The sequence below is a fragment of the Rattus rattus genome, chromosome X, assembly GCF_011064425.1.
Source record: "Rattus rattus isolate New Zealand chromosome X, Rrattus_CSIRO_v1, whole genome shotgun sequence".
Lineage (NCBI taxonomy): Eukaryota > Metazoa > Chordata > Mammalia > Rodentia > Muridae > Rattus > Rattus rattus.
In genome coordinates, this window is record NC_046172.1 from 101,291,151 (window position 1) to 101,420,576 (window position 129,426).

At 40.8% G+C, this 129,426-nt stretch overlaps 1 protein-coding gene and 1 non-coding gene across 2 annotated transcripts; one reads left to right on the forward strand and one right to left on the reverse strand.

Moving 5' to 3' along the window:
* Positions 1-12,689: 12,689 nt before the first annotated feature.
* On the reverse strand, positions 12,690-12,815 carry LOC116889531. The gene has a single exon (XR_004386467.1). It is a non-coding gene; the product is annotated as a small nucleolar RNA SNORA40 (small nucleolar RNA).
* A 10,071-nt stretch (positions 12,816-22,886) lies between these two features.
* Positions 22,887-111,123, forward strand: Pls3 (plastin 3). Its single transcript, XM_032890024.1, is given in 19 exon segments — positions 22,887-22,992; positions 71,505-71,585; positions 82,995-83,090; positions 83,093-83,157; positions 92,421-92,550; positions 92,979-93,111; positions 95,167-95,189; positions 95,192-95,247; positions 96,003-96,168; positions 97,179-97,321; positions 98,273-98,299; positions 98,556-98,651; positions 100,223-100,418; positions 101,410-101,488; positions 102,513-102,627; positions 103,134-103,267; positions 105,585-105,708; positions 105,907-106,031; positions 110,628-111,123. Coding segments are annotated over 18 exon segments (1,914 nt in total). The 5' UTR covers positions 22,887-22,992; positions 71,505-71,512; the 3' UTR covers positions 110,761-111,123.
* The last annotated feature ends 18,303 nt before the right edge of the window (positions 111,124-129,426 follow it).

Consider the following 129,426-nt stretch of genomic DNA (forward strand, 5'->3'; position numbering starts at 1 on the left):
TTTTGTTTACTAAAATTAATTTAAAACATGGATCAGATACCGAAACCCAAGCAACAATAAGAGGACAGCTTTCAGAAGCAAACAGGACATGAGTGCCAAGTTCAGGGAACAGGCTCCCCCGTGTATCGCAGGTGTATTCTTTATGGGGAAGTCATGGTCTCCAAGTCTTAGACAAGGTGCCAGCATCTGGATAGAATGTGAAAAGTTGTTACTTACATAATGGAGTCTCACTGACTGATCTGGCAGGGTGCTGAGGTTACAAAGAAAAAGCGAACTTTTTTTTTTTTTCCTCAGAAAAGATCCAGTTGTTAAGCAGGACAGCCCCATAGTCCTTTTCATGGATTGTGTGTTCAGCCTCGGGACTGTAAGTGAAATGATGTGTCTTAAAGATCACGGAGGAAAATGTGCTTGTGTGGAGATTTAAAAATGTTGATTTTTGGTTTGTTGACAGCTAAGCAAACATTTAGTTGCCATGGAGAATCCAACCACTGAGATTACTTTAAGAGTTACTTAGAAATAACTGAAAACAGAAATTACAAATAGGACAATATCATTTAGTATAATTTTTAAGTTGGAAACCCTACTAATAAAAAGTGTGCATATTTTGAATTTATGTAAGACTTTGTGCTTTCTTGAATGTTATAAATTATGTATCAATTTTCTCTTCAAACACAAAACTTGCGTTTCTAATTATGAATAAAATCCTTGAAGGCATTTGGAAAAATTACAGTACTCTGAATAAGTATTCAATGAGCCCAATTTTCGAGATGCTGAGAACTTCCAAATGTACAGAGGATCTCTATACTTGACAAGCATAAGGCTTAGAGCTAAAAGTGGAGGTCAACCGGTAGAGCACTGAGTTCAAAATCCACTACCACATAAAACTGTCTGTGTTAATACACACCTGCAATATTCGTGCCTCCAAAGGCAGCAGCAGAAAGATCAGAAATTCAATGTCACCCTTGGCTACAGAACAAGCATGAAGCCAGCCTCCAAATGGGAAACCCTGCCTCCAAAAATACATTAATATCATATTAAGGAAGGTACTGATTTGTTTCTGAAAAATACTTAGGTAATTCAAAGTGAAAAATGAGGCATGGAAAAAAAACCTTTAGAATTCTAAGTCATTTCTGGTATGCTTTTAACTGTTAATATTACTATTTTAAACATGTGAGCCAAATTTAAAAACAAGAATTCTAGATAACAATTGAGTTATTCTAGATTTACACACCTTAGGAAACTCTAATACATGATCATGTCGCTGGGAGCTAGGAAAGGCTGGACATCCATCCTATTAAGACTTTAAAGAAACCCTGAATACCAGGGATACAGTTCAGGGTGGAGTGGGTGTCTAGAATGCTAGGGGCCCTGTGTCTAGAATGCTAGGGGCCCTGTGACTAGAATACTGTTGCTCCTGTGTTTGTAAATAACAAAGTACTGCCAATCCTCAGCAATACCTTACCTAGCTTCTCTCCTCAAGGATTTTTGAGGTTTATAGTAACCCAGCGTTACTGTCAATTTAACAAGCAGCATGTGCTTCACTCAAGGTTTTAAAAAGAGAGGGGCAGGTGATGTACTTTACTTGGTAAAATGCTTGCCTAGCAAACAAGGCACCTTTGTTGTTCCCCCCGACCCCTGAACCGGCAAAAAATGTAATAGTGTGGTTGAATAGAGTTTGGAGACACCCTGAGATACAACATTGTCTTGTCTCCCAGGCTGCTTGTTTGGTTTAGTTTTGGAAACATTGTGTCCTTGTGTTGCTTGGCTATGCTCCCCTGGACTGGATTAGGATTAAAGGAAAGTGCCACCCATGCCAGACACCTTGCTCAGAATTGACCGAGAGAAAAGGCCTGGCTTCACACTTAACAAACAAGAGAGGGTTTTATGTATTCAAAGATAAGGTGAGCAAGAAAGGAGAAATAAAGTAAGAAAGCGAGTTAAGCCTTCCCATTGTGTGGAACAATTACCCGACTAGCTATCTCTTTACAGACCCTGAATTCCTTTAAACAAAGTGAATAATTTACTCCAGCCTCCTTAGGAAACTCACATAGTCCATTGCAGAATCATTAGTAGAGAGCAGACTCAAAAAATGGTGCTAAAAAGTTCTTTGCATAGTGTGATATATCTGCGGGGAAGCTTCCTCAACCCTAACAAATCATCAACTCTCCCTCTTCCCCCTGAGGGCTTCTTCAGCTTTTCTTGGATCTACCTTGCTTCCACTGATCTTGGGTTAGGTCCTTAAAAGCATACATTTTGCATTTCCTTTGGCAGTTGGTTCGTTTTTTTTTTTCCCCCTTCAACTTGGCAGAAACCAGGGTCGTTGGGAAAGAAGGAGCTTCAGTTGAGAAAGTGCTCCCATCAGATTGGATTGCAGGCAAGTCTGTGAGGACATTTTCTTGATTAATGATTGATGTGGGAAGGCCTAGCCAACTGGGCAGATTGTCCTGAGCGATATAAGAAAGCAGGCTGAGGCAGCCATGGGAACAAGCCAGTAAGCAGCATTCTTTGGTGGTCTGGCCTCAGTTCTTGTCCCCAGGTTCCTGCCTTGAGTTCCCTCTGTGACAGACTGTGATTAGGATGTGTAAGTTGAAATAAATCCTTTCCTTCCCAAGTTGCTTTTGCTCATGGTGTTTTGTTACAATGGAAACTTAACTGGACGTACTTCTCCTGATTTTCTGCCTTTTTGAATTTTATTTTTTTTTATTTAAAGAACACCATACATAGGGGCTGGAGAGATGGCTCAGTGGTTAAGACTGCTCGTCCAGAAGATCCAGTTTCAATTCCGAATATCCATATGGCAGCATACAACCCTCTTTAACTCCAGTTGTAGGGGATCTGGAGCCCTTTTCTGACCTTTGCAGCCACAAGGCATACGCATAGTATATAGACACATGCATGTAGTCTCTTGGAGAGGTCTGACCAACAGCTATCTCAGAGGGAGGTTTTCCATGCATGGCACTGGGGATATTGTAAATAGTGTAGGGCTCCTGAGGTGGAACATTATCATCTCATGTGGCTTAATTCCATTCAATTTAATTTATAGTTATATGTATATATAATTTCTCAGTAGTCTGGAGTAAATATGTATATTTATGTAAGCTTGTAAAATGTTATATTTCACTATGGGCTTTTCCAAACATCTTAATTTTATCTCATTCTTCTTCTTTCTACCCATGATACCTTCCTTCCCTCCTCCCTAAAGTATTCCCTCCCAGTTAGTCTTCTTTTGTCCTTCATACCACCTGTGTGCTACTACCCACCCAAACCCCATGTAGAGCTCTGCCCCCATCCCATGGTCTCTGCTTTCCTAATTATGCGATTCCTTCAGAGGGAGGATCCACAGGTGAGAGAGAACACACAGCATTTGTATGCTTGATCTGTGTTACCGTGGGTTAACTTGCTCAGTACAAAATTTTTCAGTTCCATTCAACTGTAAGTTTCACAAGTTCATTTTTCTGTTTAGCTGAATAGGGTACATGCATGACAATTCCTTAGCCATTCATCAGTTGAAGGACAATCGGCTTGCTTTCATTTCCTGGTTATTGTGAATAGAAACAGCCATAAGTATGCCTAAGCAAGTACATCTGTTGAAAGCTACCGACTTCTTTGGGCATATGCTCAGGAGTGAGTTAGCTAAATCGTGTGACTGGTTTACTTTTAGCTTTTTCAGAGTTGGACAAACTGATTTCCAGAGTGCCTACACCAGTTTACAAATCCATCATCAGTGAATTAGGGTTCAGTATTTTCCAAATATCCAACATTTGTTGGGGATGTTTCCTTGTTCTTTGTCATCATGACTGATGAGATCCCAAAGTACTTTTAATTTGAATTCTCCTAATGACAAAGGATGCTAGATGCTTTTCAAGATATCCCTCAGCAGTTTTTATGTATTCTTTTAAGAACTCTGTTCATATCTTGGCGGTGGAAACACATGCCTCTAAACCTACCACAGAGTTCCAGGACAGCCAGGGATACATAGAGAAACTCTGTCTCAAAAACAAAACAAAATAAAACAAAAACTCTGTTCATATCCATAGCCCTTTTTTCCTTCATCATTCCATATATTTCTTCTTCTCTCTCCTCTCCTCCCAGTCCCTCCCAACCCTTTCCCTCCCACCATTTCCTCTCCTCTGATTCCCTTCAAAAAAGCGATATCCACCAAACATGGTGTCTCATGTTATAGCACTCCCTAACTTTTTTTAATTGGGTCGTTTGGTTTCTTGATTCTTTGGGATAGTTTAAGATTTAATTTTATTATTTTTGATTGTACATAGCCATTATGTTGTCAACAGAGAGTATATGCACTTGAATGCAAGTGCCCTCTGAGGAAAGAGGCCTCTCATGTCCTGAGTCTGGAGTTAAAATTTTTGTGAGTTATCTGATCCAAGTACTGGGACCCACACTTGAGTTCTCCGGAAGAGTGGCCAGTGCTCTCAACTGTTGAGGCATCTTTCCAGCTCTCTCCTTTGCTTTTCAATTCTTTGTATATTCTTCACAGTTGTTTATTGAACATGAAACTACCAAAGTTTTTCGCCCACTCTGTGAGCTTCCTCTTCATTCAGTTGATTGTTTCCTTTGCTGTACAGAAGCTTTTAAGTCTCAGGAGTCCTTGTTTTTCAGCTGTTGCCCTTCGGAACTAAGTGAATGGAGTCCTAGCCAGAAAGTCCTTTCCTACATCTATGTCTTGTCAAGTGTTGCCGAAATGTTCTTAGAGTGACTTCATCCTTTTAAAGCCCAGCTACTTTACTTTTCTTTATTTGATCTGGGAGTCTCTATTTCTGACCCTGTCTCTCTGTGTCTCTCTCCATCCCTGCTGTTTCTCTCTTATTTTTCCTCACTATTTATTCATTTATTTATGTGTGGAAATATTGCATGTGAGGGCATGTATGTACCTGGCGTGCACTATGTCAATATCATAGGGATATAAAATTACCTAGGATATTTAAAAGGTCATCCTCAAAATTCCAGTAAAGAAAGCTATTCCAGAAAGAAATCTATAATGCTCCAATATACCTCATTTTAGAAGAAGAGACATTGATACAGGATCTTAAATTGAAGCCTTAGGAGGCCTTGAATTTAACACAATCCTCCTGTCTCTACCTCCTCAGTACTGGGCTTATGCTGCCACTAGGCAGCAAAATGACATTACTTAAAGTAACTTTCCAAACAGGCGTCATAAGAGCTAAAATATAAAGGAAGTCATTGGATTCCTGCAGTCCTCAGGAGATGGTCGATAATGGTTCTTTCACTGAAACAATATTGTTTCCATCACAAACCGAAACCGATGTTGCAAGAGCCTCTGTATTAAATAAAATGAAAGGAAACGACAGTTTAGGGTACTGCGCTCTAAGATGTTGGTTCTTGGATATATTTAATTTGCTTAAAGCCACTTCTTCGTAATGATTGATGTGATCTGTAATGTAGAATAGGGAAAATTGGACGTTAACATTCTATTTTCTGGAAATTTTACTAAAATTGTGCTTGTCTAAATTCCATCTAGTGGATAGATGAGACTCTACCATTTTGTTTTTGTAACAAGTAACCGATATGACAAAAACTTTTCATTGAAATTCTTACATATCTCACTATTGTATAAAATATGACCTGCAAATTAAAACTCTCCACTTGTTTCTTTCTAGTTTTCATGGTGGCGGTTGTGGTATTGGCTCGCTTTGTAGCCCTTGATAACTTTAAACTCCCAGTGATGCTCCTACCTCAACCCCCAAATTCTAGGAATACAGATATGCGCTGCCATACTTGACTGCTTCTAGTCTTAGTAGTACAGAAGCAAGAGTATCAGTATTCCTGACCAGGTAGAACACAGTTTTACTTTGCTACTTACTAATCGTTTTACTGCTCTGAAACCTGAGAGTTTTATTTGATGAAGAGAAAACTCCAGGAATAGAATGACCACAAAAGAAGTACATGTTATCATGCAGAACTGACAGCAGACTAGCTATGCATGTGGTGTTTTAGCCTGTTTATGTTGCTCTAATAAATCATCTTAGGCAGTGGTTCTCAACCTGTGGGTCACACACCCTTTGGGATCACATATCAAATATCCTGCATATCAGATATTTGCATCGTGATTCATAACAGTAGTAGAATTACAGTTATGAAGTAGCAATGAAAATACTTTTATGTTTGAGGGTCACCACAACATGAAGAACTGTCTGAGAACTACTGTCTTAGGTTAACACCTATGATTTCAGAACAATAGCAATTTGCTGGTCACAGTTCTAGGAAGTAGGACATCTCAGGAAGATGAAGCACCAGAAGACAGACTATACAAGTCATGTGAAGACTAGCCATTATATATGATGTAGGTAAGTGTCCTCATGGCAGAGACAAGACAGTCACCATTCGCAATACCATTCACAGGGGCTTCCTCTTTTTGAACAGATCACCTCCCAAGTACCTGAGTTTTCAATACTATCATCTCGTTAATTAACTTTCAGCACCTGAATGGACAGTGGAGAAGTTACTAATATTCAGATTAGAGCAAGAAGTAAATATGCTTTGCTAAGAACATTACTGCCTATGTGCAAGCTACTTTTCCATGGAAGTAAGAAGATGAGATCATAAGCAGTTTCTTATTCATGCTTTATTTCATAAGATTGGAGTCCACCAATGCTTCCTGTAAAGTCCTCTGGCTGCAATCATGGGCTATGTAGTCAGACACAAGACAGAGTCAAAGCTTCTACACAACCCAGGATTTGTTTCACTATACAAATTGATCTTGAGCAAGAGATACTTAGTCTGTTAGTTCATGTTATTTTGTTGATTTGGAGTGATTTTTTTTTTCTTTGAGATGGGATATCCTTATGCAAGCCTAGTTGGCATGAAACTTCCTATTCAAATCAGGATGACCTTTTATCAATCCCCCAGCCTTTGCCTCCAGAGAGCTTAATGCTTTTTTTTTTGGTCTACTTGTTCTTATTAATTGAAAAATAAATCTTACATTAATTATTTGTTCTTTTTTACCTCTGAAATACCCCATATTTTAATGCAAACACCTTGGTAATTAGCATTTAATGCAGGTGGACGATTGGTACTAACAGTCCATTCAGACCCAAGCATGGAACTGAGAAGAGAGGTGAAATCCTAAGTACTGTTATAATTTGTGCTTTATTTAAGGTACTACACCATTTTGTGGGCTAGAAGTGCTTGGATAGTACAGTGCATGCATGCTACAGCATGAATCTACAGGTCAAAGGAAATTTACAGGAGTCTGTTCTTTCTGCCATTGGAGTTCCACACATCAAAATCATGTCACTAAGCTTGGTATCAAGAGCTTAAAGTCACTAAGCCATCATACAGGCCCTGCCCATTTGTTTCTGAGATAAGATCTCATATAGGCCAGGCTAGCCTCAGAATGTCTATCATTGATGTTACATGCATTTAGTTTGTGTGTGTGTGTGTGTGTGTGTGTGTGTGTGTGTGTGTGTTTGTGTGTGTGTACATACATAGACATGAACACAGAATGGTGGAGGAGACCTTGTAGAAGTCAATTCTCTTTCACTATGTGGGTTTCTAGGATCCAACACTGTTAGTTAAGCTAGGAAAACAATATCTATACGCACTACGCCCTAGAATTTCTATGTAGCCAGGTATGGCATTTGAGTCTCCCCTGCCTCTATGTTCTGGGATGCTAAGTGCCCAGATTATGCATTGACGGTGATCAAAACTAGCATTTTGTTGTGCATGCTAGGCAAGCACTCTATCAACTGAACTATATCCCAAGTCCTATCACTGCACTTTCAGGCAAACATACTATATAGCCTAAGACGGCCCAGAACTCATGATTGTCCTGCCTCAGCTTCTCAAATCCTGTGATGATAGGGGTGCACCACCATGCAGGATAGAAATTTCTGTAAACCCTATTTTTCTCACCTGAGAATAGGAATAATGTTTCTAATAGGGGAAGAATGATTACCATTAAACATTGCAATGTTTACAGAATTGTAGACAGAGCTTGTCATCTAGGCACATAGTAATAATAAATAGTGATGACAGTTGTGATTTGCATTTCCTCTCTGGCAAAATTTTACCAGTACATTTACATTGTTATTTAAAAGGGAAAAAGAAAAGGAAGCAGATGGCCATCTGCCAATTTGGTGTTGAAGATTTTAAATAAAAGCAAAGGTGCTCATTTGGATTTCATTAACTAATTATAGTTTGCTTTGTTGAAGCAGACTCTTACGTAGGCCAGGCTGGCGAAGAACTTGCTATGTAGCTAAGGATGGCTTTCAACTTCTAATAGACCCCTATGTGCCTCTTGAGTGCTGCTGAGATTGCAGCTGTCTCTACTATTCCAGGCTACTTTGTTTTCGTTTGTTTGTTTTGTTTTATTGTTGGCTTGTTTGAAATAGGGGCTCATTAAACAGCCCAAGCTGGCCTGGAAGTCAATATGTAGAAAAGACTGTACTCAGAATCATGGTAAACCTTCTGGTCTGAGACCATAAAGGGTTGACAGTAGAAGCCTGAGCTCTAATTTTAATTTGTTTCCTATCACAATCCGGTTCTTACATAAACACCCCTTAGGAATACTAATTTGTCTGATTGTAATGAAAAATAAAATTGGGAAATTTTTAAGATAGATGAGTCTGAAAAATATTAAGTGGGGTGATCTAGACTCTGAAAGACAAAAGTTACATTTTGTTTCAAAAGCAGATCATACCTCTTAATGAATATATGCAAGCTCATAAATGGGTACGAATGTGACCATATGCTATGAAGGTGGAAAGGGGACCATTGAAGGGGGAGGAGGGGCGTTTAGGAAGGGAAGGAGAGGAATGTGACACATAAAAAAAGAAAGCAGAAAGGAAGGAATGGGGAGGACACAAAGGGAGGAAGGGGAATCAGGGAGATTATGTACAGTGGGAAATAAACTCAAACTTTGTTTCAAAATGGCATCATGAAACCTAATACTTTGTATTCTCGTTTTTCAAAGAACATCTAGGAACATATAATTCTGGAGCCAGGAGCAGTGACTGCAATCCGATACTCAGAAAGCTGAAAAAGGAGTGCCTCTGTACATACAGGCGAGCCTGAGCTATCTAGTCAGCAAGAGATCATCCTGGGCTACACCATGGAGACCATGTCTCTAAATCACAACAGAAAAACAAACGTAAAAAGAAAAGAACTAGAAAAATAAAACAACTCTAATCGGGATATCTCACTAGGTGATAGAAGTCGTCTCTATGCCCAGCCCTTAGTTAAATCTCCAGCATCAAGAAAAGAGCAAGGAATGAAGAGCATTCTATCTGGATGGTCTTAGCTCAGACCATACTGAACTAAGCAGAGTGATAAGGTAGAGTGGCCAACCCTAGAGGTACCGTCATCTGTTACTGCTTATTCTTATCAGAACTTGGACCATGACACAAACGCACGCTTGCCTACTTTAGAAGGATGCTTCTGTGCTACAACAGACTTGAATCCTTAAAACAGAGTTTATATGACCTGTATGCAAGGAATACTCGGAATGTATGGGCTGGGGCATAGCTCAAGGGGAGAACATTTGGCAACCATTCCCCAGAACCTGGAGTAGTCCCTACTACCAGCACCACCATCATCTGGGAACACACACAAAAATTCCATTCCTTTTTAGACAAACATTGACGACTCCTGACATAAATATTTCATAGTCATCTGATCTTATTTCATATGCTATTCTTTCTTGAGGATTCCAACCTGGGTTTGATGGTCCTTTTACTTTCAAGTTATTTTATTGTTTTTTAGTTACGTGTGTGTGTCTTGCCACACACACACACACACACACACACACACACACACACACACACACACACACGATTGTTTCCAGCCTATAGAGACTGACATAGTCCCTGGACTTGGAGATGGAATCACAGGTGATTGTGAATCACCCAGAGTGGGTGCTGAGAATTGAACTCAACTTTTCTACAAGAGCAATGATATGCTCTTAATCACTAAGCCATCTTTCTAGCCCATGTTTATTTTTTATTTTAATTTTATATGGGGGTGCGTGATAGCTCACTCGGTAACATGTTTGGATACAAGCATAAGGACCTGGTTTCAGAGTCCTAACCATTCGCATTGATAAGCTGGTTTCCTCCTCCTCCTCCCTCCTCCCTCCCTCCCTCCTCCCTCCCTCCCTCCCTCCCTCCCTCCCTCCTTCTCAGCTTCCTTTCTGCTTTAATGTCTTATGTGTCACATTCCCCTCTTGCCTCTGCCTAAATGCCAAGCCCCCCCCCACCATCATGGTGGTTAGCAACTACTTACTAAAGGGTCAGCCTTTAGAGCATGCATATGAGTAACGTTATCCAAACTGAACAGATTGAATATATATATTTAGGTATATATGTGGGATGTCAGGAGGCAGAGGCAAGAGGATCTCTGTGAGTTCAAGAGAAGCCTGGTGCACATGGCAAACATCAGTCCAGCAGGGCTACACTGTAAAACCTCTCTCAAACCAACCAACCAACCAACCAATCAAACAAACAAACAAACAAACAAACAAACAAACAAACAGGCATCAATGGAAGGAGAGGCCCTTGATCCTGTCAAGGCTTGATGCCCCAGTGTAGGGGAACGTCAGGGCAAGGAGGTGGGTGGCAAACAAACAAACAAGAAACCTCTAACACACATATACACCACCACCATCACCACCATCACTACCAACAACAACAATTAAAGAAAATGAGGCCATAAATTTGAGAGGAAGGAAGAGGTACAGAAACATGAGAGAGGTTTGAGGAATAAAGTATGTTTAAAATTTGCCTTAATTAGAGTTATGATCATGGCCAAAACATAAATTGGAGATGAAAGGGGTATTTAGCTTAGCCTTCCATATCAGTGTTCGTCATTGAGGGAAGCCGGGGAAGGAACCAGGAGTAGGCTGATGCAGAGGCCACAGAAATGTGCTGTTTACTAACTTGCTTCTCATAGCTTGCTCCTGCATTCTTATAGAACCCAGGACCACCAGCTCAGGGATAGCTCCACCCACAATGGGTGGGGCGCTCATCCATCAATCACTAAGAAAATACCCTACAGGCTTGCCTACAACAAGATCTTATGAAAGCATTTCCTTAAGTGAGATTCCTTCCTCTCAAATGACTTTAGTTTTTATCAAGTAAAGAGCACAATATTATAATCTCAAAATACTAAAAAGTAATTTTTGGATTTTGGTGGTGGCACACATCTTTAAGTCCAGCACTCAGGAGGCAGAGGCAGGCAAATTTCTGAGTTCTAAGCCAGCCTGGTCTATAGAGCAAATTCCAGGAGAACCAGGGATACACAGAGAAACCCTGTCTTGAAAACCTAAAAACAAAAATATGTCCTTTAAAAAATATGTGCACGACAGAGATCTGGGATAAGGGAGGTACCCAAGAATCAATGCGGGTGACCCCAGCTGTGACTCACTACATTGGGCATATGGATCCTGAAGAAGCCACCTGCTATAGTCAGATAGTAACACCAGTGGAGTGATAGAGACACCAAACCACACACAAAACTTTCAATCCAAAATTTATCCTGTCTAAAAGACATGCAGGCACAGGGGGATGGAGCAGAGACTGAGGGAATGACCAACCAATAACTGGCCCAACTGGAGACTCATCCTATGGGCAAGTATGAAGTTTTAACACTATCAATGATACATTGTTATGCCTGCAAACAGGAGCAGGTTGTCCTCTGAGAGGCTCCACCCAGCAGCTGACTCAGACAGACCCAGACAACCACAGCCAAACAGTGGATGAGCTTGGGAACTCTTAGGGAATTACAAGAGGAAGGACTGCAGGGGATAGGAACTCCACAGGAAGACCAACAGAGTCAACTAACCTGAACCCTTGGGGCTCTCAGAGTCTGAACCACCAACCAAAGAGCATACATGGGCTGGACCTAGGGCTCCCCACACATATGTAGCAAATGTGCAGCTTGGTCTTCATGTGGGGCCTGAACTGGAGCAGAGGCTATCCCAAAAGCTGTTGCCTGTTTGGGGGCTATGTCCTTCTATCTGGACTGCCTTGTCTGGCCTCAGTGGGAAAGGAAGTGCCTTGCCTAATATTACACAGATTGGAAATGTCATGGTTGGGAGATAACCAAGGGGGCCTACCCACTGAGAGGAGAAGGGGAAGGGGAGAGGGAAGGATTGTGGGAGGGAGGACTGGGAGGGAGGCAGTGAATGGGATATAAAACAAATAAGTAAAAAATTAAATTTAAAAACAGCTTTCAAGCATTTAAATGAAAAAAAAAATCTGTGCACACTGGCACCTACTGGTAAGCTTGAGAGAGAGAGAGAGAGAGAGAACCCGACTTACTGCTCACTGTCTATCCAGCTAGTCTAAACCCATGAGAGCTCCTATCTATCACGAAAACTAAGATGACAATGACACAGAGGATGAACACTGACCTACACACAGATGCACACCCACACATAAACATGTACTCATGTGTGCACATCCACACATATGTTTTTTTTTACTACTTTGCCGGGCTTAGTTAAAAACATGTGGCAGTTCAAGCACTAACTAGGAGTTATCTAACCATAATACTGCTCAGTGTGTCAAGGGGAGGCTGGGGTAGGTAGACAGCTTTTCCTTCTGCTTGCATCCTTGTACCAAGTTGAAGCCATATCAGTGGTAAACAACCCAGCCAGCACATTCTCGGTGTTGATTTAACCAAGGGCTGTCTCTTTCCTTTTGTTAAAGTATCATATTCCTTTTATATGTATCAAAACTCTTACTGAACAATGGGTTCTGGGTTGCAAAAGAGGATTTATTTTTGCACCTGTCTTTCATTCTTTTGTTCAGCAGTTGGCAAAAGCACACACAAGTGCTACCAAGAGATGCTGCCTGACGCAGGGGGGTTGGGGGGGGGTTCTTATAGAAAGCCTTCTTTGACATTTTCCAAAGACATTTCCTCTCGGGTATTTAGACCAAATATCCAATTAACTTTATAAACACAAGTTATATTTTCAATCCTTGAACTAGTTGTCATGTGGTAATTAAGACTGTTCTAAAAATATCAAAGAAGAAACCTGTCATCTTTTTGCTATCAGAACTCTGCTTCCAGCTTAATTTAAAATAATGTTGTAACATTTATATTAAATCTTACTCTTGGTAAACTGAATTGACTTGTTTTTCTTTCAATAAATGCCAAAGAAGGGATCACACTAATGAAAAAAATAGATTATGTAGCTTCAAAAGCCCTTTTGATTTCTATGAGTTTAGTCTCTTGTGGTCGCAGACCCTCTACTGGCTTTCTGCATCATGGTTTGTAGCTGCATTATGGTTTTCCTTGAGCCTAAGCTGTCTAATGGCTCCCCTCCCCCTTCTTCCCTCCCTGTCTCCCTTTTTCTCTCCCCTTTTACAGGTTTATTGAGATACAATTCATACACCATATAGTTCACTTCTTAATGCTATAATTCAATAAATTTTTAGTCAATTGATAAACATATGCAAACAACATAATCTATTTTAGGATCCTTTTCATTAACTCTAGAAGGAACCCTACCCCCATAAGCTATAATTCCTATTTTCCTCCAAATTTTCTCCTCTTTAGCAATCATTAGTTCCCCCTCCCCCTTTTTGTATATCTCATGTAACAAGAATCATATAATACATAGTCTATGTAACTGGCTTCTTTGTGTTAGCTTAGTGTTGCAAGGTTTTCTATTCATCCAATGTTGGCAATGTCTCTGCTTTTTTTATGGGTCATTTGCATATTTAGTAAATACAGACTCAAATATTGAAACGAGCATTTTTGGAGGAAGAGTAAATTGTGATAGCATTTTTAAATGGTGGTATATTTCTCTCTCTCTCTCTCTCTCTCTCTCACACACACACACACACACACACACACACACACACACACACACATACCCCCTAAAACAAGATAGGAACTCCTAAATTCACCAAAATGTGATCTAACTGTGCTCAAGTGTTAAACAATGAAATATAACTGATGAATGGTGCCTGTTTCTTTAAGAGCCTGCTTAGTGACGTGGACCCTGAAAATCATCGTTATGGGTTTTAAAATGTACTTTACAATTTATTCTGAAGACTATTCACGGTATCTCTAGCAGACCTTTCTTTACTGAAAACCTCAAATATTTGAAAGTAAAGTTCCAATGAAGTTTTCACGATGAATATTTCACCAAAAAAGAATACTTTATAACCTAGATGTTACAAGATGATGAATAAGGACTAACATATTCACCTACCTCAACCTCCTTGCAAGTTACAATCCTGTTCATGCTTATTCTAAAGCCAAAATATTATTATAATCCTAGCACCTAGAAGATTCAACAAGAAGTAACATCTTGAGTTCCAGGATAACCTAGGCTTCAGTGCAAGACTGGATTTCAAAAATCAAACAAACGAGGCCAGTAAGATGCCTCAGCTGCCTAGCCTAATGGTGACCTGAATTCCATGTCTGAAATCATGTTGAGAGGAGGAGAACCAAGTCCTGGAAGTAGTAAACTAAATTCCATAGGTAGTCATTGTGTGTATGAACTAGAACGCACACTTGCTCTCCTGAGTAAACATACAGAAATAATTAATCACACATATTCCTAGTAGATTTTGGATGGGTTGTTTTGTTGACCACAGTGGTGAGTTGATAAAGAGAATGCAATTTTCATTCTGATGCATTTTGGCTGCTTAATGCAACCCGAAATCTGGACAGAGTTAGCAATGCAATAATAATAATAACAACAACCACTATTATTACTATTATTATTATAAAATAAAACCATTCTAAACATAGTGGCATATGTCTTTAATCCCAGCACTCAAGAGGCAAAGACAGGAGGATCTCTTTGAGTTCTAGGCCAGGCAGGGCTACATAGTGAGACCATGGTTTGTTTGTTTTAAAGTTTAAAACCTAAAGAAATAAAGATGAAAGTAAAATGCAGTATGTGACAATTTATTAGATAGACATCATGAGATAATTAGTAAGGCTATATCAAAAGCACCACAAAATTTATCTAAATAAAAGGAAAATATTCTGTAACTTGGTATTAAATGACTGTAAGACAAGAATGTTTTGTTTCTATAGTAAGGATAGCCAATATAGTCCCCACCCAACACTGGAAATCTGTAGAAGTTTCCTGAATTCCAGTGGATGCTAAAGTTCCTTATAGAAAATGCATTTGCACCTAACCTATGTGAATCCAACACTGTTCTTTAAGTCATTGGCACATGACTTAAAATACCTAATACTATGTAAATACCTGGGAAATGGTAGTTGTATTATTTAGAAAACAATATTGACAAAGAAAAAAGTCTCTATGTGGTCAGTAAAAGATAAAATAAAAAAAATTTTTTTTGGCCACAGTTGACTGAATCAGGAGGAGGCCTGCTACCCAGGGTAATTTATCTTTTCAATAGATTAAATAGACCAATCTTTTTACCATTGATGTTATCAGGGGTCCTTTATTTTGGGCAAATCCTTAGCTTTTGTTTTGCAGATAGCGACCTAGGAGCCCTGAAGGAAAGCCCAATCCCCAAAACACAACTCAAAACCCCTTTTGTTTTCTTCATAAGAAGACCTTTTTACTTTTGCTTCTTTTTAGCCTTTAATGCTTTACCCATTTTGCAAACCTCCTTGAGCCTCTCCTCACAAAGGACCCACTCTCTTGGGGGTTTCAACCCTATTATTTTTATGCATTGTTTTTCTGATCCCCACAACATGCCTTTAATATGTTTTTATCTTGAACTGTTTTCTTATTATTTCACTTGTGTTAATCTTGCCATTGGTTTAGTAGTAGATAACTAACTCCTTGTGCTCTGCAAATATTCTTTTCCTATGCTGCTTAGGATAATTTTAGGACAGTACCTAACAGGCACTTTAATAGTAATAGATGGTATTCACGCACTCATTAATTCATTCATCCATTCAGGTAGTTTATGGAGAGGAATGCTTTGCCCAAGCTGGACTCAAACTCTCATCTCTCCTACCTTAGGGCTCAAATAACTGAACTCACAGGTGTGTGTTAACATGCCTAGCAGCAAGTGAATATTTTAACATACAAGGAAAACAAAGGGCACAAGGACATTTGATCTCTTTTCCCTCAATTTATTTACTCACTTTACATCCCAATAGCAGCCCCCCTCCTCTCCTCCCAATCCCACCCTCACATCCCCCTCTCCATTCCCACCTCCTCTTCTCCTCTAAGACGGGAAGACACTCCATGGGTGCCCGACACTTGAAATTTTAAGATACCCAATGATGGACAGTGACTTCCTGTGGAGCTATAGAGTACAGAGCTAATGTTGGTTTACAATGCTCAAATCCTTTCAAATACATTTCGATGACTTTTGCTTCCAGTGGAATTCTGAAACAGCTGTAGATAGGTCTCACTGACTTCTTTTTGACAAAGTCTTTGTGATACAACTGCTCTTCTCAGCGGACATTCGGACTCAGAGTAACCTTTACAGCTAGAAAACTATTTCCTAAGTGCCTATTCAAAAAATTAACATCCATATTCACATATGTGTTTATTTTGAGTTGGAAACATAAAAAACAATCCTCACTAAGCAATGGGAATGCTTATAGAAATTTTTACTCCCTGGTTCAAAAATTTAAAAAAAGAACATCTCAGGGCTACCAAGATTTCCTCCTTGACCAATATTTTAATTACATGAAAAGCAACATGTTAAATAGAAATGTAGAATCAAAGGTCAGTCCAAGGAACAAATTCATCATACACAGAATACAATTATCATGTAAAACATAATTTTAAAAAATAATGAATTCTGGCTTGAAAATAAATTGTGAGGTAGATACAATAAGTTGACAATTAAGGCTGGTACTGGGATTAGGGTTAGAACTGAAAGCCTCAAATTCAATGCCTAGTAAACATGGATCACACACACTCACACACATACTCACAAACAGACATACATACTGACATACATACACATACACACACATACATACACATATACACACATACACACGCGTGAGTCAGGCATACCTGGCTGTTGCCAGGTAACTGTGGGAGTGGAGCTTAGACAGAACGCTAACACATACCAACACACATACATACACATAGTCACACATACACACACTCACACGTGTACACACATACTTACACACACACACACACACATACACACACACCATATAACTTTAAAACCAGTTTGATATTGAGGTGATCAAGATTCTTTTAAGATTTTGTCATATAGTTTGTGGAATCAAATCACATTGTGATAACATATAAAAAGAACAGTACCATTTTCTTATTTTATTTATGAGTTTTAAACTTTTTAATATTTATTAATTTATAGCAGCAACGGGGGGTGGGACATACCTTTAATCTCAGCACTCGGGAGGCATTGGAAAGTGGACTTCTGTGAGTTCAAGGACAGCTAGGTCTATAGAGTGAGTTCCGGGACAGCCAGGACTTTACAGAGAAACCATATCTCACCACCACCACCCTCTGCCTCCCACAATATAAAAAGAAAGAAGATTATTGTGTATGTCATGAGCTCAGTGGTTCGTGCTATAATATGCCCATAGAAGTCAGGGAATATCTCTCCTTCCACCATGTGGGTCTCAGGGAACCAAGTCAGGTTGCCAAACTTGGTAGCAATCACCTTTGCCATGATCTTGGGCCTGATCTTGCCAGACATTTTTTAATTAATTATTCTTTACATTTTATTTTGTTTTGGTTTTTCAAGATATGGTTTCTCTGGGACTAAAGACGATCACCATGACACCTGGCTAATTAATGTATATTTCATAATAAAATAAAATATAGTAATACAAAATAAAAACTAACAAATACATCAGAACAGGACAAAATAAACAAACAGACGAGAACACTGGGAGAGTGTCTGAGAAAAACTTTGACTCCTAACCTGTGGACTGGATTGAAAAAGTTGGGAGAATGGAAATATAAAAGTAGAAAGGTCAAAAGAAAGGTCGACTGGACAGAGTGAACACCTAAAAAGATATTGGATCCTTTTGTGAACTTCAGGGAAGACAGAAGGAAATGCTTTCAAATCTTTGTGATATTGATTTTTTTTTTTTTTTTGGTTCTTTTTTTTTCGGAGCTGGGGACCGAACCCTGGGCCTTGCGCTTCCTAGGCAAGCGCTCTACCACTGAGCTAAATCCCCAAGTGATATTGATTTTAAGTTATTTATCATAACGCTGAGATGGATAGAAAATTGGAATCAGAAGGACAGAGGTAAAAACATTTCGGTTATTGATTCGCAAGGTCCTAAGAGATCTATATGTAGCCGTTCCCTTACTATTGTTTTACAAGAATAGACCCATAAAATACCTATTACTTCAATAAAGATTCGGCAAACTTCTCTGTACCTGAGTACTTTGTAAGGTGCTGTTAGGATGAATTAGAGCCAATAACCTGTCTGTAAGCAGGGGAGGGGACACCAAAGATCATCAGGGCGGGCTGATTTACATAGATAAGAAAACCATCAACTTTAGGTTACCTCTGTGAACCATCCTTCCTGTGTTAAATTTACAGTAAACTGGCATAAAGGAAAGCAGTCTAAATACATCTCCGTGCAGCTCCTTAGATCCAAATGCTGAACTTTGAAAATGACTTTGAAATGAAAGGAAGCTTGGCTATATCTTTGGCTATCTTCACTCTGCCCATTACAAAGGAGTTCTGCGGGGGTTAGACTGTTGGGCTAGTCAAACAGGAATCTCAACTACAATCCAAAAGTGTGCTTCTGGGCGAAAGGCACGCATTATCTCTTGGAAAGTTACTGACATAATGAGGTAGCACGGTTTTAAAGTATGCACTGCTAAGCTGCCATTAAAGGGTGATGTTTGGCTGAGGGTTTTTTTGTTTTTTTTTTTTTTGACCTGAGGAGGAAGGTTGTTTTGGTGCTGGGGATTAAACCCAGTGCACTAGTCCATGTGGGCAAGCATTCTACAACTAAGCCGCACCCCCAGCCCAACTGGCTGAACTTTGAGATCTTTAGTGGTAATGGAAACTATTTATTAGTAGAAATTTTTTTTTTGTTTTGGTCTGGGAAGGTAGCTCACTGCCTGGCAAACATGAGGGGCAGAGGGAGAGAGAGGGAGAGAAAGGGAGGGAGGAGGGGGAGAGAGAGAGAGAGAGAGAGAGAGAGAGAGAGAGAGAGAGAGAGAGAGAGAGAGAGAGAGAGCCAAGCATAGCTCTGAAGATGGCGCATTGGATAAAGCTCTTGCTGGTGGAATCAGCAAATACCTGAAAGTGCTGGTGGCCGCCTATAATCCCAGTACTTGGGACACAGAGGCAGGATCCCTGGGAAAAGCTGCCCAGGGATATTAGAGTATTCTGGTTCGGCCAGAAACCTGCCTCAATAAATAAGGTTAGGGTAATGCAGGAAGACCCCTGAGGTAAATTTTAGGCCTCTATATCCACATGCTTGCAAGTGAACCGAACTACCACAGGTGAATACTCATACTTACACACACACTGCACACATATACTCAGAAGAGGGACACAAGGTGTGTGGCACCATCTCTTTTATTAAATATATAATTATACTTACCTCTTTTTTCCCATTAATTTATTTATTTACACACTTTACATCCTGGTCACGGCCCACTCCTTCCATACACACACCCCTCACATATCCCTCCCCAATCTAGGGTAGTGCCATCTCTTAAAGAATTCTACCTGGGGTGATCCTCTGACCTCCAGACTCAGTGGTGGGCGCGCGCGCGCGCGCGCGCGCACACACACACACACACACACACACACACAAACACACACACATTCGTATGAGTACATACATACACGTTCACACATAGACATACAAAAAATGAACAGGAACAAAATGGTGTTTGTTGTGTGTTGTTTTGTTTTGTTTTGCAGGGTCTCAACTATCCCAGGCAGGCCTTGCTTACTATGTAGCCAAGGATGACCCCCCCAGACCCCTGCCTCTGTCTCCTAAGTGTTGACATTTCCAGCAGAGGCCCAACCCAGGGCTTACAAACACTTTACCAACTATACTGTCTTCGTCTAAGCAAGCTTTTTGTTTGTTTTACATTTTGAGAACGGTTTTTCCCTCTGTAGCCCAAGCCGGCATCTGCCTCCTGAGTGCTGGGATTATAGATAAGTGCAAGCATTCTACAGTGCAGAATTATTACATTCTGCCTTGTTTTTTTTTACATTTAATCAGTCAATTAATTAAACATGTGCTTATGCAGGACTCACAGGGGCTCACAGACACTGAAGTAAAAATCACAGACCCTGTATGGGTCGAAGCTAGTTCCTCTGCAAACATTTTATGGTTGTATAGCTTGGTGTTCTTGTGGGACTCCTAACAGTGGGACGTGGGCTGTCTCTGACTCTTTTGCCTGCTCTCAGGAATCCTTTTCCTCCTACTGGGTTGCCTCATCCAGCCTTGATATGAGGATTTGTGCCTAGTCTGACTGCCTCTTGTTTTGCCATGTTCAGTGGGTATCCCCCAGAGGCCTGCTGGGAGAGGGAAGGGGTGGGGAGGGACTGAGAGGGGTGGAGGGAGGGGAAACTGCACTTGGGATGAGAGAAGAATAAAAGTTCTGTAAAAGGTGTTTCTGTACCTGTAAGTGCAATCCACTCATGAGGTGAGAATATATATTAGAGGACACTTTCCAGACTTGGTCCTCTCTTTCCACCTCATGTTTCTGGAACTGAATACAGACAGTCAGGCCTTGTGATAAATGCCTTTACTTATGGGGCCTTCTTATTGGCCCTCTCTGCCTTATTTTAAATTCTAGAACTAGAAAACCACGGGAAAATGGAATACATGCTACACTTGAAAAACTCACCTGTACTGGAAGACTGTTGTTGCTCCCCTGATAAATTAGAGATTCTACCTTAAAAGGAGGCGGGGACTATTCACTAGGGACTGGCACAGGAAAAGTTGCAGACGTAACCTTCCCTATTTAGTGTGTCCAAAAATTGTGAGTAAAGTGTGCCAGTGACCACACCAAGCCTTTGGGCCAATTACTGAAAACTAGGACTCTCCTTCGGGAGCCTCCTAGAATTGTGCATGGCAATACTCTGCATGCTTTCCCCAGCCGACATCAACATAACAGCGATGTACTGTCTCTGAAAAGCATGAGTGCTTATTCATTTCTTGCTCACCTTTCTGTGCCTTTTGTAAGGTCTCCTAGTTGGCTAATCATTGACTAATATTTAACAAGGCTTTTCCCCAGTGCCAAGTCTTCCCCTGCTGGTCTAGCCTCTAGGCACTTTGCACCCCTCCCATATTTAAGAAGGCCTAGAATTCACTACAAGCCCTATGCTTCTCTATCATTTCAGCAATCCTCCTGCCTCAGCTTCCCTGAATACTGGGGTTACAGATATAAAACTACCATGTCTAGAGCATGTCCAGAGCTCCTCTATGAAAATGTGTAATTATAGGTTTTAGATATATTGTAACAAAACATATATTATTTAAATTAATTCTAACTTTATACTTTTTATAATAAAATCCTTATAAATAGTTCATAGATCATACAACTTTTAGTAGTTAAATATGAATTGCATTTTATTTATGTGTGTGTGTTTTTGTGTGTGGGGGTGTGGGGGGTGTGTGTGTGCTGCCCATATTCTAAGGCACCTGACTAGAAGTCAGAGGACAGCTCTCCCTTTCCACCGCTTGGGTCCAGGGATGGAGTTCGTGTGGGCAGCTGTGGCAAGTGCCTTTTCACACTAAGCTGCTTTGCTGGCCCTTGCATTCAATTTTTAAGCTCCTCTTACTTTGGGATCCTTCTCTGGCATATGTACCATGGAACTCACCTGAACTAACTGTAAATTTTTACCAAACTTCCCAAGCAGACCCTTCCTGGACAACAGCAGCAGCAGCAGCAGCAGCAGCAGCAGCAACAACAACAACAACAACAACAACAACAACAACAACAACAACCTGTTTAGGGCTGGAATGCTGCCAAGCAGGAAGTACTCAGGACTTTTCTACAGTTCTCTTATAAAACAATCTAGTCAGGGTTCAGGGGGACACTTTAACTTTGGCCCTCCAGGCTGATTTTGGAGCTAGGATGAGCCAAAGGATTGAAAAACAGAGACAGAGGGGAACCGTGTGACAGTGGCAAAGGGGCAGAACTGTGGGTATCTAGGAAGGTGAAAGGAAACCTCATGTCCCCAAATTGTCTCAGGGAAAAGGACAGGGAGGAGACCCCAAGCACTAGCGACTGCTCCAGTGCAACCAAGTGATTTCTACCACTTCTTCCTTCTCTCACCCACTTCTTACTCCTCTCCTCCTCTCAAGGACAAAGCTACCAGACAAGTGATTTAAGCCAACAATTCATTTGGCTGGTGCCAGATACACAAGGGCCTTTCCCCGACTCTGATGAAATGGGCGTGTGGGGCGCTAGATCGTTATTCCAGTACTAGATTGTTGAGCGGAGAGAACGCCAATTTGAGGCTAATTTGAGGCTACATAGTGTGATCCTCTCTCAAAACAAACCAAGTAAAAACAAAGGGACAGTAGCTGGGAGGTTCCCCCCTCGGAGTCCTTTGGTGCCAGGTCTGAAGAGATCAAAATGAAGTACTATACCTTCTTAATAAAGAGAAAAACGGCACTGTCACACCCCGCCCCCATACCTGACTTAAATGGGCGACATGCTCCGAAATTCCCAACTTTACAGTCATTTCAGTAATGTTTTTCGAAACATGAATTCTAAGCCAAACACCTTGGACTTACTTCTAAGTTCTTCCACCAGGTAGGGAATGGAAAAACAGGCTCGCAAACACAGAGTTCCAGTCCCCATCCCTCCTCAGTGCCCATCCCTGCCCATGCCCGGTCTCTGGGCTCCCCACCCAGTTGATGTGACAGGCTCCTGGCCCAATCCCCTTCCTGGTTCCCAGGCCGCTGGTGAACACCACCAGAGCCAATGGCTGAGGCCGCAGGGCGGAGGGGGCTGGCAAGAGGGGAGGGAGCGCTGGCTTTAGAAGCACAGCTGCAGAGATTCCTAGGGGCAGAAGTTGTCTGAGAGCTTGGTCGGAAGCAGTAGGGCCAGATCAGCGACTCTGCGACTTTTACGTAAGTGCTTGGCAGCTCCGAGGGCGCGAGGGGAGCCGGTTTCCTGGGCGTGGGTAAGAGTGGGTCCTGGTGAGAGCATCTCCCGGAACCTCAGCAGGAACGCGCCTTATACTAGGGGGCGGGGGTTGGGCAAAGGGGGAGATCGAAGAAAATTTCATCTGGAGTCCGAGGCTCTACTCCCGGATGACCTTCGCCACCGGGATGGGTGGGAGCTCCAAAGGGTTCCCGATTACCACCCTCTGCCATCACTTTTTCTGCTCTTCGTTGTGACTACTCTCTAGTTCCTCCTAACTTGTTGCCCACCACAGGCGGAAGGGCTTAAAAGCCAACCCTTACCCAGATTCCCTAAGGCAGCGACCACCCCTGAAGTGGAAACCCTATGCCTAACTTCCCTCAGCCTTCCTTTTCTGGCTACTGCCTTTCCTCAACCCATCCCTCCCTCCCTCCTTCTCAGCCGCTGGGAAATGCCGGAGCCAGCAGCCTAGGTCATCTCCCGCTAGTTCCCATTTGCCCGCTCTAGGTGACCTGGCTGGTTCCTGAGGACCCCGAGGCTCCCAAAGGGGCGGGACGCGGAGCGGGTGCGGTGGCCCCTAGGAGGAACCTGGCCTCTGCCGCCCACCTTCCGCCCGCTCCCCTCCCCAGCCCTAACACGGAGCTTCGGGACCGCGCTGCGACTCCCTATGAGTAAGCAATTTTGTTTTTTTTTTTTTTTCCTTTCGGTGGCAGAAGCTCTCCAGGCTAGCCCAGAGGTACCTTTCGGTTCTTTCCCCAAGCAGCGCCCTGGCGGTCAGCTTGCGTCCGGATGGCTCTGGTTGTGGAACTCAGAGCTAGGAGCAGGGCGGCAGCACCGCACCGGGACCGCTCTGGGATCCTTGGGAGGCTGAGCAGAGATGGTGGCTCTAGCCCTGTTCCCAGACTCAGCTGCACTTGCCTGTGTTTACTTTTCTCCGCCAGCTTACTTTAGCGACCTAATGAGAGGCCTGGGGACGCCAACTAACCCTGCGGTCGCCAGTCCCAAAGTTGCTGCTGCTCCACTAGGTCAAGTGCTGACGGTCCCGAACCTCCGCCTGGCTTCAGGCCCTTGCTTGCTTTGCTGACAGTTTACATCCTGAAGACTCACTGTTCACTTGAGCTGTATAACTACACCAGAGGTGCAGGTCTAGCTTGGATTTAAACTGGGGCGCCTAGTCACATAGAACCAGACCTGAGGGATGTTTCTTCCGTAGCCCTTCCTCTTAGGGATAATGTAGACAGGGTGAGGGGCTTGGGTGGTTATGGTAGGTGGAAGATGTAGATGAAGTTAAAAAAAAAAACCTACTGAGCAGTCAGCCTTTACCCCATTTCAAAATCAAAAAGGGTTTGGGAGGCTAAAATTGAACCCGGAGATGCAGTTTACTGTGAATTGCAACTTAATGGCGGAGGTCCCACACATGCCAATTGGCATCACGTGTCTTAAGTCTCTGATGCCCCTAGGGTAATGATCACATGACCTCTTTTGACTTTAAAACTGGAATGCAATGGCTGAGGCCCATATTCCCCAAACTACGAAGATAAAAGTGGAGGGGGGGCGGGGGCGATGTGTGTCAGCTTCCACTGAAGGGTTTTCTTGGATTTGCCTGAGGGAGCAGAAAGTGATCTGTTACTGTGGTTTTAAGAAAAAGAAAATGAAGCAGAATATTAAAAAATTAAAAGAGCTGCTTTTGAGACAAAGGCTTCAAATGTACTGAATGTTGTGACATACGTCACTGTTTCCCAGAAATTCCACATTCCTTTGCTAAATTTTAAACATCGTTTTAAAATCATCTTCTAAGAAAGCTAACGTTTAACTCATGTCCTATTTCATCCCTAAATGACTAGTTTTGAAGCAGTATCCCACTGATAGTGTTAAAAAATAGACCATCTCTACCCTTTAATCTGGCCTATACTATCCTCAACTTCGGGCGTCTATTTAAAGGTGGCGAACAATTCCTCGTGTAAAATTAACTCTCAGTTATCTGTTGTTTGGAAATAATTGGCTCCGAAACCACACCCAAACCTACTTGATAAGACATTTCCAAAATTGCTTGGGTTTTGCGCTAAGTAGTGGTTTGATGAGAAAGAAAACTATGAAAGGACTTTCCCATATTCTATCCTACATTGGAATTGCATCTGTGGAAAAAGTGGAGGTTTCACTATTGAGTTTATATATTGTCAAGTAAGAAACAGTGTAGAACAGCCACATGTGCTGGTGGCAAGTGATTGTAGTTGCAGCACTTGGGAGGCTGAGGCAGGGGCATCAGCTGTCTAAAGTCAAGAAGGACTGCATGATAACCTGTGTCAAGCAATCAGTGTATGAGTTAAGGAAACAGAGAAGTAGAAGAAAAGAAAAGGAAAGGGAAACACGTAGAGGAGTCACCAAGGTCAGGAATTTAAAAGTAACACGTACTTGCAAAAACAGGCTCAGTTTACACATATTAGTTCTTAAAATCAAATACTTAAAATCAAGACCCCTCAAAAGGTAAATAAGGGTTAGGGGTCGAAGACCCTTCAGAGATGGTTTACATGATAAAAATACTTCTATCAGTCCTGACTACTTAAGTCCAACCCTCTGGACCTATTGGATAGCAGAGAACTAACTCCTGTAACTTTTAACAGGTCCCTCTAACCTTTACACAGCACTTCTTAGCATACTCTATGTGTGCATATATTCATATCACTCACACACACACACACACACACACACACACACACACACACACACACACACGCGCTGTATTTTTTAAAGTAACTGGGAACGTTTAAATGACTTTTGCTTTGCGTCTTTCTTCCCAGACTTTTTATTTCAGTAAGCTCTGAATACCTTGTGCACTCCATTTTCAGCTGTACGTAGGATTCTGAACCTGAAAAGGACACCTATGTCAAAAGCACACGGTCCTGATGTGCAGGCCAGCCTGTTGCACAGATTATCTAGCAATGGATATAAACTGTACCTGAACTCCTAGAGATGAGCCCCCCTAGTGGAAGTAAGGTGACAATATAATTTTAGAGTGAATTTCTAATAAAGATTTAACTTTAAAAATATAGCCAAAGTGTTTCTACAACTCAGCTCTGGTTACAAGTAGACACTAATAACCATTGTTAATTTCCTAGTTATAAAGATGTTTAGATAGATAGATATAATGATACTAGCTAGGTGAAGATTTAAAAAAAACTATATGATTGTTGTTTTTCTGTCAAGCCGAATTATTTCAGATTAAAAAATGTTTTAAAGCCAGTCATGGTAAATTACATCTCTCATTCTGGCATTTAAGTGGCAGATGCAGAGGAACCAGGGACTCTAGGATATACTCAGCTAGCCTTGCTTCAGTGAGAACCCATCTAAATAAGGCAAGAAGAAAAATGTTTTAAATTGCTTATTTTTTTTAGATATTTAGATATGGTTTTCTTTTTTAATCATTGTTTAATTTTTTTTCATACAGTATAGTTTGATAATATTTCCTCCCGCCCCCAGCCCTCCCAGATGCTGTTCATCTAACTTTTGTTTCCTCTCTTTCCCAAAACAAAGTGAAAATCAAAGAAACAAAAAACAATTCAAACAAAACATCCCAGTGTGAAATCATTTCTAAGAGGTGGAACCCTCCTGAAGAGCAGGGCTGCAGGGGGTATAAGTCATGTCAAAGCAGAATCATGGGTCTGGAAGATGTTCAGTGAGTAAAGGCACTAATCCAAGCCTGAGAGCCTGAATTAGATCCCTGCATCACATAATAGAAGTTGAGACTTTCATATGGGGATGCAAATCCCTTCAGCTACTTCAGTCCTTTAACTCCTCCAAAGGGAACCTCCTCAGTTCAGTGGCTGTTGTGAGCATCTGTCTCTGTATTTGTCATGCTCTGGCAGAGCCTCTCAGGAGACACCTATATCAGGCTCCTGTCAGCATGCACTTCTTGGCATTAGCAATGTTGTCTGGATTTGCAGTCTGTATATGGGTTGGATTCCCCAGGTGGGGCAGTCTCTGGATGGACTTTCCTTCAATCTCTGCTCCATACATTGTCTCCATATTTTCTCCTGTGAGTATTTTTGTTCTCCTAAGAAGGACTGAAGCATCTGCACTTTGGTCAACTTCAAGAAGTTCTTGGGCTTCATGTGGTCTGTGAATTGTTTCTTGGGTATTCCAAGATTTTGGGCTAATAGCCACTGATCAGTGAGTGCATACCATGTGTGTTTTTCTGTGATTGGGTTACCTCACTCAGGATGGTATTTTCTAGTTCATTCCACTTGCCTGTGAATTTCATAAAGTCATTGTTTTTGATAGCTGAGTAGTACACCATTGTGTAAATGTACCACATTTTCTGTATCCATTCCTCTGTTGAAGGGCATCTGGGCTCTTTCCAGCTTCTGGCTATTATAAATAAGGCTGCTATGAACATAGTGGAGCACGTGTCTTTGTTGTATGTTGGAGCATCTTTTGGGTATATGCCCAGGAGAGGTATAGCTGGGCCCTCAGGTAGTACAATGTCCAATTTTCTGAGGAACCTCCAGACTGATTTCCAGAGAGGTTGTACCAGTCTGCAATCCCACCACCAATGGAGGAGTGTTCCTCTTTCTCTACATCCTTGCTAGCATCTGCTGTCACCTGAGTTTTTGATCTTAGCCATTCTGACTGGAGTGAGGTGAAATCTCAGGGTTATTTTGATTTGCATTTCCCTGATGACTAAGAATCTTGAACATTTCTTTAGGTGCTTCTAGGTCATTCGATATTCCTCAGCTGAGAATTCTGTTTAGCTCTGTACTCCATTTTTTCATAGGGTTATTTGATTCTCTGGAGTCTAACTTCTTGAGTTTTTTGTATATATTGGATAGTAGCCCTCTATGGGATGTAGGATTGATAAAGATCTTTTCCCAATCTGTTGGTTGCTGTTTTGTCCTATTGACAGTGTCCTTTGCCTTACAGAAGCTTTACCGAGCTCTCAGGGACTAAACTACCATCCCAAGAGTACACATGGACAGACCCATGGCTCCATCCACATATGTAGCAGAGGTCGGCCTTTTCAGGCATCAATGGGAGGAGAAGCCTCTAGCCCTGGTCAATGCAACAGTATAGGGGAATGTAAGGGCAACCGGTTAGGTGGGGAGGAGTCAGTGGGTAGCTGAGGGAGCACTTTCATAGAAGCAGGGGAGGGGGAAGATTATAATGGGTTTCTGGAGGGAAAACTGGGAGAGGGGATAACATTTAAAATATAAATTAAAAAAATTCAATAAAAGGTAAAAAAGAAGAAGTTGAGACCTGACAGTTATCATTTGACTTCCATACATGACATGGTAAGATGTCCTGCCCACTACACAGAATCATTACTACTTTCTGGTACACAGCACTTCTTGGAATGTCCAGATTCTTAAAACAGCTCTCATTGCTGTCCTGTAATTCAGCGATATTATCTAATTTACCCAGATTTTTATTGAAGTTTGAGTATTATGGATTTTTTTTTTTCTCAGACAGGGTTTCTCTGTGTAAAAAGCCCTTTTGGCCTTAAACTCTATTTGTTGGCTAGGCTGGCCTCAAACTCAAAGAGATCCACCTGCTTCTGTGTCCAGAGTGCTGAGATTAAAGATATTTGCTACCAAGCCCAGCTTGTAACTCTTAGTTCTTAATTTCGACCCATAGACGTAGCTGCTTGGGGTGCAAGCTAAATTATGTTTTACCTCTGTTGTAATTCTTTAAATGACATTGAAGCCTAAAACGTCTAGTCCCTTTGATGAGCTTTAGAGTCTAATTGCTATAAGTTTGTGCCTAGGTTTGTGGCATTTGGAGTAGTATTCGTAGTATTTTCACAGAGGTAAGTCTTTTCTACAAACAGAAAAAGTTTATGCCTGTATTAAGCTTGACCCCTATTATTAGGGCCGAATGTTCCTGTTCAGTATACTATCAGAAACCCAGGGAGCTTTTCCTCCTAGGCAAGTAGTATGACTGCTGCTGGGAAAAGGGGGAGGGGACAGCTTGGTCATGGTGCTTGAACACTCAAGTGATGCTTTTGGACAAGGGAAGAAAGTCCACTTTTAACTCCGTGTTCTGTTTAAGGTGTTGCTCCAACATGGCTTTTCACAATTTTCGATATCATATTCTTAGCAGATATTACAATGGCAGAGATTCGTATGTATATTGAGCCCAGTATGCTCTGGGTGGAAACTAGACAGACGAAGACATTTGTTGTTGTAACTGATTCTAAAAGTAACGGGTATGAAATCAGACTTGAAAATGAACATCTGTCAATATCGGCAGCTTGAATATGTGCTTTTTAGCATTATTTTGTACTTGTTGGTATGATAGGTTTTTTGATGTAAAAAGAGAGCCTAAGATTAGAAGTTGTGTCATATTTCGTATCTGTGTACTTAATCTAGGGAGTGATGTGTCTTATAATGTAAGCTGAATGCGATGGAGGATTCCAAAGCTCTTTGGATGCATTCTTCTGACTGTTTTCAGTTTGGAGTCCTTTGTTTAAAGTTGTGGCAACTGTCTAATGCTTCTGGACAATCCCCATCGCATGTGTGTCTGTGTCTGTATGTACCTTACGGAGATGGACATAAAGTGTCTTCCTCAATGACCTACTTCCTTATTGTTGAAGACAGAAACTCTAAGTGAAACTGGACCTTGTCCATTTGGGTAGACTGACTGGCCAGAGAGCCCTAGGAATCCTCCTGTCTCCACCTCCTCAATGCTGTCTGTCAGGTCAGGCATATGCTACCTCATCTGTCTTTTGTGCATATACGCTGAGAAATCTGAACACAGGCCTTCATGCCTGCATGGCAAGCACCTCACTGTGGAACCATCTCCCCAGAACTTCAATGCCATTCTTTTTTTTTTTTTTTTTTTTTTTTTTTTTTTTTTTTTTTTCGGAGCTGGGGACCGAACCCAGGGCCTTGGCATGCTTCTAGGTGGCGCTCTACCACTGAGCTAAATCCCCAGCCCCCTTCAATGCCATTCTTAAGAGCCAATCTCAAAATACATGGGTCAGTTTATTTTAGTTATAGAGGGGAGGCGGTTTCAAAAGATTCACAGCTAAATTCAGTAGTATTGAACGTCGCCATATTCTTACCACATGAAAGAAAAATGAGAGTCTGGAGTATTCTAAGGATGAAGAAATGTTATTTAAAAGAAAATGCTGAGAGAGAAGAGGGGTGTGGCATCAAGGTTCTGTAATAACAACATATCAGATGTCAGTGCATAGAATAAGTTCTTAGTAGCATGGACTCTTGTCTCAAAAGGAAAACAACAAAATATGGAGAGGCAATTATGTCAGATATAGCCTCAAAGGAACTGCTACTGAGCCAGAATTTCATCTTGAGATACTCACATAAAATTGTTATATTGGTAAATAACATTTAGTCCATATATGTACTAGACACTGAGTATTTTCTCAGTTTTGTAAAGTGGAGTAGCTCAGTGCTTTTAGTTGGCTGGAATTACTTTTTGAATATAGCTGTAATCTGGCTATTCTCACTTAAATTTCTTATTATTTTTTGGTAAATGTGTATGGGTGTTTTGCCTGCATGTATGTCTGTCTATCACTTGTAGTAACTAGTGCCCATGGCAGCCAGAAAATGATATCAAATCCCTGAAATCTGGAGTTAAAGACAGTCACGAGCTGCAGATTGGGTGCTGGGAATCAAACCCAAGTCCTCTCTCTAGAAGCCTCTAGCGCTCTTACCCACTTGAGCCATCCCTCCAGGCCCTGTTCTCATTTAACTTCCTTTTATAGTTGCAGGGCTGGAGAACGGATATCAGAGTCTCCCTCATGCCAGGCAAGCATTCTACTACTGATCAGTACGCCCGGCCCACATGTTACTTTTGATTTTGAGTCAGAGTCTTGCTTATGACACCCAGACTAGCCTTAAACACACTTTGGAGACCATGCCGACCTTTGAACTTGTAATCCTCCTGCCTCAACCTCTCAAGGACCCTAAATTATAGGCTTGCACCCACCAGGCCTGGCTACAGACCGATTTTATACTATGAAAAACTTAAATTTTCAAAAAGCTTAGAAATGTGATTGATGATAAATGTAGTGTCGCTGAGTCTAAACGATATTGGGCGTGGAATCTCTGCTTTCATTTCTCTGCTGTCTGGACGGATTGGCCCTTTTCTGTAAATCACAGTTGTGCTCATGGCTGGAGATTGCTTGATTTTTAAGGCATCTGTTTTTAATCTATGCATTTCACAGGCATGCTAAAAGGATAAGTGAACTATGAACGCTTGGCTCTTCGGCAGACAGGTGCTATATAAATCCAGCATACTGTAGCTGTATTTCATAACTCTGCTAGGCCTTTAACAGGCCTTTTTAGAAGACTGGGTTATAGTTCAATAGCAGTACATTTGTTTTGCTCGCATGAGGCTATGGGTTCAATCCCCAGCATCACACATGTGCGTGCAAACACACACACACACACACACACACACACACACACACACACAGCAAGCACGCACACAAGCACACGCGTCATTCGTGCATGCATACGCACAAGTACAGGCACACATACACTGGCAGTATTATGTTTCTTAATTCAGATGTTATGGAGAATAGTATGTTGATGTCATAATTGATTTTTTTCCTTGTTACTAAATAATACGTTTATTTTTCCTTATTGGTTGTCAATACGAGTCCGTTGTCATCTTCCTTTTTCCTTTTAAATTGGTCATTAGCATACACATATTTAGGTTTCACTATGATATTTTCAAACAGTTTGTTATGGTTTATTTTCATATACCTCCCTTCTCCGCTTCCCCCCTTGTACTTTTCCCCACCCTCCTGCCTGCTTTCAGCACACATGTACCAGATTGCTTCCTCTTCCTCAAAACCTCTTGCCACACTAATGGTCTCATTCCTAGTTTCATAGGTTCCATAGCACAGGCCCACACTTTTGCCTGCTTACATACATATAAACATAATATGTTGGTTGCACACATGAGAGAATGTGATTTTTGTCTGAATCTCAACCACCTCACTTAAAGTAATGCTTTCCAGATCAAGCCATTTTCCTGCAAATTTCATTTTTCTACTTGGCTGAATAAAATTATCCACTGTTTTTGTATTACGTATTTTTTATCCATTCATCTGTTGATGGATATCTATAGGCTGATTCATTTTCCTTGCTGTTATGAATAGAGAGCAGCAATAAAAATAGATATGTAAGTATCTCTGTGGCAGTGTACAGAGTCCTTATGGTATATGCCAGAAATGGTATCTGAGTCATATGGTAGTTCTGACTTAATATTATTTTTATATTTATTTATTCTGTATGCGCATGTGTCATGGTGCACATAGAGATCAGAGAACAACCTGCAGAAGGAGTTCTTCTATCTTGGGGGTCTTAGGAATTGAATTCAGTCATCAGGCTTGAGGGCAAATGCTTTTACCTGCTGAGCCATTTTGCCAGGCCAGTTAAATGACTTCAGAATAACTGAGAATCACGGCTAGTTTGACAAGAGTGGGCGACTTTTACTATAAGAAATCATTTTTAAGTTGTGTCCCCTTATTTCGAACATTGTGCTTTAAAATATTCACTAGGAAAGGCATTTTGCGTAATCCTGTAACTTGTGCATTGACAATAGAAGATTGATTATCTTAAGTTATGATACATACATTGAAAATGAATATATAAACACATTATGATTTTATGTAAACCTAGAAAGTCCTTACATTGTAGAAAATGCAATGGATTCTCAGCCACTGTCTCTGTTTATAGCTGAATGAGTTCATGTTCTGCCAGGGCTACACAGAGAAACCCAGAAAGAAAGAAAGAAAGAAAGAAAGAAAGAAAGAAAGAAAGAAAGAAAGAAAGAAAGAAAGAAAGAAAGAAAGAAAGAAAGAAAGAAAGAAAGGAAGGAAGAAAGAAAGAAAGGAGGAAGGAAGGAAAGAAGAAAGAGAGAGAGAGAGAGAGAGAGAGAGAGAGAGAGAGAAAGAGAAAGAAAAGAAAGAGGGTGTGGGCGAGGCTGAAGAGATGGCTCATCAGTAAAGGAGTGATGCTTGCTGCTCTTACCTAGGACTTACCTTCCCTCCTAGCACCCACATAGGGTGGCTCACAACCACCTGTAATTCCCGATTCCAAGAATACAGCACCTTGTTCTGGTTTTGTGGGCAACTACACTCATAGGCACATGCTCTCACACAAACACACATGCACACCTAATTAAAAGTGTGTGTAGGTAGGGAGGACAACTTGCTGGAATCATGCTCTCCTTCCACTGTGTAGATGTCCCCCAAATTGAACTCAGGTCCTCAGGCTTGGCAGCAAGCATTCTTAACCACTGAGCCATCTCACTAGCCCTTGTTTGTTTTATTTACTGCTATTATGAAAATACTGTTTTCTATTGATTTTTCATTTTGATGATGGATGATTTAAGCAAAGGTTTAGGTTAAAGGGACCTCTTTGCTTAGCTCAGAATCCTGTTTATCATTGAATTCGTCCTTTTATAAGGATTTGCTATCCAACAGTATAAGAAGAACTTCCCTTCAGAGGAAAATTGGAAATGTGGCTAATAATCAGTTACATATGACAAATGAAGCTTAAACCAGGGTGAAAGGTAATGGTCAATGTTAATGCCTGCTTTGTTATATAGGAGAGGAGGCTTCAAGATTTGGGTGGTTTTCACAATAATAGAAATATCAGGGCTGGAGAGATGGCTTAGCTTTTAAGAGCACTGAGTGCTCTTCCAGAGGTCATGAGTTCAATTCCCAGCATCCACATGGTGGCTCACAACCATCTGTAATGGGATCTGATGCCCTCTTCTGGCGTGTCTGAAGGCAGTGCGCTCATATACATAAAATAAATCTTAAAAAGAGAAAAATGAAATATCAATGGTAAGAAATTTACTTTGGAGAAAGATAGCATAAACAAAATAAATTAGTGAAAGGTGAAATGTTGATGAATGCAGAGGGTTACAGGTTAAATCAGCATCTCTCCTTTAAAAAATATTTATTAGTGTGTGTTTGTGATTGTTCGTGAGCAGAGGGTAGAGGAAACCTCTCAGGAGTTGGTTTCCTTCCTTCCACTGTAGATTCCGGGTTCAGGTCATCATGGCTGCCTTAAGCACATAGTTCACAAAGCCTTGGTATGGATCCTAAATCAGGATCATTTCCAACGCGACATACAGCCCTTAGAAACTGATAAAGTTACATTCAACTTACATTTGTTAATTTTTTCCCTCTGGTAGAAGATTTCTAATGTAAAACCCAGCAAATGAAAGGTATTGAAAGATTCGAAAATATTCTAAACAAGCTGAGCATAGTGGCACATGCTTTTAATCCCAGCACTTGGGAGACAGAGGTGGGCAGATCTCTGTGAGTTCAAGGTTAGCCTGGTCTCCATAGTAAGTTCCAGGACAGCCAGGTTTATGGGGAGATACCCTGTCTCACAAAAAAATTAAATAAATAAAACATAACAAAAAGAAAAAACAAAAGCAACCAAATAAAACAGAAAGGTTTTAAGAGATTTGTGGAGCTATGTCTGAACCCTTTTGTTAGTGACTCTAGGGGGTAATCCTTTTCCTGAGTATGTATGTTTCTGGTGATTTGTGTTCGCTGAACAAACTGTCTAGGACTGAGCCACAATTCCCTGCCTTATTTCTTGTCTATTCCCTCACATTGTGAGCGAAGACTTTGCTATGTTACTTGGGCTGGACTGTAAATTTTGATCCTACTGCTTCAGTCTCTGGAGTAGCCAGAATTATAAGCATAAGTTATCAGAAGACTTGGCTAAGTAATTACATTTTACTATTTATCCTACCGTGATTTTAAAATACAACCAACTTAGCAACTTAGTAATAAAGTTTTAAAAGTTCTTTCAATGGGTTACGAGTTCAAAAGTAAAATCAACTCACGCATTTTTTTTTTTTTTTTTTTTTTAAAGTCTAAACTCTTAAGTACTCCAGCTTCTGGTAGCTCTCAGATGAAAAGCAGGCTAAAGGCAAGTGAAGTGAAACCTTCCCAAACTAGAGCTCTGTATAAAGATGAAGGGAGTTTGCTATATCTCATACCTTGAAGTGTATATGTACTGGGGAGGGGGAAGTAGGGTATATTTCAGTTGGTAGAGTGCTTGTCTAGCATACAATAGGTCCAAAGTTTGGTCCCAAGCACAAGGCCCAAGCATAGTGACACAAGCATGTAAATCTCAGTGCTCAGGAGGCCGAATGAGGAGGGCCAGAAGTTCAAGATTAAGTTTGAAGCTAGCCTTCAAACTTCTTCGTAGCGGCCCATCGGCTACTAATGAATAGATAGAAACCTGTGCAAGTGTCCAGTGTAGATGCCTAGAGCCAACAGAGGTCAAAAAAGAGGGCTCTGGTCTCTGGAACTGGAGTTACTGCTAGTTTTAAGCTGCCACACGGATGTTGGGTCATTTGCAAGAGGAGTCAGTGCTGAACCATCTCTCCAGCCTCATCATTTAATACAAGTATTTAGTGAAGACTTATGTACTAGGGATACAAAGAGGATAGTAGATAGCTCCCGCAATTTAGGAGAAGAAAAAGACACAAAACTAATACTGTTTTTTTATGGAATCTAAAGATATTTGTTAGAATTAGTTAATAATTTGTGTGTGTGTGCACGTGCCCAAGTGCACCGGCATGTAACATCAGAAAAACTTGTGAAAACTGGTTCTTGCCTCCACCTTATTGAGACAGCTTCTTGCTACTGCATAGCTTCTGCCAGCCCATCTGGAAGATGCTAACGCAATTCTCCTCTCCACTTCCCATTTCCGTGGAGGAGTGACGGGATTTAGATGCCCACATGAGACTTTTCTTACCTTGGTTCCAGGATTGAATTTGGGTCAATGCTTTCATAGCTCTCATCTCCTCCTCCGCAATATATATATCATGGAGAAAAGAATTTAAATTCCGTCTTTTTTTTAACATAAAATAATTTCTAAATTTAAACTCTGTATGAACAAAGACATTCACTTATATCCCAGTAAAATCAAATCTAAACTAAGAACAAATCACATTTAAACATTGTTATTTCTTTGCAATAATTATTACGTCCTAAAAAAGGAGCCCACTATGAGTTAATTTTACTTAAATAGAACATTGCTCAGCCTATAAATGAGGGTCAGCAGACACCAGTGTCTTGGAATAAAATAGCCCTTTGGCTAGAAAATGGGCCACACCCAATTTTGTTTTTACAAAAATAAAATTCTTTCCAGCTTCACTAAATTGGAGATGCAGTGGACAACGACAGTAGTAGTTGACTTTGCGACTGCGGAAATATCCAAATATCCGAGTGTACAGAAGCCCCTAGAAAAGCTGACTTCCACAAGCGGTACTCAGGCCTTCTGTAGCTCCTCTTCACATAGGTGTTATCGTAGCCGTGTATAAAGTAACTCATAGCTAATGGCTTTCATTTCCTAACTTGTACTTCATGATTTTAACAGGCCTTAAATTGAGTAGGAGAAGCTGGGATTTCAGGTCTGACAGTTGCTCCCTCTGGAAGCGGGGAATCAAAGTAATACGTAATGCATATGGCTTTCTTGAAAGGCAGTGAGTAATTCCTGCCAATTATGAACCACCACAAGCAGGGATTGAACAAATAAACTTGAGGGGAAAATCCCTGTTCTGGTTCCTTCATAGTAGCCTGACACACAGCACTCCCTCTATTTTTTTTTTTTTTTCGGGGCTGGGGACGGAACCCAGGACCCCAGCTTCCTAGGTAAGCTCTACCACTGAGCCAAATCCCCAACCCTTCCCTCTATTTTCACAAGGAATGGTGGGATGGTTTTATATGTTTGACCCAGGGAGTGCCAGTATTAGAAGGTGTGGCCTTGTTAGAGTAAGTGTGTCACTGTGGGTGTGGGCTTTAATATCCTGGTCCTAGCTGCCTGGAAGCCAGTATTTTGCTAGCAGCCTTCAGATGAAGATGTAGAGCTCTCAGCTCCTCCTGCACCATGTCTGCCTGGGTGCTGCCATGTTCCCACCTTGATGATAATGGACTGAACCTCTGAACCTGTAAGCCAGTCCCAATTACATGTTGTCCTTATAAGACTTGCCTTGGTATGCATGGTGTCTCTTCACAGCAGTTAAAACCTAACTAAGACAAATGGGTTTCAGGAACTCTGTCAGGATGCAGAAGCCTCTTATAGAAAATAAGGTGGTCTTTGCATATAGCCTATGCTCATTCTTTATGCTTTTTTATGAGTGGAGGTGAATGCTGGACCAAAAGCCTCTCACATTCTAAACTTATTGAGCTCCACATTCACAGCACTCTCTCACATAGATGATTAAATCATCCCTAGGTTACTCAACACCTCGTAGAATATGGAAGCTTGGCCTGTATTGCTTAGAGAATGGGGACAAGAAAAGATCGATCAAGTCCAATCCAGTCACGGGTCTTTCTGAATGTTTTCCACCTGGTGCTGCTTGAACCCCAGTGGAGCACAGAGATATAGAGGGCCCATTGAGTTGGGGAAAAAGAAATGACCTTGAATTGTCTTGCTGATAATATGATTCATGAAGCTGAGGGCTGTAGATAGCTCAGTAGTCTGTACTGGGCATAAGTAAGGTCTTGTATTTGATCCCCAGCAGAAAGAAAGGGGAGCCAAGGAAGGAGGAAGAAAGGATGGCAGGAAGGAAAGAAGGAAGGAAAGAAAAAATATAAAGGAGGAGTGGAAGACAATCGAATTGAAGAAACCCAAATTAGCAGGCCATTTTTTTTATGACACATGGACTTCATGTGAAGACAATCATATAGTGTTCTTGCTTTCATATACTTTTTAGCTATTTTCTTTACTTACTAAAACTTTCATTAGCATAAGTTCACTGCACAAAATGGAAGAATTCATCATGAAAAGTTCATGCAAATACATAATGTACTTTGACCATATTTGCTCCATTACCCTCTCTTTTCCTCAGCCCCAGCGTTCCCACAGGTTTATTTAGTCTTTCCAAATACTCCTCTGAGATTCACATCCTACATGTGTGGCATATGCAGGTGTTTGCATGTGTAACGATGCTGCATATGAAAGAGAACTCATAATATCTGTCCTTTAAAATGTGGCTTATTTCTTTTAATATGATCCCCAGTTTCATCATTTTTCCTGTAAATGACACAATTTTATTCATCTTTGTGGCTGGAAAAAACATCATCGTGGACATTGTTCACAGAACTAGGGGGGAAAAAAGTCCTAAAATTCATAGGAAAATGCAAGACACCATGTGTTTCCAAAGCAATGCTAAGCAGAAAGAACCCTGCTGGAAGCTATCAAAATTACTTGACCTCAAATTGTACTACAGAGCTGTACTGGCAAAAAAATAACGTGGTCCAGAGAAAAACAGACATGTAGACCAAAGATAGAATGGGGACCTATTAAAGAACACAGACAGCTAGGATCACATAATACTGCGCAGAGGTGATAAAAAGAAAAAGTATACACTAGAAATAAATCCTATTCAACAAATTGTGCTATCAAAACTGGATATCCCTCTACAGAAGAGTAAGATTAGATCCTTTCCCTTAACCAAAAATAAATTCAAATTTAGTTAAAAAGAAAAAAAGAAAGAAACAAAGAAACAAAGAAACAAAGAAAGAAACAAAGAAACAAAGAAAGAAAGAAATGGAAAAAAAACTCTCGTTTTAAAACATGAAACACTGAAATTGCTAGAGGAAAACACTTCAAGATGCCAACATAGACAAAACCTTTTTTCCTGTTCTTTGACTTAGGACTCACGTAGCACAGGCTAGTCTCAAGCTCACTCTAGCTGAGCATAAGGTTGAACTTGTGGTTACATCACCTCTACCTCTTGTGTGCTGCGATTACTGGCTTGCACCCCCACACCGGGTGTAGGCTGTGCTGCCGAATGAAACCGCAGCTTCATACCTACCACGAAAGCATTCTACCAAGTGCAGTGCATTCAGGCTAGTCTCAAAGTCTTCCTGCCTCAGGCTTCTGAGTGCTGGAATTACAGGAATTTTATCACCATACCTGGCTTTGGCTATCTCAGAGGATTGATTACGAGTGAATGTTATGTGCTTTGTTTTGCTCCTTCTTTTGGAGATAAAGTCTCTCACTCTGTAACCACAGGCTGGCCTGGAATTTGCTATACTGCCCTGCCTATCCTCTACTTTACAGTTTACCTGCCTTAGCCTCCTGCATGCTTGAGGGTGTAAGCACGTTCCATCACCTCCAGCTATGAATAGCATCTCCTTTCCTTTTTTAAGATGTATGTATTTACTGGATGAGTGTTTTATCTGCGTGGACATATGTACACCGTGTGTGCCTGGTGCCTATGGAAATTAGAAGGGGGCATCAGATTCCTTGGAACTGGAGTTGCCCAAAGTGGGCGCTGGGAACCAAAACGAAGTCCTCTGCAAGAAAAAAAAAGTGCTCTTAACTTCTGAGCCATCTCTCCATACTCCAGTATGCATGGCATTTTCATGCTAAGAACTGCTGAACTTTAGAATCAACTAGGAAGCTGTGATATGTTACTATTTTCACATTGTAGTAGCTTTAGTGGCAAACTGCATGTATATGTCCATAATAGCTTTTACAAGTATACACTTCAACACATTTTAGTCCATCTCTTATTATGTATAGGTTATAGTCCGTGTTCTTCTTTTTAAGATTTATTTATTTTGTTTTATGCATGTGAGTCCTTTGCTCTCATGTATGTCTGGGTAACATATGCATGCCAGGTCTCCAAAGAGGTCAGAGGAGGCTGTTGGAGCCCCTGGAACCAGAATTAGGTACAGTTGTGAGCTGCATATTAGTGCTGGGAATCAAACCTATGTCCTCTGTAAAAACAAGTGCTCTTAACTGCTAAGCCAATTCTCCATCCGCCTACAGTCCACTTTCATACATTTTTATTAGCTCAGACAGAAATACTGCACTACCTACCCATAATCTTCCCACCCTGCTAACCCTGAGTGACTGCTAACCGACTTTGCATCTCCATAAATTTGCCTCTTCTGGATTTTTATGTGAATTCAACGCTATTACATATGGTCTTTTTATCATCTGACTTCTACTTGACACAGTGCTTTAAAAGGTCACCTACATTCTAGCATCAGCACTTCATCGCTTTTTTTATGCCCTATCAACATTTAGATTACGTAGACCTATCCATCATTCATTCCCTCATTGGTGGTCATTTGAATTGTCTCTACATTATGGCTGTTATAAACGGTGGAACACATCAGTATTAAAAGTTTAACATCAGGCAAGATAATGAGTTAAAGGTGGTACTGATAAGATTGTCTCATTTATTAAGCTGTTAATGAGAATCCTAGCTTGGACTGACTTTGGCTGTTGCTTTCTTGGTGCTACGCACTGGTTTATCTATGAGTTACTCCCAGTACATTTTTCCTTTTCCTTGAGTAATGCAAAGTACATACAAGATTTTAGTTTGGTTTGGGTGGGGTTAGCCCCGGCCTTGAACATTTATCCTCTTGACTCTGCCCCTTAAGTAGTGGGGATTCCAAACCTGTGCTCTCAGTCCTTTAAAACAAGCTGTATTATAGATGTTTAGAATGTTCAGTTAAATATCTGTTCTTATTGTTTAGTTTGGAAGATAGCCCCTAGATGCAGATACGGCTGGCCTCAAACTCAAGGCCTTTCTGTTTCACCTTCCGGGTAACACCAACACACCCAGCCACAAATTTATTTCAGTACATTCTTGACTACCTAAGAGCAAAGATAAGCAATGTTAAGGAATGCAGAAGTAAATAGTAAACAATGGTTATGGTTAACCTAAGCAGTTACTGAATACATTTATTTTTCAACCGTGCTCACATAGAACAAATTTCAAATGCTACAAAGGGCTGTAGTATGTAATAAAAACCTTCTCAACACAACATTTTCAAAAGACATTTGTGCTTTGTGGTTAGGAAGCACAATGGTAAAAGGGCTCTGCGGACATTTTCGGAGTGAATATGAAAACGGGATGTCTATAAGCACTTTCAAGTTAGAATGTCTCAGGGTCACCCACAAAGCGCCAGGTAAAACCAGGTGATAACAAAGTGGGATGGGCCACCCTGAAAACCCAGCACTTTGAAGCTAAAGCGGAGGATTGTGACAAGTTTGAGGACAAAGTGGGAGATTAGGAGGTCCTACCTCAAGAACCCTTAAAGGAATTAAGAAGAGAACTGCTGGTCCCTAAAAAATCCTATTTTGCTCCTGTATTCTGGATTCAACTGTAAGAAAATTTCCTGAGAAGTTTTTAAAAAGAGTCCTTGTGATGAAGATGCTGAAGGCTGCTCACCCTGACAGCTTCTGGCAGGAGCTATGGTGGGGAAAAACACAGTTATCGTTTTTAGGGGCTGGCCATTGGGAGTTTGTCCATGCTTCAGTATGGATGAGCAACACAAATTGGACTTGGTGTATTTTGGGGGTGGGGTGGGTGGGGTGGGGTGGGGCTGGGGAATGGCTCAAGGGTGAAATGATACCTGGGAGGAATGGGGCGTGAGTGTGACTGGGGTGTATTGTATGAAATTCCCAAATACTTACTAAAAATATGTTGGAGAAAAAAATGTCCTGGATCCCAGCTGTTTACTCCTCTAGACACGGAGAACTACGCAGGCCCTTGAGGAAAGGAGGGGTTTCACTGTACAAAGAAGGCTGGAAGTCCGTACCATTTCCTGGAGACCCATTTTGAATCACATATAATTACTTAATTCTTGTAACCCGTCTTTGTTAATTGTCACAGTGTGCCTGCAACACCTAAGATTAATCAAACAATATGCCACCATTTGAGCCCGGAGTCCAGTCCCGGCACTGCTATTATAAGTGAGGCAATGGAGGTCTGACGGTGGTTAGCCTCAGCATACAGTTGTTAAGGTCATTGGTGGAGGAGCCCAGTTTATCATGGGAGATCTGGATTTTAGCAGTAGACCTACTCTATTACTGTTCTCTGTCCATTTCAACACCACATCCATGGTCTACACTGTCTGATAGCCCTGCCTGTTCCATCGGGAGTCAGTTAATACTAACTGCCGTTTTCTATTAGATACTAACAGAATGACGAGTGCTATGCCATGTTTGTAAACTGACGTGGAACCTCATGTGCCTGTATGTTCTATATGCTCCCTAGAATTCCTCCACTTAGCATGAAAGCAACTTGGGTCAGACAATTGATCCATAGTTAATAGAAATGCCTTATTAGATAGACACCAAGCAGGGAACTCTTTTCCTGTGTTCTATTTTTGATTGATAGTTCTCAGTTTGCTAACAAGCACATATTCATAATCCTACATGGTTAATGCATCCCAAAGGCTTGGAAAACTCTAATTCAATATATTGCATGTATATCGTTGGCTTTTTACCATTCATGGTTTCTACTAAATTAGAATTTATTGCCAGGCGGTAGTGGTATATGTATGCCTTTCATTCCAGCACCCAGGAGACAGAAGCAGGAAGATTTCTTGATTTCAGCCTGGACTACAGAGCTAGTTCCAGTGCCGCCAGGGCTACACAGAGAAATCCTGTCACAAAAGAAAATTATTATGCACCTCTTCCTCCGCCCTCTCCCCTCTTTCCTCCTCCTCCCCCTCTCTTCTCCTCCCCCCTCCTCTACCCCGTCCTTTTTTGAGAGAGGCTCTCAGGTATCCTATGCGGCCATGTGTGATCTTGACCTCATGTGTCTATATGTTCTATATGCTGAGATTACAGGCACGGACCAGCATACCCAATGCTTAAGGTATTGAAGATTGAGTCCAAGGCTTCATATAAATACTGGACAAATACTCTACCAACTGAGACAAATTCCCAGACCGTCACTATCGATTCCTGATCATCTGCTTCAGCTTCCCAAGTGCTGGGATTACAGGGCTTTGCCATCACACACAGCCCCCGTGTTACACTTGACCAAGAAGAAGTTTCATTCAACAAATCATTCACTTATTCAAATAATTACTCCATACCTTACATAAGTCAGGTAATATTTTGTCAGTAGGGATCATTGTTGTGAATGAAATTCCAAAGGGCACCACTTTTATGAAACTTAACATACTACTAGAGGTGGCATAGAAGGTAACATTGGTAAAGTATTGCTCTTGTGACAAATAGAAAAATGATTTAAATTTATTTAGATAAACGAATTTTGGCCCATGGTTTCAGTCCAAGGTAAGCTGGCTGCATTGCTCTGGACTTGAGATAGGGCAGAATATCATGGAAGTAGATCCTTGTGAGTGGGTTTGCTCACTACATGACAATCAGGAAGGGGAGAAAGAGACCAGAAATTGTGTAGTACCCTAAAGGACATGTCCCCATTGACCTGCTCCTTCCCAGTAATGCCATGAGATTATTAATTCATCAATGGTTGTATCCAGTGATCAAATCTAGGGCCTTATGCGCCAATCAGTTCTCAGTGATTAGCTGCACTATTGGGAAACAAATCTTCAACAATTGAGCCTTTTGTAGAATGTATTGTGGTTATGGTGTGTGTGCATGCACATGTGTGTGTGCGTGCGTGCATGTGAATAAGCATGTATGTATGGTGTCTTCCTTGGTTTCTTTCACTTGTTTTCTGTTTTAAGACAGAGTCTCTCACTAAACCTGAAGCTCATTGCTTCTCCTGGCTGGCTAGTCCACAAAGCTTAGGAATCGTTCAATTTCCACCCCATCCCCAACAACACTAGAGTTACAAGCTAGTGTAAAGCACCACCATGCCTTTATATGTGTGTTGAGGATCCAAGGTCAGGTTCTCATACTTGAATGACCATCAATTTTGCAACTGTGACAGCTCCCCAGCCTCTTGTGGGACTTTTCATATCCAAACCTAACATGTAGTATGTTAGCTAATTCCCCTATCTTCCTTCAAACCACCCTACTTCTCTCACTTTTATTTTGAAACACTCCCACACTATAACCCAAGCTGAGCTTGCTTGAACTTGTGATCATCCAGCCTCAGCTCTTGGTCAGGCATGGGCTACCAAGCCTGGCTGGGAAGTGTCTTTATTCATTCCGTGTGTTATTCAGTGTACATAACATATTATTATGCTAATGTTTTAAGAAGACTTGGGAATAATATTTAAAATGAGAAGTTTGTTGGATTAATGCATACATTTTATTCATTTATTTATTGTGTTGAAACAGAATCCCTCACTATGTAGCTTTGTCTTGCTTAGAAGTCACTAAATAGACGAAGCTGATCTCAAAGTCATAGAATTCTGCCTGACTCTGCCTTCTGAGTGCTAGGATTAAAGGTATGTACCACCACACCTGGCTTTATTATCTGTTTATTTCTGCTTTTTATTTTTATTTATCACTTTATTTTGAGCTAAATGTAGGCTAACACATAAATGTAAGAAATGGCACAGAGAGATCCAAGGTCGGTTTCTCCTTACCCAGTTTCCTCCAAAGGTAGCCACTTGCTAAAACAGTATATCAATCCCAGGATACTGACATTGATACAATCAAGATGTAGAACATTCCATCACTTCCAGAGTGTCTTTTGTTGTCCATTTCTAACAAGATATACGTCCTTCCTCCCTCTACCTTCATGCCTGAAACCTGGAAATCACCAATATGTCCTGCCATTTCCAGAATTTGTATAATGGGACATCTGGGCTCTCTCTCTCTCTCTCTCTCTCTCTCTCTCTCTCTCTCTCTCTCTCTCTCTCTCTCTCCCTGTATGTGTATCTCTGTAGGCATGTCTCTCTGTGTGGGTGTGGGTCTGTCTGTGTGTCTCAGTGTGTGTCTCTCTACTTCTCTCACTTTTATTTTGAAACACTCCCACACTATAACCCAAGCTGAGCTTGCTTGAACTTGTGATCATCCAGCCTCAGCTCTTGGTCAGGCATGGGCTACCAAGCCTGACTGGGAAGTGTCTTTATTCATTCCGTGTATTATTCTGATGAGTCTTCCAGAATATTGTGCATATCCATTCTTTGTTCCTCTCATTACTAAATTGCAGTCTGTGGTGAGAATGTATGTATCACTGTTTAACAATGGCCCCATTAGAGCACATCTGGACCATTTCCAGCTGTATCTTGCTATTGCTTTAAAAATAAAGTTTCAACATCCCCACACCCTGAGTTTCTGATACATGACTTGCTTTGCACAATCGCCCATGCCTGGAAGTTGCCAGTATTACTTTATTTATTGGAGGGTGGCATGCATATGCTAAAGCACCCAAATGGAGGTCAGATAACAATTTGCAAGACTTGGTTCTCTCCTTGCACCATATGGCTCCAGGGATTTAAACTGACCTCATGATGCTGGGGCTTCAACTTTTGACTCCAAGCATGCTAAGCCTATGCCCTACCACTGAGCTATACTCTCCTCTCATTTCCAGTTTTGTTGTTGTTGTTGTTGCTGCTGCTGCTGCTGCTGCTGCTGCCACAGATAAAGGAGGCACTGTAAACATTTGTGTGCAATCACTTGTCCAAGTGTAAGGTTTATTTTTGGAAAACCATTAGAGTTTGAATATGAAATGCCTTGTGCTGGATCATACGTTGAATACTAGGTGGTTCTACTTGGAAATTTGAAGAGGTAGAGCCCAACTGGAAGACATAGGTCACTGAGGATGTGTTGTTGGGAACTGTATCTTGTGCCCTGTGCTTCTCTGTCTCTACCGTGTGCCATGTGCTCTGCCATACTGTGTTGCTTCACCAGAAGCTAAAAATCAATGGAAACAAGACAATGGACTGGGAACCGGAAATCCCGAACCAAAATAAAACTTTATTCACTTAAGTTGTATATATCAGCTATTTTGTCACTATCTAAAGAGTGCAGGTACTGAGTTGTGTGGAAGTTGCATGTTAGCTTTATAAGGAATTGCCAAAGTACATGGGTAGAGTACTAGACTGTTTTCTACTTTTTAGAAAAGATTTGTTTATCTTATGTATGTGAGTACACTGTAGCTGTCTTCAGACACATCTGGAGAGGGCATCAGATCCCATTACAGATGGTTGTGAGCCACCATGTGGTTGCTGGGATTTGAACTCAGGAGCTTTGGATTAACTTGATGAAAAATTTAATTGAGTATTCAGTCTGATGCTAAATCTTATTTTCTAACCCTATACCTTTTTAAAAGAGATTAAAATGTCATATAGCCCAGGCTATCCTTGAATTCTCTATGTAGCTGAGGATGGTGTGAACGTTTGATCTTCCTGCCTCTACCACTAGAGTGCTGAAATTACAGATGTAGTCTTCTAACTCTGCTCAGTCTGTCAGTACTGCGGACTGACCCCAGGTACTCACTCAGCCACAACAAGCATTCTGCCAGCCGAGCTACATATCAGAAATATCTATTTTTATAGTTAAAAATAATTAAGCCAGGGATGATGGTACATTCCCGTATCCCCAGGAATCAGGCAGGTAGATCTCCGTGAGTTTTAGGTCAGCCCTAGTTCAGAGATGTTTATATACAGAGACTATATCTCAAAATAAATTCAGTTTACCCCTTTAACTAATACACAGAAAGATAAAACTGCATTTTTTTAATGTACCATGTGATTTGACAGATGTATGTGCTATATAAGTGTTGAGATAAAGGTACCTCTCTTTATATTTAATGATCCAGAGTGGGCGGCACAGAACAAAGCCACATGACTCATTTTTCCATCCTGGTTTTAGTCTCAATTGCCTTTTATTTTCATTGAGGAAAACTTATCGGTCGGCCTGTAACATTGGAAGGTGGGATTATGGGGTTAGAGCTCGGGAGCGGAATCAGGCAAGTCACAATTCAAACACACCTGCTCTGAGTACATAGCAGAATTACTGCTCTATACTAAAAGCTGCTTTAACGTACATAGCACATGGATCCTAGGGCTACTTGTCGTAGTGCTGACTCTAGTCACTGGTATCAGTGATGTGTGTAACTGCTTAGGGAATGGCTACAGCTTCAGCGAAACCTGTCCTTAGCAAAAGAAAGTATAATCTGGGAAAGAAAGGGAAGCGTAGCAGTTCACACCTCTAGTGTGGGGAGAGTGGGTGAGACAGGAGGATCACAAGATGAGGCCTGTTTGGGTGTCTATGGAAAGTTCAAGGCTGGCCTGGTTGGCTTCATACTTGAGACTCTGTCTCAAAAAAAAAAAATAATCAAAATAAGAAAACAAAGGAGAAAAAGGATTGCATGTGGTATAGTTCAGTGGTTGAGTACTTGCCTGGTGAGTAACAGCTACAAAACTTGTTTGTCTTTTTAAAGAAGCAATGATATGATATGCATCAAAACAGATATTCAAGTTTCTTTTTTCACATGTACTTGATTTGGTGTGTGTGTGTGTGTGTGTGTGTGTGTGTATGTTTTACTCCAGGGCACATGTTAGTCAAGCACACTTACCACTGAGTACCACTAGCCTTTAATTTTGTCTTCTAAACATTCACCCTGGAAATTCATGAATTCTAAAAACCAGTCAACATAAAATAATCGACCACAGTGGAAGAGCTCCGAAGAGCTTAGCCAGTTTCTGATGTAATGAGCTGGGAGCAGGCAGACGAGGATTAATCCTAAAAATGGAATGTTTAGCAATTGAAGACGATAGGGCCCTTTGACTTGTGGCAAAATTCATTGTAATGAGATGTGTTTAGCCATACAAAGTTAACAAATCACCAAGTGACGTATCGGCCCAGCAAATCTGCCTGATTACAGTCCATCTCTTTAGCAAGCTGAACCAGCCTGTTATTGTCTTGATGAATTCTGCTACATCCTCAAAGATACACAATCCAGCTTCTCAGCAAAAATAAACTAAATAAAATTTCGTCATCTTTTATATGTACATATGAAGGTTAAGAGCACGTATAACCACTTTTAGAGACTGTGGAATTTTTTGGGGGCAATCTTGCAGATAAATCTACATTGTGTTCACAGTTCTGTGTAGAGGCAGATTTAACAATGACCATTATGTGTAGAAAATAGAAACCATTGTTGCTGTGCTAAACTCTCTGGAGATTAAAAAAAAATTGAACGAAGCAAATTAAAACCTTAACGGTAACACATAAAAGAAATCAACCAGTAAAGAGTGATTAGAAACAATATAGTTGAATTAGACGTGGCAAAAGATCGCTGAAGTGTATAGAACGCTGAGAATCACTTACTTATTTAAAAGAATAATTCCAAAACTGCATGCACGCAGCACACACACACACACACACACACACACACACACACACACACACGAAATGTGGGTCTTTCAGCTATTATTTTGGAGAAGGCATGAGAAAAAATATATTCAGAAGAGATAACAATGCAGTCTATGCACTGCCAAATCATAATGACATGGAATTTATTTGGTTTGTGCTTTGACAGTGTGTATATGTTTACAAGAATTACGAGCTAGCATTGAGCTGATACTGTGCAGTTCTTAAAGTGAATGTCGGCAATGTTCTGAATGTTTTATTAGACGATGAAGCCACAAGTTTTCTCTGTGAACTTGTCTCTGCAAGGGTAGCAGAAGACAGACTATATTCCCCATGCAAATATATGTGAAACTTCATGGATGCATTCAACAACCTGAAACCATGGCAACAAGTGGCAATTGACGTCCTAGAAGCTCTGGCTTCATGTTACCACTTCATCTGAATTAGAAGTTTAAAGAGTATTTTATACGCCTTGCTAAAAACTGACAAGCTTAATCTTCGTCCAGGGCATGCAGGCAGGAAATGCTAAAACAGCTCTTTCTTTTGAAGATTTCTTTCATTATTCCCTGTGAGGTCAAAAAAGCAGTTGTGAGTTTGGAAACCCAGAGCAGTGATGTCTTGAGAGCTAAATGAGATTTTTCTTTCTTGTAGGGCGAGTTTGGTTTGTTCAGTCCTCCTTGTGTGCCAGGCACTGTGTTAGATGCCAAAATAGATTACTAAGAGAAGGAGACAAGAAAAATCATTGCCGTTATATTCTTTGATCATGGTTGAGGCTCTAGAACAATTTCCAGTTATTTAATATCATTTCTCAGCTTTTAAAAGCCTCCACCAAAAGAGTCTTGAACTCTTGAATATTTTATCTGACTTGAATAGGGAGAACTGATGATTTGTTTGGAATACATGGCAAGAATCCAAAAGCTCATACCGAAAATAAATATTTTCTTTTTGGTCGTCACTGCTCTGTTTCCTATGCCAGAGTCACACCTGCACTGCTGACTGACCTAGCAATGCTTTAGGCTTAACTTGTGAATTCAGTCTTTATGCGGGGCTTAATTCCAATTCTGTGGGGGAGGGAAAGGACACAGGAGGCTCAATGTAATTTGTAAATTCATTTAGAAATGTGTCTCTGTCATGTGAAGATTTATGGAATCCTCAAACTGGACTGAACAGTCACCACGGAAAATGAATATATCGCGGAGTTATTTTCGCCCGGGTGAGGAGTACAAGGGCTGACTCAAAGAGGATGCCATGACGGTTCCTGTGCTGAAGTTGAATAAGATGACAGGCTGAGCTGGAAAATCCGTGCGCTCATGCCCAAGTTTGCTCACGTCCGGTGTTCATTTCCTTTTATAGAGAAAAATCAAGGAGAGTCAGTCAGTCAGTCTCTGTCTCTGTCTCTGTCTCTGTCTCTGTCTCTGTCTCTGTCTCTCTCTGTCTCCCCCCCCAATACTTTCTCCTGCCATTTTTTTTATTTCTTTACAAAATTCCATTTTAATAATTTGCAATTTGGTTAGCTTAAATTGTGCTTTGTAATAACACGAATAGCACCTTAGCATAGAAGAGGAATGAAACCCATTCTTTGGAATTCAGGGTTAATGAATATGTTTTTTGGTTTGTTTGTTGGGAGACAGACTGGTCTTGAATTCATTGTACAGGCAAAGTAAGATTGAATTTGTACTTCTGACTCTCCTGCCTCCACCTCCAGCATTCTGTTTACTTTTTAGACAGAAACTTGCTATAGTCCAGGCTAGTGTGGAATTCACTATATAGCCATACTGGCCTAACACTTGGACAGTCTTCCTGACTTAGCCTTCTAAATGCTAGGATTACAGACAGATATAAGCTACCCTACCTGGCTCAATACATATGGTTTTCTGATGACAGTGATGATTTTTTAATTAATATGTTTTTAGGTATTATACAAATGTCAGCATTTAAAAGATCGGCTTAACTTGGTAAAATGGTCATTTTTCCAGTCATTAATGCATAATTTAATGAAACCAAGTATTGGCTAAAAGAAAGTTCCACTCAAAATGCAACTGAGACCAAAGGGATTTAATTGAAAAGGTAGTGGCCAACACAATTTTCAACTTGCTTTTTGAAATAATTGTTTTTTTAAATATGCTATACACATTTCCATATGATAGGCTATATTATGCTTTTCTTTTTTTTTTTTTTTTTTTGGTTTTTTTTTTTTTCAGAGTTGGGGACCGAACCCAGGGCCTTGGCGCTTCCTAGGCAAGCGCCTACCACTGAGCTAAATCCCCAACCCCTATATTATGCTTTTCAAGTCTTAACATTTTTCCCAACAGCAATTGTAACGTGATGATTGCATTATTTTAATTCACATATCAGAAAGTTCTTTGTGGATTTCAGGTCCAAAGCCAAAAAGTTGGGGGGAACCATTAAGTTGACTGGAATTTGCTGTTGTTTCCTTCTCTTTTCTATCCCTCACTACTTAACCCCCTTCCTGTTCCTTCAGGTCTCTTCCTCTACTTCTTCTTCCTCCTCTTCCTCCTCCCCCTCTTCTTCCTTCTCCTCCTCCTCCTCCCCCTCTTCCTCCTGGTCTTTCAAGCAAAGTCATGAAGGTTGAAAGAAAGCATGACGTATTTCTGTAGATGTTCTCATTAGCTGTGAAGAGAACACAGATTCAAATCAGACTCTGTTCTACATGGAGCTCAGCTCTTCTAACCACTTTCTGAGAACTTAGTCTTCAAATAGAGAAAAGCCAGAAATGGTGAGCCACACCTGTAATCCCAGGGCTCAGGAGGCTGAAACAGGAGGATCGTGCATTTAAGGCAAACCTCTAAGGCAAGACTGTCCATAACTTAAAATTCACATAAAATCCTGGGTTAGTTTAAAGCACATTATGTTATTATTGAAACAGAGCTGATAAATACCTGACAATATGGAGTCATCCTTGGACTGCTGAGATTAAGGGGGTTTTGGTATATTTTTTTATTTACACTTTAAATGTTATCCCCTTTCCCAGTCCCCTCTCTCCCAGAAACCTGCTGTCCCATCCCCCTTGTCCCTCCTTCTATGAGGGTGCTCCCCCACTCACCCACCCACTCCCTCCCGCCTCCCTGCCCTGGCATTCCCCTACACTGGGGCATCGAACCGTCAAAGGACCAAGGGCCTCTCCTCCCATTGATGCCGGACAAGGTCATCCTCTGCTACATATGCAGCTGAAGCCATGCACCCCTCCCCACCATGTGTACTCTTTGGTTGGTGGTTCAGTCCCTGAGAGCTCTGGGGTGTCTGGTTGGTTGATATTGTTGTTCTTTCTATGAAGTTGCAAACCCCTTCAGCTGCTACTTTAGTCCGTTCTCTAACTCCTCCATTAGGGATCCCATTCTCCGTTCCATTGTTAGCTGCGAGCATCCGCCTCTGTATCTGTCAGGCTCTGGCAGAGCCTCTCAGGAGACATCCATTTCAGGCTCCAGTCAGTGTGCACTTATTGGCATCTGCAATATTTTCTGGGTTTGGTGACTGTAGATGGGCTGGATCCCCAGGTGGGGCAGTCTCTGCATGACCTGAACTTCAGTCTCTGCTCCACACTTTGTCTCTGTATTTGCTCCTGTGAATATTTTTGTTCGCCCTTCTGCATAGGACTGGAGCATCTGCACTTTGGTCATCTGTCTTCTTGAGCCTCTTGTGGTTTGTGAACTGTATCGTGGGTATTCTGAGCTTTGATTAAGAGGTTTGTATACCTTTATTAATTCTTTTTTTTTAACTTTGTCTTTTTTTTTTCTTTTTTTCGGAGCTGGGGACCGAACCCAGGGCCTTGCGCTTGCTAGGCAAGCGCTCTACCACTGAGCTAAATCCCCAACCCCCAGTCTGTGCTCTTAACTGCTGAGTCATCTCTCAAAGCCCATCCTTAGTAATTCCTTGAGAATCATACAGTGTATTATGACCATATTCATCCCTAACTCTACCTTTATCTCCTGCCAGATACAGCCCCACCACTGTACATCCACAACTGTTTGTCTTCTGAAATTAAGATATTGTTCTGTACCATTTTTTTCCTTAAATATGAAAAGACATTCCAGGGACTATAGCTGTAGGTCAGTGTGAAAGCATTTCCCAGCATTCATAAGGTCCTAAGTTCCTCCCAAGTACTGGCCTTACAGGCTTATAGCACCTCGTCTGTGTACCCCTCCCTAATTACCTTCATATTAAAGTTTTTTTCTTTGATCTTCCTGCCCTTTGAATGATGTGGATTGTTCCACCTCCTCCCATTAAATAAATTATAGTATCAATCTAAAATGCAAGGTCGTATTGTTAAGGCATTTGACTTTGGGGGTTTTTCTTGTTGTTTTGTTTTTCTTTTGCTTGCTTACTTTCTTTCTTTCTTTTTTGTTTTTCTTTTTTTGTGGTATTTGTCCCTTCATTTGGATTGGACCTAGAACCTTAGACATGTTAGGCAAGTGGTCTACCACTGGGCTACAACCACAACCATTTTATTTTTAAACACTTTTATTTTTGAAATTAAAGTATAGTTATCATTCCCCACATTCCCTTTACTCACATCAAGCCTTCCAATGTACCTGTCTTACTATCAAATTCATGGCCATTGTTTTTTTCAATTGTCGGTGTTGTTTTGTATATATTTCTTAATATATAAATATACCTGATTGCTCTGGATAATGTTGCTTGTATGTATCTGATTTCAGGGCTGACCACTGGGTATAAGATAACCAATGGGTGCTCTCTTCCCTGAGATAGAACATGCTCCCACTTTCAGAATTCCATAGTTGCATTTTAAAAAGGTTTGTGTGTCAACATAACTAAGTAGGAATCTGAAGGTATCATGCAGTAAACCGGTTTTTATATTAGTTGGGGAAAGGTTTTTTGGGGTTAGGCTAGATAGGAATTGAGCACAGTGGTATAATATGTGCAACCTAATACTTTCAATTTTTAAATATAATTGACCAGGTCACTATTTCCTGTGCACTAGATAGAAAAATGAATTAGATTAAGTAAGCATTGAGCATGAAGAGAGAAAGATATGTAATCATCAGAATGCTTGAAGTCTTTGCATCGTTTATGCCGCCGTCTGTTATATTCTATTGGAGATATGAGTGAAAAGAAAAATTATTTTTCAAATGACTAGTGTTGTAGATGCACCAATCAAATTATCTTCAATAACAACAAAATTTCTTTGTGTGCCTGTGTGTGTATTTTATGTATGTGCACAGGTGAGTGCCCCCAAGAAGGCACTGGATCCTCCAGAGTTAGAATTAGAGCTCTACATGGGTGTTAAGGACCAACGCAGTCCCCAGGAAGAGCAGGAAGTGCTCTTAGTTACTGAACCGTCTCACCAGCCCCCTCAAACACTTTGTTTTGAGACACTATGATATTATCCAAGCTGGCACAACCTTGTGATCCTCATGCCTCATTACCCCTCGATGCCTACATACCTAACTTCATCCTCAGTAACTAGGAATTTAGGCATATGCCACCACATACGAATTGTTTCATCTTTGTCCTTTTGCTTTGGTTTGGTTTTGGTTTGTTAGTTTTTCTTGTGTTTAGACCTGTTGTAACACTGGGCATTGAACTTAAGACCTATTTATATACTAGACATCTTCTCTATTACTAAGAGAGGTGTTTATTATGAGACAGGGTCTTCAATAAGCTACCCAAGCTACCCTTGCACTCAGTCCATATCCTATGTCAGCCTTGAATTTGCCATATTTCTGCCTCAGCCTCCCCCAAGAGCTGATTAGGGACCAGGACCACCATGTTCGCTTTATTTACCTTTTGACATCATCATATCATATGCCGTACAGCTAACCAGATATGGAAGCAATGTAAAGTGTTTACATTCCAAGTTCCAATCCTCTAGTCATGTCTGTAGAAGATAAAGTGCATCACGATATGGAATGACTACTTATTGGGGCATCTTGTGCTTACGAAGTAGGCAGTTACTGTTTGGGATCTCCGGATGCTGAACTTTTTCTCCAAATATGAAAGAACAATTGCAGAACCTTATATAGCTCTGTGTAAATCACTTGTGTGGTGTGCATTTGAGGTGAGAGGGAGGAAAAGCAAAAGTAACCCTGAAAACAGATCCATGTGAATGTTAAAACAACAATTGTCTGTGCAACCGGAAGTTTGCATAGCCGCTGCTGCTGTTTCCAGGATGCTTCCTTGAAATGTTCCAATTTGCTTCAAAAATTACAGTAGCATTGCTACACTACTGTGTATTATATTGGCTCCAGTTTTATATGTTAGACCCCTGTTCATGAATGTTTCATTCACTGTGTGCTTTTTTTTTAAAATAAAAAAGGGTAATGCCTTGTTTCTTGAAAGGAAATTAGATCATTCTATTGAGGTGTGTCATTCAGCAGAGTGGGAGAGGCCTCCAAGGTACCCGTGAGACACGGAAAGAATGGACAGAGCACGGGGTGTGGTGGGGAGTATGATGCTTGAGCGAAAGTTGGAAGAGGTCTTAAAAATATGCTCCAGATTTTGTTTCTAGCTACACATCGCAGTGCTACGTATGTGAAACTCTCCTGTGACGTTAATGGGTGTGCCTCTGATTTTCTTTTTCTTTCCACCCTCAGGGGTGTGTGTGAACCTTATTGTTTTGATTGTAAGATCTAAAGGCAATTTGCACGTGTTTTCCATTGGCTTTGCATTCAACCTGATGTATTGTGACGGGAATATGAAACCCGTTTTCGTTCTGTTGCCTGCTTGCTTAAAAAAAAAAAAAAAAGTAAGGCTCATGATTCACCCTTAGCCACTATCTTCTACTCCCAAGGCAATTTTCATTACCCAGAATAAAAACAGGTTCTAGCCACACAGTCACAGGCATGGGCACATATACAGACACAGCGTCACCGTTTAGCCCATCCTATACCACCCGTTTCAGGTGCTGAGTGAAAAAGAAGTTTACGAAATGAACCATGGATCACAAAATAAAAAAGAAAAACTAAAAATCTTGAGTGTACTATTGATAGTGAAGAAGTTTCGTGTAGAAAACATGTGGTGTTGTAGGGTTTTTGTTTGGATTTTTGTTTTTCTAGTGCTGGAGAATAAAACCGAGGAGCTCTTGAATGCTTGGTATGAAACAAACAGAGCAGTAGCATTTGAGTTTGAAAACATTAAAGAAATATATGCATTTACCTATGACGGAAGAAGTCAGGGATACATTTCGGTTGATTGTTTATTTGGCTAAGACAGGGTTTCACTGTGTAGCTGTCCTGGAACTTGCTATGTAGACTAGGCTGACCTTGATCTCAGCCATCCACTAGCCTCTGCCTCCTGAGTTCTGGGATTAAAGATGTGTGCCACCATCGCCTAGCATCGATCGAGTTTCTAAGTAGCCTGTTAGAAGTATCTGTAAACAGGAAAGAAAAGTGTCTCCTCAAGCTGCACACTGTTTAAAACATCATCCAGTGATGGGGTTGTACATCTGAAAAGAGTGGTTATATAGCACTTGGGACAGACCTATCTAAGGGGCTGAGGCAAAAGGTGTGGCTGTAGTACAGCTCCTGTTGGGAAACTCCAGCACTGCTGTCTCCTTACCTCAGGTGGTTGGTTCTGTTCCAGTATTCATTGACTGCAAAATACAGGATTCATCTGCCTGGTTTCTGCCTTCCAGTTAATACCAGGGGCTTCGCAGGTCCTCCAGAAGTATTATCTATCCTAACAGGCCCGGTGGAGATGGTGCTAGGTTTGCTTTGCAAATGGAGACTTTGAAAAAGTGAAGAAATTCATATACTGAGTCAGCAAATTGAAATGGATTTTTAAAAAATACATCCCCTGACTTCTCCTGGTACTTCCTGTCCATTTTACATTGTGTTGCTTTTGTGGGGGGTATTTCATATGGACTTTGATGATTGCTGTAATGCACTGAAGCATGTCCATTAAGCAATGAAGCGTATTGGTAGGCATGAGGTAGGGAGGAGGACAGAACATTGTCTGCCTCTTAATGAAGACTACCCAGTGGTGGTTCCTCTTCACAAGTGAACGCTCTGTGAGTCACATCTGTGTGCTGAGAACTTAATGGGTTATATAAGACTCAATCGCCTCGTTTTATCTTCTTTATAAAAACCCAGAGTACGCTTTCTCATTTTATTTCCTCATATGGTAGACAGAGGAGATGTTAGTAAGCAGGTGCTATCCGGGAAGGTTACAACACTATCCAGCACTTGCTGAACACCGTACTGGACGCTGACCCTCTCCCACACTTCCACCTTTCCCAGCCTTCTTTCAACCTCTAAAAGATATGTGGAATTCGCTCCATTTTTTTCAGATAGGGATGTAGGCCCCAGAGAGGCTAAGTGATTTGATAAGGGTCACACAGATTTACAGACGGTGACTTCTAAGGCTCCCATACTGCCATTCCATTCCTCCCAGGTTATTAATTTGCACTGAATCTAGAGAAATGTTCTGAGCCTAGCCAGTACAGTTGTGTTTTTTGGTTTGGTTGGTTGGTTTGATTTTTTGTTTGAGGGGTTTTGTTTGTTTGTTTGTGGGTTGGTTTTGTTATGTTTTTTGTTTTTGTTTTGTTTTTGCTTCTTTTTATCTAGCCATTCAGTAATTCAGTTACTAGGGTAGGGAAGAAGGGTATTAATAAGAACATCTGTCCATAACTAATGATTGCCATCATCTACATTTATGGCATATACAAAATCATTTAAAATGTTCTACACTGCATAAGGAAATTAGTTAGTCTAATATGGAGTAGTTCGTATTTTTATTCTTTATACTGCTACGACTACTAATTATTCTTTTGTATAAAATTATTATTATTATTATTATTATTATTATTATTATTATTATTATTATTATTATTATTATTGGTGTTAAGACAGGTTTTCACTCTGTAGCCATGGCTGTCCTGGAACTCTTTCTGTAGACCAAGCTGACCTCGAATTCACAGAGCTCCTCATGCATCTGTAACCCCATTGCTGGGATTAAGGGCATGTGCCATTATGCCCAGTAAGTATTGCATATCATTACGATCATTTGCAGGGTAAGACTTGGAACCGTAGGGCCTTTCGCATACTGGGCCAGCACTGTCTGAGCCCCAGCCCCAGCTTCAGCCCAAAATGCTTATGGTTGTTGTCATCCTGGCTGGGAAAGCCAGGCTGAAGAGATTAAACAACTGGCACAAGAACACATAAACCTATTAAATTGTGGGGCTATGAGGGATGCACCCAGTCTGACTCTGGAGCACTTTCTAAGGTGGCACTCCTTTTTCTGACAGAACAGTCTGGCGTACTGTGCTGCTGTCAGAGGCTGCTCTTCCAACAGAAACCAAAGTGAAATAAGTGTGCTGCTCCAGTTAGAATCTGGAGTATAAATGTTGTATGTGGACTGGAATGAATAATAGAAAACATAAGCGTCCTGGGATAGTTAATTTGCCTCTCCAAGTAATGTACTTGACTGTGGATGAGTGGCTTGGACACTGGGGAGAAGCTGTTCTTTGTGTTCTAAAATAAGCAGGTTACTTGGCTACTGCTCAAACTCTAAATAGGTATATGGGTTGAAGTTATTTGACCTGAAGCAACTTGAAGTTCCCTTGGTTCCCTGTCTGGTTTTTAAAAGTGGAACCAAAACGAAAGCACAAAAGCATCAAGTTTGCTCTCAAGGTTGTGCTTCAGTTGGAATTTATTCCACCTCTGGTAAAGGACTGCAAAGGCAGCCAGGAAGGAGATTCGTAAGTATTGTATCATTTCTTGTCAGGGTGTTCATTTGCTAGCAGGAAGTGTTGTGACTTGTTCTTTAAAGGTGCAATTGTAAGAAGAATGTTGGGTTTCCAGATTTCAAGTTCTGGGCGTGGGAGACAGTCCTCTTAGTACTTCAAGAAAAGAAGCAGGTTCGCTCCGGTCAGAAGGGTAACTATTTTAATATTGTTTTTGTCGGGGCTAACTTTTTAGGTTACTGAATATTTAAGCCAAGCTTCACTGTTTAAAACATGACGTTTTTATTTTCGGTTTAGGTAAACCTTTGTAATCACTTTTAAAATCTTGATTAAGGATAAGTCAGATTTGTTGTAAAACATTTTTGAGAATAAGAATTTAACCTCTACTTTGTTCTATATTCTGCTGTTTTTCTCTTCTTCAATGTTGGGAATGTTCTAGGGGTTTTGTTCTCTTTTTTAAAAAATGTGTTTGAAGTCCAACTTATGTAATCTTAACATGTCACGTTGGATACCTCACAGTAGTCACAGTTTAATTGATAGAAATTGTATCTGTGGCATTTTGAATGGAAGGGAGAAGAGACAGGATTTCAAATGCCTTTGGTTCTTGCTAAAGGATTTTTTTTTTAATTCTGTAACAAAGTTTGTCATGCTAGAACATGTCACAATTAGATGAGGATCTCTGCTCTTACAAAGTGGCCTATGTCAAACAGTTGTCCCAGCATTTCTAGTTCACAATACACATGATTTAGATGGTGTTCCTGTCCCAAAGAAGTGTACATCTTGCCAGCAGGTTTTTCAATCATACACAGCTGAGGAACTTAAAAGTCTTAACTTCCTGAGTTCCTGACAAAAGGAAGCATAGCTAGTTATAGAATGATCTTAAATCCGAGCTAAGTAAGTCTCATCTATGTTGTCTGGAACATTAGGTCTAGTGTTTTCAGTACAGGGAGAATATTTGAATTGGCAAACTATATGATACTGAAGAAGTCACTTTGGTGACAAAGAGATACAGACTATGGGTAGGCAATGTATGCTCTACGAGTTTGGGAAAACAAACAGAAATGAAAGCTTTCAAAAGAGGTAGACCTTATTTCACTCCAAGAAATCAGTGCCCATTAGCTTGGCAAACAAGTTAGGGAACGAAAAGGGTAATACGAGCTAAGTCTTCTGGTAATTTTTTTTAATTTTTGAGATTATAATATAACATCATTCCCCTGTCCCTTTCCTCCATCTTGGTTGAGTCTTTTTTTTTTTTTTTTTGAGTTTGACATATTTAAATCAGTATTATGACTTGCATTAAAAATCTATACAACTTTTGGGCATCAAGCATTTAAAGAATGTCTTCAATGTAAGTTAAGTCAAACATTGCTATTATTGGCAGAGTTAGTGACTTATTTTTAAATAGCTTTTAGATCTTATCTGTGTTTATTAAGAGCCAAGGGGAAGGGAAAGGAAACTTTTACTTAAAATGGAAGTATTTGATGTTCCTTCAGGAAGTGACACAGAGTCGGGCACCCTTTGGGATTTGAGTGACTCATACATACTGGTACTGAAAAAGATCAATTAGAATCTAGCTTATACTATTCTAGAATAGATCGCAAATATTTTCAGAAGATGAATTTGTTTCTAGATATGTAGTAGTGAAATCATGGGATGTCTGGTGTTCGATTGAAAACAATTCCAGTTAGAGAGGTAGGGCAAAGAGGAACAGGAAGGAATGAAGAAACAGTGGAAGTGTCTGTGGGGAAACCAGGAGAAATGGAGTACCTGCTGGTTTTGCAGATGGTGATTGTATATTATTTTCTCACATTTTTATACATTGAAAATGCTAATAGCACAAAACTTGACATATAATTAGCTAATTGTATAACTAGCTATGTCTGTTTGTAAACATCCAGTTTTACCTGGGAACGGCAAGCCTGTCAAAACATGATCCATGCCCATGTCGGATTGTAAAGGCGAAATGTGCTGCATGTGTGCCAAAAGGCAGCAAGGACTGTTTCTACACCTCTTGCTGTTTGACTTTCAGTCACATTCACATCGTAGGCTCAAAGCTCTTGAAGAGTTCTGTGGTATCTTCAAGTGTGAAACCTGAGTAAATAAAAAACATGATCACAGGCTAATTGCATGTAAAGAATGTGACTTTGTTGTGTTCTCAGTTTTTTTCCAAAGTGTTTTGTTAATAATGCTTGCAACTTTATTTATTAATTTATTTATTCATTCATTCATTCATTCATTCATTCATCTGTTGGCACTAAGGACTGTGAGGTCTGAGCCCCTCATATTGTTAATGCTAGAGAAATACTCTGCCACTAACCTGTACTCTGAATCTCCCTACTTTAGCATTGTTTGTTTAGGCTGCATTTGTTTACTTTTTTAGACAGGGTTTCCTTATGTAGCCTATCCTGTCTTCGAACTTTTGTGTAGCCCAGGGACTCACAATCCTCCTGCCTCACACTCCCAAGTTCTGTAATTCTAGGTATCTCCGTGCTCAGCTCACGAATATGCATTTTGCAAACCCACTTGAGATGACTAGATAGACTAACTTCCTGAAAGGTAGGTCTGCTCGCTCCCATCAATGCTTATTCCTTCAGACAATTTTTGGTGTGTACTTGTTGTGAGCCAAGATACAAAATCATGGCATAATCTTCTCTCTTTTTAAGAAGCCAGGAAGAAGTAAGTGTCAGAGACAGAAAAGGCAGAAGGCAGTCGGCACACTGTGGAATTTAGGAAATGTTTACTGACTCACACCTATGATCATGTGTTGCATCTCCTTTAAAGTTAGCCAAACAGAACATTTGAGGTTTGGGCATGGTAGTCTATGTCTGTAATCACAGAATTTGGGAAGCAGGGACAAGAGAATCAGGAGTTTAAGGCCAGCCTAAGGTACATGAATCCTTATTATCTCAAAACAAAAAGAAGCAAATCCACAAAATTTTAGGATGGTATAGTTAGTTGCCAGTATTAAAGAAGTAGAAAGTGGGCAAAAATAGCATAGGTTAAATCGATATACGAGTTTTCAAACAAACAAGTCTCTGCCCCTTTATTCTTCTCAGGAATCTTTAAAGGCTCTGTAGGGATCATGAGACAAGGCATGCAAAGGAAAGCAACATCTTTACATTTCCAAGGAGAGAGGCGTTTAAGTCCCCTTAAAGGTTTTGAATACATCCAAGTTAAAATTAGACTTAAAGGAAGGAAGTTCATAGGACAGAGCAAAGGGTAAAGGAAGCCTTCAGCAACAGCTGTCCAGATGCTGGCCCTTGTTAAGATTTAATTATTTAAAGCTGGAGAGACAGAGATGACTCCATGGTTAAGAGTGCTTGCTGCTCTTCTGAGGACCTTGGTTCAAATGCCAGCAGTCACGTGACTACTCTAACCATCCGAACTGATGTCCACTTTGGCCTCTGTGAGCACACAGACATACATGCATGGTAAAAAAGAAAAACCGCTCAAAATAAAAGGTAAATCATTTTAGAAATATATATTTATTTATAATGTGTGTGTGCATGTTTTGCTTGCTACTTGACGGGTGTGCACCACACATGTAGTGCCCTTGGAAGCCAGAAGAGGATTTCAGATTCCCTGGAACTGGAGTTACAGACATATTTCATCTACCACAGGGTGCTGGGGACTGAGCTGAAATCCTTTACCAAAGCAGCCAGCTTTTTTTTTAAACTGCTGAGTCATATCTCCAGTACCAAGTAATACGACTTTTCAAATTACAAGTACCTTTGAACTCGTTATCTGACTTTTTGTTTAATACGGTCATTCACGTGTCGTTTGGTAATACACCTGATTGAATCTAGTGTCTCGTGAATGCTGGGCAAGCACTCTACCACTGGACTGCATCCCCAGCCTCCTCTTCACGTATAATTTGGAAGCATAATCTGGCTAAGTTGTGCTGATTGCTGTTGAATTTAGAATCCCTTAGCTTCAGCTTGCCCAGTACGTAGGATTATAATGCTGTCCCACCAGGCCAAACCTATGCTACTTAACCAGAGTGAACCAAGAAGTGGAGCTGGAAAGATTCTTCTGTAGTTAAGAGTTCATACCGCCTTGCAGAGACATGAGTTCTATTTCAGCTACCACATTAGGCAGCTCCTACACCTGTAACTCCACCTGCAAGGGGAGCCCATGTCCTCTGCCTTCCATGCGTGTGCATGCACACGAATAGATGAATATTTTCAGAAAGAACGAACCAAGAGTACTTGCTGCACAGATCCAGAGTCTTTCAAGCAGTGGTTTCATTCCCCACGTTGTAATTCTGTACAACCCAAATAACCGATGGAGCTATGCCTAAAGCTCAAATGCTGTTGGTTTTGTGAAGAACATCTAAAGACGTTCTCTGCTTTTGTTTTACAGTGTGTCACCGAAATGTCAAACATAATTCCCAGAAGTTGTAAGCCTGAAAAATAACTGCGCTAAGCCAAGTCTGTTGTATAGTTGAACATTCCTTGCATAGTTTGTTGTTGTTGTTTTTGTTGTTCTTGTTGTTGCTGTTGTTGTTGTTCACATTGAGTATGAAAAAACCTGGATATTTACTATAAAAAACAATTGGCAAGACCAGGTATGGTGGTAAAGACCTTTAATCCCAACATTTAGAAGCTGAGGCAGGTGAATATTTGTGACTTCCAGACCAGCCTGGTCTAGATACTGACATCTTAGCTTATGGTAAAAAAAAAAACAAAAAAAAAACAAAAAAAACAAAGAAGTAATGGGCAAGGGCCATGAAATAGAGAGGTAGCTCAGATGGTAGCATTCTCAGCACCACATAAACCAAGTATCTAGGTACAAATCCCAGCATTCAGGATCTAGAGACAGGTGAGCCAGAGGTTTAAATTTATACTTGATTACATGGTAAAGTCCAAGCCAGCTTGGACTACATGAGACCCTGCCTAAAAACAATAATCAAACATGATTTAAAAAATGCTAAAATGTCAGAATGAAACCTAGTATAAATCAATAGAAAACAAAAGGAAAAAAAAGACCCAGAAGACCAAAACGATCTTTTTGTGTTTATAGGCGTTAAGTGCACAGACGCACTGGGTCATGATTTCAGGACAACTGCTGCTGTCAGTTCTTACTGTCTACCTTCTGGAAGGCAGGGTTACTTCATTGTTTGCCACTAAAGACAGCAGACAAGCTGGCCTCAGAGCTTCTGGGGATTCTTCTATGTCCAGCTTCATGCTGTAGGAACACTGGTATTTTAGACGTATGCTATTGTGCCCAGCTTGACGTAGGTTCTCTTGGCCTTGGGCTTACGCGCAAGCTCTATGCCCATACCCACTGAGCTGGCTTCTCATCCGGAAATATGCAAGTATCACAAATACTGATGTGATATGGTTAGGAATTGTCAAAAAAATTAAAAAAGTCATCATGCCTTTCTGCATTTCAGAACTAGGAGCCTAAAAGAAGTGTGAGTACATTTGTGATTTGACTATTTTCTTTTGACTTTCTTTTTTTAAGATTAATTTATTTTTATTTATATGAGTACACTATAGCTGTCTTCAGACACTCCAGAAGAGTGCATTGGATCCCACTACAGATGGTTTTGAGCCACCATGTGGTTGCTGGGAATTGAACTCAGGACCTCTGGAAGAGCAGTCAGTGCTCTTAACTGCTGAGCCATCTCTCCAGACCTCTTTGACTTGTACAAAGCATTGAATGAAAATGTTAATGTAGGGCCAGACATGGAGGAGTTCTCACCAGGCAGAGCCAGGCAGATCTTTGAGTTCAAGGCCAGCCTGGTCTACAGAGTTAGTTCCAGGACAGCTAGAGTTAAACAGAAAAAAAAAATCTGTCTCAAAAACAAAACGAAACGACAACAGACAAACCAAAAACCAAACAGACAAACAGTCCCCCCCAAAAAAAATATAGAGAGAGAACATAGAAAGAAATGATGTATAGATTCTTAAGCTATTAAAACAACTGCTTTACCAAGATTACACGAAAATTTGCTTCAAGGAGAAAAGTTCTGAAAGAGAAAGAAAATTGACTGTATGATGAGTGTTTGGCTATGTTTACATTAACACAGAGTTCCTGTTAAGCTTTTGGCAGTCTTCAAAATTTGTGCTCAGCTGAGAGAAAGATCAGAAGGCTGGTACAGCACTGGGCATCAGGCTGCTCAAGAAGAAACCTCTCAGTGGGGAGAGGAGGCACCTAGCCTCACCGAGACTTGAAGTGCCAGGATGGGGGAGAGTCTAGGGGCCCCACCTGCTCAGAGAAGAAGGGAGGGGGGATGGGGCTGGGGCTGGATGGGGGCAGGAGCAGGATGTAAAGTGAATAAATAAAACATTAAATTAAGGGGTTGGGGATTTAGCTCAGTGGTAGAACACTTGCCTAGCAAGGGCAAGGCCCTGGGTTCGGTTCCCAGCTCAATGGAAAAAAGAAAAAAGAAAAAAACATTAAATTAAATTAAAAAGAGAGAGACTTCAGTAGAACCTTGAGGTTGACAGTGATGTAGTAGGAAGGGAGGAAAGGGAAAGCAGAAAGAGAGACTGAGAACAGGAGAGTGGAGAGAAGTCTTAATCCAATGTGGTGCTGTGGAAGTTGACAGGGTAAGGTCGGAAGAAAAGCTCAAATCAAAAGGATCTTTCAAAGCTGGGCCAGGGTGACAGATACCTGCAATCTCAGCAAGAGGGAAGTTTAGTCTCAAAAATACAGAAGTCAAAGTTGACACAGGAAATTGGTGTAAGTAGTGGGACTCCAAGCAGATGGTACACAATGCAGTTATAGCTTGATGAATTTGGGGATCGGACATAATCGACTGGTTGTGTATGCTAGTTATGACTCATTTTTAATTTGAAAGAAAATCTGAATGGACTGTGTCCAAGGCACACAGCAGTGAATATTCAGTAAGTTGTTGAACTTTCATCAGAGAGTGGTTAAATATTGACTGTTTCAGATAGGTCTGTGGTTTGAGACTTGGTTCATCTATTTCTAGCTATGAGTTTGAAGTGATTTCTCTAAAGCCAGTTGTTTGTTAAGGCGTATGCACACACACACACACACACACACACACACACACACACACACCAAAATGATTTTTTAATTTCAATAATAATATTTCCAAGACTCTATTTTTCTATTTTTCTTAGAAGTAGCTTCCATTTTACCTGTGGAGCAAGTAGCTTACCCCGCAGTGAATATGTCCTCTGCGATTATGAGTGGCTAAAATAGAAACACAGAAGGACGTGCTGATACTTCACAGAAGTTGTTATTACCTACACTTCAGGCACTGTGATACAGGTTAGGTGGATGCCAATGAGACGTGATACTGATCAATGAGATAAGAGTATTAAATGCTATTTTGGGATAACTATATTTTCTATAAATAAATGTTAATTGGGCATGGTGGTGCATGTTGGTAATTAAAGCACCTTGGAGACAGAGATAGGAAGATAGCAAATTCAAAGCTAGCCTGGGTTACATAGCAAGATCCTATGGAGAGACTACTGAAACTTCTAGAATTGATCAAATGTGAGACCATAAAGGGACATGATGAAAGAAAATCTCAAAGTTTGTAAGAAAGAATCCAAGAAGTTTAATGACGGACTCACCCAAAGGGAACAAATTTTGTGGGCAACAAGTGTCTCAAACGTATTTGCCTGGAGACTATGAAAAATGGAGAAGTTGGATATGAAGCCTGGTATATAAGGGGTGAGGGAAAGTAACGAGGCCAGGAATGGGACTCACTGAAGAGAGCATCTGGCTAGTATGCTCCAGGTCCGGGCTTTGAGTCATAGTACTGAGAAAAGGAGGGGAGGAGATGGCAGTGAGGTTGACTTGAATAACTCTTGTTGAACTTCACCTCCTTTTTTCAGGTCTCAGCTAGACTCTGACCTTCTGTAATCATGCCTGTCCGTAACCCTAGGCAAAATAAAAGCCCAAGCCTTCCTGTATTACTGCAGCTCCAGATAGCACCTTCTCTTTCTGACTCCTAAGCCCAGCATATAGGTCTCCAGTCTTTAAGACAAAGGTCTTACCACATCCATGGAAATGGTCGCCGACACCTACCATTCAACATGTATGACCATGATAGCCCTGGTATGATGTGCTGCTTCCCCTCACTGGACAATAAACTCTTCTAGAGAAAAGAGGCTTTGGGGTCCTAATGGTTTATATTCGTGGCACTGGACTCACTGCCTAATATGTATTAAGCCTTCAGTGAAGGCTTGGTGAGTGTCGATGAGTCATGAGTGAATGTGTTAGACACTCAGGTTGAAATCTGCCAAGGGCATTAGGAAATAATGGCACTGAAGTTTGAGTAATCACAGGAAGAGATGGTGAGCATTAGCCCAGAGTGGCACACACCCATCCAGCCTAGAGACTGGCACTGTTGACTTACCTAATTTGAGGAGGAGGCAGGGTGGCAGTTTCTGTTGGTACAGGTAGGAATGTGAAGTGTGGGTGTTCCAAGGCGCTGCATGCTTTGAATGGAAAAAGGTGACAAATAATATCTCCGTTGTTGTTGTTGTTGTTTTTGCCTGCTCTAGAATTGCTTGCCCACAATGGTGGCTACATCTTTGTGGTTTCCTCCTCTTTTCTAACAAAATAATATATTCTTCCATGTTTTCATCGCCTCTTGATTGCTTTCTGCTTAGGGAGTTTTAAGTCATAGACCCAGCAATCTTTAATCAACATTTTTCCAATTCCGTTTTTACCACATTTACTAGCGGTTGTCAATGAAGTCTATGGTGAATATCCTGTAGGTTAGCTTCCTTGCTTTCTGCTGGGCTGGAAATGAAACTCTTGGCACTAGACAGGCTCGTTAACGCCGAGCTACAAGCACAGCTGGGTCCCTGTTCTATCCTTTATTTGCCCAGTTCAGTTCCAGGAGGGGAAAAAAAAAGTACAGAATTCCTAATCCAAACTGATTACCCATGAAGGAGTTCCTGAATGTGCCACCCTTCCTCCTGATGCTGCCATGGTACAGAATGACACGCACTAGTAAATCCACTGTCCAATAAACTACATTCCAAATGTAAGTACCTGAAGAAACCGGATGAGGACTCCCCCCACGCCCCCAACCTCGAACAGCCTTCAATTTTTGAGTAATAGTTTCAGGTGGTTTTAAGTAAACCATTCTCAGCAAGGATGTGTGTCCAAGGTTTCTGTATAGTTACATGAGCCAGTGGAGTGGTTTCATAACTGCTGTATTGTTAGTCAAACACCGGAATTAGGGATGACTTCATAAGCATAAGATTCTTCTATGGGTGACGCCCTGAATCTGTCCCCTGTTGTACGCCGTATCCTTTTATGAGCAAAACAAACAAACAAGGTTTTGTTTCCTTTCGTTTTATACCCGGAGTTGAAAATCTGTTTTCCTATCTCTCAGATGTTTCGGAAAGAGAGCTCCCCCAACTCCTGCTGCTTTCTGTGTTCGGAACTGTCAGGCAGACAAATGAGAACAAAGGCAGAGTGAAAAGTTTTGCAGACTGGAGAGCTTGGGAGCATTATTCCTTGGCCACTATTTCATTTGCCTAAATGAAATGGAGGGAAACATATATAGTTCTGTTCACTGCGTATTAGTACTCTTTTTTTTTTTTTGGTTCTTTTTTTCGGAGCTGGGGACCGAACCCAGGGCCTTGCGCTTCCTAGGCAAGCGCTCTACCACTGAGCTAAATCCCCAACCCCAACGTATTAGTACTCTTACATAAACAAAGTTCAGTTTTGTGGTAGGACAGGCTGCAGGGGGAGGGGTAAAAAAAAATTTCAAAGGGCCTTTCCCTTGTCTGTCATTCATTATTAAATTGGCTTTAAACGTGAATCGTAACCTTACTTCTTTATCTTTTATTCGGCATTATTGCTCATGAGAAAATGTTCAGATGGAGAGGAATGTGACAATATCAACAAGCTGATGATGACTTCGAAGTATTGATACTAAAATTACTTTTATTTTTTCAAATTAATCACTTGCCTACACCTCAAGATCTTTGGCCTTGTGAAAGAGCCAAATTGAGTCATATGTAAAAAGTGACTGACAGGTTTTTTTTCTAATGCTCGTCTTTCTTAAACTGCGTTGACTGAAGGCTTGTAATTTTTATATATGAGGGAGGCTTGTTATACTCTGTAGTCAATAATTATAGGGGAGATGAGACAGCTCTTCAGGTATCCCATTTAAAAGACTCTCAGTAGAACTTATGCCTGATATTTATTGTCTCTCACAATTACTTATGGAGTTATTTATTCCCCGTTTTCTTTCTCCGAGGATTTGAAGTTGCTATATAATGGTTTGTAGCTTATAATTTGCCTTCACATACGTCATCTTTAATCTTTACGAGGACCGCGGGAAACAGGCATTATTAGTGCTATTTGCAAATGAGAAGCCGAGGCTCAGAGAGATGAAATAAACGTCCTCACGGACTGACAGTTAGGAAGTAGCCAGACCAGGGTACTGATTGATGATGGCCTCTCATTGCATGCCCAAGAGGAATCCACTATGTCCGTGGGAGAAAAGCAATTGCCAGGCATGGCAAGCATTCAGGAAGTATCCAGAGGCAGCAATGATAACAAATTGTCTGTTTCATATGAGAGCCCGTCTAGGATACTTTGGGGAGAACACGTATAAAAATAAAGAAAAAAAAAGAACAGAAATGAGATAATTTCAGTAAGATCTAAGCATTTCCTAATTCTATAGAAAGACTACATAGTTCTATTCCCAGCATCCATGGAGTAGGGTGGGCAGGGGCAAGGGGGGCAGGTCACAACCGTTTATACCTAAAGATGCAGTGGACTGATGTTCTTTTCTGGCCTCTACAGGCACTGCACTCAAGACGTGTACACCCAACACACATGCACATGTGCACATCGCGTGCGCGCGCGCACACACACACACACACACTCAAAAAGAATATTAAAATATTTTTAAAGTTAGGGGTGAGGATAAAGGGGGAGCCAAAAGGCCTGTTGAGGAGGGATTTGAAAGGGAGGAAGTTTAACGGAAGGGTGCACATTCCTGTCAGCTGCAATAAGGGTGACAAGCAGGGGTGGTTTACATTGTGGCTTAAATCTTTTCATTTTCTTACTGATTAAAAAAAAAACAGAAGTGATATGTAGTATGTGAATGAAGTAAGTTGTTTAGAGTTTTATTTTTGCTTGACCTACCCTAAGTTATTATGGATTCAAACTAACCAAACCAGAAAGGGCCTTTAGAAATAGAGGTCAAACCAAATGTTTTAGATTTTCTCACTCCAAAGGCTTTTGTGCCGCTGTTCACTATATATAATTCGTGGAAATGGCTAATTTTTCATTAAAAACATGATGACTGGGCATGGTGGCATAACTCTTTCATTGCAGCTTGATGAATGGTAGAGGTGGGAGGTTGCCAGTAATTTGAGGTCAGGCTGGAGCTACATAGGGAGTGCCTGTTCAGCCAGGACTACAAAATCACACCCCAATTTAAAGCAAAACAAAATGATCACTTAAAATGTATGTAAACAGAAGTATAATTAATCCTATTTAGTATTTTTGTGATTGGCACTGTTAAACATCATACGATACGTAAAACAAACTTGGAATTATCACCACAGGGTTACAGCTTATTGCTGTAGGATGTTTGACCATATTATGAACCCAGAGATTCTGGTATTTACTAAAATAGCCTGTTTCTAGTTGTGGTGTAACTCAGCCTTAGCGCGCACCTTTAATCGCAGCACTTGGGAGGCACATGCCTTTAATTAAAAACAGTAAAGGTAAAGTTAATGTGTAGAAAGAAGCACCCGTGTTTGTACATTAGGTCTAATTGAGTGGCAGATGAAGTGACTAATGAGATTTGACAGAATAGGATATGCTCCAACTTTCAGGAGAAGAGAGAGGAAAGGGAAGCTACTACCTAAGGGGCAGTGCAGAGAGAAGGAGGCAGGCATTTTTGCTGGGCGAGTTTTACAGAAGACAGAAGGAGCCAGAAGGTTAGAACATATTGTCAACGTGAGTGTGGGGCAAGCAGAGCGATTTGGGAGAAGGGAAGAGAAGCCAGATTGAATCCGTTAGTGTGGAGAGGGGTTTGAACCAGAACAGCTAAATTGAATTAGCTGACAAGAGTTCAGAAAGGGAGAGAAAGGGTGAGCTTATTTAGCAATGTCTCAGAGGCTAAAAAACATTCTAGGCCTAGATAAAATTATACATTGGACGTAGGTGAGATGCTTCTAGGACTAGGCCTAGGTTAGAAGACTGAGGGAGTAGGCTACAGACACAATAATTACTTCAAGCAAATAAAACTTAACAGCTGCAGCTACATCTTAATTTTTTTTAAAAAAAAAACCATTTTATTATTTTTAAACCAAGTGGCTACTTGATTTTGAGTCAACATTGTTTCTTTGCCTGTTTGTGTGCTTATTTGTGGCAGATAGGGTGTCACCAAATACCCTTATCGGCCTAGGACTTGCTATGTGAAACAAAATGGCCCTGAACTCGGAGATCAGCCTGCCTTTGCCTCCCAGGTGGTGAGATTGAAGGCATGGGCCACCACTCCTGACTCCGCAGTTTTTCACAATGTATTTTAGTTTGGGAAATTAAAATATAATGACACAATTTTCCCCTTTACTCCTTACAACTTCACACATGTAGGCCTCTCCCTCAAATCATGGCGTCTCTTTTTATTGGATATTTTATTTCCAATTCAAATGTCATCCTCTTTCCAGGTTTCTCCTCCACAAAGCCCCATCCCATTCCCCCTCCCTCATGACTTCTTTTTTTTTTGTTCAGTTTTTATTATTTAAAATAGCTACCTCTGGGCTCTGGGTAGACCTCAGTTAATGCTATGCTTACTTAATATTCCTGGAACCATAGGTTCTATTCCTAGTACTGAATATATCAGGCAGTGCATGGCTATAATCCCAGCATTTAAAAAAGGAGATGAATGGATGACCGTGACATGGTGATAACAAGTTTGAGCCAGCCTGGGCTACATGAGACCCTCCAAAAATGGTGAAAATGTACAATGACAAAATGTATGTCTAACTGGAGATACTTGTTTCTTTTTAAAACCTTTTAAATATTTGATATCGTAATTTAATTACATTGCTCCCTTCCCTTTTCTCCCTCCAATTCTTCCCATGTTGCCCACAACCCCTTCTTTTTCTCCTTTTCTTTATTATTGTTGTATATATTTAAATTATAAATTTTAAATCATATCTAGTATATAATAACAATTTAACATAGTATGTGTTTGTTAACATATAGTTGTGGAATCTACATCAAAACCAAATATATTTGTTTTGACTGGTTTCTTTATCTCCCTTTTAATAAGAGTGTTTGATAGGTCTCAGTCTGACTGACATTTGAAATCAGTATCTTATTTTACAGGAATTATTAGCCAAGTGATGTGGACTGTCACTATGGCGCAGCTGGAACACACACACAAACGAGATTCTGTCATGCAGTGCTTTTGGGTTATACCTTGGTGCTTTCAAATCCGCTTAGTGTAGCTTAAGATTTTGTCATTGGGAAGTTGCCACCAAGTGAGACCTTCTGAGTTCAACTTCACACACTGAAGAGAGAATCTGACTTTGAAATGCATGCTGTGATAGATGTACCACACACACACACACACACACACACACACACACACACACACACTGAGAGAGAGAGAGAGAGAGAGAGAGAGAGAGAGAGAGAGAGAGAGAGAGAGAGAGAGACAGAGAGAGAGAGCTTGTCATTGGTTGGCTTTCTTTATTTTGGGTGTAGATACATGGTTACCTATTCAGTGTTTTCGTAGGTTGCAAGCTTACTTACTGTGTTTGTAATTTAGCAAACGCTGTTGTTACATATTCTTCATGAACTGTTTTGAAGAAAGAGCCTTTTGCTTCCTTCCCTTTAGATCTTCACATGGACGAGATGGCAACCACTCAGATTTCCAAAGATGAGCTTGATGAACTCAAAGAGGCCTTTGCAAAAGTTGGTGAGTGCATTCTGCCACAGCCAGAGGAAAGGTGCATTTATTGGGTCTTAAAGTGAGATCGCTAGAAATTACCATAGATCAGACTTTGCCTGAGCAATACAGCGAGACTGACTCCAAATATCAAACCAGAACTAGATGTGTAAAGTTTTAGATATTATAGTGAAAACTGTATTAATTTGGGCAGACATTGCTTACTTGAATTCAATCCTGGGGACCCACTTGGTGGAAGGAGGAAACTACATACACACAAACACCCAAATGAAGACATAAAAGTCATAAATTTTATTACGATTTCTTTACAAGTACTGTATTTATATCATTTGCAGTCTCCCCTCTTTTTCCCTCAATGTCCATGTCCCCAATACTCCCTCTCAACTTCTCAAACTCATCTTCATATCTATATATATATGTGTATATATATATATATTATTATAGATGTGTATATATATGTATATATGGGTGTAATATATATAAGTACTATATATGTATATATGTGTATGTATATGTATGTGTGTATGTATATATATGTATATGTATGTATATATGTGTATATATGGGTATAATAATATATAAGTATTATATATGTATATATGCATGTGTATATGTATATGTGTGTATATGTGTGTATATATGTATATTTGTATATACCTGTATAATGTGTGTGTGTGAATTTTTAAATTTGAAAGATATTTTAATAGTATCTAGTATTTAATGTGGTCAATCATTTTTATCCTAAAGTCCTAGTCATTAAATCTAGAGTGCTGTGGCACATGAAAATTTGGTGATATATGTTGTATAATTAGAATATTTTTCATATCATGTTTTTCTGAGGTTAGTGTTTAGGTGAATGCTGAAGCATTAGTTAGATTTCCCTGTTCCTGTGGTATTTATTTGTTGAGAAAAGAGTCTCATTCTATATCCAGGCTAGTCTTGACTGCACTATGTATACTGTTCATCCTGCTAACAGGCATCAAAAAGGGAATGGCATATCAGAATGTCATGATTTTCCCCTAGAACAGAGTATTGAACCCAAAATCTCATGACAAGCAAGTCCTCTACAGTTGAGCGGCACCCTCAGCCATTTATGTTTTGAGACAGTCTCCCTGAGCTGTTCTGGCTGATACCAACTTGTGATCCTGTCACCTAACACAGGAATTGGAATTACAGACACATGCCAACATACATGGCTTGTTTTCTTTGTTGTATATTTGTTTGTATACATACATGCTAGACCAACTATCTACCAATAAGTAACATTACCATCTTTTCCTTTCACTTTTTATTTTGAGACAAGGTCTGCCCAGATTGCCCAGACTAACCTTGAACTGACTCTATAGCCCATCTAGGTCTTGAATCTGCTATCTGTCCTATTTCCTGGACTTCCTCCAGTAGCTGGCAATGCAAGCCTGGGCTACCAGGCCCAGTTTTGTTTTGTTTTGAACCTTTTAACATCATATCACACGCCTTCCAATTGCGTAGCTATGGAAGCAATGCATATTGTTTTCATTCTATGCAAAGATCAAGTCTGTAAAGGATAAAGTGAAATGGAGTAAGAACTAACTGCTGATATGAATACTCATAAGACAGAGCATGTGCTTAAGCTTTGGCTCTCAACCTGTGTTTATAAACACAGACCCGATCTCCAAAAATATCTACATTACAATTCATTACAGTAGCAAAGGTACAATAATGAAGTAGCAACGAAAACAATTTGATAGTTGGTGGTCACCCAACATGAGGAACTCCATTAAAAGCGTTTCTCTATTAGAAAGGTTGAAAACCCCTGGCTTAAGGTAAACCCAAACTAAAGGGAGTAAAGTTAGAGTATAATGGTTTGTTATTTAAATCAGAACTACTCTGAAACTGATGTTAAAATTCCTATTAATATAAAATTTAAAAAGATACCTGTCTACGTTCCCTTTTGATTCATTCATTCATTCATTCAGTCAGTCAGTCAGTCAGTCAGCCAGTCAGTCTGTCATTTTTGAGACAGTCTCTTTTACACCAGGTTGGTCTTCAGATTGATTCCAAATAGCCCATGATGACGTTGAACTCTTCTTCCCCTTCGTCCACCTCCGTAGTGCTAAGATTAAAGGCATTAGCACCTGTCTTAGGATTTTATTCCTATGAAGAGACACCATGACCTCAACAACTCTTACTAAAAAAACAGACATTGAGTTGGCGGCGGCTTATAGTTCAGAGGTTTAGTCCATTACTGTTATGACAGGGTGGATGGCATGCAGACAGACATTGTGCTGGAGATGCAGTTGTGAGTTCTACATCTTGATCTACAGGCACCAGAAGGAGACTGTGTATCATACTGAGCATACCCTGGGCATCTAATACCTTGAAGCCTGCCCTCCAACAAGGCCACACCTACTCCTACAGGGCCATATACCCTTAGTGTCACTCCCTATGGGCAAAAATACTACACATGAGTCTAGGGGAGGGCATTCTTATTCAAGGACCAAGCCTTCGTGCATGCTAGGCAAATGCTTCGCCAACTGAGCTACATACCTACGTATGAACCTAATTTCTATAACAGCATTTATATTAATAGAAACCACATACCCTGAGGAGAATAATAATGCCCCAGCTAGAGTGGCTATTCATATCCTATCATAAGTCTAGATAGAAAAGCTTAAATTGTTCTGAATCATCATTTTATGTGTGTATATTTTGCAAAGCAGTATAATAACTTGCTGCACATATGACTCACTGGGAGAATGGAAGTACATAGGTGAAATAGTCCATTGATGAAAACGAGAAAATGAGTCTTTGGTCATACGCGGTGGTGTTATTTTTTATTATTTTTTCCCTTTTGTCCCTTTAGAACTGTTCTTGCCATAATTGTTTTCGAAGCGTATTTTCTCTCACCCTTGTCTTTTGTTTCCATTCATCTGTCAGTGGTAGGAACAGTGTAGTTGGTTTCTGTGCAGGGACCATGACTCGCTAATGCTGCATTGCTTCCTCACTATGAAAGAAGGCCTTGACTTCATGTATTGCCTCTTGGAAATATTTACGTTCACTGTTTCTTTGAAATTAACGTTGAATGATATGTGACTTACTAAATGGAACTTGGAGTACTTTTTATGACTTAGCAGAATAACTGCTTTGCTAAGACATAATGATAGAGAATTGACCAATTATTGCCATAGTGAGAACAGGGTTAGATTATACTTAGCAAGGGAAGGATCAATTAGAACAGTGGTTCTTAATCTTCCTAATGCTTGACCCTGTAATACATTTCCTCATGGCCTAGTGACAACCCCAACCATAAAATTATTTCATTGCTACTTCATAAATAGAATTTTGCTACCCTTATGAGTTGTAATGTAAATAGATGGTATGCAGGATATCTGATATGCACCCCCTGTGAAAGGGTCAGACACCCCAAAGAGGTCACCACCCACAGGTTGAGAACCATTAGGTTACAGTTTTTACTGAAAAAATTCAGAACATCAACAAAAACAAAACTGCATCACTGTGTGAGTCTTTGCATTGCATAGGCAGGAGATAGGACCGTAAGAGCTACTGAAACCCTTCCCAGACACAGGTTTCACTATACAACCCCTTACTAATAAACAACCTGTCCCTCAACGATTCTTTTTTTTTTTTTTTTTTTTTTTGGTTTTTTTTTTCGGATCTGGGGACCGAACCCAGGGTTTTGCGCTTCCTAGGCAAGCGCTCTACCACTGAGCTAAATCCCCAACCCCATTTCTGCCATTCTTATTAATACTCTTTTGTATTTCTCCTCTAAATACCTAGTGCAGATGGCCCACGTGTTAGGTTCTCGATGAATATTTAATTACTTGAATATCAAGGAAACACAGTCTTTGATGTACTGGGATTTTACCATTTTCAATTGTACACTCAAAGGGTCTTTGCTACAAAGAATTTATTATTAAGGTTTTTTTGGCCATTCCACTGAAGCACATAAAAGCAGGGGTGGGGTGTCTGTGTGGGTGAATGTGTATGTGTCCGTGGGAGTGGGATACTTTGTGTGGGAAATGCATGTGCAGACTCTACCATTCAGAAACTCACTGAAAAGCTCACCCGACTCCTTTTTTTCCTACAAACCTTTTACATGGCATTGGATACGAAGCCCTCAGGCAGGTCTCAAAGGTGTTATGGAACTATTTTTTTTTTAATTTAAGGATCCCTTATTTATTAAACAAAGCTCTAGAACGTTATTTCCCTGGCGATGATGATTCTTCCCTACTCTGTGTGGTAAAGGAGAGCAGAGAGAGCTACTTGGTCTCACTTCATTTGTGACAAAATATGGAAATCATTTTCCTCATCTATTAACAGTAATAGCCTTGATTATCTACTTAGAAATTCAGCAAAATCACAGTGGGCAGAGAAAATCTCTGTAATCACGACTAATCACAGGGTTTGTTCAGTCAATTAATAGTGCTTTGAAACTCTCTTTACCAGCAATAAATTGAGTATTAGTATTTAAAGTTCTTTCACTAGCTCCTTGCACCTGCTTATGGTTCAGCTCTAATCATATGCAATTATTTTAATTATGCCAACAATTGTCTCAGGGTTAGTGGAAACCTTAGTGCCACCCTTCCCCCAACACAAAATGTTTCTGTTTTAATTTAAATACTGATATCCTGTGTGATTCTATTCTAAAGAGAATGCAGCTTAGTATGTTGGGGCCTGCCAAGGATTCTTGAAGTCTATAATCCTTGCACTAGGGTTGCTGAATGAAGAAGATCTCAACAGAACAGGGCTAGCCAAGGCTAGATAGGGAAACCCTGACTCTGTATTTTTTTAAGACAGAAATGGTGACACGTACTTCTAATCCCACTACTTGGGCACATCTTTGACAGTTCAAGGCCAACCCTGAGTTAAAAAAAACAAAACAAAACAAAACAAAAAAATACCAAAAAACTAGGAGAGAGTGGGTGGGGTGGGAGGGGATATAGTTTTCCTTTTTTTTGGGGTGGTGGCAGTACATGGTTTAAGCCTAGTACTGGAAAGGCAGAAGCAGGTGAATCTCTGTTTGAGGCTATCCTTGTATACTTAAGGAGTCTCAGAACAGCCAGAGGTACACACAGAGAAACCCTGTCTTGAAAACCCAATATGGGTGTATGTAATTTTTGTTTTCATTTTATGTATTCATTTACAAAGAGAATGTTTACCAGATACAAGATGTCTTTTTTATTGTAAGACTTTAATTTTGTATTGTTACTTCCCTTCATTAATGAATTTCGGGTGACTTAAAATACTCTCAGTTTGACATTGGTCCTGCAACCACTTCCTTAAAAATAGGACTTTGGAGAGCTGGAAAATTGTCTCAGTGTATATGGCTACTCTTGCAATAGAACTTTGTTCAATTCTAAGAACTCACATAGGGGGCTTAAAACCTCTACCACTCCAAGTCCAGATCAAACACGCTCTTCTGAACTCTGTGGACAGCTGCAATCCCATGTATGCATTCCCCACAACAGACACACACATAATTACAACCAGGACATATCTATAAAGAATAGTCATAAATATGACTTTTTTTCTTCTTCCACAAGCAGATTCTAGTAAACTTTTGTAAACATGAAAGTCAGGATTTTTGAAACACAAGAATACTGGGGTTACTTAAATGACAGGAATAGTATGGGTGCATTCTTTGAGGTTCCCACCAAAAGAAGCCAAAACATTTTGGTTATGGTGATTTTAACTGTACCAGGTTTCTCTTAGTCCAGAACATGGAACTGTTTCCAATTACTTGATATTCTGTAGTATAGAAAGCACATCACAATGCCACAAAAAATGGCAGTTTCATCCAGTTTCCTTTCAGTGTTGAAAGAAACTGCACCACTGCAGATTTGTTTAATTGTACCTAAAAATAGAAAAATATAAAAACTAGCAGGCGAGTTTTGTCAGGAAGTTGTGGAGGTGTTCGTTAGTATATAGAAGCAACTGGGCATTCACCAAACACACACACACACACACACACACACACACATACACACACACACACACAGAGAGAGAGAGAGAGAGAGAGAGAGAGAGAGAGAGAGATTATAAACATTTCTGAATATCCAGTCCTGACCTTCTACACTGGTCCAGTGTTCAAATCTAGGTGAACACCACTTTTGGGGGTCCACTCCTGAATGTCCAATATAGAGTACTAATTAGCAAGTTCTAGAATATCCTTAAATGGAACTCATTAAATATCCACCTCGTGTTCGTTGAACTAGGTTACCTCAGGAAGTAGACACTGAGCCCAGGGTTAGATACACATCTGAAGATAATTAGTAGCAGCCATTCCTTGTTTTTTTTTTTTTTTCAAGACAGGGCTTCTCTGTGTAGTCATGACCATCCTGGAACTTGCTCTGTAGATCAGAACAGCCCAGAACTCAGAGATTGGCCTGCCTCTGCCTCCTAAGTGCTAGCATTGAAAGTGCCCACAAGCACTGTCCAGCTAAGTTTTTACACTTTAATAGCTAATGAAAGCTCGGCTTTACTACTTAGATCTCAGGGGGTAATAAATAAAATACATGTATATAGGCTCCTGTAAAAGTCTTTTGACCAGTAGTGTTAGAAAAATTATTGGTAGATTTATTAATTTTATTTTCTGTGTTTTCCCTGCATGTGTGTTTGTGTGCCACATGTGTGTCTGGTACCTTCAGAGGTCAGAAAGGGGTGTCAGATTCCTTGGAACAAAAGTCCTGAATGATTTCAACCTCCCAGTGGGGTGCTGGGAGGTAAAACTGAGTTCTCTGCAAGAGCAACCAGTACTCTTAGATACTGAACCATCTCTCCAGCCTGTGGTCAAGCCTTTAAATCAATGATTTTATATGCACTCAACATCGTGCATGTTTCTCTAAGACCATTGTTATGCACTTAACTTCTCTATCAATTTCTTTTATTTAAAAAGTTTTGAGAATATATTAGTTAAGGGAACCTAGACTTTTCAATTCCAGCCTTTTAAAAAAAAAAAAACTGTATGTCTCTTGTGTTAAATTGTAATGAGCACTGTCCACAATGGGTTAATGTAGATGCCTTATATGAAGGCACACAGTTGCAACTTCTTTTCTAGAAAAACACCATATTTAGACAGTCTCAAGAAGAGTAAAAGACACACACACACACACACACACACACACACACACACACACTCCCCTGAGGGTCAAAGGAAATCCTCGTTTTTCTTACTGTTAGATTTAGAACACAAAAGTAACACCTTAAAAGATGCTTTGGAAGGCATGGGTTACAATGCATACCACCTAGGCAAGGGCAGTGTAAAACAGCGGCCAACATAAAAACCACTTGAATTCTGGCTCAGCCTTCTCCAGACAAGGACTTAAAATAGCTTAAATAACAGGATGCAAGGGGAGGGAAAACATTTCCTTTTAAGGATATGCATTCTTGGTGTGATTCAAACTTCTGCAGGAACATAAGTTTATTTACTTTGAGGTTACTTGGGGGAGGGTGTGGAAAGGAAATAAACGCCATTTAAACTAATACTGGGTAAAAAAAAAAGAGAATAATAAGATTTCCTTTAAAACAAAGTGCAGATGGGACTCTACATGTGTCATTTGAAGCACAGAGAGACAGATGGAGAGTGAATTCTTTGTAACCAACAGTTGGTTCGTTTCTGATGAATTCAGCAACTAGACTGAAAGATGATTCTGTCTAGTACAAACTTGAGTGCCTCCTAGTGATTTTGTTCAAGTATAATATTTTTCAGTGTTTGTTTTTTTTAAATAAACTTGGTGTATTTGTTAAATGTTAGCTCATTACTTTATGCAAGCACATGGTTTGGCAGCTAGATAGCATTCCTTTTTTCCCGCCTATGGCATGTTACTCTACCCATAATAATCTTATTTTCAGAACTACAATGCTTGACTGTTGTGGAAAACACAAGCTGTGTGTAAATCATTTATTATTTTAATCAGACGTTAGAGAATGGGATAGCAGAAGAGATGAGTCTTCCAATACAAAGCCTCTTCCGCCTCCTGCCAGTGCATAGTTAGAAGCAGTGAATGAGGCAGAAATGGGTTCCAGAATGTTGGCAACTTTAACGAGCAAAGAAAGCGCTACCACCGCGCCTGCTGATTGCAGTTTTAGTTTCCAGTTAAAACTGCTTTTGATCTGGGCCTGCTTCTTAGATGCTCATATGATTAAACTGTTACGTTCATATCAAATTCAGAATGGAAAAGTTCACCATTAAACGTGGTCTTAGCTTTCGGTGAATTGCGTTACGGGTAGGATGGATTCTGGTGAAACCAGCATGTACTCCCTCCTTTTTCCAACAGGTCAGGTCACTGTCACTGCTTCAGGAATGTACTGCTATGTTTCAGTTCTGTCTTTTTAAACCGGAGACTGGAAATAAAATCAGCATGAAATGCTTTGAAAATAATTACACACTGTTTTGTGCCTTGTAAGGACTTTACCAGCTGGGAGGTTTTGTAAAATTAATTGTTAGCTGATGCCATTTTCTGGCTCTCTCTGACTTCTTAATGACATTGAAATTGTTCCCTTCCAGTCCAGTCCTAAGAAAGGCCTGTTGTGATTGGCTGATACGAGCGCCAAAATGCCACAATGTAAACAGGATTGGCATCTATTGAGAAAATACAGGGAGGGAGCCAAGTAGAACTGATGAAAGGACGGTGACACAATGATACACAATATCTCCCCCCCACCTCATTTTTATTTTTTATTTATTTATTTATTTATTTATTTATTTATTTATTTATTTATTTTGGTTCTTTTTTTTTTTTTTGAAACTGGGGACCGAACCCAGGGCCTTGCCCTTCCTAGGCAAGCGCTCTACCACTGAGATAAATCCCCAACCCCTCATTTTTATTTTTATGACTTGGTTTCTCTGTGTAGCCCCTGGCTGTCCTGGGCCTCTCTCTGTAGATCAGGCTGGCTTCACGGGGATCCAAATGCCTCTGCCTCCCTAGTGTTGGCATTAAAGTTGTGCACCACCATTGCCTGGCTAGATGATACACAGTCTAAACACAAAAATTATGAAGGATAAATGTCCTCAGGAATTAAAGTTGTACAAAAATTCGCAAAGCCATTGGTTCAAGTGGAGAACAGTAGGTTCTGACTGATGTGTCTTCTTTTATTAAGGTTCAGCTTAGTGTCTTTGACAGATGGCTTTGGTCACTTAGAAAACCAAATTACAGATCAGATGGTTGTTGTGTGGGGACAGGATTAGAACAAAGGGAGTGAGATTAAATGTTATCTGAGAGATATTTCCATCCCGTTTTAGTTTCGTGATGAACTGGCATTTTGTCTTTTTGGGGTACTTGTTCTGTAATTTTTGGTCTTTGCTATTTAGTTCTGTTTTGAAAAAGCTCATCTATGAGGTGGTGGGGGGAGATATTGTGTATCATTGTGTCACCGTCCTTTCATCAGTTCTACTTGGCTCCCTCCCTGTATTTTCTCAATAGATGCCAATCCTGTTTACATTGTGGCATCATTAGAGCATTCTTCCTCCAGTTAGTGTCCAAGAATTAGTCTGTACAGTATTTTAGAGCATTTGACTCTAGAGCTTGGGGTGGAGTAATGGAGCTTGTATTTAGCATCCATAAAGCCCTGGTTAAATTCTTACCAATGCAAAGATCAGAAAGAATGTAAAGATATACCATGTAATGCCAGGATCCTGATCCTGTCACACACACACACACACACACACACACACACACACACACACACACACACACACACACACACACACCTTCATATAACTGGTAAATTGGTCAGAGATAATTCATAACTTTGCATGTGTCATGTACCTATAATCTCAGCATTTGGGGGAGCAGAAGCGCAAGGATCTCTGTAGGTTACAAGGCCAGCCAGAACTATAAGAGTAAGACCCTGTCTCAAGCTCAAACTGCCAAATAAAAGTGCAGACACAACACAGTTAATATTTTAGAGGTTGTCCCAAAGTTAACTGCTGCAAGTCACACTTAGTTCACGTCATAAAAACATCCAAAGTCTGTACTGCAACCCAGAAGAATGTGCAGGAGCCACTGAATGGCCTCTTTCCCCTTTGCTCACTGTGCTGAAGGATGCTAAACCTCTGCTGTTCCTAGAGCACAGGGCATGCACATCCACATCACATATGGTGAGAGCTCTTTCCCCTACTTGAAGTCGCTCAATCCTGGTGTCTGCCTTTGTCTCACACAAGTCTATATTCAAATGAAGCTCTCGTACAATGGCCGTCCTTGACTATTCTGTCTGCATAATGGCGGTCCTTACTATTCTGTCTGAACAGTAGCCCCCACAATCTCATTATAACCCAGAGTTACTCAACCTCAGGGCCGCTTATATGTTGAGCTGCACCAGTCTGTGCTGCCTAGTGGCCAAGGGTGTGTCATATGTGATGTATTGCTGGAGATTTCGTGGGGTCCTTGCTCTCGACCCACTGGATGCCAGGAGCACCTTCTCCCCATTCAGATATGGCAGTCAGAGACATCCTCAGCCAGAGCTGGTTGTTGGGTGCACAGCTGTCATCCCAACACATACAAGGCTGAGACAGAGATATCAGCACAAGTCACTGCGAGTTCTAGACTAACCCAAGTTCTAGACTGATACTCAGTCTCAGGAACACATGCAGAATCGTGCAGATACTCCTCAATTCCCTGCCTGCGTGCAGAGGAATGGCTGCTGCTCCAACCCTCTTCTCCACTTCAGTTTTCATCGAAGGTCCATTTGCATTGTCGTATGGTGCAGTGTCCTACGATGCACTGTCCTACGGTGCATTGTCCTATGGTGCACTGTCGTATGGTGCATTGTCCTATGGTGCACTGTCATATGGTACATTGTCCTATGGTGCACTGTCGTTTGGTGCATTGTCCTACGGTGTATTGTCCTATGGTGCATTGTTGCACGGTGCATTGTCCTATGGTGCACTGTCCTATGGTGCATTGTTGTATGGTGCATTGTCCTATGGTGCATTGTCCTATGGTGCATTGTCATATGGTGCACTGTCGTATGGTGCATTGTCCTATGGTGCACTGTCCTATGGTGCACTGTCCTATGGTTCTGTGCCTCACAGTCACAAGGCTCAGTTTGCACTGAGGTTAGAATGTGGGACCCGTAAGGCCAGACATTCTGGGGCACTTTGGGTTCTAAGAAGAGTTCTCGGTGAGGCTATGATTTAATAATACCTTAGAAACTATAGTTTCTTATATTCAGGGATGTTGTTTTTAAATAAAGCTTTGTAGACATTTTTAAAAGTATCAGATACATGATATAAATAAAACATTACCCTTTCAGTAAAAATATACATTCCTCTTCCACACATCCTTAGATTTCAAAGAATAAAAAATAATACTGTAATTAGGCAGGCCTGTAAAGTGATGATAGTCTTACAATTGGATTTCTAATCTTTTCTAATATTTTTGTTTTTTTTTTGGCGGTTTTCTGTTCCTTTTTATGAAGATCTCAACAGCAATGGATTCATTTGCGACTATGAACTTCATGAGCTTTTCAAGGAAGCGAATATGCCATTGCCCGGATATAAAGTGAGAGAAATTATTCAAAACTCATGCTGGATGGCGACAGAAATAAAGATGGGAAGATAAGCTTTAATGAATTTGTTTATGTAAGTATGCGAAAAGTCTGATTGTTTAAAGTCATTGTTGTTCCACTGTATACTGGCAATCTTAAAATACTGTTGCATTGAATGGTTAACAATATGTTAATGCTCTGGTACCTTGTAACATTTTTGTCATTCTGACTACAAAATTTAAATGCTCCAGCTATTAGAATACTTAACAAGATATCAAAAAAGGTACATTGAAAAAACAAAGTATAGCACAATGTTCACAGTATGCAGAAACAATCTCCTTTGGGGCATCTTTAGAGGGTACTTCTCAAGATACTCAATAACAGCTTTGAGGCACTCTTTCTTTTTTTCTGTATAAGATTGGGCTACATGAGTTTACTGATACCATATGACTCAGTTTTAGAAGTTTCCTGAGCTGAACTTTTGGATGTTTTCTCACCCCCATACACTATACTGTTATTTAACTGTCCCTTTTCCCCCAGGGCGAACGTATGGATGATTAAAAGGTAGAAGGATATTTTTTCAGTTTGTCTGGAGAGGCATTTACAACTTTGTTCCTTGTCTAGTGTCATCAATTATTCCTCAAGGTTCATGGCTGATTTCATAATACTTCTCCCCTGTAAGCGTTTAGTTCGGTTCCTATAGCATGGCTGACATACATGTGGTTCTTTATCAAGATATAACTATTTTAGCTGCCAGAATTACAGCCAAGGTTTTTGTGAATTATAGATGTTCAGTCTAGATTTGTTAAATTATTGCATGATGACGTTTTAAATAGCTGTTACTGTTTCTCTCAGTTAAGAACACCCTTAAGGGGTTGCAAAGAGAGCTTAACATTTAAGAGTACTAGCTGCTCTTCCAGAGTACCTTGGTTCAATTGAAATGGAGGTTTAGAACTGTGATTCCAGTGGCACAGGATATGGCACCCACTTCTAGAATCCCTAGGCACTGCACATAAGTAGGACACATCCTGTAAACCAGAACACTGGTGGCTTATGATTTGAATCCCAGGATTTAGGAGAAAGAGGTAAGCAGAGCTCTGTGAGTTCAAGGCCAGCCTGTTCTACAGAGCTAATTCTACAACAGCAAAAGCCAGACACGGAAGCCCTGTCTCACAGGGAGAAAGAATAATTGGAAAAAGCACCCTAAAGGCAGACATGGTGGTACATACCTTTTTCATCAAGTCAGAGGTATTCACTGAACTCTTGTGATTGAGTTCAAGGCAAGATTGATCTACAGAGCAAGTTCCAGGCCACCCACTGCTGCAAAGAGAGACCTTGCCTCGGATAAGAAACATGCATGTTTGGGGTGTTGTTTTTGCTTGTGTTAGGGTATGTTTAGTTTAGTTTGTTTTCTGAGACAGTCTGACTTTAAAATCATGATCATCTTGCTTTGACCTCCTGAGAGCCGAGGGAGAAAGGCGTGTACTGCCTTACTTAGCCTACTTTAAGATCTTGTGGGTGTTACTATTTATTGATTGCCTTGGTTTTTAAGACTACCTTTGGCCGTGTAGCTCCAACTGGCCTCCAGTTTATGATGTCTTTCTGCCTCAGCATCCCGAGTGCTAGGATTGCAGGAGCATACTACACTGCCTGACTATTCGTGATTATTTTAAGCCTGAATTTCAGTAGATCTTGTTAGGCCTTGCTTTCAATATACTGCAAACTAGGAATCAGTGTTTCATATTTGTCACCAACTTCCCAGCATGCCTGTCTTCCTTTTCATACTTCATCTTGGCACCAACATATCTGCTGTTATAGTGAATGCTCTCATCAGTTACCATGACTCAATATGACAACTGAAATTCAGATATGTTCCCTCTGAGCAGAGCTAACGCAAAGTACACACCATATGGTTAGGAAACAAATAGACTACATAGGGCTGGAGAGATGGCACAGTGGTGGAGAGCACAGATTGCTCTTCCAGAGGACCCAAGTTCAAGTACCACCACCCACATGGCAGCTCTCAACTGTCTGTAACTCCAGGATAGAACCCTCATGCAGACATACATGCAGGCAAAACACCAAATACACACACACACACACACACACACACACACACACACACACATATATATATATGATTTCTTTTTTTTTTTTCCCTTTATTTTCGGAGCTGGGGACCGAACCCAGGGCCTTGCGCTTCCTAGGCAAGGGCTCTACCACTGAGCTAAATCCCCAACCCCATATATATGATTTCTTAAAACCAAATAGACTTGTCAGATATGGGGGGGTGGTCAGTACTGAAAACTACAGATGTGTACTATTATCATACTTACACAGTTCTTGCTATTTTGGGTGATAAACTGATTTCCTCCCATCATTTCTGTCTCCAGTTATGGCTAAAGCGTTTGCTTTGAATTCTGTGTTCGATAGTAAGTTACAAGTGACTCGTGATATCAGCACTTGCATGTCTCTGTGTGTACTTTGCATGTGTCACTGTGAATTTAAAGAAGGCCGGAGTGGTTGGGAACCATGGCTAGTTGCTTTTCCTATAACTTACAGCCAGGAGTTTTTAACCACCAGAAAGAGGCAACCAAAGTTATTAGAATCTGTAGTCTAACTAGTAATGTTGAGGTCAAAATTATATATAAACATGTCTACGACGAACAATCATGATAAAACATTCAATTTTGTATATTTTAAAGACTGCAGTTTCCACACATCATTTAGTGGCTTTCAAGTCACAAAGTAACATTGACTTAATATGTACTTTAAAAGTAGAGGCATAATAATTTAGGGGAAAGCAGGGATTTTCTAGAGTAAAAGAGGAAGGAGGGGCTGAAGAGTGGGCACAGTGGTCCCAGTACACATATGGTGGCCCAGAACCTTCTGATGGGATCTGATACCCTCTTCTGTTGTGCAAGGCATACAGGAAGACAGCACTCATATACATCAATAAATAAAAACCACAAAAGAAGAATCTACTTTTTAAAAATTGAGGAGGACATCTAAGGTCAAAGTTATATTTAGAAGGATTTCCACTCTCTCTTGTTTGAGGAGAATCTGTCTCTGTAGCCCTGTCTGTCCTGGAACTATGTTGACAAGGCTGTCCTCAAACTAACAGAAGTGGACCTACCTCTGCCTCGCCTGCTGCAATTAAAAAGGTGACCTCGATGCCTTGCTTCAACATGAAACAAGCATGTATGAAAGAGAAAGTGAGTTGGCCAGCATTGTCTAGAGGGTGAGAAGTCTTTTCTAGTCGGTCCTCTGCTCATCAAGACACTTGGACTGGGACCTGGAGAAATGGCTCAGCAGCACTAACTACTCCTCCAGAAATCCCAGACTTCATTCCCAGCTCCCAAACAACCAGGAAACCCATTGCCCTCTTCTGGTCTCCAAGGACATCCCAATGATGTTAAAGTGACCCATATATACCATCATGTTACTACGGCCATGACTGTTAGAAAAAGGGGACATTGAAATGGCTGTCCACTCTCATGTGCTTTGCTGCTCATTTAACACTTTGCAAGGTGTCAAAGAAAATTGAACCAAAGCTTAAGTATACAAGAACCAGAGACTGCAACTCTCGTTGGCTGTTGGTATAAGGGAAGAGAAAGGACACATGTTCTCACAGGCTAGGTTTGGTATTTTTATGTGAATTAGAGTTTAAAACAGTATGCAGTGTAAACTAAGCTACAAAGAATACCAGTCACTATTAATTTTCAAGGACAGATAAAGGACAAAAGAGGCTCCAGATATTGTAAACAAACTTCAAAGCTAGGACTGTAATTAATAATTGTTTTTGTTTTGAGTATCACGAACTGAAGTTACTAGTCTTGTTTACTTACATATTTTTAGTTTATTGAAGCAGATTTCCTCTGTGTAAGAACTCAGACCCTACTGGAACTCTCTCTCTCTGTAGACCAGGCTGGCCTCACACTCACAGAGGTCTGCCTGCCTCTGCCTCCCAAGTGCTGGGATTAAAGGCATCTGCTGTCATGCTGTGCTACTGGGCTTTTTAAATGTTGATTTTTTTTCCTATTTTGACTTATTGTGTTCAATGACCTAAACACGGGGGCTGTGCACATGCTAGGTAACATGCTGTATTTGCACATGCTCTACTACTGAACCATATACACAGAACACTGGGTTTTATACTTATAAACTAACACAGTTGCTTTCTTTGATTGTGAAAGCCTAATGGGGCAATGTATTTTTAAACAGAGATGATTACATGTTGATTTCTTGTTTTCACAATGATAGACTTGCTTTCACATCGTGGTAATAAGTCTTTAACATTTTGCTAATAAAATCGGTCCACAGGATTAATCATTTAAAAATAGCAAAGTACTTAGAATGATGCTTGGCACAGAGTAAATGCTCCACAGCTCTTGGTAGTTTAAATAATTATTTCTATTTTTATTGATTGATTCCTTTGAGCCAGGGTCTCACCAAGTTACCTCAACTGGACAAACTTCAATGATTCAATGGATTTTCTTGCTCTCAGCCTCTGTGGCAACTGTGGGACTCCCAACCCCTTACTAGTATTTCTCCCTCCCCTCTCTCTCTCCCCTCCCCTCTCCCTCCCCCTCCCCCTCTCCCTCCCCGCCTCTCTGATTTTCTCCTATTTAAAATAAATGTAGTCATGCTCTTTTCCAACTTTAGGCCGGCAACAATTTCCACAGGAAGGAAAAATTCAAACCAGCTATGTTGGAAACAAGCCCCATACTAGAAGCAATCGATATTTTCTGCAAATTCTTTCTGAAATCTTTCCTTCTTAAGTCATATGCCTCTGCGTTGCTCTGGGCTGGCTGCTTGGCCTTTGCAGGACTCACTTTGGGGGTCAAAAGGATCTTAAGTGTCTGCTGAAGATTTTGAGAGAAAGTTGGTGTGGCTTTGGAAGGGATGCCACCAAAGAAACTAAAAACGATGCATCGGATGAGAGTGGCTATTGCCTTCTGAGGAGTGTATGCAAGGGATTTGTCTCCAGGTGATAAAACAACTTTGTCCTCGAGGAGGGAAAACAGCGAAGCACAGAGAGCTCATTAGGATCACAAGTGAACCTTGGAAAAATTCACTGGGCAGCCGAGTGCAGTCTTGTGTGGGCTCTGATATCTGAGTTGCCTGTTAAAACAAAAAAAGAAAAAAAAAAAAATATATATATATATATATATATATATATATATATATATATATATATCCCAATGGTTTTGTCATCCAATCCAGGAACGTCTTCCCTGAGTAGAAAGAAAAATGCAGATGTTCATGTAGTGAACCAATCTGATATAGGAATTTTCTTTTTTTAATATCATTAAATGTATTTATTCACTTTACGATCCAATATCAATCCTTCCTCTCCTCCCAGAACCCCTCAAGCAAGTCCTCCCCCATCTGAACTTCCCCGAAGCCCCCGACTCTGTATCAAATACCACCCACACACACTCTCCCCACCACCCACCCACCTACCCACTCTCCACCCTCTCCCCCATATATCAAGTTGCTGCAGGACTTGGGGCATCCTCTACCACTGAGGCCAGACAAGGTTATATATACTTTAGGGGTGGAGAATCCAAAGATAGACAGGCATGCAACAAGCTCTTGGACAGCCTTTGTTTCAGTCCTTAGGGGAACTCCATGAAAACCAAGTGGCTCATCTATTACATATGTGCAGGGTGTGTAGGTATAAAGCATGCTTGCTTGCTCTTTGGTTGGTGACTCAGTCTCTGGGAGCATCTGAGGGTCCAGTTTAGTCGACTTTGATGTATAAATTTTCAATGCTCTTAATTTTCGTAAGAAAAGAGTTCTATCAACTAACCCCCCCCACGACCTCCCAGGGACTAAAATACCAACTAAAGAGTGTACATGGTGTTGAGGGGACACGTGACTCCGCATATGTAGCCTTATCAATAGGAAAAGAGGCCCTTGGTCCTGGGAAGGCTGGATACCCCCAGTATACCCCAGTATAGGGGAATGCCAGGGCTGAGAGGTAGGAGTGGGTGGGTGGAGCAGCACCCTCATAGAAGCAGGGGGAGGGAGGATGAGATAGGGGGTTTCCAGAGGGGAAACCGGAAAAGAGGATAACATCTGAAATGTAAATAAATAAAATATATAATAAAAGAGAATAGTTATGACATCTGGCGCCCTCTTCTGGCTTGCAGGCATACATGCAGGCAAAACACTGCATAATAAATCAATCTTGTTTCACAAAAGGAAAGAAAAAAGAATTAAACTAAGAGACAGAACAAAATGTTATGGAACAAAATTTGAGGTTGGCTGAAATGTGTTTAGAAATATTTGGTATGGAGAATTTGGAACATAGCTCAGTGGTAAATATAGATTCGGTCATCAGCACCACAGAAAAAGACACCTAACAAATTTAATTAGACTTTCCGCATCATTTACAAGCACTGTTTCCCATAATTATGAAAGAGGTAGGATATTTTACCCCCACGATATTCTTACTGCATTATTCCACTCTTCATATATATAGTGGATTTATCATTCAGCAAGAATCATGATCATTGAAACAACTTAATTTGTTAGAAGACCATGGTGTGCGAAGCAGACGCACACAGAACAAGAAAAACAGCTCTTCCTGTCTTCCTCTGAAGCTGAAACAGGTTCGGGTCTGGCAGTGGTGACTGGTATGCTTGGTATGAGGAAATGCACACCTGTCTAATTCCACAGTTTTTTTGTTTTGTTTTTTTACAAATCGGAGTGGTTCACAATTAGGAAGACTAACTTTTGTCTGAGCAGATACTCTTTTTTTTTCTTCATTTTGTTTTGTCTAAGCAAGGGTCACAATCTGTAAACCAAGCAGGCTTTGAAGTCCTGGCAATCCTCTTGCTTTAATCTCCTGAGTGAGTCACCAGGCCAGACTATTTTTCTTTTGTTTTTGAGACAGGGGCTCATTATGGGTATAGCATGAAATTTCAACTTTTGAGGGCACAGCATTAAAACTAGAGGAAGTGCTGTGCAGGGTGGCGCACACATTGAAGCCCAACACTTACAAGGCAGAGACAGGACATCTCTGAGTTCGAGGCCAGCCTGGTCTACAAAATAACTTCAGAATAGCCAGGGCTACACAGAGAAACCTGGTCTCAAACTACACCACACATACACACACACAAACATACACACACACACACACACACACAAACACACACACACACACACCTGCAAAAAACTAGAGGGAACTTGATTTTTAAAAGCTAATTGCACAGCATTTTCCTAAACAATAGTATGTTTAGAGAACCAAAGTTGGGATTGAGAATGGTGATGGGTTGATATGACTATGATAATGAATAACAATTATCCATTACAGAAAGTCCCTGTTTTGCTGTGCTTGGTGGCACATATGTAATCCCAGCCCTTGAGAAGGCAGAGGCCGGTAGATCTAACAAACCAACAACAAAAACGTTCCTTTCTCTTAGTGGATTGATTACAAAAGGGCTTTGCCCGAAGCCTGCATAGGCTAGACTATTCCAGTCTGCACGGCTGTACATTGTGAACTTCAACTAAAGGTGACCTCTTCCAGGGAGGAGAGTGACAGTGTCTATGAGTCAGCAGCACTAAAAGACTTTGACATGGGCTATGTTCTCTTCAGCCATTCTTTGGTTTATGCTTCTATTTAAAGGGAGGTTCAAAAGGCATTTAGCAAAAATTTCAGGACCCTGAACGATGGCTCAGTGGGTAAAGCATTGCGTAGCAAGCCTGCTGAGTTGAATTTGATCTCCAGAGTGCATGTAAACATGGACAGAGAGAACCAACTCCTCGAAATTGTTCTCTAACCTCCATTTGTGTGCCCCTGCCATAACAACAGTGATTCAATTTGTTTTAAAGAATGTTTAGCAGGTTGCCAGACTTGTTCGTAGTTGACAGTGAAAAATTGAAGCATGAAAGTTGTAAGCAGGGGAGATTTTGGAAGGAGACAAATTTGAGAATAACAGAAGTATAGAGACAGATTTTAAGGATGCTCATTCATTCACATTATTAAACCAGTATAGAAAGCTTACATTTGGGCTGGAGAGATGGCTCAGTGGTTAATAGCACTGTCTGTTCTTCCAGAAGACCCAGGTTCGATTCCCAGCATCCACATGGCAGCTTACAACTGTCTGTAGCTCCAGTTCCAGGAGATCTGGCACCTTCGCAGACATATATGGACACAGAACATCAATGCATAAGAAATAAAAATAAATCTTTTCTAAAAGGGGAAATCTTATTTTTGAAAACATTAACATATTATCCAGGTTCTGCGAAGGGCAGTGAAGCCCAAATAGGACAATCATTAAAAAGCCCTTTATGAGTATGTTTCCTCTTCTATCTCCTTCACATAACTGAGGTCAAAACCCTGGCACTTGCATGGACACAGCGCTAGTTTCACTTTTTTTGTTTTGTTTGTTTAAGACAGGGTTTCTCTGTGTAATAGTCCCAGCTGTCTTAGACCTCACATGGTAGACCAGGCTGGCCTAGAATTTGGAGATCAGTCTGTCTCTGCCTCCAGAGTGCTAGGACTAAAGGTGTACATGCCCACTGCCTAGTGAAATTTTCCAGTTTTAATTTTTATTTTTAGACAAGTTCTCACTGTCTTGTTCAAGGTGGCCGCGAACTTGCAATCGTTCTGTTTCCTGCCAGCTCTTTCTTGAGGTAAAAATTTTCTATGCAGCCCTAGCAACCAGTAACCCCTTTCGTAGCAGGGCTCAAACTTGTATAGATCCTCTTGCCTCTATACAAATGTGCCCACCATGCTTTGCCTTTGTTGTCTACATTCTTTCTTCCTTTTTCGACTAGTTTGTTGAATCTGCTTCATCGAGCAGTAGACTATACAATATTAATAATATTGCCTACATCATACTTACTCTCCTTGGGAATCATCTCTGCCACCAGGATAACACTTTTTTCCTTTGTTACTCTGTTGCTTTTGATTGAGTAAACTCTTAGCTACCACATCATACCACAAAATAGTTTTTTGGTCGAGTCATAAATTTTTGTCTGTGTGCTAAGAATCGTGGTTCAAGAAGGGGCTGTCCATCAGCCTCTTCTCTCTGAGAAAAGAACAAAGCTATGCTTCACCATGGGGAATGAACAGTTTTACCTGTGCCTTGGAACTGCAAGTTTTTTCACTTAAAAGTGCATTCAATGCATGCAGCCCTGAATGCTTTTGGCGAGTGTGTGAACTTGACGCTTCATCTTTAGTAACAGTACTGTAGCATTGCAGAAACCCAAGCCAGTTTTCCCCTTAACATTCACTGCCTGTGGAAAACACTGTAGGTGACAGACAGGTAAAACAGAGTTCAATGTGCTTGTTCTTGTGTCCTCTTGAAAAGTGTGAATCTGCAGCCTTGTTTTCATTGATAGATTTTCCAAGAGGTAAAGAGCAGTGACATTGCTAAAACCTTCCGCAAAGCCATCAACAGGAAAGAAGGGATTTGTGCTCTGGGAGGAACTTCAGAGTTGTCCAGTGAAGGAACCCAGCATTCCTACTCAGGTAATCATGGCATGGGTGTACTTGGGTCAGTACAGTACACTGGGCAGATATAGACTGAAGCCCTAAAAAGCGTGTTTCTCTAAGTAAATGTACTAAGGAGTCTTAGTGATCTTGTTGGGTCTTGGGTCACATATTTGTCAGAAAGTTGGGTGATGATAATCTTCATTACAGTGGAGGTGTGCAATAATATAAATACAATTTTTATATATTTTATAACTTCCCTAAAGATCAGTTCTTTCGTTTCTACTAGCATATTAATTAATCCCTAATGGCCACTGGATTGCCTCCACGTCTGAGTATTCAAAGAAGATGGCCACATAATTGTGAAGCATTATCTCTTAACAGCACTACACAACAAGTGTAGGGTTGGGGCCAAATGATTAACGGAGAGTATGAACTGATTTCTTGCTTACTTAATATAATTTTAGAGGAAGAAAAATATGCTTTCGTTAATTGGATAAACAAAGCTTTGGAAAATGATCCCGATTGCAGACATGTCATACCCATGAACCCAAATACTGATGACCTATTCAAAGCAGTTGGTGACGGAATTGTGCTCTGGTAAGAGACTAGTTTTGTTTTGTATCCAGATCTCCAAAGATAATCTCCACAGAATAACTGTACTTGGTTATGTATTTGGTTATTTGGCTGTTTGATGTCTGGGGGGGGGCATCAATTGCCCAGGTTTGTCTTTTTCATTTAATATCTAAATCTATGTGTAAAAGTATAAGTCAGTCACAGAGTAGGGACCTCTTTTATAGGGTAGAATTTTTGGCTTCCAATTTCTTATTACTGAGAAAGCAGAACATTACATTTTTTTAAAAAAATGTAAGTATGTCACTATCTATTCTGAAATACCTTGACTTCTAAAGGGAGAATAAGAGGCTAGCCTTCAGTTCTAACTCTCCAGTGATCTGATTCTGAAAACTGCTTTCCTCACGTTAGTACATCAGAACCAGCAGTATCTTGGCAGGAGTGATGTAAGATTATCACTTGTCTGTTGCTGCTCTTGTTCTCAGAGATGGTTTTGCCACACTGTTCTAAAATCAGCTCATTATGAAGTCTGGGTTCCTATGTAAGGCTTCCCACACAGTAGCTGTGTGGATGGGGTCCAGATAGTCAGAACCTTTACATGTTCATGGCCTTGGTTTCCAAACTCAGCCCATGGGGGCATATGCCTGTAGTCCCAGCACTCATGGAATGGGGTCAGACAAATATCTGTGAGTTCAAGGACAGCCAAGGAGACAGGGAGATCCTGTCCCAAAATAAAAAAGAAGGAAGGAAGGAAGGAAGGTAGGGAGGAAGGAAGGAAGGAAGGACAGAAAGAACAGAAAAACAAAAGAAAGAAGAAAAAGCAACAACAGAGCTAACCTGCCAGGCAGTGATGGCACACACCTTTAATCCAGCACTTGGATGGCAGAGGCAGGCAGATCTCTATAAGTTCAAGGCCAGCCTTGTCCACAAAGTGGATAGCCAGGACTACACATAGAAACCCTATCTTAGGGCTGGAGAGATGGCTCAGTGGTTAAGAGCACTGACTGCTCTTCCAGAGGTCCTGAGTTCAATTCCCAGCAACCACATGGTGGCTCACAACCATCTGTAATGGGATCTGGTGCCCTCTTCTGGTGTGTCTGAAAACAGCTACAGTGTAATAATAATAAATAAATTTAAAAAAAAAAAAAAGAAACCCTATCTTAAAACAAAACAACAGGGGTTGGGGATTTAGCTCAGTGGTAGAGCGCTTGCCTAGCAAGCGCAAGGCCCTGGGCTCGGTCCCCAGCTCCAAAAAAAAAAAAAAAAAAGGAAGAAAAAAAAACAACGCAAAGCAAAACAAAACAAAATTAAAAACCCTCACAACCTTAGCATCACAAAAAAAATCCCAAAAAGTAAAACTTATATTTGGGTTATGTGTGTATGCATGTGTTTGTGTGTATACATACATACATACATATATATGTGTGTATGTATATATATGTATATGGAATATGAATAATTTTTTCAGACCTGGGCATCCCAATATGTCATCATATTTTATCTAATCTGCAGTTTGGACATATATATTTTGTGGTCAATGTGATAAACATCATCTGTGACACTTTGTTTTTTTTATTTTATGTGTAGCTTCATGGGTTTCTGTATACCACCTTGTGCACATAACTGTGAATCACCTGAAACTGGAGTTAACAGGCAGTTGTGAGCTGTTCAGTATAGGTGCTAGGAGCCAAACCTGGGTCCTCTACAAGAGCAGTAATGTTCTTAACTCCTGGGCCATCTCTTCAGCCCCAGATTGAGTGCATTTTTTATATTGCATGAAAGATAGTTTATAATAAGCTTTAACATTTATGAAGATTTATCAAAGTGTTGTTGTTAGAGACAGGATTTCGTATGTCTCAAGCTAGCCTCAACTTGATATGTAGTCCAGGATGGCCTCGAACTCCTGATTCTTTTGCCTCCATGCTCTAGTGCTGGGAATATATACTTTTCCATGTCCTAGTTATGTGGTGCTGGTCACTGAACCCATGACCTCATACATGCTAGGTAAGCACTCTACAAAATGAAATATATCACCGAACTTTGTGGACTCTTTCAAAGTAAACCAACTTTTGTTTGTTTCAGCAAAATGATCAACCTTTCTGTTCCCATACAATTGACCAGAGAGCAATCAATAAGAAGAAGCTTACACCCTTCATCATTCAGGTGTGAGGAGTTCTCTATTCTCTCTTCCACGAACTGTGATTTGAAACAGAGGCCATACACCGTGTATTCTGTTTGCTGGCCTTTAATCTTTAGAGCAGCTCCGAGTGTGGAATGATCATTGATGTTTCAGTGAGCTGGAACTCCGAAAGGATTGCCGGGCTTGCTGGAAATTAACACTGGCACTTTTGAACTCAAAGCCCTGTGTTCCTTTCATTACCTATTGAGTTAAGATATCACCAAAATGAACAAAATGATCAAACTCTTTCTTAGCTGGTGTGCTTAAAGGATGGAGCGTTTTTGGTTTTCCACTGAATGAGTAGTAGATTAGTACAGCAAAGTGCCATCAGGCAGGAGTGACCTTGAGATGTATAGATTGGTCATTTCTAGAACCTGGATTTATGCCATATACTGTTGGACTCCAAATTTAGGCAGTTTTGGAAAAAAATAACACCATATTGACTTTGGTGACTTGACATTTTTCCTTTAGAATTGGCATAATTCCAAAGCAACCAGATCAAAAGAAAAAGTCCATTCCCTGTAGAATTCTGCACAAAGATTACGAGAGAGGCTGAGGATTGTTGTCGCTTTGCTTCTTATTGCCCACCTCTGCCATTTGTTTTCTGTAAATGTGGGTGGATGAAATTAATACCTCCTGCTAATTTCTCAACTGAGCAGTATTTTCAGTGAAGGCTGAGGTGGACTGGGTGTGGAAAAAAAAAAAAGGTCAAGAAGTGCATAATTTGGCTGTCTTCCAGGAAAACTTGAACTTGGCCCTGAACTCTGCTTCTGCCATTGGGTGTCACGTTGTGAACATTGGTGCTGAAGATCTGCGCGCCGGGAAACCTCATCTGGTCTTGGGACTGCTCTGGCAGATTATTAAGATTGGCCTGTTTGCTGACATTGAATTAAGCAGGAATGAAGGTAATGGAACACAGTTGTTTTTTGAAAGATGTATATTGTTGATTTTTACTTTCTCTTCATGAAAACTGGCGTGCTTGCACTTAACTGAGTTGAGGAGACAAAAACTAGAATGAATCCAGAGCTATTCAGAAAAACAACCTGTACATACACCTCAGTTCTTTATCTGTAGCTAATATGACAGTTCACATTGGATTTTTCTCTAAAGACAAAAATACACAGAGAAGTTGCTATTAAGTGCCTTCCTTAATCTCTCTCCACTTTAGAATTGTGTGTGTGCGCATGTATTTTTTTTAATTTACTTATTATATTTATATGAGTACACTGTAGCTGTCCTCAGACACATCAGAAGAGGGCATCAGATCCCATTACAGATGGTTGTGAGCCATCATGTGGTTGCTGGGATTTGAACTCAGGACCTCTGGAAGAGCAGTCAGTGCTCTTAACCACTGAGCCATCTCTCCAGCCCCTGGTCTTCATACTTAAACTGCAAGCAGTTTACCAACCTCTTCTCTCCAGCCCCAGGCCTACTCTTGAGACAAGGTCTAGCACTAAATCTGGAGCTTGCAAATTTGGCTAGATTACTAGGCAGCAAAGCCCAGATACTGGCACATGTTCCACCCCACCCCACCCCTGCTTCCACCTCTGCAGCTCTAAAGGGTACAGACTTGTGCTACCACATCTGGCTTTTCACATGGGTGCTAGCAGTTGAACCTGGGTCCTCATGGTTTCACAGCAAGCCCTTTACTTACTGAGCCATGTCTTTAGCCCAGAGTTTGAGGACCTGGAAGTTAGGTCTCTATTACCAAATATCAAAAGACTGAAATGACGTATGATGCCTCATGCCTGTAATCCCAGCATTTGGGAGGTTGAGTCAGGAAGATCATGAGATTAGGGGCAGCATGGGAATGTTTCAAAGTAAAATGGTAGGAGAAAGGGAGAAAGAGCGTGCTCAAGCACTTGACATGACCACTACCGCACAATATACTGACTGAGGCATTTCTGTCTACAAGCACTGGCGGCTTTGCTTCGAGATGGTGAGACTCTGGAGGAGCTTATGAAATTGTCTCCAGAAGAGCTTCTGCTGAGATGGGCCAACTTCCATCTGGAAAACTCGGGCTGGCAAAAGATCAACAACTTCAGTGCTGACATCAAGGTAACTGTGCAAAGGGCCAGAGCATTCGAGGAGATGTGATGGCTTCAGAGATTTTTTTTATCCCATTTTATCAGAGACAAAAATTAGAGGCTATCACCAGGCCCATTAGAGACAAAAGTCTCTCATGTTTTGAGATAAGGTCTTGCTATGTAGCTCAGGCTATACTAGACATGACTTTTGTAGACAATGCTAGCCTCAAACTTACTGTGATTCTTCTTCTGCCTTTTGAACACTGGTATACAGAGAGATACCACCATAGCTGGATGATTATTTTTCCATACACTGATGTCGTTTGCTTTTGTTTTTGTTTACTAAAGAATGGTCTCCTATGTTCCAACATGGCCTCAAGTCTGCCATGTAGTTAAAGATGATGTGAGATGCTGTAGTCACATTTTGTGGGGTGTTCAGGATTAAATCCAGGGTTTCCTCCATTCAAGGCAAGCACACTACTAACTGTGGCCATTATGGTTTTTTCAAATGTGATTTGACTCTGTAGCCCAGGTCGGCTTGTGTCAACCAGGCTGGCTTCAAAACTGCAATCTTCCTGCCTCTGGCTAAAAACTATATACAGGCATATGCCGAAATGCCTAGTCAGTGGAAATGTTTATTAGGAATCCTGCTTTGAATATTTTTGAAAAGCAAAGAATGCTTGGATTTATTGACCATGTGAACCCTTAACCTTAATCCCCATCACTTTGGGAGACGGGGGAAAGACGAGAATGTTTCGTTAAGTGAGTTCTGATCTTAAAAGGTTAAATTTTATCTTGCCAACTATATGTGTTTCTCATTTAAGCTTTTCAAAATTTCAAGTTTTAATTAAATATATAATTAACATAGCAAGTGTTGTTTCCTTAGGTTGATACCCGTCTCGCTTTGTAATGTGTCCATTTTCTCTTTCCCTATGCTTCCTGGATTTCTGCTCTTCTATTTCATGCTTGTTTATTTGTCAAGCTCCTTGACTTCAGTAATTCAGTGAAGGTACAGAAATGCTTAATAGCTTTATTGGGTTGATGGCATCAATAAACTGTAAAGTCAGAACAAAATCAAGCTCAAAGAGAGGTGGAAAGCCAGACAGATGGACTTTTCCTGGGAGAAATATCTCAAATAAGAAGACAGAGAAGAATGCCATATATTATCGCCAAAGCTGATCCAAACGTCCTCGTCAACAAGGGACAGTAAGAGGCAGTTACTCTTTGTAAATGTGCTTACACTGGTATGTTTGATTCTTTTGTAGGATTCCAAAGCCTATTTCCATCTACTCAATCAAATTGCACCGAAAGGACAGAAGGAAGGGGAACCACGGATAGATATTAACATGTCAGGTTTCAACGTAAGTATACGTGCCTTTTCAAATTCTAGTCTTTTCCCATTGTTTCTTTTTTTTCCTTTGGTTTCATTGAGGCAAACTCTTGCTACGTAGTGCTATAACCTGCTTGTATTAGACTCATAGAGAGTCCACCTGCCTCTGTTTTCTATGTATTGGGTCTAAAGCTTTGTGTTCCCATACCCAAATAATTTTGCATAAATTCTATCAAAATGTTTATGTAACTTCATGTAGTGGTGTGTGGTGTTGACGCTTTTAAGGTTTTTTTTTAGAGGATTTGATACATGTGACTCTTAGAAGAGAAAGTATCCTGATTTATTTTGATAACTTATGAGTTCCATAATTTTGATGGTAGTAGATTTTATGAATGACATAAACATTCAAAGAGAGTATGGGGAAAGAAGCTTACTCCCTACGGTAGGGGTAAAGGGCTAGTCTATGCATTAAGTGAACTATCTGTGGTAGCTTGTCCTCTTGAAATAAAATTATAGTCATGCTCAGAGGTTCGTCTCCAAGTTCATTTGAAATCAAGCTGAGTTGACAACTAAGATGATCCATCCCAACAGCAAATCCTTCCTGTATGATGTTTGAGTCATCCCCCAAAATCCATCCAGGCTTCCCCTACTGGCTCTAGAATTTGGTCTATCTCCTTAGCATTTAAATTCCTACAAAATATTACTCATCACTTTCAGTCTGCCCCCAAAACCTCTTTTCACCCGCATATACCTGTCTTAGACTTTATCAAACATTCCTCCCCTTTCAGTTTTTTTAAGACAGGGTTTCTTTGCATAGCCCTGGGTTGTCCTGAAACTCAATATGTAGACCAAGCTGGCCTTAAACTCAGAGATCTGCCTGCCTCTACCTGCCTCTACCTCTTGTGTGCTAGGATTAAAAGCATGTGCCACAACCACCCAGCCCAAACATCCCTTTTAAGTCCAAGCCCATGCTTGCAAGCTTTTTTTCAGATATGTTCTTTAAGTAAAAAATTAAGGGTCTGGAGAGATGGCTCAGCCAAGTACTTGCTGCTCTAGCAGAGGGCTCTTTTTAGGCTTCCAACCTTTAACTCCAGATCTAGGAGATCCAAATGCCTTCATCTTCTATTCAGGCATTTGGGAATGAGAGAGATTTTTTTTTTTAAAAAAAAAAGCTGTTTTGAGAATAAAATGTTTTTCTGAAACTATCCATATTTGAAGTTAAATCTTCAAAGGTTGGGTAATGGCTTCATTCCCCCTGCACTTTGCCATGAGCCTTAAACTCAATGGAATGCTTCATTCAGTTCTTAGATGTATTCTGGCGCCACCTTGGGGAATTTAAAAGTACTACATATTGCATGCCTCCTTTTAACATTCAAAACCAATTTTCTAAGTACGGTGTGTTAGCTGAAAGAACTATGCTTTACCCAACCTATGATTAGATTGTAGATGTAATATGTGTGTATATGTGTATATACATCTGTATACATACGTACACACATACACACACACACATACATACATACATACATACATACATACATACATAAGTACATACATATATAGATGATGGCCTTTAAAATATGTCTTCATTTTCTTCAACAGGAAACAGATGATTTAAAGAGAGCCGAAAGTATGCTTCAGCAAGCAGATAAATTAGGCTGCAGACAGTTCGTTACCCCGGCTGATGTTGTGAGCGGAAACCCCAAACTGAACTTGGCCTTTGTAGCCAACCTCTTTAATAAATATCCAGCACTAACTAAACCTGAGAACCAGGATATTGATTGGACTCTTCTAGAAGGTAACTCAAAGGTCCTCAAATTCGCATGTGCAGTCTATAGCATAAAACCCCAGAGGCCACAATGATGTCATTCCAGCCCAGTGAGTTGCTTTATCCATTTGGCTTTTGAAAGAATCTGTTAGAAGCAGATGCCGTGCTAAGTGAGAACTGGAAACGGCTGGATGGAGGTAGTGACGGAAGCAAAGTATGCAAATAAAATAATGGAGTGGGGGAATGTGGCTCAGTGCCAGAGCTCTTACCTAGCATGGCCACTGCTACAAAAGAAACTAGAACATCCAGAGTCACCTGACATGAGAACACTTAGTAAACAAATGTTTGGCTCCAATGTTTAGTGCCATATCTTTCTCTCTTTTTTGTTTGTCTTAAACCTCCTTATTGATTTTGAGCGAAGAATCTCATGTATTGCTTCTTTGAGATCTTTTTAACCTAGTCATCTATTTTGGGACAAGCATTTAATGTGTCTCCAGTGGACCTCAAACTTACTACACAGTAAGGAATGACCATAAGATTTTGATGCTCCTGTCTCCAAGTGCTGGGATTACAGGCATCATTTGTGGTTTTGAGGGTGTTAGGGAGTGAACCTGGAACTTCATGCACTCTAGGCAAGGACTCTATAAACTGAGCTTCATTCCCCAGAGCCTCGGAGATAGTTGTAAGACAGGGTCTCACCCTGTAGCGGGAAGCTGGCCTGAAACAAATTATGTAGCCCAAGACTGGCCTCGAGCTCTTGGTGATCCTCTTTCTTCAGCCAAATGAGGGCTGAGATTAAAGATATGAGCCATCATGCCTGACTAGACCACAGAAAGGTATAAAGACATACAGAATTTAATGTATAAGCTTTTGTAAACTTATTTCATTTATCCATAGAGACATCCTAGCATGCAATGATTATTAGCTCAGAATAAAGCATATCAAATAAATGGATACATGCAGTGGTGCTGTATGTACGAGACATTGAATTAATGAATATATTTTGTGAATGTTTTAATAGGAGAAACTCGTGAAGAAAGAACCTTTCGTAACTGGATGAACTCTCTTGGTGTGAATCCCCATGTCAACCATCTCTATGTGTAAGCTGCCTTACTGCTCTTAGGAAGTTATGAATATCATGAATAGATGTAGCATAAATAATGACAACTGTAAAATTTTTCTACATGTTCATTTGTAGCAACTATTCCTATTATGAAATGTTACTGATTTCTATTATCGTTTTCCAAATACACACGAACCCAAATTCTTTCTTTGCCTACCTATTGGCTCTATGTGATAGAATATAAGTGTCTTGATGGTACTTCAGGGAACAGGCACTTTAAGTTTCTTAAATAGTCCAGGAATATTCATAACAGACTACCCATGATTCCCTACAGTCTTTGGCTTCCTGGTCGGACTGTTCTTTGCTGACATACAGTGGTTTATATCCTAACAATATTCCCTAGCTTCATTATTTTCCTACCACCTGCCATTCACTACCTATGAAGTCTACTCATTGCATTTACATATATGTCAAAATCATACTATTTGCTTATCTACATCATTGTTTATTATACATCTTTTTGACTCTCGAGTAGGGCCTTGGGTTTTCATCTTGTGTTCTCCATCTTTATAATACTTTTTGCTTGCAATAAGTGCACCTCCTCACATCATCGTCCTCATTTTGGTTTTTCAAGACAGGGTTTCTCTGTGTAGTCCTGGCTGTCCTGGAACACTTTCTGTTGACCAGGCTGGCCTCAGACTCAAAGAGATCTGCTTGACTCTGCTTCCCAAGTGCTGGAATTAAAGACATGTGCCACTACTGCCTGGCCCTTATTTTTTAAGACAGGACAGCAACTATGTGGCCCTGGCTGTCCTGGAACTGGCTATACAGACCAGTTTTAACTCACTCACAAAGATCACCCTGCCACTCCCTCCCAAGACTGGGACCAAAGGTGCGTGCCACCTTGCCCAGCTGTTCTCACACACTATTAAGTAAACTGAATGGTCTTGGCTCTATTTTCAGCACAGATATATGAGTTATAGGAACTGTGACTTTATAGATCCTGTGTGATTTGTATCACTGCTTATGAAGACTGATGAAGTTATGTTTCAAATTGTTAGTGACCTGCAGGATGCCCTGGTGATCTTACAGCTGTATGAGAGAATTAAAGTTCCCGTGGACTGGAGTAAAGTTAACAAGCCTCCATACCCAAAGCTGGGCGCCAACATGAAAAAGGTAGGGAACCTTGAATCTTCTTGATTACGTTCTTTTCCTTTAAAACCTCTAGACCCGGGCTGGAGAGACAGCTCAGTGGTTAATAGCACTGGCTGCTCTTCCAGAGGTCCAAGGTTCAATACCCAGCAACTCCATGGCAGCTCACAATTGTCACAATTTCAGGCCTCTGAAACCACACAGACATACACAAATGCAAATCAAATAAAAATAAAAAATGATACATACACACAACATACATACATACATACATACATACATACATACATACATACATACATATAATCACATATACATAAAAACTTCTTGAGCCTAAGTTGCTTCTGGAGGACAAGGACAAGAACTAGATCTTGGCTTTGAGCAGATACTTACCATTATACAATACATGCGTGAGCACACACACACACACACACACACACACACACACACACACACAAACGCATGGTGGGATTATGCAGATTGAACAAATGACAATATTTAACCATTACTTTGCCTTTGTCCATTTGCAGTTAGAAAACTGCAACTATGCAGTTGAATTAGGGAAGAATCAAGCTAAATTCTCCTTGGTTGGCATTGGAGGACAAGACTTGAATGATGGGAACCCAACCTTGACCTTGGCCTTAGTCTGGCAGCTGATGAGAAGGTATTGGACACAGTGTTGACTATTAAAGCTTCACAGTTATATGCATATATGAATTCACCCTTAGTATATTTTCACTGATTAAATTAACCATTTAGTTCAATGAATACAATTCAGAGCTCATTGTACTTAGACTCTGAAATGAGTGTACATTGGATCTTCACTGGGAGATAACTCCTTGTGGGTTAAGTAGAACTGTAGCTGTTGCCAGTCTGTCACAGAAGTCTACATGTGTAGATTTAAGCCTGATGCAATGTCACTGAATAACATTAACAGACAATCTAATGTAGTTCACTGACTAAAATTGTCAGAGGGTGTGCAGCTCTAGCTTAGTAGTCTACGATATACTTAGCATGCGTGGAGGCTAACCTCAGAGCCCCCAGATGAATATAAGGAATTGACAGAAACCCAAAATGGTGGCTCATACTTGAAATGTCAGCACCCAGGGGTCTGAGGGGGAGAAATGGCTAGTTTGAGGCCAGTTTGGTCTACATAGTGAATTCTGGGATATCTTGAACTATAACGTGGAACCTTGCCTCAAAACAACAAACCAAAAACAGTATCAGAAGAAATATGAACATCTGTATGTATCTATTTGGAAATGACAATCAGGGCCAGCAGGATAGCTCAGTGTTAAGGATCCTGTGCCCAGCTTGATGGCCTGAGTTCTGTTCCAGGAACCCATGTGGTAAAGGAACAATACCAAGTCCCATAAGTTGTTTCCTGATTTCCATAGGGGTACCATAACATACATGTGTTCAAATACATATAAATAATTATAATTTTTATAATTCTTTTAAAAATTGAAGATTTCTTTATCTTGATCTTTTTTTAATAATTCTTTGAGAATTTCATACAATGAGCTCTAATAATATCCAATCCCACTTCCAGCCCCCCAACCCTGCTGGATTCCCCCACTTCTCTTTCCTACTTTTGTTATAACCTACTGAATCCCATTAATGTCTCCCATATGTACAGTGTGGAATGTTACATGTGAAGCATAGGAACCAATTAAAAGCCACATTCCATGATAAAAAACTTACTCTGTCACCCAGTCATATCAACTGTCAACACTAGGAGTGAGGCATCATGGGCCCTTTCTCTATACATGCTGTAATGCTGTGTCTTGATCTTGTGTGGGTCTTGTTCAGGCAATGGCAGCCATTGTGAATTCATGTGGGCAAACAGACCTGTCCTGAATCTGGAGGCAGAAGCTGGTGCAGAGGCCATGGGTCGCAGGGGGCGGGGCATGCTGCTTCCTGGCTTTCTCATCACTGCTTGCTCAGTCTGCATTCTTATATAACCTAGCATTACCAGCTCTAGAACCACCCACAAGGGACGGACCTTCCCCCATCAATAACTGACTAAGAAAGTGACTTACACCAGCTTGTATGGAGACATTTTCTCAATTAAGGCTTCTTCTTTTCAGATAACTATATTTTGTGTTAAGTTGACACAAGACTAGCCAGCACAGAAAGAGAGATAAAGAGAGTAGAGAACAGAGGATGACCTCAGGTGTCATGTTCAGGAACACTATCCACCTGCTTTGAGATCTGCCTACTATCCCGAGATAAAGTTAGAGCCTTTCATAGGGACTTGGGCATAGCTCTTTGATTAGGTTTGACCTCAGGTGTCATGTTCAGAAATACCATCCACCTGCTTTGAGATCTGCCTACTATCTGAGATAAAGGTAGAGCCTTTCAAAGGGACTTGGGCATAGCTCTTTGGCTAGGTTGGTTGGCCAGTGAACCCGGGAATCTGCTGTCGCCACCTGCCCAGCACGACAATTACAAATACATTCCTGCATGCCTGGCATTTCTTTATATAGGTGCTCGTGTTTGAATCCAGGTCTTCATGTTTGTGTTTGTAACTCAAGCACTTTACAGATTGAGCTATTTCCCAACTCCTCCTTGATACACACACACACACACACACACACACACACACACACACACACACACAAACATGGCTCTCTGCATGAAGTTACTTTTATTCTGTGTGTGTATACTAATTTTGTTAATTTTATATAATTTCTATGCATGTGTATAAACTGTATGTGTGAGAATGACTAAGTATAGTAAGGCTCATACCACTGCCTCAGATAGACGTCAGAGTGTAAGTTTGGGTAATAATTTTTCACTATCTACTATGTAGGAATCAGATTCAATTTTCACACACTGCATTAGGCTGTTTTACCCACTGAGCCATCTTGCTGACCCCTATGAAATCTATGTGATACATATGTACACAAGGTATATTTCTAATGTTTGCATTTTTCTTGATAGAATGCATGGTGACTTTGTTCTGCTACTTCTCTTAGATATACCCTTAATGTTATGGAAGATCTTGGAGAGGGTCAGAAAGCGACTGATGACATCATTGTAAACTGGGTCAATGGAACATTGAGTGAAGCTGGAAAGTCAACTTCCATTCAGAGTTTTAAGGTCAGAATACTGATTATTATACATTATGTTTGCTAGATAATATCGGCTATTTTACGGGCAACCTTGAGTTTCTTTGTAAGAGTTATTATTGTTGAGCTCGTTGCAGCATTTTTCTTTCCAAGGTCAGGCTAACAAAAAGAAGCACGTGATCATTTGTAAGTATTGGAATTCTTAGGCTTGTTCCCTTTTTCGTAATAGGACAAGACGATCAGCTCCAGTTTGGCAGTTGTGGATTTAATTGATGCCATCCAGCCAGGCTGCATTAACTATGACCTTGTGAAGACTGAGAATCTAACAGAAGAAGACAAGCACAATAATGCCAAGTAAGGGCAACCATGTGTGGTCTCTCAGGGTCACCCAAGAACACTGGTGTTCCAGCCAGGCAGTTCTACTCTAAGTCAAGCTCTCCCACTTGTTAGTGGGGACGTTAGGGGAAAGATGTCTTCTTTTTTAAGGGTTTAACTTTACTTTTTGTCTTAGGGTTTCCATTGCTAAGAAGAAACACCATGACCAAAGCAACTCTTTTTTTAATTTTATTTTTCTTGTATATTTTATGTATTTACATTTCAAATATTCCCCTTTTCCCCCTCTCCCATACACCCACCCCTCCCCCTGCTTCTATGAGGATGCTCCCATTCCTACCCACCCACTCCAAACTCAATGAAAGATTTATTTATTCTTATTTATATGAGTACACTGCAGCTGTCTTCAAATACACCAGAAGAGGGCATTGAAATGGTTGTGAGCCACCAGGTGGTTGCTGGGAATTGACCTCAGGACCTCTGGAAGAACAGTCAGTACTCTTAACCACTGAGCCATCTCTCCATCCAGACCAAAGCAACTCTTATAAAGGATAACATTTAATTGGCACTGCCTTACAGGTTCAGAAGTTCAGTCCATTATCATCAAGGCAGGAGCATGGCACCATCCAGGCAGGCATGACACTGGAGGAGATAAGAGTATACATCTTGACCCAAACGCATCCAGGAGAAAACTGGCATCCTCTGGCAGCTAGGAGGAAAGTCTCTCCTGCAATGGGTGAAGCCTGAGTGTAGGAGGAGATCTCCAAAGCCCACCCCTACAGTGACACACTTCTAACAATGTACACCTCCTAACAGTTACCACTCCTTATGGACCAAGTTTATTCAAACCACGATTTTAATGGCTTTACTGAGATCCAACTCACAGATAAACAATTCACTAATTTATGTATATACAATCTAATGTTTTTGACCTTGCTCACACTGATATATGACCATCAACACAATCGATTTTAGAACACTGTTATCAGATAAAACAGAACCTTCCTGAGTACCCAGCAAACCTATGTTCTAGTTTATAACTGCCCACCGTTAACTCTTATTTTGTCTCTCTGCTCTTTAGTATCAATTATATAGCCACTTCACCAACATCTCCCCGTAACCCTTGACAGTATAGCTCACATCTCTGTCCTTTTGTGAGAATAGCTTTGGAGAGAGCCCATATGGGACAATGAAACACAATGGGACCTCTAGTAAGAATGCAATGTTCTCAGTTGTAACAACATGGGTGAATATGAAGATGATGTTAAATTTCAGACACAGAAATAGCAGTATGTGCCAAGCAACCAGAGCTTCCAGGGACTAAGCCACTACCTAAAGACTATACATGGACTGACCCTGGACTCTGACCTCATAGGTAGCAATGAATATCCTAGTAAGAGCACCAGTGGAAGGGAAGCCCCTGGGTCCTGAAGACTGAACCCCAGTGAACTAGACTGTCGGGGGGGGAGGGCGGCAATGGGGGAGGGTGGGGAGGGGAACACCCATAAGGAAGGGGGAGGGAAGGGATGTTTGCCTCGAAACCGGAAAGGGAATAACACTGAAATGTACATAAGAAATACTCAAGTTAATAAAAAAAAAAAAAGAAAGAAAAGAAAAGAATGTATTGGTCCAATTCAGTTAAACTAGGGAAATCTTCCTCTTCCCAGGTCTTTTAATATCATGTGATACATCTTGCAGTGTATAAAGTACTTAGAACTTGAAGATCAGGGCTAAATTAGTAGGGATGATAGTAACTTGCAAATGTTGGTTTCTGGTAAGTACTTCAATGCTTATGTTACATAGGACCTCAAGAGAGGATCAGGCATAGATAATTTTAGACAGTCCTTAAATTTGAAGTATTTGAAAGTATTGTTGTAGAAGGAGTGTCTGGTAATGTGGCTCTTTCTTTCAAAGCTCTAATCCTCCAGAGAACCTGACTTTGGTTCCTAGCACCTAACACAGATGTCCCATAACCACATATAATTCCAGCAAAGGCCTGGCAATCCCTTCTGACCACTATAGGGACCAATAATATAAGCATCATTAATACATACTAGGACACTTAGATATACACATTCATAAAGAATAATTTTTTGAAAAATTTAAAATATCATTGAAAAACCAAGGCCTTCAGTTGTATTTTCTCCAGAATTTGAATGACAGAGACAACTTTACAAGGCAAGTACTTGTGGAAAGGAGAGAGTCTGACTCTGAAACTCATAGTAGCTGTGGTCTCTAATAGCTGTACCCAGTGGTATTCCAGGGATTCTAAAAGCTCCCATGTGACAACTTCAAATGCTTTGCATAGCACATTTTGCTGTAGATTGCCAATTAACTTCAGGGTGTGATTAGAGGACCATCAACAACGTGACTTCTGCAAGTCCTGTTAAGCAACAGGCACCCACTAGACCAGATGCTTCACTGCATGTTAAGTAAGAATATCGTGGAGAAATCTTGTGGGAGACAATGACTGTTAGACACTTACAAAGTGTACTGAGTTTTGAGGGCTGTGCCTCCCCCTTTTATCCAAAATATTACATGTGAAACCATGTAAATACACCAAAGCTATACTCCACAGAGTTTATAACTGGAATCACAGTGTCCCTGGGCCTCTACCGCATGAATTGTAAGTGACATGTTGTTCTTGATTTGTTCACTGTGTATATACACATCTGATGTGTTCTGTTCAGAATGCAGAACTTTCTTTCAAGATCATACCACCTGTTTGGAATATTGTACCCAAATAAAACATGGCATGCGAATGAAAACAACATCACAGAGACAAAAAAAAAAAAAAGAAATAGCAGTATGGTTTGATATTAGATCTGTGAGGGGAAACATCCTTTGTTTGTTTTGGTTTAGTTGCATTTGTTTGTTTGTTTGTTTTGATACAAGGTTTCTCTGTGTAGCTATGGCTGTCCTGGAACTCCCTCAGTAGACCAGGCAGACCTCTCACTCAAACTCAAGAGATCTGCCTGTGTCCGCCTCACAAGTGCTAGGATTAAAGGTGTTCACAAGAAATATCATTATAAACCTATATTGTTATTGTATGTGTAGGGGTGTTCTGTCTGCAGGTATGTTGGTGTAAAACTTGTATGTGTGCCTAGTGCGTGCGTGAATAGGCCAGAAAAGTGTGTCATATCCTCTGAAACTGTAGTTCTAGACTGTTGTAAGCTACCATGTAGGTACGTGGAATTGAACCTGAGTCCTCTGGAAGAGCAACCAGTGAGCCATCTGCCCAACCCATAAGGCAAATATCTTTAAACCACAAATTTATCATACAAAAATAAATCTAGGGGTTGGGGATTTAGCTCAGTGGTAGAGCGCTTGCCTAGCAAGCGCAAGGCCCTGGGTTCGGTCCCCAGCTCCGAAAAAAAGAAAAAAAAATCTAATTTTTACCTTTAAAGGTTCAAATGTTTACAAATATTTTAAGAATTTGTTATCGCATTACACTGCACAGAGAATTTCATAATTGATTATGCAGTCAACCCAATTACACACACACACACACACACACACACACACACACACACACACACACACACACACACACACCCCACAAATATTTCTTTTTGTGGTGGGGGTAGGCTGTTTATCTGTTTGATTTTTCAAAATAGAGTTTCTCTGTTTATCCCTGGCTGTTTTGGATCTCTCTGTAGACCAGTCTGGCCACAGACTCAGAAATGTTCCTGCCTCTGCCTCCTGAGTGCTGGAATTAAAGGCATGTGCCACCATGCCTGGCCAACAATTTCATTTTTATATGAACTCAGTGCATCAAGGTTTCCTTTTCATTTCATATTTGGAAGAAATGAGTAAATATAATCCAAAATAATAAATTGTAAAAATTTAGTCTAACTTGGACCTGGAGAGATGGGGACTCAACTGTTAGAAGCACTTGTTGCATTTACAGACAAGCTGGGTTTGGTCCCAGCACCGAATGGTGGTACCTCCACTTTCAGGAAAGCTAAAATCCACTTCCGACCTCTTCAGTCATCAGGAACACATGTAGTTCACAAACATGCATGTAGGCAAAACACTTAAATCCATAAAATAAATCTCATGCTTTGATAGTATAAGTTAAAAATCAATTCAAAACAAAAATTAAGCAGAAAACAAGTCTGAAATTATTAATTTGCACTTTGTGTTTTCTGAGGTAAAGTGTCACTGTTTACTTCCGACTGCTTTCAAACTTACAGGGACTCTTTGGCTTCACCTTCTGCCCCAAGAGCACTATGATTATAGGACTATGAGCATGTGTCCCCAGGCCCCGATCTCTGAGTTATACATTCATCTCAGAAATTTTGCATCCCAGCCATCAAATTCTATAAGAGGAAGTACCTTTCTTAAAAAGGTGTCCTTGGGCTGGAGAGATGGCTCAGTGTTTGGTTAAGAGCATTGGCTGCCCTTCTAGAGGACCTGGGCTTAGGTTCTAGTACCCGCAGGGCAGCTCACAACTGCCATAACTTCAATTTTAGGTGATCCAACATCCTCACACAGACATTCATGAACGCACAACACCAAAGCACATAAAATAAAATTAAGCTTTTATTAAAAGATTGCAAAGATCATCTTGATGGAAAAAATACTCATCTTGATTTTTGTTTCCTCAAAAACTAGGTATGCAGTGTCGATGGCGAGAAGAATAGGAGCCAGAGTGTATGCTCTCCCTGAAGACCTTGTGGAAGTAAAACCGAAGATGGTCATGACCGTGTTTGCCTGTTTGATGGGCAGAGGGATGAAGAGAGTGTGAAGTAGCTAATTAGAACATTCCCAACCTTCCTCGCGGGTGCATGATTAGCAAGTCAGCTAGTCTCAGGTGAAGTGCACATGGCTTCAGAAGTCTTGGTCATTTAAAGGACTTTTAGTTTTGATTAGCAAGACTAGTTAATCATGACGGCCTTCAGAGAAAGCATTTTAGTAAACAAGCAGTTCCTCTTTCCTGTAGAGCTGGATCTGTTCAGCACACCTGAACAAGCTCACAGCCAACCTTTTTGCTCTCTCCTCCTAGAATGCTGCCCTTGACATTCCGGCTTGCTTTGTATTACCTATGTATCTTTTCCCTCCTGGGATATCCATCTCTTGAGACTTGCTTAGATGTGTAGATAGGAATATTATTAGCTCGTCATTTTGCTTTCCAAATGCTAGCAGTTCTTTCTGAAGAACTGCGCCTGAGGCTATGTGGAGATGAGTGTTTTTGTTACCTTGTAGTGCTGAAATCTGAAGTAACTGGCTGTGCAGAATGTACTAGAAGCTTTTCTCATTCTTTTATTCTTAAAATCAGTATCTTTTTACAGTATTCTTTCTACATGATTATTTTTTTGTACATTTAAGAATATTTTGATTACATCCAACACGCCTGCTGATTTTACTTTTTTAAAAGGGCTTCGTAAGTAAAACATACAAAGGCATAAATTATAGGTGGAGGAAAGTGGACCCGAAGGTTGCATTTCCCCCTCATACCCAGGCTCAAATGGAATGAAATATTTTGTCTTCAATAAGTCAGTCCGATACATACTTCTTTGTTTGGAAATCTTTATCACAAAACTCTTTTTGGTCTACAATGCTGTTGAATATGACACTTTTGAGGGGAGAGTGGGCTCAGAATTTAGATGGGAATTTGATAAGCAAAGAATGCTAAAGTGTACAATAGATGTTTAAGTTTCACACCTGTAACAAGGAGATGTGGTCACAAAAATGAGAAAGTATGTCGGACTTGATGTCCTCTTGCTCTGTCAAGCTATTTGCTATAGTTCTCAAGATCATTATGTTACTCTAACTCTGAAAAGTGATGTAATCTGGTAGCAACATAGTAGTCCAAATAAAGGCATTTGCATAATAATTGTTCTCAAATCTTTTTGGTTTTGTTTTAATGATTTGTTTTTCTTAGCGTGGATATGTAGGGGAGGTGTGGGGTGGGTGGTGTCATTGAAGGGGATGCCTATGGCCAACAGAAAGCATTGGTTCCCCTGGGTCTGGAGTTATAGAAGGTTGGAATCTGCTTGATGAGGATGCTGGGCATCAAACTTGAAAAGAGCAGCAAGCACTCCTAATGGCTGAGCCATTTCTCCAGCACATTGTTTTGTTTTTGAGACAAGTCTCCCTCTGTAACTCAGGATGGTCTTGAACTTAAATCTTTCCACTTCAGCTTCCCCATGCCTTCCCCAAGTCTCTCCTCTCAGTGCTTCTCCTCAATAGTGATTTGCCAATGGTGACCTGCATTTCCTCTGGTTTCTGTTATGTTCTATAAAATCATTTGTATTAGATTTGAGCTTTGAGGGCTGAATTGGAGGTATGAGACAAACTCAAGTACAAATAAATGTTAGGTGTAATTATTTCCTCTAATTCACCAGATCTCCTTGAGTGAGGGTAGCTCAGTAAGAGAGAACATAGCCTTACTATTGTCATTAGGACTAGATAATTCTCTCTGAGTACTTTAGGGGGTACAGAAGCACCATGTAGCCTCTGTCTACTGGATGCCAAGGCCATGTCTCTAATGGTATTCATGCAAAGTATCTCCAGCCACGGCCTCTTGTCCCATAGAATACAAATGAACCCTAGTGGACAAGTGTAGTGGGTTACAGTACCCTTTAAAAGTTTTGTATGATCAATAACATGAAGTCCAGTCATTTTAGAGTATTGTTACATGACAATATCTTAAAATAGTTTAAATAGTCATAGTTACACACACCTGTTGTTAGAACACTTGGGAGGCTGAACCAGAAGATGATTATTTCTAAGACTGCCTCAGCAAAATATTGAAATCATCACTGAGAAGGAAAGAAGAAAGAAAGAAAGAAAGAAAGAAAGAAAGAAAGAAAGAAAGAAAGAAAGAAAGAAAGATGAAAGTTTATAATACTGTCTGAAAGTTTGAAAGGGGACTTTCTAAAATACAACACAATCACTAAAGACATATTAGAAACAATGGAACAAATAAATCTCCTTTAAGGGCTCTATAGTCCAGGCTGGTCTCGAACCTAGAGGTCCACCTGCCTCTGTGTACTGAATGCTGGAATTAAAGATGTGTGCCACTACCACCCATCTTTCAAGGTTGTTAACAAGGAGTCTGATGAGATTTATCTATCAGGGTAGCCAATCAGGAGCCGCCTCATCATATGGCCTGAGGGAAAAAAACCGTCAGGGTGAGTCAGCAGCAGTTTTTAGGCTCTAGGGTAAGTTCCTAGAGCCCTAGCCAATCCCAGAGACACCCATACCCTGGAGATAGAGCCAACCAATCAGGGTAGTTTACCTATTCCTCCCTGGAATTGCCTTAATCATCTTTAAATTGAGCCTGTGAAGCGAACATCTCTGTCTCCATTCTGGTGAATGGTGGATGCCTGTATGCTGGATTTCTGCAGGTTAAATGCTCTTTGCTTTTACATACTATCTGGGTCATGGGTATCATTCCTCTGCAAATTAGACCCTTACAATTCCAAGTGCTGAGGATGTAGAGATTGTTGGGTCCCTGGGCATGGTGGGGCAGTCATTTCAGCTTAGTCTGTGAGTTCCCTGCCAATGAGAAAGAAGGTGAGAAGGTGTCAGCACACATGTGTACATGCACACACATGCATCCTTATACATATACAGACAAAAGATATAAAACTAAAGATGACAAAAGGGCGAAGCTTAGTAACACAAGATACCCAAGTGCAGAAGCAACACAGCTGATATTGTTTGCATAGTGTGCAAGCAAACCTGGATTTTATCCCTACAACCTCATAAACTGGGTATGGGGGTATAGACCTGCAATTCTAGCACTGGGGAGATGGAGACAAGGTGGTCAGAAGTTGAGCCATAGTCATCTATATAGCTTTGAGGCCAGAGGGCTACATAAGACCCCCTGCTTTTAAAATAAATGTATATAGTGGTTAGTTCCTATAGGCTCAGGAAGGAGGACAGCTGCAAATTTGAAATGATCCTGAGCTACATATCACATTGAAGGCCAGACTGGGCTATGTGGTGAGATTCCATCTCAAAAACTAACAGCGTGGTGGCCTAAGCTTGTAATTTCATCAAGTAGAGGCAGAGACAAGAGGGCCAGAAGTTTAAGATAGGACCAAGGAGATGGCTCAATGGGAGATCCTGCCTCAAAAACTAAGGTGGGGAGTAACTGAAGAAATCACCTTGTGTGGAACTTTGGCGTCTGAACACTCACACAAACGTGTGCACATCCTATAGAGACACTTGCATATACAATACACACACATGAATCAAAGAAGGTTAAAATGCTCAAGCCAGATATGGTTGTGCACGCCTTTAATCCCAGCACTCTGCATGTAGAAATAGGCAGATCTCGGAGTTCAAGGCCAGCCGGATATACAAAGTGAGTTTGAGACACCCAGGGCTACACAGATGAACCCTATCTCAAAAAACATACAAACAAACAAATAGAAAACAAAACAAAAAAGAAAACTGGAATATTGTTGTCTGCTATATAGCAAATTAGGGGCCAACCTGGGATACATAAGACCCTAGACCCTATCTCAGAAAAGAAATAGCGGAAACTTTAGTAAAGGTAGGATGATGAGTGGAACCAGAAATATATTATATATGTATATGACATATTGCAAAAAAAATCATTTGAAAAACAAGTAAATGGAAACAAAATACATTAAATAAGAATAACAGCCAGGTATGATAGCATTTAACTATTCTTAGGCTGAGGAGATAAAAATAGAAGACCAAGGCTGGAGAGATGGCTCAGCGGTTAGGAGCACTGACTGCTCTTCCAGAGGTCATGAGTTCAATTCCCAGCAACCACATGGTGGCTCACAACCATCTGTAATGAGATCTGGTGCCCTCTTCTGGCCTGCAGTCACATATGTAGGCAGGATGCTGTACCTAAAATAAATAAAATAAATCTTAAAAAAAAAAAAAAAAAAAAAAAAAGAGTTGAACTTTGGGTTGGGGTTTTAGCTTAGTGGTAGGGCGCTTGCCTAGCAAGCGCAAGGCCCTGGGTTCGGTCCCCAGCCCCGAAAAAAAAAAAAAAAAAGAAAAATAGAAGACCAAGAGTTTAAGGTCAATGTTCACTGTGCCAGCTTGCCTGAAATGAGAATCTGCCTCAAGGGGAAAAAAAACATAAACAGAATTCTGTTAGATAATTTTAGGCCATGTGACACAACTTAAAGTCATTTGGAAAGGGCACATCATTTAAGAAAATAACCTGGGGTTGAGGATTTAGCTCAGTGGTAGAACGCTTGCTCAGCAAGTTGAAGGCCCTGGGTTTGGTCCCGGCTCCAAAAAAGAACCAAAAAAAAAAAAAAAAAAAAAGAAAGAAAGAAAGAAAATAACCCAATCAGATGGACCTGTGGGTAATCCTGTAATATATTTTCATGACTGGTGATTGACTGGATTGGATCACCCATTTTGGGGGGTGGATCACCCTTGGGCAGGTGGTCCTGGGTACAGTAAGAAATACGCCAGGAGGACTAAGATAGTAAGTAGCACTCCTCCATGGCTTGGGCATCAGCTTTTGCATCTGGGTTCAAGCCTTGCTTTCCTACCCTGACTTCCTTCAGTGATAAAGTCTAACCATAGAATAAACCTGAAATAAACCCCTTTCTCTCCGAGATGTTTTGGTCATGATGTTTATCACAGCAAAGGAAATATAACTAGGACAAAATTTTCCATATATTCTTTACCCCAGACATACAACCTTCCTCTTATCAATATTGCACACTGAGAGTGGGGCAGTTCTGATATTTTGATCGGGAATCTGCTTATGAATCCTTGAAGGTCATGTTCCCCAATTGGTTCTTGATCCATCAATAAAGATGCTAGCTGCTAATGACCGGGGAAGAATAGGTAGGACTTCCAGTTTTCCCATAGGCAGGCACGCAGATGCAAAGTAGCATGGAGATTTCTCCATGTTTGAAGAAGAAAAGGTGACCAGCTAAATGATATCTCAGGTGGAGTGGCTGTAGGCCACCTCTTCAAGTGGGAGGTTAGAAACATAACTAAGCTGTGGACAGATTTAAGGTGCTTTGCTAGGACTAAAAGTAACCGAGCAACGAAAGTTGAGGGCAGATTTAGGGTACTGAGCTGGGAGCTAAAAGAAGGGAACACTAGCTGGGAAGGCTTAGAAGAGCCCAACCATTCCATTGAGATAAAACAATATAAAAATAAGCGTGTGTGTGTGTGTGTGTGTGTGTGTGTGTGTGTGTGTGTGTGTGTGTGTGTGTCTTTCATCTGAGGATCCAATATTCTCTGGGCAGGGGAATGGTAGTGCAGTCTGCCCGGAGCTGAAAGCAGGGTAGCAAAAGATACAGGATATAGGGAAGAGTACAATAAATTCTATTTCAGGACCAGGCCTGACATCAAAAGAAAAGTCATTCATTCCAGGAACTAGCTGGTCATATCCTGTCCCTCTAAGCCAGTAGTCCCAGGAAATTAGACCATAAAATTCCGCATCAGCCTGGAGATAACCATAAGGACAGGAAAATATCTTATCTCAGGATGACCATTTGTGATGACCAATCTTATATTGTTTGGTTATCTCATCCTGTGGTTAAATGTTCAAAACATAGGAATGCAGACCACTGACCACCTAGCACAAGCCAATCAGAACCCGATGCATAGATGCTTCCCCAGCACCCACCAAATATAGGAAAACTAGCAAATATAGGAAAATTAGCATAGTAGCCTATGAAAATTGTATTAATGTCACTGCTTTGACCCCTACCAATTACATTAGATATTACCCAATCCTTTTGGGAAATCCCCATATTCCTGCATAATAAGGGGTCTGCAAGCTCCTCTGGGGTAGACATACTAATGAGTGGTTGAACACCCCCCAATGCTGGTTGTTTCTGCAGAATGAGGGCTCATTGGCTTTGCACACTATTTGAGTCTGGGGTTTTTCTTCAGTGATTTTCAGACCCTTACAACACTAGAAGAGTATGCTTCTTATGGTCAATAAACACATGCTAAAATGTGTAATGTGAAGCCATTTAAATAACTTATACTAATAAAGACAGGGAAGGCAGAAAATGAGATAAAAACCTCAGCAAGGTAATTGTATTTTCATAAGTATATACAAAATATCTATTTCCAAGCCTCATCCTACAACTAAACTGCTAGATCTTTAGGAATCTCTATCTGTGTTATCTTACTGATCTATTCTACCTTTCTCTTGAGTTCCTCCACACCCAAGAAGGCTCCTTTGCTCTTTTTCCTAGAATATCTACTTCCTGCCAGCTACTTCTCTGTTATTCCTGCAAGCCCAAAGAAAAACCCTACCTCTCACCCAGAGCTCCTTCCATAAAGGCTCTTCCAAGCCAAAAGGAACAGAGTAACAAAAATCAAATTGCTTATAAAAAGAAGCGTCTAGCTCCACTCCTATAACCTTAATTCCTTTACTAGCACACAAATGGCAGCTCATAATGGCCTAAACCTCCAGACCTGGTGGATATGATGCCACATGGTTAGTGTGCTCCAGGCTAAGTCAGTAGAGGCTGATCTCTTTCGTTCTATGGTAGGGTAAGTCAAGGCTGCCGATCTGACTTTCCCTTGGGACATAAAGCAAAGACCACAAGCACCTTGCCTTAAAATAGGCAGGATCTTTCCATTCTTTAGCATTCTTATCTAAGGAGGTTTAAAGAGGCACACACAGCGTTCATCTCTACAGGACACACATAACTGCACGTGACAATCACAACATCTATTTAAGCTTATATATTTCGCTAAAAATTAGGTTTTCTGTGTACAATAATCAAATAGCTTGTAACAAAACCATTGTCACAAGATGGTATCATTTACATTAGAGATGGTTTGTTTGGTTTTTCCTTTTTGCAATTCCTGAGATGGAAACCAGACTACAAGGCATGCTGGTCAAATCTTTACCACTGAGTTCCACCCTCAGGCCTCACTCATAAAAGTACAGTCTATGGGTTTAGACAAACACATAATGACACAGTGACACATAACCAATATTACTGTGCAGGACAGAATAGTTTCAGTTTTGTGAAATCCTCTGTGCATTTGCCTCCCACTGTCGTCAGGCAGCTGCTTCAGTTGTTTTGCTTTTTTCAAATTTTAAATTTGTAGTTACACAGAATTTGGCAGCCTTCAGTGGGAATTCTTCCACCTGGTTGGATGCATTTGTAGAGAAAAACTAAATGTTTTAGTTTAGTTTGTTTTTACTGTTTGTTTTTTAGTTTTGTTGAGATAGGGTCACACTAATAACACAGTGGAATTTTTTCAAACATTCTGAAAACTGAGGGACCGAGTCAATCCAAAAGATTTGAGGGAAAAGGCCACATCATGGCCAAATTAATTAGAGCAAGCAATTAGTTAATGAAAGCTTTTTGTTTCGTGTACAAAGGCTGCTTCCCCTTTAATGAAGGGTTCAAGCTTAAGGTAGAGACAAGCTGCTTTATCAGCTGGATAGAGGGCTCAGCAGTTAAAAGTCTTTGCCTCTTTTACAGAGAACCAAAGTTCCTTTACTAGCACATAAATGGCAGCTCATAAGGGTCTAAACCTCCAGGCCTGGTGGATATGATGCCTTCTTCTGGCCTCTGTGGTAACTGCATGCTTGTGGTGTCCTTACGTACATGCAGTCAAAATATTCAAACTCATAAAATAAATCAATTTAAAACATGCAAAAACTTTTAAAAATTACACACACACACACACACACACACACACACACACACTTTTTATGTGCGTGAGTGTTTTTCTTGCATTTATATCTGCAGGTGGTGTATGTGCCTGGCATCCGCATCATCCAGAAGACAAAGGTCAGATCTCCTAGGACTGGAGTTACAGACAGCTGTGAGTCACATTGTGGGTGTTGGATACAAAACCTCAGTCCTCTGTCTGAGCAGCCAGAGCTCTTAACCACTGAGCCATCTCTCCAGACCCTGGCCCCATAATTATTTATAATCAATTATTTACCTAAGGTTTCTTATATCCCAGGCTGATGGCTAACTCACTGGGCATCATTTGAACTTCTCTTCTTCCCTGCCTCTGTCTGGGAACCAAATTTAAGGCTGTGTACTCATGCTTTGTAGCAATTCCACAATCTTCCCATCCCTAAGCATTCTCAAAGTGCACCCCACACACACACACACCCTTAATGCATATTGGTGTTGTAGCCTCATATACACCTATAGCCTGGCACGGTCAAGGCTAAAAAGTGTGTCAGGTGCCCTGGAACAGGAAAACCAGATGGTGTGGGGCCACCTTGTGGTTGCTAGGAATTGAACCCTGATCCTCTGGAAGAGCGGTCAATGTTCTTTATTGCTAACCCATTTCTCTAGCCCTCCTATGCATTCTTTTATGGCAAGGAGAGAGCACAGGATTTGGGCTACAAGAGCCTCGCTTTGGCAAAATCATTTAGTTTATGTCAGTCAGGAAACCTGCAGAGTAAAAGGTTTTTTTTCCAACATAATCCCCATTAATTGGGAATTTCACAGCTTTTAATCATGCTCCTTCCTGTCCCTAAAGTCCAACTTCCACACTTGTGCTCTCCTCTCCAAAAAATCTTTTTTAAATAAACCAAATCTAATTTGTGTTGCCCATATACTCACTGCTCATGGTCAAACTCCCAGTGACCAGCCCCTTAAAGACAACCAGGACTTTCAACAGCCCCTATGCCCAGCCCCACCAGAAGCCATCAACTCTGAAGAGCTACACACCTCAGCATCTTTATCACAATTTTTAATGACTCTCTAAGATGGCATCTTGTCTAGAGGTATTGACCACTGCAGGCTCATAGTTGAGAATGAGAAACATTGAAGGCTTCTTTCAACAAACTTTCCCACCCCAACTACCCAAAAGAAACTAGGCTTTTGATTTTGAATGTCCATTACACCCCACAGTGAAAGAGAAGGAAAAGAAACCAGAATCAGGAAACTGCTTCTAAGGAGTTGGGGAGATCTGCAATCCCAGTCCAGAGGTCTCCATGGGTCTGCATGATCACCTGGGAGTCCTCCTTACACTTCCCACTTACAAAGAGGTGAAACTGATGTCCTAGCCTTTTCCTCTCCTGCAAGGGTTCTTCACTGGGAGAATGTAATGGAGATTTTATGAGAGGTCCTGAAATGCAAAGACTCCTGCTTGGCCAGGATAAATAAAGCACTTCGTGTTAGGCAAGTCTGAGACCCTGGGTTCCCTCCTCAGCCTGGGTAAAAAAAAAAAAAAAAAAAAAAAAAGCCATTTTTAAACCATTCCTGTTTTGGGATTTAAATTCATTATCCTTTATTTTCTAGGGTGCATCTGGTTTCAAGATACTCCTGAATCAGAAATCAGAAAGGAAATGAATTCAGGAAACACTTTTACAGAACCTTATATTAATCAGGGCTTTTTCTCTGTTGTAATTCTGATGCTTTGACCTCATGTGGTTTCTCTGATCCCAGAGAGAATGCCCTGTCTAAGACCTAGAGATAGTAAACAGCTGCTTGGGCTATTATCTTTCACCTGAAAACTGACTAGTATCCAACTCACCCGCCCCTCCCTCACCCTTTCACCAGTGCTTTCCAGCCTTAATCTCTCCTGGGCCAGTTACTAGATGAATCATGCCTCACTCCTAGAAATCATTCAAATTAACTAATATTCAGCCTGCTTACAAGGCCTTGCCCCTCCACTACCTATGGAAATCACAACAAAATTTTTTTTCTACAACCCCCTATCCTATTCCTTTTTCATACCCAGCCCCCTACCCCAGCTCTTCCTAGTGTGGCAGCTTCTTTGTTAGGACCTGTGAAACACAAACTTTATTCTCAAAAGTTGTCATTCCCTGACCTATTGGTCCTACCATACCACCAAGAGAACAGACTAGTTCTAATTCCAGCAGTTTAAAGATGGAGGCAGAAAGATGAAGGTTTTAAAGTCAATCTAGGCGTGACAGTGCATTCTAGACCATCGTGAAATACAGGAGACCCTTTCTCAGGGAGCAAACCACAAACAAACAAAAACAAAAACGTCTTTGTCTGGGGTCAATGGGTTAGTACTAGAACCCAAGGCTTTGCACATGCTAAGAATTCTTTTTACCTTTCCTGGTTATATTTAATTCAAAAAATAATGAGGCAAAAGCAGGACAAAAGTAAAGACCTCATACTTCTGTCAGATTGTCCAGCAGGAAGTTTGAATGTTTCTCACCTCATGAGCATTCCTTAAAATCATGCATGCAGTGCTAGGAGAGAAATCCTGGTATCATTTGTTTAGTTTTGATTGGCAGTGTTGGGATTGAACCCAGAGCCTCCTGCATGCTAAGCAAGTACTCTAGCTACACATCTTACCCCTTGTGTCCCTGGAGAAATTTTTGTTTGTTTCCTTTTGTTTTGAGATGACATCTGGATTTATAGCATTGGCAGGCTTTGGCTGCCTCTGCCTTCTGAGAGCAGGGTCCCAGATGGTGATCACCAGGTCTACTGTACATCCATTTTGTTAGCATTTCTTTTAGGCTCCGCCCAACAGTTACCTAGAAACCGTCCAGTCCAGCTTGCCTCCCTCTCCCTCTCCCTCTCTCTCTCTGACTTCTATTCCTCCCTCTCTGTTCTTGCACCTCTCTCCACATGTTCCCAGACAGCCTCTTCCCTTCTTTCTATCTTCTCTCTCTTTCTGTCCTTTCTTTCTCTGCTTGCATTCCCTTCTCACTCCCTTCCCATACCTCAAATAAACTTCATTTATTCCGGTACCCGGAGGCAGAGTGGGGAAGGGTGGAGGGAAGGCTGCCTCTGCATAGGCCTGCTAAGGCCCCCCTCCCCCATCATCATGCCACCACATAAGAAAACATATCAGATTTTCTATAAGGACATAATTGAGTTCAAAGACCTAGTCAGTTACTTATCTGACAAACGAAGTAGGAATGTGAGGACATTCAAACCAAATGGAGTAACTGAACTAAGGTCCCCTTCAAACAACACAAAATCCAAGGCAGGAGCACAGGGCACAGACCAACAGCAGTGTCCTGGATAGAGGTAGAGTAAGGAGCTCTCATCATGCACCAAATATTTTCATATAGAGACAGGTTGGGAATACAATTACAGCTGTCATGTTTGCATGAGTGAGGGTCCTATATTACACTTCCTGGAAGCTAATTAGTTCATTTATAAACAAAGCTGTACAAATTGGTTGGGTATATACCAGAAATCCTTGTGTCAAATCAAGGTGCCTGTCCTCCATGCAGAGGGACTATTGAACTCCTATCTTATTACTACAAAGTTTAACATGAGCTGAAATTCCAAACACTGTATAGTGTGTGTGTACGCGCGTGTGTGTGTGTGCGCGCGCGCGCGCACACGCCTGCGCACATGTGCGTACCCATGCACGCTCTCCTATATTAAAAATTCCATGAAGCTAATTAGCTGATTAATTTCTCTGACTTCTCTGGTGGTTGTGGTGAACATGAATATTGTCGGTCCTGTGATAAATTGTCTTGGGCCATCTTTTCCCCATGAAAAACCACCAATTTCCCACCTCTCAGTGGGAACTAACATCCTTGTAGTCACATGTGAAATCCTATTAGAAAGACCTAACCGAACTTCCACCAAGGCAAAGGCCAAGAACGTCATTAAATGACAACTGAGCCTGCAATAAATTTTACCAGAAGTCAGGGGAAGGAGGGGAGAGGGAGAAGGAGCAGGACAGGGAAAAGGAGACAGAGAGAGGGAGAGATAGAGAGAGGGGCAGACACAGAGAGAAAACATATAGGCCTTTAAGATCAGCATTTGGGAGGAAGGCACAGGCAGATAAACCTCTGAATTCCAGGCCGTCCCAGTATAAAGAGCAAGGTCCGGGATAGCCAGGTCTACACCATGAAACCCTGTCTCAAAAAGACAGGCAAATCAAAAATTACTCTGAGATTCCACCTTACACCCATCAGAATGGGTAAGATCAAAAACTCAAATAATAGCACATGCTGGGGAGGATCTGGAGCAAGGGGAACACTCCTCCACAGCTGGTGGGAGTGCAAACCGGTACAACTACTTGGCAATCAATTTGGCAGCTTCTTAGAAAACTGGGAATAAGTCTACCTCAAGACCAACATGGGCATACACCCCAAAAGCTGCCCTACTATATCACAGAGACACTTTCTCAGCTATGTTCACAGCAACTATACTCAAAACAGCCAGAAACTGGAAACAACATGGATGTCCCTAAATGGAAGAATGGATAAAGAAAATTTAGTACATCTACACAATGAAATACTATTGAACAATTAAAAACAAAGATATTATGAGTTTTACATGCACATGGATAGAACTTGAGAATATCATCCTGAGTGAGGTAACCCAGTCCCAAAAGGACATGCATGGGATGTACTTGCTTATCACTGCATATTAACCATACAGTACCAAGCTACACTCTATTGGAGGCACAAGCAAAGATGCTTGAATCTCACTCAGAAGTGGGAATAAAACAGTCACAGGAGGCAGATGAAGGAAGGGAAGTGGGAGGGAGAGGGGATGTGGAGGGGAATGGGGGGTTGAGGATCAGGTGTGCAAAGGAACAGGAGATATAGACAGATGGTCATGAGAAGGAATGGAAATCTGGAACTGACTGGGGTGAGGAGGTTGGGGATAGCATCTCTAGGACTGGACAGAGACCTAGGATAAGGAAGGTACCCACAAATCAATGGGGGTGACCTAAGCTGTGACTCACTACATTGGGGATATGGAACCTGAAGAGGCCAACTCCTGTAGCCAATCAAGACCCCCCCCCCAGTAGAGGAATAAGGACACCAATCCACCCACAAAACTTTCTACACAAAATTGTCAGGTCTAAAAGAAATTCAAGGACTGAGGGAATGGCCAACCAATAACTGGCCCAACTTGAGACCTATCCCATGGGCAACCACCAGTCTCTAACACTACTACTAATGCTCTATTATGCTTGCAGACAGGAACATGTTGGAGGCTCCACCCAGCAGCTGACTCAGACAGATACAGACACCCACAGCCAGACAGTGGATGGAGCTTGGGGAGTCATATGGAGGAGTTGAGGGAAGGATTGGGGGGATGGGTGGGCAAATGGGATTCCCACAGAGATTACCAACAGAGTAACTAGATTCTGTGGAGCTGCAGTTATAGATGGTTGTGAGCGCCCACTGAAGCTGTTGGTACCCAAACTAGGAGGGACCATTTACAAGGCGCAAGGACTTTTAACTGCTCAGCCATCTCTCTAGTCCCAGGAACTACATTTTACTTGGTTTGTTTGTTAGTTAGTTTGTCTTACGTGCAATGAGTGCCTGCAGTTAGGAATATGGGCCGACCATGTTTCTGCTGCCCTTGGAGGTCAGAAAAGCTCACTGGATCCCCTGAAAGTGGAACTACAGATGGTTGTAAGGCACCATGTGGGTTTTGAGATCTCAACTCAGGTCCTCTGAAAGTGTAATACTTGTTCTCAACCACCGATCCATCTTCCCAGCTCCTTTAAAATATTTAGTTGTCTTGTTTCTTTACATGCGGGAAGATTAAAAACAGAGCCCTGAATATTTTAGGCAAGGCTAATTAAAATAAATCTCCTCTTTCAGCCCCTGAGAACAATGTGTTTAATTTTCACAAGGAAATATAAAACAATATATTTTTTCCTTTTTCTTTTTGTTTAAGATTTATTTATTTTTTATATGTAAGTAGACTGCAGCTGTCTTCAGACACACCAGAAGAGGGAATCAGATCTCATTACAGATGGTTGAGTCACCATGTGGTTGCTGGGAATTGAACTCAGGACCTATGGAAGAGCAGTCAGTTCTCTTAACCACTGAGCCATCTCTCCAGCCCAATATATGTTTTCTGAATGTGATAGAATATATATATATATATATATATATATATATATATATATATATATATATGGTTTTTCAAAACAAGGGACAAGGTTTCTCTGGGTGACTCTGCCTGTCCTGGAACAGGTTTTTTAGACCAGGCTGTCTCTGTCTCTTTAGTACTTGGATTAAAGGCATTGACCACCATTGCCCAGAACAAATATTAGTTGAGATTTATGAGATTTACGCAAATGTACAGATCATTGATAGTCATTATGATTATTTTCTAGTGATGTTAGGCACCAAACCCAAGGGATCGACACATAGGTTAACTTCTGCTTGGAAAGAAATATTATTAATTTAATTATTATCACAATCATAAAAATGATCCCTTCCAAGCAATTCTGCTTGTGTGCTCAAAACACACAATTTGAGAAACTAACTCCTGGCTCATTTCCACAAAGGAAAATAATTGGCTGCCTTGGCAGATGAGACACACATTTTTATTTAAGCTAAAATGCGAGTTTGTAGAAAAGGATGCCTGGTGGGTCTATATTTTCCCCCTCTACTGACTGACAAGGTAATTTTTCTTTCAAGGGGTTCAGTGTGACCAGATAGATACCAGTTGTGTCTTGCAGCAGTATCTGAGGTTGGCTCCAAGTTCTGTGCACTTTTGTTCCTTTTGGCTTTCCACATCCGGCCTTGAGCTTTAGGAGTGGGCTTTGATTATTTCATTTTCCAGCACTGAATGCCATGATATTTATACTAAAAAGTATACATTTATATAGTTTCAGTAAATCCTTAAATAATACTATATATGGAACTAATAAATCACTCTTTCCTTCTTGAACTATGTAGCCAGAAAGCATGTGTTTGGGGTGGGTTAATGTGGTAGTGATGAATGTGGTAGAGGTATGAAAAAAGTGCCCCTAATCAAATATAAATAATGCCATCTCATTCATGGGGAGAAAATAATTCATAGAAATGCAGAGCTGGGTATGGTGTGGTGGCATATGCCTTCAAGGCTCAATGTCTGAGCACTTGGGAAACAGAGGCCCTTGTGAGTTTCCTGAGTTAATGCAATGAGACCCTGATGCCTTAAAAGATCATTTGAAATATCAGGCCATGTTGTTCGATGTGAACACTTTAAAGGAGGGTTTTAATTTACTGCATCATCACACATTGTCCACTGTCCTTCCTAGGCTTCCAAAATTGATCTGTGGTTTAAGAAGTCAAGCTCATGTTTATTGTAAAATTCCCACAAATATTTCCTATAAGTCAAAGAGGATGGCAGAGAAGCTTACAAGGCTGTATGGCTTGGAGGGAGAAGGATTTTTAAGTTCATTACATTGTGGAGGCCTTCTCCTTGTATCCCAAACACCAAATGGAGACATGTGTACAGGCTAAAGGATTTTGTATAAACACCATCAGGCAAAGGATATGAGGTGCTGTTTCACACTTCAGTCAAAGAACAATGATTGAACGCTTGTGGAAGGGAGCTTTAGTAGGAATGGGCCAGCCAACCACGAGGAGGTGGGACTATTTGTGTGGAGGGTAGGAGACCAGCAAAATTGAAATGGGAGTCAGGGTTTTGAGAGGAGAAGAGGACGGGGTGAATAAAGTAAAATGGCGCACATCTGTGAAAATATTGTCATGGAGGCCGTTACTCTGTCTGTTCTCTTTAAAAAATTAACAAGAACAGCACACACACACAAAAGGATATCTGTTTTGATTTTCTTGGTCTTTAGAATACAGATGCTATGAAGCACACCTGGGAGGTTAGGTTAGGGCAGGAAAACCAAAGGATAAAAAAAATCGATGGATGTTTGGAAAATCACACCTATTATTTGTAAGATTTCTTAAATCTATTATCTGTCTGTGTGTGTGTGTGTGTGTGTGTGTGTGTGTCTGCCTGTTTACCTACCTCTGCCCGTCCATCCATCCATCCATCCATCCATCCATCCATCCATCCATCCATCCACCTATCTACCTACCTATCTATATCCACTGATGGTGACACACTCCTTTAATCTTGGGACTCGGGAGGCAAAGGTACATGGGATCTGTGAGCTCGAGGCCATCCTGGTGTACAGAGGAAGTTTGAGGATAGCCAAAGTAGCCCAGAGAAACGTCCCAAAACAAACAAACAAACAAACAAACACAAACAAACAAACATAGTTGAATCGCAATTACTCCACCTTGGGGAATAATGTTCTTCCCTCAAAGGCTTTAGAACAAAAAGCCTGGTGCCAAGTGTAGAAATCTCTCTTGGAGGTCTGTGCTTTCCTGGTCCAAGAGATTCCCCCAAACAATTCTGGTATGGTTTTTGGTTTTTTTGTTTTGTTTTCATTTTATTTTATTTTATTTTTTGCAGAACTTAAGGATATGACCCTAGTGTAGGGCTTAGAAATGATTCAGCAGTTAAGAGGTCCCACTGCTCTTCCAGAGGACAGATACAATTCCCTTGCCCATAGTAGTTCATCCCCGTCTCTTTCTATAACTCCTGTTCAAGAGGGCCCCAGTGCCTCTCTGGCCCTATTTCGGACATTGTAGGCACTAGGATGCATGCAGTACTTTACACACAGACATGCAAGCAAATCAATCCCTAATGGTGTAGTGGCCAGGAACTCTCTAATCCTTATTAAACCTTATTTAAGGTGTTTTTCCTGTAAATACTTTTGAGAATTTTTTGGATGTACTTTCCTGTTAATAGTGTTCCTTCGGTAACTTAATGGGGCCAAATAGCCTCTCAGCATTAGAGGCTCTTCAAAACCGTGGCTTTTTCCCAGGCCAATCGCTCTTCTTTAAAACCGGATCTGTGTCTCACATCCGCCAGAGCCCAATCTTGGCTCCCAATCCTGAGTCCTAGAAGATGGCGCAGGGACACTGAGCCATTGCAGCCCCTCAAGATCTGAGGAATTCGCCCGCAGGACAGCCTGGCCTGGACCAAGTAAGTTTATCCCCACCTCCCCACCCTCTGACTCCTTCTGAGGTGCAGGAGAAATTGTCTAGTGCCCTCAAGGTCTGAAATTAAAATCAGCTAGGAGCCTTAGGGACAACCTGGACCTGGGAACACCACGTGGCTTAGCCTTTTCTAGCCCGAGTTTAGGGTACTGACTTTTCCTCTGGCAGCATCTGGAGAGCCTTGGTGGAAAGAACCACATGGGGCATTCAGAAGCACTTCTCTGGGACAGGACGCAGCAAAGGCAGAGAGGGACCTTCACCCTAAGCAGGGCTCACCTACCCTCGGCTAGGGAGGTGCAGGTGCTGTGGTGGTTTGCCCTGTGAATGGCTAACTCGGAGCCTCAAATTTAACCAGTAAGAACTTTTAGTATTATAGATGTTTCAGACAGACAGACATACAAACAATAGCAGCAAAACAGCTGCATTTTTGAGTGTGCATTGGCAAGTTCTCACAAAAATTCAGGATCTCTCTCTCTTTCTCTTTTCTTTCTTTTTGAGCCTTAGATGCTGTGTATTGTAGACCCTGTAGACCCTGTGCCTAGACATTAGACCAAGCTGGCCTCAAACTTATACTCTGTGTGCTGGAACTAAAAAGGTGGGCCATCGTTGCCCTGTGGTGCCCGCGTCCATTTCATAGCTCTAGACTCCCGAACATGAACCTTCCACTGATTGTGGGCCTGGCACATTCAAGTAAAGTCACTTTCCCACAGGATCGCATGCTCCCTGAAATAGTAAAGGAATAATCAAACGTTTAAATTTATAAAAAGAAATGATATGAGTTACCAAGGTCAATAATAATACAAAATGTGTTTAAGTCGAGCAAGTACTATCTTAAAGTAGGTCAGATGTTATTTACTTCCGGAAATGTCTGCATTTGTGTATTTCTGTGTCCTTGTATTCCTTGTTATTCATTCCTAATCAAATATAAATAATGCCATCTCATTCATGGGGAGAAAATAATTCATAGAAATGCAGAGCTGGGTATGGTGTGGTGGCATATGCCTTCAAGGCTCAATGTCTGAGCACTTGGGAAACAGAGGCCCTTGTGAGTTTCCTGAGTTAATGCAATGAGACCCTGATGCCTTAAAAGATCATTTGAAATATCAGGCTGCGTTGTTTCGATGTGAACACTTTGCAGCTGAGGGTTTTACTCCCACTGCATCATCACACATTGTCCACTGTCCTTCCTAGGCTTCCAAAATTGATCTTGTAGCAGTCCTTTCTGGGCTGAGGTCAGCGTTGTGTGAGAAGGACAGGTTGGATTGTGAGGGGAAGCCTTAAGCCCGCATGCCTGGCTTGGGGTGGTATATTCATTCTTTCTTTGGATATGTCCTCGTCTTCTGCTCAGGGTGCCGGGCGACCTGGAGTTGGGATTGCGGACTTGATCTTCCCGGACCTTCTGAGGCCTCGGTCGTGGACAGATGGCGGCTGGATGACTCTTTGGCCCAGCATCAGCCTAAAGTCCCATTGAAGGGATGCAAGAGATAGCAAGCTGTGTGCACGAGTAAGTAGGACGAGGTTTCCTGGGCTCTTCTTGTCATCTCCCATCGGAGCAGGGGCTCAGGCCAGGGAAACTGAAGGCCTGTCAGTCACACACAACAGCCCACCCCATGGCACCAGGTCCACTGGAGAGCCTCCTCCTGCCTGGTGGGAAGGCAGTGCTGTGCCTAGTGCCCCACAGAGCAGTCTGGTGGCCTCCAGCAGCCCTCGTCTCCTCTCGGGTCATCCTGTGAGGGCCTTCTTGGGTGG